Below are 144,179 nucleotides of genomic sequence, written 5' to 3' on the forward strand. Positions count from 1 at the left end.
CCTTCCACTTCTTAATAATTGTCTTGACCAAGGGATATTGAAGGCCTTTGATATTTTTTTATACCCATCCCCTGATCTGTGACTTTCAACAACTTTGTCCCGGAGTTCTTTTGAAAGCGCCTTGGTGATCATGGTTGAGTCTTTGCTTTGAAATGCACTACCCAGCAAAGGGAACCTACAGGAACTGCTGAATTTATCCTGAAATAATGCGAATCACTACACTTTAACAATGGTGGAGGCCACTTAACTTGGTGTGTGATTTTGAAGGTGATTGGTTACACCTGAGCTAATTTAAGATTGCTATTACAAGGGGGTGGACATTTATCCAACCAAGTTATTTCAGTTTTTATTTTTTATAAATTTTCTACATATTTCTAGAATATTTTTTTCATCTGGAAGTCGTGGGATAGGATGTGCAGATGAATGAAAAAAAAACAATTTGAATGCATTTTATTTCCAGGCTATAAGGCAAGAAAAGGTGAACATTTTGAAAGGGGGTGTAGACTTTCTAAAGGCACTGTATGTGTGTATATAAACACATTTATGTTCAAAAGTCCATTTATTTTTATTTATGTTTTGGTTGTGTAGATGTTTTATATGACATTCCTGAATAAAACTACAACTTATATTTTATTGTTTGTCCTTTCATTATAATATTTATGTTGTTTTATAATATTGACCAGTCATGTTTGTTTTAGGTATGCCTATAAATGCGGTCGTTCTAATGTTAAAGAAGCTTTATAAAATATGGAGTCAATCAATTGTAAAATGTAATACAAATGTAAAACAGCAATCCTTCGCTTTTATTTCTATTTAATTTTAATAGATATATATATTTTTAATATTCAATTGTCCTCTCCCCTACAGAGCACCATACAACTGGGAGCAGATAAGCAAATTTAAATATGGTACAATGAAGAATTTAACGGCAGGTGCCCTTGCAATATACAATACTCCTTAATTTGAAAACTTTGACAAAATATACCTTGTGATATTTAAAACAAGAGCTGAATATATTTTCAGTTAACCGTCTTTCCCTATGCTACCAAGTTATCCAATTAATAATGCAATAAATGTATGAATTTGGGGGGTAGGGTGTGATGGAGTTTTTGTTAATTCAGGAGCGGATATTGTTGGTTATTTATTTATTTATTTATTTATTTCACAATTTTTGTGTGCTGGTCTTAAAATACGCCATTGACATGTACTTCCTATGATATGCCAGCCTATGAGAGTCATTAAACATTATCTCCTCATAAAAAGCCTGGATAAACACTTTCTTTTTTTTTTTGTTTGTTTGTTTATAAATGCTGTCATGGACCATTGTAGTGTGTTACCTAAAATACAGTAATCAAGAAAGCTGTGGTTCTGTGGTGTTTGTGTATAGAAATTGGGCATTTGAGAGCTGGCGTTATGGCAACCTTGGGCAATTTAGTAGAAAACATACAATATTTATGTTCCATCTTCCTTGAAGGCTTCTTGCCTAAACTAAACACACTGTTTACACACACACATACACACACACACACACACATGCGCAAACAAACTTATATAAAATTGCTACAAATCTGATATATTTAACAATTAATACACATTTATGAAATGTGCACAACTTTAAACGTAGATGGCCAACCAGTAACATCCCAGGGAAAGGTTAATGGTTACACTGTGGTGAGAAGGCCTGTTTGAGGTAGAGTGACCAAATGTCCCTAATTGGGCGGGACAGTCCTGAAATGTTAAGGGGTGGTAGCGGTGAAACAGTAATAAAATTAATTTGTTTTTAAAATATATGTAAATATACCCTAGCACCCAGCATAAGAAATGGCTGGTGTCAAGTTTTAGCATTTTGAAAAGGTGGTCTCCCTAATTTGAGGTCTCTGTTGCAGCAAAGAAAGTTAATAAGATGACTGAAACAGAAAATGCTAATCAAAGGGATTCTAAACGGGGAGGGAGAATTCATTAGTTAACCTTTAGGGCTTTTGATAAAAAAAAAAAAAGAAGAATTACCATATATAAGCAATGCTTTCATTCAACACTGAGCTGTTACATGATGCTTAGATTAATTTTAGTCCTTTGTGATATCAGTGATGGGAGTAAACAAGGACTGTAATGAGATGGCAGTGGCACTCAGTGGCATTTTTTTTTATTTTGCAATTACTATGCAGCTATCGAAGGTTACTCTTCCTTAACTGTTAACAAACAGCTAATAAACATATTAATGTACAGTATTTATTTTATCTTAACTGTTAGTTAATAATATATAATAGGCCAGCTAAAACTGCAAACACCAGAGCCCTATGGATGATCAATCAAACAATATAGCCCTATGGATGATCAATCAAACACCAGAGCCCAATGGATGATCAATCAAACACCGTATGCTTGAAATCGGTTCAGATTGTTACTGTAGTAATGTTTAGCTAATTAAATCAGGTTTTAACCCTAACCCTTAGCTAAAAAGGAACAATGTTTGTTAACAGCTAAACAAAAAAACACGGGCCTTAAAATATAGTGACTGTGATAACAACATCGCTATTGAGGATGATCCAGTATTAGCTTACAATTAGTTTTGTAAATGACCAGTATAATGTAAGTTTCCTTGTTGGAGTACCGTACCATTCAGGCATGCCTTTTTCCAGAGAGGCCTGTTTTACATCACACATTCCATTACCACATCCTTACATTTTATTAGATAAATCACAAATAATACAGCAAACCTCTCCATATTACTCCAAGGAATGATTAAACTGCACAAATCAATGAGTTATGTCATAGGAGACCTGGAAAGCTGTACACATTTATGTCTAAAACCAAAACCACATACAAAAAAAGAAAGAAAAAACATAGCAAGAGGAAGAATCACAATATTAAATAAAGCTAATAGAAAAAAAATAATTCTATAAAACTTTTATAATGTAAAGAATCTCCATTCTGTCTATTATTTTAGCATTGGTGTAACCCACATGATTACAATTATACAGCAACCCCTACTGGTTAATCTTTAATTCCTGGTACTGTATGTGGAACTGATGATAAGCATGCAGTTCCACAGAATAGGGCAAATATTTATAAATGTGTGTCAATATAAATAGGCCAGTCAAAATGTGGCATCATTTGCTAACTGTTCTAATTAATTATTTATTTTAGTTTGTGATATTCATTTATTTGACCAAATTTGCAAATTAGTTGTTGCGTGCATGTTTTCAAAGTGTTTGTTGTTTACAGCATGTTTGTCTTATTAGATATGTAATTTAACAGAGGCTTGTGACTGCTGATGTTGACCTTAAAATTGAATACAGGGGTGGCCTTAATATTAAAGGTGACTGCTTTTCAAAGAGTTGAAGTCTGCAAAGTCTTGCAAACATACGGTGGCACTTTGAGACAAAACATGGCAATTTTAATGGTACCTTTCCTTTCAAATCTCCAGTCCGTCAAGAAAAAATTGTTGTGGTCTGGCAAAATAAACAGCCTTCTGTCCACTCGGAATTAAAATGCCGATTTTCATTGTCATCTCTACGTTGTTTGAAAGCCATTTCTTGAAAGGTTAGTTTTATTTTGCTTAACTACTGTTCGAATTAACTGCTCTGCAACCGTATTATTTTCTCACTTCAACTAGCTGTACCAACCACGCAACACTCTACTTTCACTCTCACTGTCTTCCTCTGTTCTCATGTGATGTTAAAGATGGCACTTAGGCTACTTATGTGATCATAAGGGACCAGCAATCAAGGCATCGTAGACCTGATATGGGGACTACTGATCTATAAACTAGGAAGGTGCCACACAGAACAATCATTTTGATTCTCTGTGTTGCAAAAGCTTTCTGTCAATCCACTCTGAAAGATTTGCCATTGAGTTTCCACTTGCTTTAAATAGGGTCCAGAGTCTCCAAATCAGATAAAACATGTAATTTACAAATTAAATTATCATTGTCCAAGAGTCAAATACCAATGTGTTGCATTTGGTGATTACAAAGTTTTTTGGCCAACCTTATTTCCTCACTGGTGGAAGCAAACGTGGGTTAAGCTGTTTAACTCCTTAAACTCAACAACAATAACATTTCAGCAATTTGGACATCGTGGAAATTGCATATAGAGCGTATGTAAGAATAGGTTGTTTTTTTCTAACCTAATCTCTAGGAAGGCATTACCCCATTGGCAACCTGAATCATAAATGAATATGAGTCATGTTTTATTTTTAAGAAGGTAGGGCTGGATATTTCGTTTTTTTAAGCTCCTTGTAATTGATATCGTGTGGGTTAAAGCACACAACAGCCCTGTGTTGCCCCCACAGACCTGCAGTTATTAAAATTAAAAAGAACTATAATATGATAAACTGTAGGGCTCTGTACAATCCCGTTTACCATACCGTAAATCCTTATTGCATTTGTAATCCAGGTAAAATAGTGGATTTGAAAAAATCATGTTAAAGGGAAAACATTATTAGAGTTTTTTATTAACTATCCTTACGCCAAATAAAGTAGTCCCATGTATAACTTTGAACTGCACACTAAGGTCATCATTTACTAAAGGTTCTTATGCGATAACACTCGTGTTATCCGAGGATAAGGTGCATGCTAGATAATCCCATATTTATCAACCACGATAAAGCATGATTTAAAGCATAAGACATGAGTTAGCACACATGCCTTAAAAATAGCACGGTGGGTACATTAGCATCTGCTGAATATGCAAAATGTATGGTGATGTATTCAAATAAAGTGGCTGATGCTAATGATATTCAGACGATATTTACTAAACTGTGCTAACCATGAAGCACACCTTAAATCGCGTGCTAGACAGCACTGATGGAAAGCAGGTTTTACATCTTGCTTGTTTGGTTGTTAGTAGCTTATTGATCCCAGAATTTCATCAAGCAGCTTCTTGAAGGATCGCAAAGTGTTAGCTTCAGCAACATTACTGGGAAGTTGGTTCAACACCCTCAGAATTCTCTGTGTCAAAAAATGCCTCTGATTTTCTGTTCTGAATGCCCCTTTGTCTAATCTCCATTTGTGACCCCTGGTCCTTGTTTCCCTTTTCAGGTCCCTTGGGTCGACATTGTCAATACCTTTTAGAATTTCGAATGCTTGAATCAGATCACCGCAGTCTTCTTTGTTCAAGACTGAATAGATTCAATTATTTTAGCCTGTCTGCATATGACATGCCTTTTAAACCCAGAATAATTTCGGTTGCTCTTCTTTGCACTCTTTCTAGAGCAGCAATATCCTTTTTGTAGCGTGGTGACCAGAACGGAACACAATATTCAAGATGAGGTTTTACTAATGCATTGTACAGTTTTAATATTATTTCCCTTGATTTAAATTCAGCACTTTTCACAATATATCCGAGGATCTTTTTATAGCTTTCCCACATTGTCTAGATGAAGACATTTCTGAGTCATGTGGTATGCCTTGCAACGAAAGGAGTTAGTAAGACTGGCTCCGTCGCTGTCTCCTTCCCTTGTTTTTTTTTCTTCTTTTCTTACTGCAAGTCATAATTATTTTAACATTTAAACAATGGCATCGAAAGGATAAAACGTCGAGGCGTCTAAACAAAGTATATCATCACTCCCCATCAGTCTCTCGAGAAGTTGCCGTCTTCTCGCATTGATAATGAACTGAAAACGTTCTTATTTGACACACTTCAACACTAATCAACAAATGCAGAGCAACACGAAAAGGTTTGTGGACGAAATAAGAAATGGATTGAAAGAAGTAAAAACAGAAGTACACATCCTTTCAATGAAAGGTATAGAACACGAGCAGTGGATGAAAGAGATTGAAAGTAAACTAGTACAGTGCATTGGTACAACTGGTAAAATATGGAAAAAAAATTAAACGACTTGGAACAACGTAGCAGGAAAAATAATATAATAATATAACATTTTTGGCCTTTGAGGGTGACCGTCCCGTGGAATTTTTTACCAAATGAACAAATTTATTTGCCTTAAATTTGACTTACCTTTTGAGATCGAGAGCACACCGTACCCTTAATCCCCAGCCTGTGCTCGGAGACAGACCAAGAGCTGTAGTGATCCAGATCCCATGGTTTCAGCAAAGGGATGCCGTGATGCGAGCTGCTGCTGCCCAAGGAAAAGAATAAAGTGAGAAAGGCTTTGAATTACCGGGGCATAAAACATTTTTATTCCCAGCAAATTTGGTGTTTACCTGGAAGAGGAAAAAAAAGCTGCATGCAGATCCTCACAAGACAATGAAGGTACTCGGCCGGCAGGATATATGTAGTACTGAGGAACAAATGAACATCTGAAATGTTAACATACAGATCTGAGATTTTTGAGTTGTCATTTTATTTAATTTCTTCCCCGAATGATGGACAGTTTACAGAAGGCAAAGTGAGGCTACAAACTGAAGGAGGAGAAGGGTTACGAAGAAAAGAAGGGAGGGAGGAAGGAGGGGGGGGGGGAGTTGGAAAAGAGAAGAAACAGAGGGAAGGACAGACTTGATGGGGGTTATTGTTCTTGATATTTACAGCGTTTTGTTCACTCTGGGCTCTAGCAGACAATTTCTATGGTTCACAAAGTAAACAGTCAGGCTTGTTTGGGGAAATAGGAAGACTGTCTTTAAACTCAATCTGATTTTTAAGCAAGCTACCTTTACAGCTATTTTTGTTTTATGTTTTTATAATTGGCATGAAAGACTCTCCCAAAAAACGTAGGTTTATGATATGGTAAAAATAACTTACTGTATATTAACTGCTCAAAATCTATTAGTTATTATTATATACAATGGGTAGATCAAAAATTACATTAGTATCGTGGAATGTTAAAGGCATACATAACCAAATTAAAAGAAAGAGAATATTAAACTTTTAAAATATTAAAAATATTAATCTCAGAAAGCTGTATTGTGACACTGCAATGTTGCATTTGCAATGTCACGTTTTGAACAACATCAGTATTAAAATGAAAAACAAACTGTCGGATACAACTCAAAAGTTTTATTCAAGCACATCATATCAAACATCTGCACAGCCATATTTAAATGAACAATTAAACACAAAGGGGTTTATTTTCTAACTTACCACATATAAAGCACTACTTCAAAAAATGAAAATCTGTAATAAAATAAACATTTCAAAAGAAACTAGTGTGTAAACAGGTAATATATATGTACATACAAAACTGTAAAAACTTTTTTAAAATTTAAAACAAAAGTAACATATGTTTTCTCTTGCTTGTGTGTCACTCAGTGCAGCGCAGAATCCAAGTTGAGTTGCTGCAGCCTGCTGCTTTGTAGTTTTCTGCCAAAGCGCTGTGGCTAGCTTCAAGATTAAATCTCTTCTACTGATATTTTCCCTGGTGCATTCCTTGTACAAAAAACAAGGAATTGATGGCTGCCAGGTCCATTAGAGATAACAACAGCCTTGTATATAAAACTAAAATAGAATATTTTAGGCTTTGGAGGTTCTAGGTTGGCAGGATTATAACTTCCTTGTTTTCGTGATCCTGCCTTTCAAATGACATCAGGGTATTTAATACATGTATTTAGGAAAAGTCATAAACGGACAACGGTATAACTTTTAGACAGTAGAGTAATTTAAATTTGAAAACCTCAAACCGTTAAAATGACTGCCATATCTAGCAATTGAATAGAGAATTAGTTTTACCTGGCCAGGTATTCTGACACTCAATTAAAAAGCAGCAGGCAGCAAGCTACTAATACTGCATTGATGTAGCTGGTGCTATGAGGCATTAGTGGTGGGGTACAGGAATATTCCAGGGTCATTCCATGATATTTGTTGTGTCCACAGCAGTACACTATACCATTTAAAGTCATAAGTGTTTTCACATCTGGAGTAGTCTTGTAGAACTATACTCAAGACCTCACAGCATTTTTCATTTGGGGACCGAATCCTAATGTCAAATGTGAATTACTGTCAAGGTAATCAAACAGGGGGAAAAAAAACAGCAGGTAGTGCAATACCCATGATTCTGACAGCCAATTGCCATGCAGAGTATAAATATACAGCTTCTTTCTTTAGCATGCATTTTCATAAAGTGAACAGTAGACCATTCGTGATGATATTGATCAGAGGACTATTACTGAGGAGAATGTCTCTCAGGAGATTTGCTGTATATTAGTGATGAGCCTGTTCGTTGTTTGGTTGACAACTTTAACAGTGTCAGCTTTTCTTCATGGAAAAAGTAAGTATGCAGAAATGTCACTGTCTGATCACATGGAGATCTAAAGAGATGTTACCATAAGAACTCATTGTTAACATTTTAGCGTCACAGATTTGTTAATGTTTATTATTCATCCCTAACTTAAAATTCTTAAGATAAAACTAAGTCAAGTAAGCTTAGTGCCTTCTTCAGCATACAATAAATAACTACAGTACTGTACAAAGCTACAAGCTCATATGCAGCAGACCTGTAAATAACTGGCCCCTAAAATGACATGGCAACAGAAGCAGAAACAGTAAAGTAGCACTCCAAAATGGCTGCATTATATTGAGCGATACCCTCTATAAAAAAAAAAAGGTTCACTGATTCAATTCATGTGCTGTGCTGTTGTTCAAACTCAGGCAGTCCAATTGTCTAGCTGCAATCAGACCATGTGACAGCCTTGTATTTGCAATATCTGGATAGTGAAGAGGTTTTATTTTTAATACAGTCAGTCATTCATATTTCACACATTTTAATCAGTTAGGCAGAGGACTGGGATGACAAATCGTTCAAATTCATCCCAATACTTTTAATTGAACTGAGGTCCAGGGATTGTGTTGGCCATGGATGATGCCTGATCTCCAACATGTTCCTTAAACTATCTGTGTCCAATGCTGGCATGGTGGAGGGGTACGTTTGCATCTTGGACCATCAGAGTACAAGTGCAGCATTGTTGGGGGGCTTGATCCACAGCAGTACTTAAGTAAACATCTGCATTATTTTGCATTCAAGAATAATCAAGGGAACCAAGGGTATACTATATCATGTCCCACATCAGGACAATGCCAAATCTATGCTGGAAGACTGACAGTGAAAGTTATAGCAACAAAGTTTCCATTAAATCTTCCAGACATTTACACTAGCAAATCCATGTGCTCTTTATCTGGCCTGCAGGTTGCGCAAAAGCAAAAACACTTAAAAATCAGATGGAGTACTAACATTTTATAGCCCTTCTGCTCTTTGGCAACTGTGGATATTCACTTTCTTTTTCATATAATCCCAAATAATTTCAGGTCATGGCACGCTACAGCACATAAAAGGCCTTTAGTTGCGTTAAATGATTCCATTTCCTGCATAAGAAAGTCACAGAGGCCATTTGACCCTCTCAAAGATTTATTTCTGTCTCCTAAATAGCTTACATGTGCAGATGGGTTTGAATTTGTTTTCCAAATACCTGAGAACATTACTTCATCCATATTTTTCCTGATGAAATTGTACCGGACAACGCTCACTGGCAGCCACTCACCATCAAGCTTAGGATGGCCCAGGAAAACAGTTTAATTTTGACATTCCCTGTGTTTAGAGAGAAGATTTCTGACTGGCCTTCTATATTTCTGAATTTGTTTTGGTTTTCTGATTTTTGGATTTTAGGATATCTTTCAAAATATAGGTACATGATCAACACTATACTTACATTTGTGTTTAATTTAAAGCATTATTGTAGCTCCAATGTCGATTTATTGTTTTATGGAGTTTGCAATCTTTCTCACTGGTTTTGGGTTCTGTTGCTCCATTACTGAGTTATTACCGCACATATTTACAAGAAAATGCCCATGCCCCTGAAGGAGTGAAAGCAGACTATTTTACAACTCATAAATTAACATGAGAAAAATACTGTGATGATTCACTACAGCTGCCTGCAAGACCGGCTTTTATAGGCTGTTGGTTTGCCACCATTGAGAGCTGTTTATACCAAAGTGAAGGTATGCTTTTGTTTTTGCAATTTGTTCAAATCTTCAAAACGTTCCAGAAAAACGACTATTGTGATTCCATTATATTCCTAGGGCAGTATTACCCCTAGCATAACTTTTAGCTGACCGCAGCATTGTCTGCAATGGTAACACAATGGGCTAGATTGACTAAGATATTTCTAGTGCATCGTTTTCTCCACTTTTTTAAATGGAAACAAATGTATTAATGTCTCAAAACTAGGAATGAGCAGCTCAGGATGTTTTTAATTGCTTCCACTTTTTCAGTTGTTTCTTACAGTTTGGAATGATGTATTGTGGCAGGTTAGCTGGTGGTAGATGATGTCAGCCCAGGAAGCAGTACACATGCACAGGAATGTGGGGTGCAGTATATTTATTTAATAAATGCAAAGTAATAAAAGACTTTTAAATAACAAAATGGCTCGATGGGAGGCAGCTAACCCTCTCCCTGCTGAATCAACACAATATTAAATTATATAAACACTACTAACAATATTTATAACCCACCACAACATACGCAACCAAACCCTGAATTATAATTACAATTACACTAACAGACACAATGAAAACAGTAATATTTAAAAATAAAAATCATAATGGCCTGCACACATATGCATATTTACATGTATATATTTTTTTTTATTGCACAAACAAAAAGTGAAGCAAAACTTTAGCAATATGTTCTATATGAAGTTGCACTGTGGTACCACAATTAATCATTAATACCACTGTGACCGATACCATTGGGTTGACAAAATCTAAAAATATTATCAGTATCACATATTGTTCTATTATTGTTTAGTTTCCCAGAACTACTGTACTGCAAATCATTAGTAAAAGAAGATTCCACTATCATCCCACCATAAACCAGTCTATGTATTAATAGAGCATTTGAGTAAATTAGTACTTTATTGATAAGTGTTAATTGAATCAATTTAAATATTTTTCCACATGTGATCAAATATTGCATGAAACTACTTATGCATGGTTTTTACCAGACAGTATGTTTTTATAGTTAGATAGCCTGTTCCTTCTTATATTTGACTGGGAAAACAGTCAAAATTGTCTAAATCATTTAGCGTGCCCATATTTGTTTACCCTCATTTTTTTCCCAATTTAGAATTTCCAATTATAGACCAACACTGCAGTAAAAGCCACAACAGCTCAAGACTGTAGGTCAATTGAAAGCTCTACTGAGATTGTTGGCGTGCTACCAGGAGGACTTGGGCCAACCTTGCAGGTGTCAGCTTTGAGCTCACAAGAAACCTGGCCAATAGGGTCTGCTGTAGTGTGGTGAGGTGACTCAGTCTGATGAGTTTGCCTTCCTAACCTGTAGCAGCACCATAACCATAGTGAAGATCGGCAACTTTACACAGCCAAGACCCAAACCTCCCCTCCCCAGACTGTATAAGATACCCTGCATGCCACATGGTTGTGCCTTTACAGGAGAGCCACTCGGGGACCCAGGTAAAATAAACTATGAGCTGTTTCTGTGTAAAAAAAAAAATCCAAACACATGTGTACTATATAACAACCCCTATCAAGACACCAGGTTGACCTGGATGAAAATAGCACAATTAAATTAAGTAGTGTAACATTAGATAGAAGAAAATAATTACATAAATAAATAAATAAATAAATCCATAGTTAGTAATTTCAAAGGAAGGAATGAAAAGGGTTTCAAAGCATGAAATCCTAGAAATGTGTATCAAAGAAGAGATGGGAAAAGAGGGTTTTTTGAACTAATGATTGCATTACAGCAGATGCATTTACCTCATTCTTGCACTTAAACAGAAAAAAACAGAAGTGCTATACTTATATATAGATAATATGGTGTGTAATTCACTGGGATTGTTGCAGTCTCCTAAAACTTTGCTGTTGAAACAATACGGAGAAGACTGTGATGACCGTAAAGAATGGCATCACTGCATAGTTGATTTAATCTTTTTGGAGATGCATAGAAAAAGGAATGATAGACATGCCAGAAAATGAGTAATGTACAATTCCTTTTCGATTTTAGAGGATACAGACAGTTTGTCCTGATCAAAGCTACCTTTATTTTTTCAGCTATGGAAATCAATAGTGTTTGATCTGGAGAAAGAAAAAAAAAATTATAGGGAAGTAAATTGTTAAGAAGGCGGCACACACAATCGATACTGAACTGTGGACCTGGTTTCAAATCGTGTTATTGTCCTTAACCTTCACAAAAAATAAACATAATATTCATGTAATCAAGTTTGCATGTTAGAATATAGTCATCAGATGCACTGTAGCTCTCCATGGTGTTATCATCTTACTTTAAATCTCACTGTGTTTTTTTGTAAAACTGTTTTTATTGTTTTACTTTTTGCTGAACAGAAAATAAACAAATAAATACATAAATTAATAAATAAATACAAATAAAATAAAATAAATGAATACATAATAGACACACTTCCATTTGGGAAGGGGGATTCACATTACAAGGCACTTGGGAGTGCTATATATTAATTGAAAAAAATTAATCTCTTTTCATTAACTCACAGTCTTCTCATTAACTCCAAAGGTATCGTTATTATTAGTATTTGTTTATTTAGAAGAGGCCTTTATCCAAGACGACTTACACAGACTAGGGTATGTGAACTATGCATCAGCTGCAGAGCCACTTACAACAATGTCTCCCCTGAAAGAAGGCACACAAGGAGGTTAATTTGACTTGCAAAATTAGTCAGTGGGTGACCTAGGATTTGAACTGAGGACCTCCTGCTTACACGTCCTTTTCTTTAACCACTAAACCACACCACCTCATAAATTTAGTCCTTTCTCTATAACAAACCCTTTGATATAACAAACAAAAGGCTTGGACCCCCAACAAGTTCATTATAGCGAGGGTGTACTGTATGTTTGTGTGTGTGTGTGTGTGTGTGTGTGTGTGTGTGTGTGTTAATCTGGCCCTGCTTGTAATGGTGTAGGGAGTCCTCATTAATGATATCAATAAAAAGACAAAAACATTGTGTGATTAATGAAGCATTAATAGAGCATGCTGCTGATTGTATTGAAGATAGACAGATGAGATCAGACAGAGAGCACTTCTGTATATGGTTCACTTTGTAGTTTAAGGTCATACTTCTGTCTGCAAGCCCAGGAGCTTCTCATGCGTTATATCTCACTAGGAAAGCGATGGAATTCAACCCTACACAAGTTGTTCCACAGCTGAAGCTACAGCGGGATTACTTTGATCCCAGCTTCAGGGCAGGTTGGTTCACAGGTAAAATTAGGCTTAACCCTTATTCGCAAGAGACCCCTACATTAAACAGGTGGGTTCTGAATCTTTACTGACATCAGTGAAATTTAGCCTCATGCCAATAGTCTGTTTCTTTTTATCACATATCATTTTCTCGGAGGTCCTCAAATTGTTTTACAGAACTCACAACCTTCTGCAAAATGCCAATCCTGTGAGAATTGACAATGTCAGTGTTGTATTAGAATAGATATAACATTTCGGGGGTATTCGCCTCAAAGCAATACCAGCCTACAACAAACCATAATAGAATATTAAAATTGGTCAGTCCTGAGGTTCTACAGTTCAGAAAAACGCTACGATTGGGCATAACCAAATGGGGACGGGTGAAAATAGAAAACATAAAACTGGAGATTCTTAAAAAAATGTATTCTTTGAAAAAAGCATTTGAAGATATGCATACATAAATACATATCACTCAAGGAACGAAACGGTTATTCGACGTGGTCAAGGTGACGGTAGCCTTTGGAAAAAAAGGTACAACAACAGGCAAAAGTGTTTTCGTTATCAATGGTGGTTATTTAGTATGTTCAAATGCATATTTGGAGGGTATTTCTTGATATGGTACTGCTCTACAAAAATGTATGAATATTCAATAGTATTTTTCGTTACCTCCTAGCGTTTATCAATTAAATTCCAGAAGGCGTCCCTAAGAAGCTCAAGGGCTAATGACAGTTCTCTCTGCTTCTACTCCAATTACCATAAGGTCATTCAAGTGATCTTGTATCATGGTTGCTCTTAGATGATTTTCACAAACTTCAGAGGTTTTCATTACTGTAAGATGTCACTGAAAGTACAAGCACTAGCTGTTATAACTTTGGAATTTGGTTGCATGCACTTAGCATGTTACTCACGCTCAGATACAGATACAGATGTCTTTTAGTGAAGTGGGCAGACGTGACTTGCAGTATCACAGTTTCCTTGTGTTAGCAGCGTAAGGAATTTATATTGGATTCTGAGATAACGAAAGTCCAAGCAACTCAAGAGTCGTTCATGCTTGTATTGAAAAAATATATATTTTCTGACAAACTGGGTTCAATGTATGCAGCCATGTAACATGGTTATGTTAAAGAGCATCTGTATGTTAAATAGTTCTATTTAAATTAACATCACCACTGTGGATAGTTTTAACAAACTTGACTTCAATTAAACTATTTAGGTTTCCACTTTCACAAACCATTTCTGAACACCATTCTCAATGAATATCTGATCCGACAATTGCCCTTCTCTCCCTCTGTTAGCAGGTCCATTCATATGAGAATATAGCATTAGGACTGTGGAGTGATAGAGAGACAGCTTAACTATTTACTATTTTAACTGTGTGCTATGCAGGTTACTGATTCTTTATATATTTAAGTAAACTGTATATTTATAAGAGTTTGCTGGCTATCTCTAATCAAATTCAGGGTGTAATTCTCGCACATTCTGCTGTGTCAGGCCTGCAATGGCATTTACAATCTGAGTGTAGGACGAACACTCTCAACGAAATGATATGTACTTACTGCTGATAGCCTATTATTATTATTATATAGCCTAAGTGATAGATTCCAGTGGGCTTGTGACTTATAATAATAATTATATTTATATTAATAAGAAACAAATTTCTAAACTTTTGACTCCTCAGGGCTAAATGTAACTTACTGTTGCTGGGTACTATGAAAATGAGTGGAGCACCATGCTGAACAAGAGTACTTCTCTGTAATGGTATACAGTAGATCTTGTTCACTACTACAGATAGATCTAGATCTATCTAGTACTAGATAGATAGATAGATCATCTATCTATCTATAATATATATATATATATATTCATATATTATTATATATATATATAATATATATATATATATATATATATATACTTCCTCTGCACTAACCTTGATTAGGATAGGCATAATGACAAAATGCTGTCGCCCCAAAAGGTCTTATCATCCTCATGTTTTCTCAGACTGGGTGAATTTTGAGTGCTATAAACACTATAGCCAGAGTAGGAATGTTTGTTTCATTGTCTTGGTTATAGAGATTCACCTTCTGTAAAAAATAAATAAAAAGAAACTAGTATAATCTCTGAGCCAGTGTGCTAGCATTGAGACTAGTACCAAGTATGTAGGTTTTGATAATGAGGCTGATCTCTATGAATTAGCTATAGCTGGGAGGTATGGCTACTCAAACCCACTTGCTGATGAGTCCTCATCCTGGTCTTGGTCATTATAAAAATAGACATATCTGCATTGTCAGCTGTAACCTTCTCAAAACTTCAGTGCCGCTGTTTGTATAAGTGAGTTTTTTGTTCTGCAGCTAAATTGCACCAAGCACGGCCAAGCACAATTAAATAATTCAGTGTCAAAAACGTATACCCTTCAGTGAATTCTGGGAAAACAATCACCACAGGAGGGACTAGTCAGACCTCAAGTACACAGCAATCACAGCCCTTTCTGTCACACACAACTCCTCTGGTCATTTTTCTATTAATGACACCAGGAAGGGGGTCTTTTGTTTGTATTAACGCACACTAAAAAGAAATTCAACAATTGTGGCTATTTTTGTTAGGCATTTCATAGGAAACATTCCTTTCTAATTACAGTTTGTTTATTTATTTTTCCTATTTTGGCCCTATACCCGAGAATTACTATTGTCCTAAGAATTGGCTATGGTTAAACAGGGAATAACCACGACTGAGCAGGTACAATCAAGTTGCCTACCCAGATGGCTCAAACAGGCAATTCATTTTATGGGACCTCTGAAATTAATGCAAGTAATGCAAGCAGTAATCGTATTACTCTTGCTGCTTTAAACCAATTACTACAATAAGATAATTTAGGATGTGTTTATTGCATAAGGCTATTGGTAGAATGATACCACAGTAGTAACATTCAGATGCTGACATACCAACCATAGTATAAACCAAACCACACCATTTCAGGACCAGATGTTTGTTTCAAATCCATTGTGTTGTCATTGCTGGTACAGCTGTGGTCTGTTAATGGTTTTTCTTTGGTTTCCTCAATGTGATATTTCAGTGGAAGACCAAAGGTAGTCTTACAGATGAAGAAAATCATTACTACAGATTTTCAGGAAAGGTACACACACCAAAAAAAATTCTGACCATGGTCACTGTTCTTGATCCAAGTGTTACCATTCTTGGATGTCAACCAGAAACAGAGTACCAGAAATCACAGAAAATCTGTGAAAACACTTGTGTCTGCCTCCTGGAGTTGCTGCGGTAAACCAGGGTAAAAATAATAATAAAAACAGGGTATAAAAAACTATTGGCGACAACTAAATTAAAAAAAAAAGAGAAAGGGTCCCTCGGCAACAAGAGATATCGTCACTGCTCAGGGGGGCTACTCTAAAACCTAAACATGTTGATACACGCATCTTTTTGAAAAAGAACACGTTGTAGGCCTAAAAGAATGGCAGGTGTAGTATTGAGTTTGACTCGAAACTTGCTGTTGGAGGCGGGGCATCATTCAAGCAGGCAGGGAGTGGATTGGCTGGTGCGGAAAGAACTGAAACAGGGTTGGCAGTTTGACTGGCTGGTTTTGAGGGAGGGTGTTGTTTGGATCTAGCCGATGACAGAATTGTGGACTAATCGTGTCTTCCCTGTCGATTTGCTGTCCAGTAGCTGCGAATTGAGCCTTCTTTACGGTGTCCTGTCACAGACATGATTTCCCTTGTCTCTAGACCAGCATCAGAAAGTATGTTTTAAGTAGCTTTTTATGTTATCAGATTAGTTGTAAATTAGAATGTTAAGGGAGAAAGCCAGTATTTGTGCGCAGATTAATTTTAAAATATAATTCACAGTTAAGCACTTCATCATTCCAGCGGGCATCTATGCAAAATTGAAGCAAGCTAGATCTGGAAGCTGATTGGCTGTTCGCACTCAAACATTTTCTAATGTGTCATATGACATTCTAATACTTGAAATTCCATACAAATGACAAAAAGCACAGTTTATATATGTATATTTAATTTGGTACCAAAAAAACATCAGCATCATTCAGCATTGAATTCCAATATGTATCGCAATACATATCGCAATATTGTCTTCAATATTGCAATATATTGCAATACAGATTCTTAGTCCCAATACCCACTGTGGCAGAGCAAAGCTCTGCCCTTTTTAAATTGGCAGGGATGGGGTTAATTTCCCCTACCTGCCTGGGTTTATTAAGTTCAGGTGGCTGGGGTTGATTAGTTGATTAGGTTAATTAACGATCAATCAGCGCCCAGCCACCTGACATAAAAGGAGACCTCTGCTTCTCATTTAGAGAGGGAGCTAAGGAAGCAGGTTGGTGTTTTGTTTGTATATTTGAAAGTTTGAATCCAGTGAAGGCATTGCCCAGCCTGGAAATTGTTATTTTTGCTTTTTGTCTTGCTTTATTTGTGTTTAAATCCCTTTATTTTGGCCCTTGTGTCCTTTCATTTTTGTGTTTTTTTATAATAAAAGTAATTTTTTTGAACTATAGACTGTCTCTGGGCCTCTATCCACTCGCCAGCCTGCCACACCCACCCCTACAATTTAGTGTGGATGCATTCCAGCAATCTGCTTGCTTTCAGATCAAGCCGATGGTGTGCAACAAGGAACACAAATACATTAATCAAAGTTACTACAACAAATTGAACATGCTTGTACATCTAATAAAAAGGCTTTATTGAACCTGGCTAATGCAGCTTTATGTTGTTATTATTGAAACTGCTACATTACAACAATATTTTATGCCTTCTGTCTTTTCCTAATATGTAATGTTTAATATTCTGTTATTTATGTTCTATTTATGAAGTTATCAGTCTCTCAATATTTGTTTCTGCTTAGTTCATTGCTTACTGTACTATTCCAGCAATAAAAAAAAACAATGGAATCCCTGCACAACCATTGCCAATGGTGAAGTTTTAGAAAAGTTATTGTTTTAAACTTATTCTTGACCCCTGGTGTCTTGGTTTGAACTATCACTTCCACTGGCATTGCTGATCTGTTAACCAGGCCTTACCGGGTTTGTAACGGTGGGCACAGCAAACATGCTACCAAGGTTATTCCAGGTGACAACCACCCCTTGGCATCTGATAAGGTTCGTTGCAGAATAAACGGACCAGCCGTACAAGAACGCCATATCTACAAATCGGCTAAATTATAAAATAAAACACTAGAGTTCAAAGAAAAATTCAGGAAGATCATTTTCTATATGCCTGCCTGTCATTCACTTTTTATTACATTTTTAGAAGTTGCCTTGCCATAACTTCGAAAAAAGATCTATGCATTATAAAATCGATACAGATAGGAAATTTAGCATGGGAGAATTATACACACAGTGGCTGAAAGGGATGTGTTTGGTTTCTTCAACAAGGAGAATGGGAAGAACAATAACTAGACTATTATTTCCGCTGTTTGACTGCTCATTTCTCCTAATCTGTCATTAGTTAATAAAGTGTTAGACTGTCTAGATGTGTACAAAACAATACGTCAGATGCAATTGAAATAAGTGGGATAGTTGTGTCAATATCCTGTTTAACTTGTGTAGAGAGGCACAGTAGCTGCTCTGACCATTGTTCTACAGCGTGACTGTTGATTATCTTCAGGGTTACAGGACACTAACACCTTTTTATATTAGGGTCAGTGCATTTAATGCTTATGAAAGCTGAGGGACTAATAATGTTGGCTACAGACAAGAATGGTGCTGTGGAAAGCATTTGTTGTGAAGTGAGCTGGATTTGAGTCTATGCAAAAATAAAACATTACCCCCATTGTACCACAAGTGACCTATGTTTTAAAATGTAGACTATAAACTCCCCTTTTGCACAACACAACATACCTCAGTGGGACACTCTCAATGACTATTATAATACATTGCATGCACCCTGAACAGCAGCAGCAATTTAAAAGCCATTGCTTCAATGGCGCTTTCTGCAGAAGCTCAGCTTTGTTGGCGGCTGTAACCTGACACTGAATTTCACCTGACTGTAAGCCTTGTAGACTTATAATCAGAATCCTTCCCCCTCTGAATGTTAGTGGCAGCTGTGTGTGCCAGTAGGGATTGGGACACCACGGTGACCTTGGGGATAGCAGAATGCTCTGGTTTCCACAGACACTGTACACAAGAATGAAAGGAGCAGTCACTCACAAGCTGTCATAGAGTGATATATGGGCACTGCAGTGAATGGACAATTGGTTTGCAGTATAGTAAAACTCCACACTGCAATAACAGTCACTTTTGTGGGCTGACAGATGACTGCACTGTACCTGAATGGGAAGTATGATGGTTTCTGATGCAACAAAGGAGAATTAACAATGAAAATAAAATTGGAAAGTATGCAATTTATTGTAAAAACAAACATTGGCCTCAGGATAAGACGCCTTACAATTATACTCATTTTTATATTAAGTATGACTTCTGGTTGACAGTAGCATTGTTCTGTAGTGTAGCCTCTATTGTGTTATTCCGCCTGTCTAGTTTCAGCTGCTTTCATCCTTGAAGACTTACTTTACACTTTTCCTCCCCGTTAAACAGGCGAGCATCTTATAAGGTTATAAGCGTCATTATTGTTTATTTTTTTCTTTATTAAACATACTACCCGATTCCATCCATATGCATCCAGTATAGCTTGCTATTTTACTGTTGGATCCATGTAGTTCAGTAAAAAAAATTTCAATTCTAGAGTCTAGAATTTAACATAAAGAACAAAAAATGAAATCAGGTCATATCCATAACAACAACTGTCAGGTTTTGTCTGGCTTGTATGTAAAGAGGCAGAAAAGAGGGCAGATACAGGATAGATGGAATCTTAGCTGATGGTGTGTTTCTGTAAGTACAGAGGCATTGCTTTCCAAAAAGGAGTAAATCAGTACCGCTATAGTTTAGGAATAGAAAATAAAAACATTAGCAAACAAAAAAACATAGCCTTTTTTTTCTTCCATATGCTGTTTTATTTTGTGATAATAACATTTACAGGCTATGCTTATAGTACCAATTTTAAACCTTTTAGTTAATTCTATTCTGGTACTGGATTCTAGTATGGTTAATAATGTATGCTTTTAAATTTAAAAGGTGCAGTAGTCTAATAGTCATTATTACTGTACAAAATATCAAAGTGTAATTCCTTTTGCAGAAAGAAAATCCTTGTATAACTACAATGTATAGATTATAAAACTTTTTATAGAGGTTACACATTTGAATATTACCCTATATACAAGTAAAAACATTCTATCCAATTAAAAGACTGTACAAAAATATAAGAATTAAAAAAATAGTCCTTTCTAAAAGTCTAATAGTAAAAGCCTGCCAAAGTTAAGCTAGTAAAAGGGTTGTAAAAGTAAAGTAAAAGTATTTCAAAAGTTCTCTCAGGCCCTTACTATTCGTTTTTGTTTTATTTATTTATTTTGTTTCTTTTTAGCCAAGACCATAATATATGTATTTCTTTCCCTTGCCCATAACAGAATGACTGGCAGGCACAAGATAAGAGTCAGCCGGATGCATTCCACGTGCTTGATTTCTTTTCCTGATCCTTTTTAATGATTCATTCAGTACAGACCCACTGTCTATTGCATTCAGCAAATAGGCTGCATCTTCTTTCATATATTAAGAGCCCTTCCGTTTCAGGAAAGCCTTTGACAGATACAATGTCTATAGAGCTCAGGTGTCCCCAAGGTATTCATACATTAGATGGATACCAAAGGCCAAGATTGATACAACAGCTTGTTTGTGAAGGGCATCATGTTTGCAAAGATGGATAGCGACAGATAGTTTTGATAGCATATTGCAGGGATACAATAAGCATTTTATCATCCACAATAAATGCCTGATGTGTAGAATTGAGTGATTTGATAATGGAATGTATCCCAAGACCCCCCCCCCTTATCTCCTTTAAGGAAACAATGACTTTTTTCTTTGTTAGCTTGCTTTGAATTAATGTGTTGGCTTGTAACATATACAGCATTATATTAAGTTAAGAACTCTTTCTTACCAGGGGTATTTTTGTAACACCAGTTTATTCAGTTCATGGGCATTTCACCAGTATTCACATTAATTTGGTTGAGTAATGATATAAGGAATAAACTTTTTGGTGCTATTTTCTGTTCTAGGTTCTGGTCCCAACAATTACCTTTGTTGGAATTTCGTTAATGCTATTTCTGTACAGACCTACGCACTCTTATACATTTTCTTTATCCTGAGGGGTCGGATGTTTTCAAAACACATTTTTTTTAATTATTTTATGAAGAGTTTATGAATTGTATTCTGTCTGACCAAATCAGATATAATTCTGATAGATAGCACCAGATCTCTAAATCTATAACCTTATCAATAGATTTGCTGCTTGATGGCTAAGCAAATTACTGGGTGTCGGGAGTGCTGTAGCTCCTTTTCTGAAGAGCTTATGAATACTTTCATGTTAAAGTAATGTGACTGGCAGTCATTAGTGAAAGCCTCAGATCACTGAACATTTCAAATAAAAAAAAAAAAAAATTGTATTTTTATTTGGTGAATCTCATTAGTGTTATGAGGAATACTTAAATGCCTTTCGCCTCAGGAGGTTTATGCTCTGTATGAATATTCAGTGTGAGATTAAAATTATTTTACTCTGTTTTTTCCTTGGAAATTTTTTCTTAAACTGTCCATTTGCGTTCATTCAACGCAGTTTCTCCCTACCACAGCTCAGCAGAACAGAAAGTCAGTGGGCTTCTTCTGATCTCACAAACAAACCAACAGCTTCTTGAAAAATAGAAGCTTAAAAAGCTGCTGTTGGCGAGCTACTGACCACAAAGTCAAAGTCAGCCCTGTCGGACAGAGTACCAGGCCAGAAGGGGCTGCTATATTACAGTCAGGTGACTAACTCTGTCTCGCCATTCTAAAAAGGACCAGAGCCAATGCAACACTGCTAGCAGAATCATTGATAAATATTGGCGAGTTTGCATAGCCAGGACTTAAACCTGAGCTCCCCTGACTGTATGATCACCACACGGTTGTGCCTTGTTGAGTCTTCTATAATTTGGTTAAAGTCACAGGTTAGTCTGAAGGTTTTCTTTGCCATGCCACTCAGATGTGCAGGATTTATTTACAATGTTTATAAATAATTCTTATTGCAGTTGTCGATAGCTGCCACTAGTGTACAAGCAATGGTAAGACCCAGTGCAGAAAGGCATACAAAGAAGTGTAAGCAAAATAATAAATGCAAAACAAAACAATAAAAAACACAACTAACAAAAGGAGGTCCTGCTCCGGGAACCTTCGCCCTGACCCAGACTCAAATATACTGGGTTGGGATTAAAAAATCCCCTAAATTAGTCCTAGTCTTATGTTGCTGTTATCCCGGTCTACACTCAGTGATAACGAGTTGCTCACTCTGGTTCAGACATTCAGCAGTGCAAAGAGCAAAGGACTGGCTCATTTTCAAAGCAGGTGGCCAAGGGTTAATTGATAATCAATACATCAATTAACACCTGGCCACATTCCATACTTGTTAGGGATTCTAACTCCCAGCCCAGCCATAGTTAACACAAACTTATTACCCCAGCACTACCACAGTCATAAATTGATACATGACCTTTTCCTAAAAAAAAAAAAAAAAATAATAATAATTAGACATAAATGTCTTGTTTTGTACAAATTAAAGGAGACAGTTATCCTTGGAGCAATACAGATAAAAATAGTTGAATGCTAACATGTTTTCATCTCAGGCTTGTCAATTGGATTTCCTGTACAGTCTTAAGATTACTGAAAGCTTCACTTATGTTTATCTTTGGAGAAATTAAGTGACAAAACTTAGAAATTACAGTATAAATCACATATTAAAAATCAACCAATCGCTGTTACAGATTTGTTAAAATTCCATTAGATCTTATCCTGTGTACACATGTCATACTAGAATAAAACAGCACCGTTTTAAAGTTACAACTCCAACCTGGGTTGCTCCAGACTGTTGCTTACAATATTCTCTAGGGGTGAGCATTTGATATTTCCTTTTAACAAAACATTCTCGAACAATTAACAGACAATATATGACTGCCAGGGAAAGAAAAGTGGAATCAAAGAAATGTAATAACCTCTTAAGGAAATTGTAATTTTAGCATACAATATTAATAGATAAATATTATATAGACCAGCGGTTCTCAATCCTGGTCCTGGGGGACCACTACCCTACTGTTTTTTGTTCCAACCAAGCTCTCAATTACTTAATTGAACCCTTAATTGAACTAATAATTGGCTTAATTTTACTTTTTAAATAGTGTAGCTTGTAAAAAGTTGGAGAATTGAAGTTCCTTATACAATTTGATACCTAAATTGAAATCCCCATCTGTTTAAAACAATTAAAAAGCTCAGATTAGGCAAATTATTAATGTAATTAATGGTGCAATTGTGTAATTGAGCACTTGGTTGGAACAAAAACCAACTTTCTTGCAAGTTCATTAATATGTTTCTATATTGATTAGTTTTCCTGACTATTTTTACTTGGACTGTCTTTGTTGCTCATAGGACTTTATCTGTGTGTCGGTAGGATCCTAATACCTGCTGCACAGGAAGTGAATCTAGTGTTGAGGCAAGATCAATTAGCTTTGCTTCATTCAAAGAGAAATGCATTCTAGATGTTTGATGTGTCTGGGTTTTTTTGGGTGAGACAAATAAAGCAAAATAGTACAGTAATATACTGCATGCAATCTTCTATAACAATAAGAGACACTTTTCACACATTTTAATTTATACTAGTGTATACGTCTGTTCTGGGGAATGCAATATAAAGATTGCATTTTACAAGCAGTCTTGATCCCCTGAAGATCAAATGTTCAGGAAAAAAATAGTTATTGGAATGAATCTCTGAAGTGCAGTTTTCATTTTTTTCTTGCATACTCAAAATTAAATTAATTAGGAATCCAAGGCAAGGATTATGGGATGATTTTTATTTAGGGTTTTAATGGAATGCAATCAATACAGACGCCATTTTCTCTGGCTAAAAAGCTCTCAAACAATTCAATACTGCCTGACTTAGTGAGGGATAACAAAAGAAAATTGAGTTGGTTTTACCTTGCAAATACAGTTTTATCATAGAATTCCTGAATGCAGGTATGTTTATTGTTTAATTTTTGTAAGTAGCGCTATAAATAAAAGCTTTGATTTATACAAGCATCCAACCCCAGGGAAACGTCAAGGGAATACTAAACACATTGATGCTAACAGAGCCTGGTGCTTGAATATAGTTCCAAAGCCACAATGTGATCTTTCAGCAAATGCGTACCAAAAAATGTTAGAGATAAAAATGTTTGTGCTACCTGGGCAAACTTAATGATGCTATTTTAAACGGCAATGCAGAACATGTTAATAGATCTCTGTGTTTTGCTCTCAAGTTTGCCATTAGTCAAATTATATTGTTTGTATTGTGGCTTTTAAAACCAATAAATGTTTGTATGTACCCCGAAGCAAGTTGTGATTAAGTGTTTTGAACAATTTTGACCTTACCCCCAAAACGTGGCGGTATCTTGCAGTCATATATTGCATAGAGTAAGTCAGAAGTGTATGGAAGTCTTCACAGCCATGTTCAGTTTTGTACTATTTTGTGACTATAAGAGATGTCATCTTTGTGCAGTTTTATTTCGGAAGCAGATGAGTCCAGGGGTATTGTTGATATATTGGTTGGTGACAGGAGTATCCACACATTAGTAGACTGAGGATGCGGGCAAACTTTGATTGAGGATGCTTTTTTGGTGGGAGTGTCTTGGGAGATATAGGCAACTGTGACTTTCTCCTGTATCCATGGGAAAACCAGGACATATCCAATCATTAAAAAATATTTGACTGTTGGAAGTCAGACAAGCTGTGTAATTGTGGTTGTCACCAAAAAGTTACCATATCCAGTAATTTTAGGTTGAGACTGGCCACATTTAAATGTAATGAGTAAAAATGAGGGCCCAATCACTGCTAGGACCATTGGGGCATCGAGAGCGTCTGTTGGTTGAATTTTCCTGCTGCAAGCTGATTTGTTCCACTCTCAGTTCCGCCCAAAGAAAACAAAGAGAGCAAAAGGTGGAAAGGTTGGAGGGAATATCAAAGAGACAAGTTTGGGGTTTGGTGGGAGAATCCTTAAGGTCCAGGGGAAGGGGAATGGGATTGTCATCCAATGGGTGGGGGTACCGAAACCCACAGTGCACAAGCTATTATAGCCCTGCTCGATAAACCAAACTTATGGGACCGGGATGTTGACCTAGAGTAGGAACAAAACAAAAATTACCCCACTCTGGTGAACATTTCGGGGCAGGGTCGGTCTATCGAGGCAACCAACAGCTCACATATCCTTATCACATTATAATCAGGCATCTGTTATATAGGGTATCCCAAGCCTCGGGCACAGGACAACCTGCAAAACAATTAATCGTCCAAAATAGAGCCCTGACACCCAGGTCAGGTGTAGTTTGTATATTATAGTTCAGGCTCGGGTTGGGTCAGGTCAGTGTGTTATCAGTGCGTGGATTGTGACATTTTTATTAATCATCTTGGCTGATACTTACATTTTGTGCAGCCTGTCAAATGATGTGTGTGTGGTCTTAATGGGACACAGTTCAGTTACAAAGCACCAACATCACTAAATTTTATAATTTTATAAAATAATAATAAAAAAACATGACAAATATGTTGATTTTCTATTAATATCTTTATTTTGTGCCTGGAATTCTGTGATTTACATACTGGAGGTTGTGTATGTTTGTGAAGTCTGAGACAAAAACATTGATTGGCTGTGCTAAAAGTTTGGGTTCACATTTTACAGTGTAGCTGTATTCGTAAACATTTGACTGATAAGTTATTTTATTTTCCTAAATATGACTATCCTCTAAGAACGGTTTGTTATGAACATTTAAAGTTTTAAATAACTTAACACATTGCAAATCTGTAACTATTGACAGGACTATCAACATCAATGATTTCTAGGTGGCTGTCACCATGGGAACACACAGCCGTCCTTGGACCGGATGATAGGCACTGTTTAGACACACCGCATGCCAGGGCTGCTTTCAGTACCGAGCGGAGAGCTGAAGACATAACTTCGCAAAAGAAGCTGGATAGCATAAGTGCGTTTTACACAGTATTCTGATTCAGACAGAAACGGGAACATAAGAATACAAGGAAGCCAGTGGGTTACATGGACAATTTAGATGCAATATTGAACAACATTTGTAATAACATTTACAATAACAGCAAAAAGACCCCCTAGGTCAACGGACGTCTAAACTTTCTTGAGATAAACATTACATTTCCGTCACTTCTATCGCAGAGTAAAGGTGTGTGCAGCATTACCTGCCAATTTCCTGCAATAATTCACAAAATAACAAACAGGCGACTGCTTCATCTGATGTATGGCACACAGCAAGACGGTGAAGTTGCACACGGAGTGGAATTAATGACCACCAGCTGCGGCGACAAACGCCCTGCCATTGGAGTCTAACTGGAATGCGGTGAGGATTCTGTGTGAACCCATCTGAAGCGCACGACATAGCAGCAGCGCTCAGCATACAATCTGTAGCTAGCACGACAGAACGGACTGGGTATCATTCATACAGCCTAACTTGACCAAAAGACTGTTTTGTTATATAGTGGTGGTGACAACAACAACAACAAGCTGGATACACGGTGAACTGAACACTCAATAATACCTTTAAATACTTTTTTGTTGTGTTTATTTTTGTTGTATTGTTATATAAACAGTTTTTCACGGTTTTTATTTCAGAAATAATACAGAGAGGACATTGGCAAATATTTAACTTGGCTCTACCAGGGAGTATCAAACCGTGTAATAACTGACAACAGAATGCACAAGAATTTGAAAAATAATAAACACGCTGTTTTTTTTTTTTTTTTTTTTTTTTTTTTTTTTTTACATAGTCAAAACTGAGAAGAACTAAGTATTTGTTTGTACATATATTTACACAGTGACAATAGTAGTACCACATGGAGGTTATTGCATATCCCCAGCCCGGAGAACTGCAGGAAAAATAATACGATTCACACACACTGTGTGAAGCTGACGATTTCATTCCAAAACTGGGAACATTAGATAAACCTTCTGAAGAGCACATAGAGGGCAACCGAAGCTAAGCATCTTGCAAATATTAGACTGCTGATAAACGAGTTTACGCTGAATTTGTTTTTAAAAGCTCCAGTTCAAAGTTCAACAAATCAAACGACAAACCGGGGCTTATCCGCTGCAGTGTCGTGATCTGGAAGTATCCACTGCATTAATTACAGTACAAGAGCGATAATATTGCCAAGAGAACAGGTTTACGAAAGTGAAGGGAACTCAATACAGTTGTTAGTTGATAATAAGACATTATATGACTGCATACGATTAGGATCCCAAATACCCAGAAAGATCGCTGCATAACACATCTAATATTTACTGTAAGGTACGGAGCCAAGGCTGAACCTGCATGGGTGAAGTCGATTGCAAGAAAGTATCGACTGAAAATTAGAAAGAAAAAAAAAATCCTGTCGGAAGATATCTGTCTTTTGGACTGCCGCAAGGTAGTGCAGTCGCCTCTGCCATAAATCTGTTTAGTTGAAGGAACAGACTACATATTCAAGAGATTTAAACTCCACAAGATGACCGTCCGGAGAAAGTATTCCACCAGGCTGCTGCAGGTAAGGCACCCAACATTGCGTTTATTATAGCCATGTGTGCTGCATTTGTTTACTGAAGTTAATGTGCAAAATAAGCTTTCGTGATTAATTTAATCGAGTATTACACTGTGTTCTAAAATAAAATAGTGCAATGGATGGTTTTTATTTTGTTCTTCAAAACAATATCGACCAATATCTATGGTTATATTATATATATATATATATATATATATATATATATATATATATATATATATATATATATATATATATATATAATTTAACTGTAACGACTCAAACATATCTGTATGTACATTTCGCAACCTCATTTTGGTGTTTATAAAACCACATATATCAAAAGACAATAGTCATTTACATAGTATTCATGCGCCGCTATAACAAAAATTCATGTCGCGAGTCATATCAATGTGGAGACTTCATCTTGAACTTACATTGGGTTTTATTAATAACAACAACAACAACAACAACAACAACAACAATAATAATAATAATAATAATAATAATAATAATAATAATAATACTGCATTGAGCTTGTCCTTTTCAAATAACTATATGAACGCCAAATGTATCAGTTTATATAAGCAAGCCTGTGTTGGCTTTGATTTAAAGAAGTTTGACATTTTGGAAAGGCTACCTTGTTTACACATCTTAAAACATAATACCTTGAGGTTATTTTGTTGCTTGTTTTTATTTCAACATGACGTTACTTCTGCTGTGCCATTATGTGCAAGGGTTAATGGTATTCAGAAGTCGATGCTTGTGAATGCTTCATGTGGCTAGCTTTAGAAAAGTAATTACAGCCTGTACAGCTGTAATGATTTCAGGATACGAAATCTAAAAGCAGCACTATTAAGATGATAACTTGAATAAAGTGAAATCTGGATGAAGTGAATATAATCGTGTAGTGCCTCTTTTCTGCTACTTAATTATTCATTGGAGAAACACTTTTTTCTTAATTGGATATTTAACACACGTTGTGCGTTTTCCATAAATAAACTGTACATTTACATTAATTTAGAGTGCAGTAAAAAATCATTAAGCATGAAAAGGAAAACGTTCAGAACATTGACACCGAGTGTGGCACAGTAACTGCTTGTCAATATTTTGCTCTTGGATAGTCCGTTAAGATCTACCCTTTATTAACACCATTGAATTTTAATGCATTTCTCCCGTCTGGGTTACACACGCCTTGACGTTTTATTTTTCAATTAAGAGTCGGTACAGTGTACATACGTAAGTGGAAACACATTAGGCAAGCAAGGCAATACAAAACAGTATGCAAATCAAAACACCGTCTTGTGCCGCGTAATAAAAATAAACCAAATATGAATGAATGGAGCGTGAACGCAAAGAGACACATAGGGTATTACATTATATTAAACATTATTTTCTTTGATACGCCCAATGGTCACGGCTCGCTTGGGGGGAGGGAAACAACTATATGAACATTTAGACCTTTTATTTATCGTGTAATCAAAGAAACTACAAAATGATCTAGCACAAGTCTACCTCAAGATTTTCAAATGTCCCATTTTTCCCCATTTGTGTCACTTTTTTGTTAAGTATATGGAAGACTACAGAGCAATGTGTAATTCATTATTCAGCATGTTTCATTCAACTTTATAAAGCAACATTAATCTATAGGGTTTTGTAAATATTTTGGCCTCAGCTGTACAATATGGCTCTCTTGATTAAAGATTTTGATTAAAGATTTAGGTAGGAGCGAGTCAGATGTTGTACGAGTGTTTAAATGCATAACCTGTTTAATAAATACCACAATGTGGAGGCCATAAGAAGACCAGCTGATTTTTGATTTGTTTGTTATGGCTCTTTATAAACACTCTTTCAACCAGAAATATTGGACAGCTCTGGTCCATTGAATCTATTGACTGTTCTTTTGGAAACATCATTATATGTGCAGCATATGGAAAAGCACCATCCAAGCACTCTGCTTATTCGAGGCATTTTGATTTTGAACTACAGCAAACGGTGTTCAGTAACACTATATGTAGTTCTGGAGCATAACTACTGTGGTAGCCATAACCAGCTATTTTCCTGTTGTGCCTTAATCAGCTGCACTTCATTAGTCCTGCCACCAGGTGGCAAAACAGAGCAGACGATGCATTAAACAAAACAGCAGGGAGAACTGACTTAAAGACTAAGCTTTAAAGACAATCATGCATTTTGTCAGAGCACAGCTAGACTGCACATGGTACATCAATCGATTGTTCATGCTGGAGGAGTTATAGTTATTGAACTAAAATCCATATAGCAGGCTGATAAAAAGTGCTTACAAGTATCAATACCCCACAAAACTAACCCTTTAAGTGTACAGAAGATCAGTCCAGCAATCATCTGAAATGATCTGCCTCATCTTTATTATAATATTATTGTAAATATGCATTTATACTTTCGGTACAGTACTTGTACACTTCCAGCTATAATGATGCACTACTCTGTATCACACTATTACAGTCCTGTTTATTTTGTATTTGTTAACTGTATATGACTGAAAGGTGGAAAACACAGAGCGTTGAACTTAACAATGCACTGAAGTCCAACAATAATCTAAAGCACAACAGTTTATTTAATTTAAAGATAGCAGTGGCACATATCTGGCTGTGTAATCAGGGTGTGGAAAGTAAAGGTCATACTGTATGTTATCCACGTTCGTCATAACTTGTGTCCTATGAAGATACAGGAGGTCAGTATTTTTTACATTTTTATTCTGGCTTTAGCTGGAATGCGTTTATTGTATTCATTGCCTCTTGGGCAGACCACTTTGTGCTGCACGACACTTATGAAACTCACTTGCTTTGCCTATTTTGACGTATAAAACTGCCACTTTACGTGTGTTTTAATGTTAAAATACAATATATATATATATATATATATATATATATATATATATATATATATATATATATGCCCGAAGTACTATACAAGTTACTCATTTTTCTAAGAAATTAATTGTTACCCCAATACATGTTGAAAATGGATTGCAGAAGACGCAGGACAGCAAAGCAGATGAATCTGGCTCTGAAGCAGACTGGGCTTGAGAAGGTAAATCTTCCAGCAGCAGTGACAGTGAGAAGGATGCCAGCAAAGTGTCAGGACCAAGTGCATGAAGAGGGTGCAGGAGATCCTGTGGGAGAAGAAGCAATCCTGTGGCAGCCCCTGCAAGGATGCAAGCCACTGCTTAACCTGAGGCAAACTCTTCTCCAGCAGCAGCACCAGTACCACCTAGCACTCAAGAGGCTGGTAATGATGGCACTGTTTGGAACACTATAAATCCTGATGAACATAATATTTTGAGGGAAGTTCCCAGGCCCACGGCACATGCAAAACGCATCATTGATGAGAGCGCATCGAGTGCTTTTTGCTTATTGATTGACATGCATACGCTTCACCACATACAACGTTGCACTGAAGCAGCCCACCAACAACTACAAGATGATTCCTGGTCAATGCCCTTGAAGGAATTAGAAGCTTTCATTGCACTAGTATATGCCTGTGGAGCATTTGGTGCAGAAGCCTGGGTTACTGTTCATAGCTGTGCCAAATGCGGTAAGTGCATTGCATATTCTGAAAATGCAGGATCTGTGTGATTTGTGCCACAGACTTTGTAAATGATTGGAAATTAAGCCCATTCTGTTTAAATATGGATTTATTCATGCAATTTTGATTATAGTATGTCTGTGTAAATGCATAGCTTCAGTTGCAGTGTAGTCCAGTGGTTAGAGTCCCGGGCTTGTAACCAGAAGGTCATCAGTTCAGATCCCACCTGACTGACTCACTGTGTGACACTGAGCAAGTCACTTAACCTCTTTGTGCTCCAACCTGCCAGTGAGATGTTAAATCAACGTCCTATTGTAAGTAACTCTCTGCATATAAATGCACAGTTCACAGCCTATGCATCAGTAAAGTGCTTGTGATGGTGGTCCACTATGAAAAGGCACTATATAAAAAAATATGATATCATATGCACTATTTATGTAACCAATATAAACCCATTTATTTAAAAACGTATTTCGATAGTTTCAGTTGTACAGTTTTGTATGTACACGATATACTTTTATATATACAAATTTATTTTCAAATATTTGTTTAATTTAACGCTCATGGTTGTTCTAGTGTTAAAGTAATCCTGAAAACAGTTATTGGACAATTATAAAAACCTAACTACAACTTTTGGTTTGCCATTATGCATAGGAGAGTGGGACAAACAAAAGATGTAAAGCAACCAAATTGATACAAAATAGTGTATTGCTGAGAACATGCACTAAGTGGTTCTCAAGTGATCTGTTGGGAGCCACGATGGTCCATGAATCACATACTGTCCTTGCCTCAATCAGTAACACAGTAACAAAATCAATTAAACATTAATCTGTTCATGAACATTATAGCAAGGCACACATCTGTTTTAATGCATATCGAAATCCAGACATGCAAACAGTTGAGTCGATTGGCCCACTTACATCTATAGGGATTCGAAGCTGCTACATCGCATGTCATGTAGGCTTTACTTTTTAAACCTGAGCACAGCAGCTCAGATGCCTTTCAAAGGGCCTCTCTGTCATATCGATGAAACTGACACAGACCTGCTCTATCAATAACAGCTGGTACTTGATATTCATATACACTTGTTCAAAAACATTATCTTAAATATGTCAAACCACCAGGAATGACTATGTTGTATTAAAATACTTTGTTTTAATTTTAACTTCCATTCTTTAAAAGTCAAAACCCACAGAGGTTTACTTCCAGCTCAGTGAGAGGTTCTGCTGTGGACATGCTCCCACGCAAATCACATCTAGTGCCAACAAAATTGACTTTGTAAAAGTATTGAGAGTGTGTGAGTCTCTCAAGTGTATTTGTCTTTTTTTCAAAAAACAGCTTTGCCTATTTTAATACATCAATGGTGTAGGTATTAAGATTAGCCACTATTTAGATCAAGTGTATAGACATCAGTATGTGAATGCAGTCAAAACCAAAACCTTAACAAGAAACAGTTCAAACTGAAATCTTTTGAGGTGGAGTGTAATTATTCAGCATGCACAGACCCAGTTTGGTTCCTAATAGGTAATTACAAAATGCTTAAACCCCATAGGCAATGAGGGAGGTCTGTAATATGACATGGTTTTCCCAATGAGGAGCTTAGTACAAAATTGAATCTTGTTCCAGGTTTTCAATCTGGGAATATTTCTAGTGGGTTACCCGGCAAATTAGATACATATGTTTAAATGTTAAATTGAATGCATGCAACCAAGGTACATCTTTGTTTTAAACCATTAGAAATTGTTTTATCACAGCAAATTTCTGCAGTAATTCAAAATGCTTTCTGTATGGTTGCACTATGCATTTTCTATAATTTACCATGGTTTGCCACATTTATTAATACGCTTCACCACACCTTTCAAGACTTCACAATGCTTACCTCCACTTTACAAGGCTTTCACTTTGCTTTATTACACTGAGCTGTTCTTTTTATTTTGGTAAACTTTATAAGGGAAACCTTGGTTGAATGTTAACTGAATTCTAATTAATTAGTTTTGCAAGGATTGTTGAGGAGTGTCATGATAGAATTAATTTTAATAACTATTTGTTCATAATGCATAGTAAGTAATTGAAGTTTCAAAACATCCCTTCCAATATATATATATATATATATATATATATATATATATATATTATATATATATATATATATATATATATATAGATAGATAGATAGATAGATAGATAGATAGATAGATAGATAGATAGATAGATATATGAGAAACATTGCATTTTTATCCAAGTGTTTCATTGGTCTAAAACATCAAGATTGTTTGAAAAAGCTTTCTATATTACACATATCGGAAAATGTTCGAACGTGATTACATCATCACACTGTCACCTAAACGAATCTCCAGAACATTCTCGGCAGGCTCCCTCACACAGAGAAAACACCTGCTGTGCTCTCCTGCTTCATCTGTGCAGAGGTAGTTACTTCTACTGGTTAATTAAAAAATACACAACATATCTTATTCAATCAAAAGGAAAAAAAAAAGACACCTTCCATGTAAGTGTACATTTTAAAACATATATATATATTTAAAATGTTTCCGTTCCTACCAGCATTATCAATGTTTCTTTCCCTCCCAGTCACGCCCTGGGTGTCTTGGCAGCCGGAGCACCTCCCACTGAAGTAAATAACAACAAAAAATATAATAAATTGAAAGCTTTCTGATACTTTTTTTTTTTTTAACAACCATTTTGCTTCCTACCACCATTTTCAATACAGCTATTCAGTGCTTTCGTCCCTGACACTTACTTCCATAGAGATGGTTGCTACCTGGTTCCAAACAACAAGGAGCTTTCAATGTTTTCAGGCTCACTTGTTTTTAAAGGGAAGAATTAAATGTAATCGTGCATAAGCTTAATTCTGTCTGAATGATTAAGGTCACCATAAAATCTGGAATAGCTCAAATTGCTATGAGAAGGGCGTCTTATTTCCTTACTTTAATTGTTAATGTTTTTACAGATATGGCTGATTGATGACAAGGGTCTTCGGACTACATTTTTCTTTTTCTTTTTTCAGAGCAGAAACTCTGTATTTACATTGAAAATTAAACTTTGTTCTTATTTTTTCAAAAAGACAACATATACATAAACATGATAAACTGTAATAAAATAGACTTTAAGCAATAAACGTATGTGTAAACAAGTATAGAAAGCTATATGCACGTATAAAATTATAAAACATAAATAACTAGTCATAAAAATAGCATAAAACAAAAATATGACAGAACTTATGCAACGTGAAAGCGCTTTGAGTGAAACAGAGTTTAAAGGCTCTGTCTGTCTGTTCAGAGTTCTATTACAGCTTTCTCAGTACAATCTACGCAGAAAACACACCTTTCAACTGTAGCATTGCATTTGCCATAGAACGCCTTTACACAATGGGCGCAGACATCAAAAGTTCTGTTTTTATTGCATTTAGCATCTTTTATTCCATCTGCCAGTGGGCGCAGCGCTGGCTGAAGGTTGAGGGGCATTTGTCAGCCGGCTTTCGTGTCTTTTATCAAAATGTTTCTGCCGTAGCTTCAAGGCTAGCTGCAAAATGAAGTCCCTCCGAGTGATTGTGTTGCCGGTGCACTCCTTGTACAAAACCAAAGCGTTGATGGCTGCCAGGTCCAAAACATTATAAAAAAAACAGCCACAAACCACTAGCGAGTACCACCTTTGACAGAATACAGCCATGCCATTTGATTCAATATAACCACACCGATGGTCACTGATTTGTGCAGAGAGCTTAGAATAAGCACTTTTTTTGTTTTACACCTGTACACACTGCAGTGTGGCACAGTCGTTCTGCCTGTGTAGTGGAGTGGAGTGCAGTGGGGCTTGCACAGCTTGAGCTGTTGGTGGTAACTCTATTCAGAGGACAGGCAGATGAGAAAAAAGTAGTGTAGCTAGATCACACTGTATTGAGATTCAATGTATATTTTGTGACAACTGCTAATAAAATAAAATAATAAATAATAATAATAATAATAATAATAATAATAATAATAATAATAATAATAATAATAATAATAATAACATATTGTGTGTAGAATGACTTTCATTAGTGTTTCAGAATTCAACAGGAGTATATAATAAGTTCATTCACAGTGACTTTGATTTTATTACAAAGCCCAGACTAAATTGTCAGCTACATTGTATTGATTTAAGAACATACAAAACATAAGAAAGTTTACAAACGAGGGGAGGCCATTCGGCCCATCTTGCTCATTTGGTTATTAGTAGCTTATTGATCCCAGAATCTCATCAAGCAGCTTCTTGAAGGATCCCAGGGTGTCAGCTTCAACAACATGATTGGGAAGTTGGTTCCAGACCCTCACAATACTCTGTGTAAAAAGGTGCCTCCTATTTTCTGTTCTGAATGCCCCTTTGTCTAATGTCCATTTGTGACCCCTGGTCCTTGTTTCTTTTTTCAGGTCGAAAAAGTCCCCTGGGTCGAAATTGTCAATACCTTTTAGAATTCTGAATGCTTGAATCAGGTAGCTGTGTAGTCTTCTTTGTTCAAGACTGAATAGATACAATTCTTTTAGCCTGTCTGCATATGACGTGCCTTTTAAACCCAGAATAATTCTGGTCGCTCTTCTCTGTACTTTTCGTAGAGCAGCAATATCATTTTTGTAGCGAGGTGACCAGAACTGAACACAATATTCTAGATGAGGTCTTACTAATGCATTGTACAGTTTTGACATTACTTCCCTTGATTTAAATTCAACACTTTTCACAATATATCCAAACATCTTGTTGGCCTTTTTTATAGCTTCTCCACATTGTCTAGATGAAAACATTTCTGAGTCAACACAAACTCCTAGGTCTTTTTGATAAATTCCTTCTTCAATTTCATTATCTCCCATATGATATTTATAACGCACATATGTATGGCCTGTGTGCGGTACCTTATAGTTTTCCCAATTAAATGTCATTTGCCATGTGTCTGCCCAGTTCTGAATCTTGTCTAGATCATTTTGAATGACCTTTGGTGCTGCAACGGTGTTTGCCACTCCTTCTATTTTTGTGTCATCTGCAAATTTAACAGGTTTGTTTACTATACCAGAATCTATGTCATTAATGTAGATTAGGAATAGCAGAGGACCTAACACTGATTACCTCGCTCCATATTGAGGTTTCTCAGTAATCAGTACTTTTCTGTTTTCTACATGTTAAACTGCGGGTCTGGCGTTTGCAGAAGCACATGCTTATAACGTATTCATTTTTACGATTCTGAAGCTGAAACACCATATGGGTATTTAATTCAAATATTTAGTAACACTTAAGAACGGACATGCACAAGATATTAACATACACGAATATATTTAAATTTCAATCGCAAAAGCCGTTCAAAAAGTGGCTATGACAGTGCTAGTATTAAAATGTACTAATTACTTTTACTATAGTCTCACCTGTTTGTTTGGAACCACCTAGCAACAATTACCGCGGATGTGACGTCACACTAAAGAAGCATATATTTATTTCCCTCTCCTGCCTTACTTAACTTTTGTGAAAGGTTAAATATCGACTGCCTCTTTTGCCATATATCACAAAATGGTTATCACTCAGGAAGGCAATACTGACCTCCAAACACTATATATATATATGTGTGTGTGTGTGTGTATCAGCAATTGTGTGCAACATACCATTTTACAATCTTTCCAGCTAGAGTACCCGGTTAGCTCTGACATTCCATTATGACTTTCCAAGAACTGTGGAAAGTTACAGACCAGATGCTATGTAATCCCTGGGTGTTGACGACACGCACTGCACCCACATCATCCATCGGTTACAACACTGAGCCTGGCGTTCGACTCCCAACGACAGCCCCTTAATTTGTCAGTCCAATTTAAACTGGTCATGTGTAAAAAGAAAATAAATAATATTACCAACTTCCTTGTTGTTTGAGTAGTGGAGCATATGAACAATGAATGGTTTGCTTATCAGATATGGCATGATTGATACATGGATATAAACAATAGCACAAAATAAATACAACTGCACAAGTGTATACTCACTGCATTGCAAAAGCAAAGCAGCCTCATACTATTGGTGAGACAGACATATTGTGATAGAAATACAATGATTATTGGTTGTAAATCTCCCTCCCGACCTGTGAGACAGTTTTCTGTCAAAAGTCATACACCTTGGCAAGACTGAGCACAGCAGCAAGACACAAGGTAGTTATACTGTATCAGCAAGGTCTCTCCCAGGCAGAAATTTCAAGGCAGACAGGGGTTTCGAGATGTGCTGTCCAAGCTCTTTTGTAGAAGCACAAAGAAACAGCAACGTTGAGGACCGTAAACGCAGTGGTCGGCCAAGGAAACTTACTGCAGCAGATGAAAGACACATCATGCTTACTTCCCTTCGCAATCGGAAGATGTCCAGCAGTCAGCTCAGAATTGGCAGAAAACAGTGGGACCCTGGTACACCCATCTACTGTCCAGAGAAGTCTGGTCAGAAGTGGTCTTCATGGAAGACTTGCGGCTAAAAAGCCATACCTCCGACGTGAAAACAAGGCCAAGAGACTCAACTATGCACGAAAGCACAGGAACTGGGGTGCAGAAAAATGGCAGCAGGTGCTCTGGACTGATGAGTCAAAATTTGAAATATTTAGCCGTAGCAGAAGGCAGTTTGTTCGCCGAAGGGCTGGAGAGCGGTACACGAATGAGTGTCTGCAGGCAACAGTGAAGCATAATGGAGGTTCCTTGCAAGTTTGGGGCTGCATTTCTGCAAATGGAGTTGGGGATTTGGTCAGAATTAATGATCTCCTCAATGCTGAGAAGTATAGGCAGATACTTATCCATCATGCAATACCATCAGGGAGGCATCTGATTGGCCCCAAATGTATTCTGCAGCATGACAACGACCCCAACCATACAGCAAAAGTCATTAAGAACTATCTTCAGCGTAAAGAAGAGCAAGGAGTCCTGGAAGTGATGATTTGGTCCCCACAGAGCCCTGATCTCAACATCATCGAGTCTGTTTGGGATTACATGAAGAGATAGAAGAAACTGAGTCTGTCTATATCCACAGAAGAACTGTGGTTAGTTCTCCAAGATGTTTGGGCCAACCTACCTGCCGAATTCCTTCAAAAACTGTGTGCAAGTGTACCTAGAAGAATTGATGCTGTTTTGAAGGCAAAGGGTGGTCACACCAAATATTGATTTGCTGTAGATTTTCTTCTGTTCACTCACTTTGCATTTTGTTAATTGATAGATATAAACTATTAACATGTCTATTTTTGAAAGCATTCTTACTTTACAACATGTTTTCACACCTGCCTAAAACTTTTGCACAGTACTGTATATTTAAATTACATTACAACTAAAACAAGTTGACCTCAAACACAGATTACACTGAACAGCAGTTTTTAAACCCGGAGATGCTTGATAATGACACAGTGGAATCCAGAAGGGTATTCCAGAACTCCAAGGCTGTGCCAAAGAAAGAATAATGACACAACTGAAGGCGATAAGGACTGATGGTCAGAGCAGCTCTGTGGAGACTCTCAGCCCAAGTCTTTCACGGGGACAGACTTGACATAGAGGTAGAACACAGTGAATGAAGAACCTTATAGAAATGAACAAGAATAAAATTGGGCCTCTTTCCACTTAACGGTTTGAGAGATGAGCGACTAAGAAGGTTGTCATAAGTAGTGTCCCAATTCCTGTCATTCAGTACAATCCTACAAGCACATTTTTGTACAAGAACATTTTAATGCTTAATATTGTATTCTACAAGAAATATTTTGCACCGATTCATACTTCTTAATCTTGTATTTTAGAAATGGATCCCAGACAAAACAGTTATACTCTAAAATAGCTCTTACCAAACTCTTGTATGAAACAACATTTGGAGGGGCCTCTCTAAAGAAACAAAATAAACCCCAAAATTATTTTCGCTTTGCTGTAAACATAACAAAAATAAACTTTAAAGTGTTCGTAAAATTATTATATTTTACTTACGGTATTAAAGAATACATGTATTTACTAGTACCTACTAATATTAAGTGTAATGTTTACGGGTTAGAACTTAATTTGTACCTGATTAGTCAAATATTTTGGCCATATTTATTTATGGAGTTACTGTACGTAGTGACCCACTTCTCTGGTTTAAATATAGCAGGCTACTCACCTCTCATAAAAAGGGTCTGTCCTTGACTTTCGTCATGTTCCTCCAAAGAAGCTAGTAGAATTTTTGGTGACTGAAATCATTGATGTTCCTTGGAAGACTTTTTTTTTTATGTCTCGCACATCAACACTTTTGCCAGTTGTGAGCCATACTACCAGCAGATGTAGACCTATGTCTTTTTGCGATTCAAGACCTCTCTATAAACTTACATGTGTAAGAAATGTTGAAACTAAGTGTTAATAAAATAAACCCCCACGTTTAACAGATATAAAAAGTGTATTCAATGTGATTGTCTTAACAGTTAGTGTTACAATACAGCCAAAATGAACAATCCTATATGACGCTGGTTAAATTACTCGACAAGTTATTTTACACTGTAGTGTATTATACGGTTTTAAATGGTTTGTATAGTCCTGTATAAAACTAAATTGACAGCAATTTCTAAGTGTGCAAGTCTGTTATTCTTGCTTTTGATAGTTTTTCTCGAGGCAGCTTGTGAGATGAACAGTGATGCTTCTTTTTTTCTGTTCTCCAACCAAGTGCTAAATATACGTATAATAACTGATGAGCAATTTTTTTCAATGGGCTCATCAAGTTGATATTTCCTGTACTGGCTGATATGGGACACATGTGCTTATTAACGCCAGCAACCTAGCGCGGGCTGTCAAACCGAAACTCAAAGGAATTACAACCATACCTCACATGGTTGCTCTCTCTCTCTCTCTCTCTCTCTCTCTCTCTCTCTCTCTCTCTCTCTCTCTCTCTCTCTCTCTCTCTCTCTCTTGTTTCTCAGCCAGTGAAAAAAATGCACACCATAGATTATAAAATACTGCATTTGGTAGTGGGTGACAAATGTGAATGTAATGCTTGAACATGGTAGAAATGAGTCATTAAAAATAATAGCTTAAAATAAATAAATAAATAAATAAAATATTAACATTTGATATACACACAACAAAATATTCTCAAATATGACCAGCAGGCTATATCACTCAAAAACTTGACCATTTCCAGACCAGCTGCACCAGCGCCACCAACTTGTTTCACCAGCATGGCCATCTAAAATGCAGATTCACCAGCATGACCAGCAACAGCTAGTTTGATTTCCAAGCTGGTCAGTGCTGGAATTTCCACCATAATTTATATACCTAATTTTTCAAAAATAAATGTGTAATAATAGTTTCTTTTGATGCTCTGTTTATATATATATGTGTGTGTGTGTGTGTGTGTGTGTGTGTGCGCGTGTGTACACTGAACAAAAATATAAACGCAACATGCAACAATTACAAAGATTTTTACTGAGCTACATTTCATCAGTTCACATAAGGAAATCAGTCAATTGAAATAAATTCATTAGGCCCTAATCTATGGATTTCACATGACTAGGAATACAGATATGCATCTGTTGGTCACAGATACCTTAAAAAAAAGGTAGGGGTGTGGATCAGAAAAAATTGTGTTAGTTGTCAATAGCTTAAGCCTCCCCATACCATAACCCCACCGCCACCATGGGGCACTCTGTTCACAACATTGACATCAGCAAACCGCTCGCCCACACAACGCCATACATTGTCTGCCATCTGCCCTGTACAGTTGAAACCGGGATTCATCCATGAAGAGCACACTTCTCCAACGTGCCAGTGGCCATCGAAGGTGACCACTGAAGTCAGGTCAAGACCCTGGTGAGGACGACGAGCACGCAGATGAGCTTCCCTGAGACATTTTCTGACAGTTTGTGCAGAAATTCTTCGGTTGTGCAAACCCACAGTTCCGTCAGCCTTCCTTCTCAGATGATCCCACAGGTGAAGAAGCCGGATGTGGAGGTCCTGGGTTGCCGTGGTTACACGTGGTGTGCGGTTGTGAGGCTGGTTGGACGTACTGCCAAATTCTCTAAAACAACATTGGAGGTGGCTTATGGTAGAGGAGTGAACATTCAATTCTCTTGCAACAGCTCTGATGGACATTACTGCAGTCAGTGTGCCAATTGCACGCATCCTCAAAACTTGAGACATCTGTGGCATTGTGTTGTGTGACAAAACTGCACATTTTAGAGTGGCCTTTTATTGTCCCCAGCACAAGGTGCACCTGTGTAATGATCATGCTGTTTTATCAGCTTCTTGATATGCCACACCTGTCAGGTGGATGGATTATCTTGGCAAAGGAGAAATGCTCACTAACAGGGATGTAAACAAATTTGTGCACAAAATTTGAGAGAAATAAGCTTTTTGTGCTTATGGAAAATTTCTGGGATCTTTTATTTCAGTTCATTACATGTTGCCTTTATATTTGTGTTCACAGTGTGTGTGTGTGTATATATATATATATATATATATATATATATATATATATATATATAGATATATATATATATATTATATATATTATAATATTATTAATACCATAAATGTACTTGTGTGTATGTGTTTACGTATTTACGCGTAACTCATTTATAATTTGTAATATAATATTGTTGAATATATTTTAACACATTTTTTTTGTCATACAGACACAACAATAGTGCTGGTTGTTTTGATGCATATTAATAACGTTTGTTAATATAATTTTATAAGGGGGGGGGGGGGGGGGGGAGGGGGTATTTTGCATGACAGTTATGCCCCTGTGCCTGACTGCTCTTAATTAAATCTCTTTCCTGATTCTAATTTTTTTTTTTTTTTTTTTTTTTAAAAACAACACTATCCTAATAAAATGTACCTTATATATAGAAACTAAGTAAGAGTATTTACAGACTTTTGGAAGAAAAATGTGTAATACTAAAATAAATGTTTTATATAACCTTTGACAGACATTTCCTCTAGAAATTATTGAGAACAAATTTTGATTTTGGATAAAACTGTTGCAATATTAGCTTTTCTTCTGTCTTGTACGTTTGTATTATAATCACATACATTTCCCTCAAATTCACTATCATGCTTTTTTCTTCCACTGCCTTAAAAAATAAATAATAATAATATATCAAGACTCTATTAAACGTCACACAGAGACACACACACACACACACTTTTTAAAGTAAAATTGACTATTTCACGCTTAGATAACTTCCAAGATCAATATTTTCTGGGCTGGATATGCCCAGGGTTCCTCTTTTTCCCCTGAATCCTCTAATCATATTTGTATGCTGCAAAGTACAATCCTTTCACAATTGATGCACTGGCTATCTTCTCTGGCACACCTCCCATTTAAGGCACTGTCATTTTGTATTCAGTTACTCCACCTTGCCCAGCCTGCTGTATGGAACATCACACACCCCAGCTCTTCTTCTCAATCTGTGTTGCCCTATACTGTATAATAATACTGCATTTATAGTCCCTTAGATTTAATGTACCTGTAAATGCTTCAAGGCTTAACCACTAAGTCATTTCTTGAACTACTTGAAGTCTCAAAGAGATACATTTATGGCCGGGTTTAGATGCCAGCTGTACAAAGTGTGCCCACGTGTTCTTCAAGAGAAAACCTCGGAATACATAAATATCCTTAAATATAAGGCATATTATTTTAAAAATCACCAAAGCCAGGTATGTACTTTATTTACACTTCATTGATTATGAATATATTATGTGAAGAATAGTGAGGAATTAAACTGCAGTAATTTACAAGTAATATGTTTTTCATTTTGGATTTGCCTTATTTTCTTTTCGTCTATCCAGTCTGTAATAAAACTCTAGAAGGCATGAGCTGACATACCTTCCTAAAAAAGAAATAAAGAAAAAAAAAATCAAAATCCTCAGCACACCAGTTAACATAATTAGTGGACTGAGTTGATCTACCTTCTATTTTAATGCATCTTCATTAGAATTTCCATTCTTTGTCTCATTTTAATTAATGATTGTACTGTCGGATAGCTTGCTTCTCAGCATGTCCCTGGTATGTTTACAGCTACTTCTTACACTGTTCTATATTTACACTGTTGAATGGTTACTGCCAGCCTCCCATAGATTTATACCTGACTTACTTATTATACACAACAGGGGCACACTTGCCACAGACTAACTCATTGGACACAATCTCTGAGCAAACCACACCACTTCAAACACGATTATATTTACAGCCCCCTTTTTCTGAATTGCAGAGTCTGATTTGCATTTACAAGCAGAACTGTTTACTGAATTAAACAAAGCCAGATTTAGTAAGATTTTTGTCCAGCAATAAATAATAATAATAATAGTATAGGAATAAAGAATGATGCTGCATCATGAGATAATTGACCAAAGCCAGTGTTATAAAGAATGTAGCAGCAACACATGCTGCCTGAGGTCATTAACTAGATGAAACTGCCAACTTTATTCTAATCTTATATCAATACCGACTAAATTGGTCAATCAAGACATTGGTAACTAATGTTTTGTTTTAAAATCACTGAGTGTTAATAAGTTGTGTTTTCAGAACTATTTTGACAGAATCCTAAGGTATGAATAACGATCAAAAGAGACTTGAGGTGAAATATTTAGCATGTCAGTGACAGTCAGTGTTACCAGAATGGGAGATTCACCCCACCAATTTTATTTTATTTTTAAGTGCCCAGAGAGATTTTGTTTTTTTTTTTTTTTGGGGGGGGGGGGGGGGGGGGGGGGGGGGGGGGGGAAGAGTCGGGGTGCTGACGACACCTCTCAGGGTATTTGTTTTTAGTTAGGGGGTTTAAAGGGATTTGCAATGAGGAAGTCATTACATATTAAAGTGCAACTTAAACAATGGATTGATTGGTTGAGGGAAATGTGGTGCAGAAGGGTTAGGGCCAGGCTTGTGTTGTGTTGTAGCCCTAGCCCCTGGAGTATCTAAAAGCAGGAGGGAATGTTGCTGGGATGGAGGAGCATATGGCAGACGCTCACATGCTTCAAGCCAAACAGTTAACTGCAACACAGATGGGCCCTGGAGTGCGTCACTAAATAGCATAAGAGTTTTGGGATTTTTTTTGTTTGGGGGGGGGGGGGGGGGGGGGGGGGGGGGGGGGGGGGGGGGGGGGGGGGGGGGGGGGGGGTGGTTTGGGGGGATTTTTGGGATTGGTTTGGGGTGAAATTCAGTAGATGACCTGGCATCACTGACAATGGACTTCACGTTATGTAGAAAAGTGTAGCACTAACAGAAAGTAACTGCATTTCACTACTGTACATAACTTCAGTGCCATCCATGAACCTGGCTATTTGATCAATGTGGTACGAAAGTCGAGTGGAACATAATAATAACTTAGATGTTCGTTTGTGAGAGAGGAAGAACATTTTGATGTGGTTCTCCTTTTAAAATATGCAGTTGAACTATTCTGAAATCATATTAGTGGAGATTATCATCTTAATGTGGACTGTGTCATGAAAGCCAATAACCCAAGGCATTTGTTTAATTTATAACCTTGGACGTGGCAGTGTTATGCTTTTTGTTTTGGGATGCAATATATCTGGCTTTAAAGTCTATCCAGTCTGACCCCAATTAAATGAATGGCTTCAAGGTTTCTTGTGTGTGGTACAGGGTTAGGAAACAGGAAAGTGCCTGGTTTCAATCAGTACTATTTACATATATTAATATTAATAGAGTGTTGACACCTCATAGCAGGGATTGCGTTACTTTGAAATAAACCTGTAGTGCTATGCTTAATGCCACACAATTACATTTGAAATAAGATATGGTCCCCAGAGGGCTGCTGATGCAAAACAGGTTGATTAAATCCAAATCAAGACCAGGTCAAATCCTCTGTCTTCCAACAATTGATTTAGGAATTGGAATAAACAATCAAATTCCCCTTAAAAAGGTAAAATAAATAAATAAACATAAACACGGTTTTGTTATGTGGTGTTGTTTTTGTTTTTTTGTTTTTTTAGCACCCTAATCCAAGGTTTGATATAAATAGACTAACTGTCATGCTTGCTTGTCATGCCATCCTGCCAGCATTGTGTGAGGCAAACCTGGGTGCTACTTAAGGACAAGGCCATGGGCCAAAATAACTTGGCAACATAATAATAACATAATGGATTGTGAACGATCTACTTTATGCTGATACTCCCTCTGTGCTTGTCCTCCTTGACCTAACAGCTGCTTTTGACACCATTGATCATGGCATTTTTCTTGATTGCCTTAAGAAGTATGCTGGGATCTCTGGAACCTGTTCTCGTACCTATGCTGGGTTGCTTGTTTGGCAACCTTAAATAATAACAACTGGCTCTACACAATGGTGTGTATAGCGCAGGTAAACCACAGGGTTCAGTCTCGAAATAATAATACTCATAATGACACACACTTTATACACACACGATCACAAGTCCAATAGTGAGTTCTCCTAGTGCAAGTGGTCATTTAATACAATAATCAGTGACAACAGTAGTGCAGTGTAGTCTCTTGCTGTTTCTGCTTAGATCAGAAGCAGTCCTTTAAAAAAATGCTTCAGAACTGTCGGGAGTCTTTTCTGAAGCAGTGCATTTATTAGTTCTTAAGCTGCATAACTAAAGGTTTCACCGGAACAATATTAGATAATACAAAACACAGATTGCAGAAGAGTAAATAATGAAATATTCAGAAAATGTAGATGGTAGGTTACTCATTAGGACCAAAGCCTTGGGACAAGGTAAGGTGCAGGCAAATTACATTTTATTTCCTTGTTTTTCAGCATAGCTTCATATAATTCTGCTGGAAGATAACATTTGCAGTTTATCACTTAAAGTAGATTAAGTCATTAGGTATTAGACTTGAATGAAGAAGCCCAAATGGCTTAGGGTCTTCATATCTTCAAATGATCAAGATGAAAGAGCTTTGTTAATCCTTTCCTTCTGTTGCACCATTTCACAGGGCACAGTTCCAGCACTACTGTCAATTGTCATGCAATATGAGCCACAAGAAAGATTTTTTATTTGTCTCTGCCATTTGCTTTTACTCATTTATTTATTTATTTTTATAGTATGTTTACTAATAAAGTGTACTCTGGTGTTACAATAAAAAAAATGCAAATTTTAAAGCCTAGTGAAAGCATGGCAAAGCATTGACAAAGAAGAAAAATTAACAGAAGTATAGTTTACAGAGTTAGAAATTCACACTTGCCCAAGGCAAATTAACTTTGATTAGGACTAGTTTATGTCTGTGTCTCAACAGTCCTCTGGGCAAGGACTTAAAACAAATACACATATACTCTAACGTTCAGTCATGCGTTAAAAAAATGCAGGAAAGTCCATTTTCTAATGGGGTGTAGCAGTGGTGAATAAGCATTCACAAATAATGCTTAGAAAACAGTCACTCGGAACTGAAACTTCCCTTCATCTCCCTTGCAATGTCAACCCCACTTAATGATGTTTTACGTTTGTGCTCTCCCTCTGCTTGGAATCTGAAGTTTATCGTTTTAATTTACTGAAACACATTGCATCTTTTGAAGTAAGTTTAAAGTAATTTTACAAAAATATGGTAATTTATACGGGTTACGACCATGACTGAAGATGTCATTAGCAAAGGGGGCTGGTTGTACTAACAAGGTCAAACAACAGGCCACGTTTTACTAAACATTTTAAAACTAATAAACAAACAAAGAAGCAGACAAAGATAATTGTAATCGTGTTTTCAGAAATGATTTCATTGTATTTTCAGGCCTAGCAACCAAAAAATAGTTCCCCGGCAGTACACACTAATGTGTACAACACAGAGTATATAACAAGAACAGACAGTCCCAAATAATAAACAAATATCCATCCCACAATATACCAACACGGTCACCAGCCCTGGGTGCTTGCAGTAGTGCTCGCGGTGGGTGATACAGTTTTATATTTGTGACAAAGGTGCAGTGTTGCCCGGTTTCATGCTGGCCCCTGGCTAGTAACTTTTCAAGTTAGTTAGTTTCTAGGCTAGTAAGGTTTTCAATGGGGTTCAGGTCTGGAGATTGGGCTGGCCATGACAGGGTCTTGATCTGGTGGTCCTCCATCCAAACCTTGCTTGACTTGGCTGTGTGGCATGGAGCATTGTCCTGCTAGAAAAACCAATCCTCAGAGTTGGGGAACATTGTCAGAGCAGAAGGAAGCAAGTTTTCTTCCAGGACAACCTTGTACTTGGCTTGATTCATGCGTCCTTCACAAAGACAAATCTGCCCGATTCCAGCCTTGCTGAAGTACCCCCAGATGAGTCCAATTTTTAGCTTTGCCCAACACCTGGTCGTCTAATGTTTATACGGAGACCTGGAGAGGCCTACAAGCCACAGTGTCTTGCACCCACTGTGAAATGTGATGGAGGATCGATGATGATCTGGGGGTGCTTCAGCAAGGCTGGAATCGGGCAGCTTTGGCATGAATCAAGCCAAGTACAAGGTTGTCCTGGAAGAAGACTTGCTTCCTTCTGCTCTGACAATGTTCCCCATCTCTGAGAATTGGTTTTTCCACCAGGACAATGCTCCATGCCCCACAGCCAGGTCAATCAAGGTGTGGATGGAGGACCACCAGATCAAGACCCTGTCATGGCCAGCCCAATCTCCAGACCTGAACCCCATTGAAAACCTCTGGAATGTGATCAAGAGGAAGATGGATGGTCACAAGCCATCAAACAAAGCCAAGCTGCTTGAATTTTTGTGCCAGGAGTGGCATAAAGTCACCCAACATCAATGTGAAAGACTGGTGGAGAGCATGCCAAGACGAATAAAAGCTGTGCTTGAAAATCAGGGTTATTCCACCAAATATTGATTTCTGAACTCTTCCTAAGTTAAAACATTAGTATTGTGTTGTTTAAAAATGACTCTGAACTTAATTTCTTTGCATTATTCGAGGTCTGACAACACTGTCTGAGGTCTTAACTAGTTATTTATTACTGTTAACATGCATTTTTAAATGTAGAATTTGAATTTATTTATTAAGTTGTTTTTAGATGAAATCCTTGTTTTGAATTGCTGTAAACCCAGCAATTCCAAGTTTTATTTTTTCTCCTTTAATGGGACATACTGAGTCAACACTTGTCTTCAGTGTTTGTTTTTTTTTTACTTAATATGATTTGTACCTGGGTTTCTAAAGTTTTGTTTCTGATTTGTTGGGACACGATAATAATTTGCTTGAAAATCAAAATGTACCTAGAAATTCTTTATAGCAAGGAAAGCATTCCATATTGCAAATCTTTTGTGATAGTACAAAAATTTTACACACTGTTCTAACAGCTATTACTGACTGCTGGCATTTCAAGGGGAGCATCTGGTATTAGGTCAGTCTAGGACTGTTTTAATTTATTTTGTGCACATTACATGCCCTCATTGTAATGAGCCGAGGAAGATTAGTGTTTGCCAGTTTTGTCTGGAATGGCTTCACAATATTATTCATGCATGGTCCAAGCTAAATAGTAGGAATTAAGGTACAGGTTATTTTGACAAGTGAAATTCAGACAGAACCGAGAAAATATGAGTGTCAGCTTGACAAGCAGTTAAGAGCCTTCACTGTCAAAACCTCACCAGCGTGGTTCACTAATTTTTCTTGGGTGTATGACTTATACAAGCAGAAATGGAATGATTTGTAGCATGTCTAACACACACATGCATGCAAATCTGAAAGAGCTATCAGCAACAGTTTTCATCACTGTCAAACCTTGTGGAATTTTTGAAAGTTTTAACAAGGAAGCAGTTATTTACAGTCCATTTAGTCAATGCACTTGTTTGTCGTCATGAAGAAACTTTAATTGGGAGTGCCTGTGGTTTGAGTAGTAGTCTGGGCAAACACAAAGAAAGCATGCAAATGCATTGTTTGGGTTTCATACCTACGTTTATATAGCAATATATATATATATTATATATATATATATATATATATATATATATATATATATATATATATATATATATATATATATATATATATATATATATATATATATATAATATATATATAAGTAAATAAATAATAGATGGGCTTCAGTGAGTTACAGGAAAATAATTCCCATCTGAGGTTTCCCCGAAATGGAATTGTTTTTTCCTGTAACTCACTGAAGAGGCCCATCTATTATTTGGGTAATGGTTAATATGCTAATATTAAAAGAAGACGAGGTTCAGCAGTATAGCTGGGTTTTCTTAAACGTAGTGTATCAGTATTGTACAGACGTTCTGTCATTATCCGTTAGTGAATTGCAGTATAATTAAGAGGAAGATAAAAAATACAATGACTTGAGTCCTAATAAGAGAAAATACAAACCTTATCAAGAGCAGATAACAGTGTTGATAGTTACAACAGTGTTAGATACGAGTGCAAGTGAAATACAAGATACTACAGATTGGGTTCAGTGCAGGATTAAATAGAGTAAAATAGGGAGCAGATATGGAACTTAAGTGCATTAAAGGCATAGTGCTATATTGTCCAGAAGGGAAGAGTTGAGTTTTACAGGTGTTGTCTGAAGAGATGTCTTGAGGAGGTGCCAGAAGGTGTTCAGGGACTGGGCAATCCGTAGGAAGGTCATTCCACCACTGCTGGGCGAGGGTGGAGAAGGAGCGGGCTCTGGAGACAAGGGAGCATAGAGGCGGTACTGCCAGTCTTCTAGTGCAAGTGGAGCAGAGAGGTCAGGTGGGAGTGTAGGAAGAGATGATCGGGGGTGATGCTAGAGGTGATCGGGAGCCAGTGGAGTGAGCGTGGGAGAAGCTAGGCAGAGAGAACACCAGGCAAGCAGCGGAGTTCTAGATGAGCTGAAGAGAATGGATGGCAGACGCAGGGAGGCTGGCTAGGAGGGAGTTGCAGTAGTCTAGGCAGGAGACAACTAGGACCTATTATATAGATTTTACCATTTCTCAATGCTTGCAGTAGGGTAGTTCTGTGACTATTTGGAAGAATGTAACCTTAAACGGACCTAAAACTATACCTAATACTATACACAGTATATATATATATATATATATATATATATATATATATATATATATATATATATATATATATATATATATATATATATATATATATATACGTGACGAAGGCTCCCTGTGTGTGACACACCTGCTTCCCCATATATAAAATAAAATAAAACATTTTGACAAAACTTTTTGAGAAACCTCCGCTTTCATTTATACTGTAGGCGAAAGTAGAGAGACATCTGTCTGAATCACACTAGCTAACTTACCACACACCACTGTGTGTGTGTGTGTATATATATATATATATATATATATATATATATACACACACACACACACACACACACACACACACACTGATAAACAATGTTAAAACACTAATGAAATGATTAAACTTACAAATCAGATAACAAGTTAATTATGTGAACAATGCTAACATAAGAAATCTGCATTACTATAAAAGGAGATATTATGTCTTGTTTACCTCCTAGTACTGCTATACACCATTGGCCAAAGGAAGAAAGAATAAATAAACCACATTAATTTGATTGATCATACAGTTAAACACTGGATATTGTACTACTGGACAAGTAAGATCAGAGTTTAACGCCAATGTTAATCAGTTGCACACCTCAAAGTATCTTAGGAAAAACTTGATAGAACTATTACATTGATTTATTTGGTGTTCAGCAGTGGTCTGAGCTGGAAAGAACATGATATGTCATGGCAGTAAATAACAAAATGACTATTCTCTGCAGTAAATTGTCAGAGATACTTTGTAAAGTGTACCTCTATTTGAAATCTGACAAGGTCTCAGCCTGATTGTGTCAACTTGTAAGTTGTAAAAATGCCCATTCTCTCTAGACTGCCAGAATGTGTGAAAATACAACTGGAAATGACTTGTGTCTGTACAATGTCATGATTTAAATCCCAATCTTTAAAGATAAAAAACGCCTGGTAACTATTGACAACCTAATAATCAACCTTACATACCCTAAATTCATCTGAGAGACAGACTTTATGTTTGCCAGTGGCATTGATTTTAACCTCCAATCTTATGTGGTTGCCATATTTGCGGTCTTCTTCCACATTGACATCGTGTACTAAATTAACATCCATGAAAAGGAGGAGTGTTTATTACCTAAAACACAGCTGTGCTAAATAGCTGTAGGCATTTGTGTGGTTAGAAAATATTTTAGATTATAGGTTCTAAGTGTTAAACAATGTTTAAACACCCCCGAAAAAATTCCTGCCTGTGCTTTTACTGTAATTTCATATTAATGGAAGCCACTTGATCAAAATTCAAGTTCCTGAACACATCTTGTTAAGATTCACTTTCCCCCAGTTTTGTCTAGAACTGTTAAGGATTTTTTTTAAAACTTATAATAATGAATGCCAAACAGGCGTTCATTGTTGAATCCAGACTTATTAGACTTAAATTAAGATATTAGTTTGCAAATATTTTTTTGGTTTCAAAAATCATTTTTTTGTTATACAACTAAAAATGTATCTAATGAAGACACACAAACCACTTTACAGAGAAGCGTAAGGCAACAGACTTGTTTGTTAATCTTGGAGTCTGCTGCATGTAATAATCTATTGTTCCAACCTAACCTTTTTTCAAATTTACAAAAAAAAATAAAAAAAATAAATAAAATGTGTTTGGAAGGCACTGCAAAATAACTAGTTTATTTTTTTTTTTTTCAAACAAACTTCAGTTATTGGTTTCTTTTAGGATTTCTACATATTCTATTTCTAATAACCTGGCTAATATTTTACACTGACAGAGGTGCATGTGAACTCTACATATAATTGCTATTATACTTGGATAGGACATAAAAATATTTCAGCTGGCACATAAAACTACTTTCAGCTGAACACAATCAGTATAATGAAGCTAAAACTGGTTACCCCGAACAGAGGGAAGGAAATAATGAGCACTAAATAATGTGAGAGCTGAACACTGAGGATGCATAGATGAAGAGGTTGCAATTGCAGATACAAAGCATCTCACAGGCTAGGGGTTTGCAATAAGACTTCTTGGAGCATTTAAGTTTTTCCAAGGATTTATATATATATATATATATAACTTAGCTTTCATGTGTGACAAAATGAAAATACTGCAGGAGTGTGACAGATAACAGTGCCTCCTTTTCTGCAAAGAGCAATTAATGACATTTCTTTATAAACAACCGATCACATTACTTTTTACATTAAAAACCTACTCATACATACTGTAGGTGAAATAAGCTTTCAGTTTTGTGAAGTTATATGATAAATGAGAAATGAACAGATGTGGTATAGCAATAGCACAAAAATAATTGTAAAAGAAAAGTTGGCAGAAATAGACCAGACACTGGAATTCTTCTTAATGTTATTCACAGCACGACTAGATATTTAAAACAGCTATATCTAAATAACCCAGACATTTTGTTTATTGAAAAATGTCTGTAGTAAAATTTGTTTATAGTAAAATGTTTTTTTTATTGAGTCACATTTTTTAAATAAGCATCTAAATGAAAAGGTGAGTGGTTAGTGTACATGTGTTTCCTTTCATTTCTATCTTTTGTGGATAGGAAAAGGCCAATTCATGAATTTTGGACTGTATACATGTCTCGACAGTAACGACAGCTTCAGTAGTAGATGATTTTCAGAAGGAATTTGTTAATAAAGTCAATACGTCGATTAAGTCATTAATGAACACATTTCTCATTAAAAAGCTTAATTGTCACATGCCACGTACATCACTTTCTGCCTAAATGACTAGATAAGGGGAATTCATTAATCAAAATGCATGCTAATGAGATCAAGAGAAATTAATAAAAGCACAATTCACTGTTATGAAAACTACTAGCCTACAGGGAGACAGCTCTCCCACCAGCAAGCAGCAGCCAAATCGCAATAAAAAATAATGGCAAGATCGATTGTGTGTGTAATTTGTAAACTTCATTTAAAATTGTGCATTTTGTCAAAATTAGCTATCATGTAGATACAAATCAGACAGTACAGATAAAAAAACAAAAAAAAAGCCTTAAACCCATTTGGTCATTTACCCTCTTTCTGTGGATATTTTGCCACAGATTACTATATACAACTCTTTTAATGTGCACTTTGCAATCTTTTTTTGTTGAAAAAGAAAAAGTACAGTTAAAAAACATGTATTTAATATTACAATACAAAGGTACAGAGCTGTGTTCCTAATTTGTGCAGGTGCTCAAACCCCAAATGATTCAAGTTCCAAAATGATGGCACCTTTGCCATCTCCTAGCACACCACATAGAATAAAGGCAGGAATAATATGCGATTAAGACAGGAGCCCATTCCCTAATTTGACCTGCAAGCTGGACTACTTCGCCTGCCAGACGAACAAACACTGCGCCCGAAGTCAGAGATGTTTTGTTTCAGTTGCTAAATGCAGAGGGAGGTAAATAGTGAGCAAGGTTACATCAAGATATTGGATGCTATGAAGGACCAACACGGGCATCAGTTGGTAATTATGCAAAACCTGACCAACCACCAAAGTCAGGGTTGCAAATAACCAGGCTGTGGTGAATCAGGTATCAGAGATAGGCACTTGTCTTACAGAATTTCTAGCTAGCTTAGTTCTTATTCTGCAAATTCTTAGTTCTCAGCTGCAATCACATGCTGGGACAACAGACACCTCCTGTTCCCAGCTGTGTCTGTCCCTCTGCGCTGCACTGTCCGACATGCAGATAGAGGGGGAATTTTAATCTGCCATTTTTTTGGATGGGGCTGGGGGTAAGCCATATAAGTAGGTTTGGTTGGAATTTATTTTCTTATGGTGACATCTACTTTGGTATGTATTTTAGTATATACAATTGTAGGATAAAAGTTCAATTTGTGTTTCTTAGTTATTACACATGTATACCATGTATTTAACTAGAGATGTACCAAATCCAGTATTCGGATTTGGCCTGAATATCTGCTTTTTGAGCAGGGTTCAGATTCAGCCAAATACTTAGGATTCAGTGAACCGAATCCCAATCCTATATCTTCCCATTGTAATAAATTCCTCCAACGTGTGCAGTGCTTTTTTAAATAAGACACAAATCCGGTATCGAACGTGACTTTTGTATACAAGAATACATTTGATGAACTCTGTCGCAGATCTCAACTCCCTAAATTACTGGTGGCACACGCACTAAACACAGCTTCTGAATGCAAACATACCCCAGTATGCAACCTCACATTCACGTTACACTTTTCATGAAGTTATGCAGTAAACCTGTAATATATAGTAACGGCAAACTGTTGTAGACTTTTGTGCTTTGTTCCTTTGTCTGCCAACGTGTTAAAAAATTTTAAAAAAAAAACGATGCACAGAAATATGTATTTTTTGTAACTTTACAACTGTCAGATATGCAAGACGTTGAATAATGGCAACACGGCGAATTCCTCTAATCACGTTAAATGCAGTTTCTCTGGTACTCTTTGTGTGCCTCCGCGATAAATAAACTCAACATGATTAGAAGTAGCTACCGAACACAACGTATTATAAGAACATTTTCCCGTGGATGCAGACGGGTAATGGAGAAAGTATACATCGTACATAAAGTGTGGGGCGAGTACGACATTACAAATACGTTTAGGCAAAATATAGGGTCAGTGATCTGCTGCCCGACAGCCCTGGCGGCTTCTCTGGGAGGGTTATTCTGAGGAGACTGCAGTGGTTCAAGATGAGGTGCTTCTTCCTCACCTTCCTCACGTGCGCCATGTATTTCTTGGTCACCTAGCAATCTTCGACGTATAGCTCTTTCGTGCAGGATGCAACCCACTATGAAGATCCTAGCCACAGTTTTGGGGTCATATCAAGGCACTGAAACCTCATTTTTAGTAAACCAAAGTGCCATTCAAATCACATTCCTTGTGGATCTGTGTGTCCTATTGTACTTCTGTTCTTCATTCATGTGTGGATGAGATACAGGTGTTGAAAGCCCAGGACGCATTGCAAATCCATAATCACCTATAAGGAAACTTTATTGTAATATCTCGTATGCCGTTTTCTATACCAAGATTTCATTATGTACTCCTAGGTTTCTATTTGTAGAATTCAAATAAATCTACAGTAGAGGTCAGCTGTCATATAATGTATGTATCCAGAGTTCTGATAGGCTACTGTGACATTGATCATTTCTGCAATACTACACTGGGTGCAAATAATGGTATATCATTTTAGCAATACAACACATGTTCCTTAAGGTTACAAATGGTTAAAGTGAATAAATCTAATTCTTAAGCATAGAAAAGGTTTAAAATGTTTTCATCACTACAAATATGGAATTATTTGCTGTTGCTGCCACTCCTAGCAAAGCCATACTGTAGTTTGTTTATTCCATTTTAACACAAAATAACTTATACGGTGAGTTATACTTTAAAACCCTCCTTTTCCAACTGCAAATTCTGATAAATTATGACAATTAACAAGGATTTCCTTTTAAAATTCCCACGCAACCACAAAGCACTGTTCATTAAGAATAACATTATTTTGTAACTCTGCATAATTTCAGAAATCACATTAGCACAATTTAATAATGAAATAGGCATAACGACATTTGAGAATGCCAAAATCAATGGTACTTACCGATTTGTTCATGAACACTGGAGTTATCATTTACAAACTTGAAAATCCCTCTATAATGTTGCTTTACAAAAAAAGTAAGAACTGGGATACATTCAAATAGTGGATTATCCTGAAGTTATTATTAACAGTAATCTGAACTATGAACAAAACTTATTTATAACACATGTTCCTCGATGGCATACTGATATTACCAGTGCTACAATGGATAACCTGCATTGGTTAGTATCATGATACCAATGGCTCATAACATGGTAGCTGTCAATGTTCTACCATTCCCCCTCAGTGCAGAGCTGGTGCTGTTGCAGGGCCACTGGAAAAGGGTGATTTTAGTTCACAAAATAAGTTTTTTTTTTTTTCCTGTATTGTAAATACCAGCTGGAATATAATTATTATAACGGATAAGGAAAGTATTTGTATGGATATCTGTAATATTGTTATCCCTTAATTCCCAATCTGTGACCAAGTAATCTTTAAATTATTATCCAAATACAGAATTAAACAAAATCCCTTCTCTATTCTCTTTTGGTATTCAGGTGCTTGCTTTGTGGATTACATTCCTCTCTGGAGCTGTGCCGGATCAGTCTTGTGATGCACTCAGCGTATCAAGCAACATCACAGGTAAACCTTTGATCAATACCCAATTACCACAGGTGGATCAGAGCAGATTTGTATGAGAGAGCGAAGCATAAATTACTGTTCACGAAATTAATTTTGTATGGAGGTTTGGAAATGCTGAAATCATGCAGCATCATTGGCAAAGATCTCAGAGCCGACATTGGCTGTTGTCAAACCCAATCTGGCTCAGTCAGTTGTCATAGCCCTTGACATGGGATGGAGAATATTGAAGGCTCAATTATAAAAAAAAAAAAAAAAAAAGACAAACTGGAATATAATATCAAAACTGGTAAGCAATAAGAATGTTCCAATCCCAGAGGATGTCATAGTTTGGTTCTCCAATTCACTCTCTCAATTTGAAAATATGGTACACAGTCCTAAAATGCAGTACACACAAGTTGTATTCACCGTGTAATACATGAAGCAGAATTTATTTCACTGTTATTACAATATACCTGCAGTAGTGTTCTTGAATGTCAGTACCATCGAACTACATTTGTAAAACCAAACTTAAATGTTTTGGTCAAAAGCCTACTTAAATATATTAACAGAAAATACATTATCCCAACCATATTTTTATCTATAGCCCTTATGCCAAGATGCTAGACTGGCAATGACTTTCCATTATTTTGAAGGGATACTATTTGACCATTCCTCAATGACACTTTTGCTCATGAAAGATAAGTAACTTCTGTAGTCTTAAGTCATACATTTGCAAGACCAAACAGACCTGGACATTCAGGGAAAACGTTCCACCTTCCTTCCCTGGAACCGCAGTTTATTTGGTCAAGCTAAATGAGCAGAACCTGCCTGAATGTATGTGTTTTATTGCACCTTTAAATATGGAAGCCCCTGCCAACCGACTGTCAGGAATACTGACAGGCCCATTGTGACAAACTAAAAGGAACACACATTTCTATATGTTAACAGAATGTGACAGGAGTTTTATTTGCATTACACATTTGTTAGACACCGACATTTTGACCTACACCTTTTTAGTATTACATTTAAAATACATACTATTTTGCTTGAAGCAGAATGACTACTCTAAAAAATTCAAAAAAATAAGCAATGTGTTATATTTATGTTTCATGTACTAAATAAGCTAAATTCAATTAAACATGTTGTCAATTGAATATTACCTTCATAATTTTACAGCAAAGGTAACATTATCTTAATTTTATTCAGATGTCTTCCACATTTTTCCTCTGTCTCATGCTGTAAATTGAATATATCGTCACTATCCAAGTATCCTTTGTATATTCCCTCCGATTAAAATTGACAATACAGCTAGTACAATACATAGTATTTCTTACCTTAAGAAAATGATTATAAAATGTCTGACCGCGAGCCAAAAAATAGTTCAGTGAACAAACGTCACCAGACTTCTAACCAAGCGTGGTCAGAAGGCAGAAAGGAGACTCGGGACTGAAGAACTGCAAGTTTATTTTTCTTAAATTATAAACAAAAACACACGAGCCAAAACAAAAATGTTAAATAAAAACAAGTCATTAACACAAAATTTAATAGTAAATCTCTCTCCCAAGTGTACTATCCCAGTGGGTTTTTAAATAAAAATACAGGAATGTTTGTTTCTCTTCCTGTAGCAGCAACCCTCTATATTCCCAACTTCCTGGTAGTCTCTTCTAATGGTGCTCTGGGCTTTACTTTTATAGGATGTGGCTGTTCCCAATTATCAGCAATTGTTCAATTACGGAGTAGCTACATTCTCGCGTGTTTTTGGCAGTGACAGGAATTAACCCCATCCCTACCAACCACCACCAAAACACACCAAAACACCCACACTATTTACAGACAGAGCTCTTGCTCTGCCACACCAAGAAATGACTTAGTGGATGAAAGGAGCAGGTTGTTGCTGATTTTAGCCAGGACACATGGGTTATGCACTAGAGACAAGACATCCGACTAAAATTAAGTTGTAAAATAAGTTGGGAAATATATGCGTCCTGATTGGCTGATAGGCATTCCAAGCCAATAGTTTATTACAGTACAACGTACACTGGAGAACAAAAAGAATAATCACACTTCCCTGGGGCGTGCTATTCTAGCACAGCCAACACCCTGGAGTGTGTTACTGCCTACATAATGTTAGCATTGATGTAAAATTATGAATTAATTATATTCACTTCCCAAATCTTTAATTGCACATGAAAGCATCAGATCTCCATCCTGTCAGTCAGTGAACTGTTGAGTGAGACAGACAGAATGGTGCATAAGGGTCAGCATTTTGAATGATGTAAAGAACAAGTGTCAATAAGTTGGCAACTTTGCATACAAGTAACGGACACAAATTAAATATTTTCTATGGAAGTTGATTAACCTTTAATGGAACTACCATAGGCTGTGGAGTAACTTTAATTTAAAAAGTGGAGCTGACAGATTGTGTAGCTGGGGTATATAGTAATCTAAAAAAAAAAAACACTGTCAATGTAAAAAAACAAGTTATAAAAACGCAACAGCTGTTAAAGTGGTGATATCAAACACAAAAGCCCAAGTTAGGAGAAGCATTTGGGGCAACCTTGTCAAGCATCAGGCAAATAGACACAAGTGCTACCTTGGGCTTTTGTGTTTGATATCACCATTTTAAACGGCTGTTTCATTTTTCTGGCTTGTTTCTTTTACATTTACTATGTTTTTGATATAGATATCACTTCTTTTTTTTACTTGATCAAATAATGAATAAAGCGAGGGAAAGCTATTTGAGAATGTGTATGGTAAATAGACAAGAGAGTAATAAGTAGAATAACATAAGAGAAATAAGAAAAGATTTTAATGTAAAATAATGGTAGAAGGGACTTTTGGACAGTATTGAAAGTGTAAACATTGTATTCTTTTAGTTGCTAATGTATATCCATGAGTGGTGAAAACAATATCTCTATTTTGGAAAGTATTGATATATTGGTATTTACGTAGGTACAAAACTACAATGTTATGAATGGTTAAAAAGGTACATCTGCATGTCAGTGCTAAAGGGTAGTATACTAACACATTTTAGTGCTCCTTGTTATAGCGGTGTTATGAACTTAGGTCAATGTAAGGTATTTGTAAAGCATTCTATCTCTTGATAAAAGGCCATGTCCTTTGCATTTCTTGGCCATGGTTTGACTTCAGTGAGTGCATCATTTGCATGGACCCATTTTCCAGTAGCACCCACAGAAAGAAGAAGCACATAGTGTCCTGAAGTAACACCCTGTCCTTGGTGTATGATAATGGAAGATAACTGGTCATTCCTGTTGTCCACAGTAATTTTGCTCTTCTGCACAGCAGTAAACTTGGCATTGTGTTGCTTTGTAATGATACTGTCTGGTTTGGACTGCAGTCATTCTTCCTGCTGACTGAATAAGTTAACGTTTCATTATTGGAGAAGTTTTTCATTGCCTACATTTGCTACCAAGAATCGTTGCCCATTTGTCATTTGTCATTTTATTTGTCATATAACTGAGTTCTTCCAAACACATGGAATCTGTACCAGGAGGTACATGTAGAGGTTAAACAGGCTGTGATAATAATAATAATAATAATAATAATAATAATAATAATAATAATAATAATAATAATAATAATAATAATAATTTGTGTTCTACAAACTCTGAAAAAGGGATTCAAATGATTGCTAGTACAGTCTATAATGTGATCATGTTAAGTAAACTCTTATTTGGTATTTAAAATTAATTTGTGTGAATTTACTATTTACTGGAATCAATTGTATCTTGAACTGACTTATTTTAAGCTTGAAAAAACATAGTAAGTTCATGCTTAGCATATCATCAGTCAGAAAGTGTGACAATTTAAATAGTTTTTGACTATTGTTTTATTTAAATAGTTTTTTACTTTTGACAATGGTTACCTAGCTAAATCTAGGAATGACAAACAAGCAAGAGTATTTATGCACTACATTGCTGAGGTAGAAAGAAGGCAGCTGCAAGAGAAAATAAAAGGTGCAAAGTTCCTGTCAGTGATGTCAGATGGTTCAACCGACAGCACTGTCATAGAAGAGGAGCTAGTATATGTGTGATTCTGCCAGAAAGGGCTGGTGACTGTGCAGTTTGTGCACGTGCAGTCTGTGAAGAGGGCAGATGCCCAACTCATCTCAGAAGCTCATGAAGCAGTTTGTTTCAGACACTGTTGAGACTGCTCATAAATATTGCTTGTTTTTCTTTTTCTTTTTCTTTTGACGTTGTCACCCACCGGCACAATGTTGGCTGGTAAAATGTCTGTGTGGCCAGTGGATTTTTCCACAGCATCCAGGCAAAGACATTTCCACTGGACCACCTATGCTTCAGTTCTTTATTACACTGTGGAATATAAATACTAACCAAGGTCACTCCATCCACATGGTAGACCTCTTTAAAAATAATGTATTCATTTGTGTGCACAATTCTAACCTCCCAATGCATTAAATGTAAATAAAACAGCTCAGCTTGCAGATCAGCATCATACATCATAAATCCCTCTATAAAAACACAGGAATGGCAGAGGTATGACCCCATAAACATTTATTACAGCTAGTATGTATTTACTGCCTTTTGCTATTAAAAATACATAAATACAAAATACATATATCCACCACTCCCTTTAATAAAGCCCTCAAAAGGAGAAAATTGTTCCTGCGAGAACAGTAGTATTGGTGGTCAACTTCTGTTAGTAGCTAAGCTGGAAATGGAAAAGGACACAAGTCATTTCTGATTCCGTAGGTGGTAAACACTTCTTCCACTCTCGTTGTTATAGTTTGTTTTCTACCCAGTGGGACGTCTAATTGCCCTTGTTACTGGGAGTTGTGTCTGCCATTTATACCACTAGCAGGCTCCTCTTTCTTTCACATTGGCTTCTTTATTCTTGCAAACTTGGCAGCACATTCACTGCATTCAGTCCTTTGATTGTGCTCTGGTCAAAGAAAGGTTAGTTGGCTTACATGTTAGGTCTCTTTCCTCCAACCAAATCAAATCCTCATTTAAAAACATTGTGTTTTCTTCTTTAAATAACTGTTTTCTGAAAGGAGAAAAATACCGCAATGTAAATCTCTTAGGCACAAACTGTTCCTTATATAACAACATTCACGTGAATTTTCTCCATTAAAAATGTTAATTAGTGGTTGGATTAAACCCCTTGAAAATAAGCCTGTTATCTCATATGGAAAGAGATACTGGTAAAATGGAGTCAGCGGCTACAATGTACAATATAATTATATTCCTATTTTGACAGCTTTATAGACTGTAATTGGGATATCTGTGTGTATGTTTTTCTTGCAAACCAGATTTCATGGCTGGTGTTACCCCACTGGCTTATCTTTGCCCTATAATAACTGTTAATAATTGAATAACAACACAAAGCCTCAGCATTCCTGTGACCTCTTGAAGAGGAATGCAAAGCAGCAATGGCACCAGAGCCTTACTAAAAGTGGGGGGGCCAAGGTCGGGGGGGGTTAAACTTAAATATAAATTATAAAGAAATAATTAAAATGTTGTATATATAAAATACCTATTTTTAGACCGTCAAAAGTTGTGAAATAAGGCATTTTTTTACAATGAAAAAAATACCACCCTAATAATAATACAGACACACGCACACAAGTGTATTTCAGAAATACAAGCATTAGGTACAGTCGTGCAAAACGTAAAGTCTGGGTTGTTTGTTAACGGGCTCTCTGCTGTGCTTCTGAACCATACAACAGCAATGCTTATCCAGAAATGTTTATCCACATTTGTACATTTGTGTGGGGCGGGGCCAGAGGGATAATTCCTTAAATCTACAGTAGCCTGATGTACATACAAAACTTTGACTGTGTTGCGGTGCAAGCAAGCATCCAAATTCAAGACTAAGGGAAGCAATATGCAGGGCCCTTTGAGACATGGGGCCCTACCGGTCGTATATCTGCATAGGCCTAATGTGCCCTTTTTTGACACCTGACATGTTTTGCTTCCTTCGCGAACTGCGCATGCTCTTTTCTACCTTTGCACACTGCGCATGCTCAACACATTTACTGTGCCAGAAATAGCTACCCAGACCAACCAAGATACGAAAAATTTGTAGGTAATATACATTAATTTCTGCGACTATGTGATGGAGAATATGCCCAGAATGAAACCCACTCCAGTTTGAGTGAAACCTGTTAAAAAAACCTTGTGGTAATTTGTGGCTGTTGGCTAGTGCATTGTTAAACTAGTCGGCAGCCACACATAATTAATAAACTCATGCAGATTGTGGCCGAGGGGTAATGGAATAATTAGTAGCTAATTAAACCCCTCGACCATGGTATATAAACCTGCAGCACTCTCAGTTTCGAGTGGGTGTGCAGAGGAGGAACGGGAGAGTGAGAGGAGAGACGAAAGTGAAACAAAAAATATATAGGATCAGTGAAAGTAATTAGTCCAGCCTGACCTGTGTTACTGTGTTCGCGATTTTGTTTTGTGTAAACCTTTTATTTTGCACCGTGAGCAGTGTTTTTGTTAAACTCTTTTATTTATTTTTGTGTTAAGAAATAAACAGTGCAAGCACCTTTGCATCAAATCTCTGCAGTGCTTCTTTTTTTTCCTGCTTCTGGCCTGACATCACCACACACGCCATCCTGTCACAATGAGTTTTTAAGTTTTGCGGTGACTATTTGTTTGGATTGCCGAGAATAGGTTCACATGTGGTTGGCAATGATACAATCTGTTGCAAGCAAATTTAGAAATGGTATCTGTGATCTGTAAGTTTGGGTAGCCCTGGGCACTGATATCTTGTAGGGTGTACGCGATGATGTAAAGCTTTAATATAGCCAGGACTACACCCAATACAAGTACATGAGGAAACATTGGGCATATGTTATCTGTAATGTTATCTGTAACATACTGAATTACATACCGTTTGGTAGTTCTCCATATACGTAACGAAAAACTGACAAATTTAAATCATTTTGTGGTTTCTTTGATTATGTAATGTTAAATGAAAGATATACATTGTGCTCATATCATTATTACATCTCAAACCTAAAGTTCTAGTTGATGTAAAGCGTTTGGCCATGGCTGTACATCAATGAAAAAGAAAAGTTTAAAGGAACTGATTTGGTATTCAGCCCAAACACAAAGCAGCTTCCCATAATGCCTTACACATGGGCTTGAACTAGCTTTCAAGTGATTAAAGAAGTTGAAGTTTTGCATGACAATGATACTGAGATCACCTTTTCAGTCCTATTCCTTATTTCATGTGGCTGTACCCTATTGAGAGGAACAGTAGCTCCTTGCACCAAGTTAACAGCGAGAACTGCCAGAGACTCTCTATGCAGCAAGGATAGTTTACATGTTTTCAGGGTATTGGGGCAGCAAAAGTAAATCAGCCAAAAGCACCATTTCACTTTTAATTTGTAGTTCCCAACACCCTTAGGTAAAATCTAGAAAATAAGTCAATATCTGTCATACAGTAAGAGAAATAAGCCGCCAAAGTAAGGTAAAAATGTCCTTTTTCTCGTTTCTGTGCAGATTTTTGCAGACCCCAGGCACTTGTATCCACGCATATGTGTATTACAGGACATCCAAGTTTAATGACAATTAACTTGTTTTGTCAACATGGAAATATACTATGGAACTCACTTATTGTGATGCCTATATAATTTATATTAAATTATTTCTGTTTGAAAATGGAACATTTGCCTGCAAATAATATCATTTTTTTATATAATATAAATCTAAAAAAGTCTAGCATGTGTGGGTTTTGATACTATAACCTTTAGTTTGCAATCGTGTTGTGTTATGCTGTCAATGGTACACGATTATTAATTGAAAAAAGCAGTATTTTGAAAGAGGAAGTCAGCCAGCTGAGATTCTCTGGACTTTTTTTACATTTTGGAGATTTTTTTTAGATTTTTTAAAATCATCATCACATCCTCATCATTCAGAGATTCTGATCTTGGTCTCTGAAGAATTTTGGTTTAACGCTCATTGTGGTCCCTACTGGCGCAAGGAAGTATGGTTCCTTCTCTTGATACTGGTTGATGAGATATATTTGGTAATAAATAAATGATATATATTTGGTAATAATAAAAGTAAAACATAAATAAATAAATACAATAATAAATATTAAAATAAATGAAAAGATAAATCAATACATTTGTTTATTTCTTTATCCATCTTGATATGATTTCCATTACATGAGAGTAGGTGCTAAAACTTCCTGCTGATATTGGACTCAGCTATCGCCAAGATAAGCATCAACTAAGACATCTTTTACTGTAAACTAATGTAATCCATTTGCGTTTCCTTCCATCTGATGACTGGTGTTGATGGCTGAAGTGTAATGCTGGCTCCAGGGATCAGCCTAGTTTGGCCCTCCCTGGCGCATTAGCTACAATGCTGGTTCCAGGGATCAATCACTGTGCAGCCTCCCTAGCGCATCAGCATGACAACCGCCTGGACTGAGCTGAGTAGGGTACTTTTCTGGGGTCTTCAAGTGGGCACCTTCCGTCCTTGGTGTTTCGTCAACTAGCCCACAACACCTTCAAAGGGCTCGACAGTGATTCTGGCTTCCCGGCATCACCCCACCTGAAAACAGATATACGCGTTTATCATGTTTCCCACACAGCACTACTTGTGGTCTGCTCTATTTATATTGTGATTTAGACAGACACAGTCTGGTTTCAATAAGCAGTAAACTTAACATGCACTGAGAGACTTAGGAAAGTTAGTAACTTTAAGTAAATATGGTTTTAATATAATTTTAATACATTTCCATTGATTTCCATTATTAATTGTATGTAAATGACTCACAAGCAGTATCTTTTTCCACACAATTCAAAACTGTTTACCACTGTTTAGTGCATGAGGCACATTGTATTTTTGATATCTCCACTTTAAATGGCTGGGCACTTTTCACATTTCCAATGTGTTTTTGTTTCATATTCTATTTAACAACTAAAAATATTTTATTTGTATCTGTATTACAATATTGCACAGTACCCTTGCTCATGATGTTATATATATATATATATATATATATATATATATATATATATATATATAAACGCTTTGCCGAAGAAGGGCTTTTGTCCCGAAAACAGGTTTGCAGGATTTTTTATTTACTAAAAACTATTAGAAAATTTTTTAAAAAATTTTTGGAAAAGAATCCCTAGGGAAGTTAAAACATGTGACGTCAATATATATATATATAATATATATATATATATATATATAGATATATATATATATATATATATATATATATAACCTAGATCATATCTAGTAAATTGGAACTTCTTTTTTCAAATTGTAGCTCAAGCAAGCCTAAAAAAGTATGATATCAAAACAGATTGAATGCATCTGGGTGCAAATAAGAGAAAATAACATGACTCGTATTTGTTTAAGCTTTTTATTTTGTGTTCCCTTCTTACTTTGGTTCTCGTAAGTCTATGTAGTATTTGTGTTTATAAATTCATCCCTGCTACTCCATAGCAACTCATTTCAGTTATGTTATGATGGATCTCCAATAAAGTCTAATTTATGATGCTGAATTTTGCCTGTAATCACTGCACTCCTCCATTAAAGGTGACCATTAAGTCTTTGATGAAGAAAGGAGGTTATCTTGCTAATGATTAGCTTTACAAGTGAATCATTCTTTCTCTGATCGCTTAGGTGCATCTATTCATTCTGGGATTGGGGAGTAAGGTATTCATAGGTATTTCCATGTCTGCTGGTGTTTGTCTTTATGCCTCAATGTATTCTTAACATGTAGTTTACAATTGTATGCTTCAGTAGGAGAGTCTTCTTGTTTCCTCTGAGGACTTGTTGGGGGGTTTTTGATGCTGTTTGTACGCTTGATGCCCGGGGAGTTTAGCTTCATTAAAAGCCACTGGTCAGTGCGATAAAGTGGACTGCTTCTCTGCAAACAGTCCTGGAGGAGCTCTGGGGTTTGAACAGTGGGTCTGAGCAGTGAGTCTTTGTGGTGTTGTCCATTCCTTGTTCTGCTGGAACCCTTGAGCATGTTCCCATTGGACTGGATATTGAATCCAGCAATTGGAAACATAGATATTTATGCACTTTTGATGGCAATGTACCTTATCTACATTACACCAGAGTGATTATAATGTTTTAACAAATTTGGTTTCCATATCTATTTCTTGGAACCTCAAAGAGGTTTCTTTAAATATGTATTTTTGTTTCAATGTAGACAACCTTCAGTCCTGAATTTATTTGATTCCAAATGCTGTATATCCTTACCATGGTTGGTCTGAGCTCTGTTGGGTTTATCCACATTTCAAAATCCACTGAACAACTTTTCATGGTTGCTAATTGTTACTGCATTAAAACCCACTGGACAGATAGACAGTAGAGAGAGACTGCAAACACAGAAATAAGAAAAAATACACAGTTATGTTATTGTACTGTCAATCCCTTTGTGTAGGCTTAATGAGCAATTAAGTCATCTTCCAATTTGTTTTGTTGCAGTGACAGATTTTAAAATGTACAGCTCAGCGAATTCGAAAATTGTCTCCTTCAAAACCAAATTCGGTAGCTCAGGATACAATGACACAAAACAATGTTAATTTTGAAAGTGTTGTTTTAATTGTATATAGTGCATGTTCCTGTTTTCAGCCTACTTTCTAATTAATTGGTTTAATATGAGTCACTTAGTTGAAAAGACATTTATAAGACACCCACGTAAGTAAACGCTATTAAAATGTAAATCAAATTACTTGTAACCTATACAGCATAGTGATCTGCATAAAATAATTGGATATAACACTTCTCTGGCGCTTACAGTTAGTTATCAAATTAAATATCAACATACAAAATAATGCATGAATAACAACAAAGTTGGCAAGAAAGTTTTGCCAAAAGAGTTGCATGAACAAAACTCTTCTGCACTGTATTGTAGGTCATAAGTCGATTAGTATGAAACCCAACTGATACCTGTCTATAATTCTGTAGCCAGTTTAATAGTCATATCTAAGGGTATTATTTAAATTACAGCCATGCTGAGCATATGTAAATGGTGAAAACGAAACCACTAGCAGCAGTGTGGAGGGTATTTGAGTATTTAAGTATGCCTGTCACAATGACATGATTTTTAGTTGAAGATTTCTCTGGTTTCATTCTAGTTTCTGGAGATGTATGCAGGGCTATCTATTTGGCTGCAACCACAGAGGAGAGATGGCCCAGTAAACTCAAGTAATAATTCTAAAAGCAATCTCTAGAAAATCAAAAATAACGAGTTTGTTTTACACTACATGTGCTTACAGTAGCACATTAACTACATGTAGTTCACCACTTTGAGAGTCCTTTGCATTATAGTAACTATGTTACCTTGAGTGAAATTGTCTCTCCTTCCTGACTATAAAGAGACACAAGGAATGGAATTAGCAAAAACATATGTCAAGAGTGATTCAAGTCACGATGGAGGTAGTCTTGAGTAAATTACAAGGTTTTGTCTTGGGCAAAATATATTATACTTTTTCTGTTTTTCCCACATTCGTTTTGTTTGTTTTGCGTTCATTGTTGTGTAATGCCCCTCCCATTTCTATGAATGTAAATGTGTATTCTCACTTGAGTTGACACTTAGTGGCGGGGCCCTGGGTTCACAGTTCTTTATCAAGCTGAACATGTTCTTCAAGCTCTTACCCATCTGACTGATTCTAAATTTATATTAACTCTTTGCAGTCAATTTATTCAGCGTTTGTCAGGCATGTTAGGTCCAATTTTTTTTCACATGCGCTGTTTATTTTATTTTTTTTCAGAGTAAAACAGGTTTAAAAGGCATTGAATTGCAAAAGGACACTCAGTACTGTATCTACAGCCAAGCCCCACCCCTTGTTCGCTGTATTTTTCACATACCTCTTTATAGACGTGCATACTAATAAATCCTCTCCTCTATTCTATTAAATCTCACTAGTTTTATCACCAAACTCCTCAATAATGTGATCCAAGTGATTATTTTATTGCTATAACATCTCAAATGTCCTTGATATTCTTTGAGAGCTGGATGCAGAAGCAGTTACCTCCTTTATTTTGTCCATGTTATCTCTGTAGTGCACTGGGCTATGAGATATGCCCTATTTTTTCGGGTTTATTCAGCACCTATCGGTCTCACTCGGCCATTAAAAGGTTTTCTTGGCGTTTTCCGGAGAAACATCGACTAGAGAAATGTGCTTTACATCTTTATGATGATGTTGAACAGGGTCCGAAATTAGACTGGAAAGGGAAAATTGGTGCAAAGGGTTAATTGGTGTAAACCGATGCCTCCACCTAGTGTATGGGCAACTGTGGTGGAGTGCCCCGCCCTATGCGTATTTTGTGTTTTATGTTGTCTTTTATATGTATTATTATATTGGTGCATGGGGTATAAATGGGGATATGCAGCACAGGTGATGTAAAATGTACAGTATATTTGTATTTAGGCATGGGGATTGCACAATCACTTCACGTGCTTATTAAAGTGGGTAGCTGTATGTGGACATGAGGAGTGCATAAGTAGCAATCGAGTCTCAGTACAGCTGCATAATTAGAGATCCAGTGTTTCACGTACACAAAGTTGGGTGTTCGCAGAGGATGACAGGAGAAAGAGAGGGAGAAATTAAATACCAAATAATAAGAAATGCTACTTGTGCAGGAGGACTTGCACAATCCTTGTTTTGGGTTCGTCCGCTGTCTGTTTTGTCTGTCGGTTTATTTTGGCCAATGTGCTGTTTTGTTTTGTGTTCAAATGTTTTGTGTTTAAATTTATAATAAACCGGCACAACAGCGCAATTCACTACACATTTTGTGTCCATTCTCTTCCTGGTCTGATGTCACCACCAGACAGACTGTTCACAGCAAAGTAACCCCCAACTAGGAATTTATTCTACTTTGTGTAACCTCAGTATAGTATTCACACACACACACACACACACACACAGCATTAGAATACACTAAATGAATTTATAGTGTTACTAAAGTGGGCCCACAAACAAATGTCAGCTACAACACATGTAGAGTAAAAAAATGTGGCAGGCCTGAATCATGGCTGCAGTTCCTTTCAATTGCCATATGGTCCAGTGCAACTCATAGAGTGAAAAAACTAACACACAGGCAGTTTTTCAGTAAATTGTTTTTATCCCACAGTACTCAGGGTTTTCTCCTGGTAACCATGAGTGCTATCTGGGTGTCAGGTGAATCTTCAGAAGCCGATAGTAGCATAAATTAATTTTATCTAGGGGGCTCCAGAGTGGCGCAACGGTAAAGGCACTAACCATGGAGTGCAGGATGCACCCTATAGCCTGGAGGTTGCTGGTTTGAGTACAGGCTATTCCACTGCCAACCGTGGACGGGGCGGTTAGGGACTAAGTTGGTTAAGGTCACAATGCATCGGCTCACACGACACTGTAGCTCTGAGGTGACTGCATGGTGGACCTGCAGGCGCCCAGCCAGTCTCTAGGCAGGACATTCACATGTAGGATCCACACCCTCTGCCTATGTAGGGACATCTCCCCTTTAGGCCCTGTGTCCGCCACAGGGTTTTGAATCGAGTGTCGGGCATGTCTGCCTCCCTTTTCTCCAAGGTAGTTTCTCCGTCAGACCCCTCAATGTAATGGGAAGAACTGGTCTCACTCTCTTCTAGGGCTTGTTTTAGTTCATCCAGAACAGTTCCATGCTCTGGGTGCCAGTAGGCTCATTATTACTTTCTTCAGGAACTAAATGGTCCTGGCAGCATACTTCCCATCATACCTTTCATTAACATGTGTCACATTGTTAGGCACGCCCTTCTTCTGGTGCCGTTTAGGCTGTGCTCTGGTAACATGTGTATGTGACGATTTGTGTATCTCTAAACAGACAGGCATTCACTAGATAGCCAGTGGGTAAAAGGTGATCACGGTGAACAGTCTTCACAATACCCATTCCTTTCTCAGGCTTGACCCTGTTTACAGGCATGTTAAGTAACATATCCACTATTACTTTATTGTTTTCCATCTGTCCTACAATTTGTGCTTCCTGTGTGTTTAACCTACTTAATGTTAATGTTGAAGTAGGTTACAATATTTTTTTTCATTAAAAAGTTGTTGTTGTTCTTTGTTGAAATTAATGTTCAGCTTTCATATTTTGTTGTGTACTACTCATTTAATCAAACCAAGTAGTGTAAGACGTTGCTTGTATCGTTCATGACGTTTGTCAAATCAAGTAAGATTGTTTGTGTATAAAAAAAATGACAATAGAGTTGTTGTCAGTGTCATCTTATTTAAATGCACTCAAGCTGAAATCGTAAAGCAATTTAAAGTAGGCTACAAACATGGCAGCGGACTCTCTCTTTAGCGTGCACGCAATAACTTGCAGACTTAATGCAACTGTATTGAGATTTTAAAAAGAAAGCATTTTATGAGATTTTTTAACTAGAGGTACCGGCGCTATGATTTTGCACGCCCAGAGGTTCCATGGCTGTGCCTCAGCACTGCATGCACGCCCCTTACCTACCTACGCTTTAGTGACGTGGCATGTTGAATTTGAAACCACATTCATTATAGAGATTCACTGGCTGTATAACCTTTCACACAGGCAGTTATGACGGTTCAGTACCATCTCTGAACCACCTCACGAGGTGGCTCAGAGACGGCATAAAATATGAAAAAATATCAAATTTGGCAGTATAGGCAATTCACACAGACCTATCAGCTGCTTCAGTGGCGGTTCTGAACCGTAATAGCTGTGTGAAAGCACCTTGACATTACTCTGAAGGATTAGCATTTTGCCAAGTCATTCTGCAATGGTGGCTGCCAAGGCAGGTAGCACATTTAAATGTTCTTGGCATGTACATTTTCTCCAGTATTACAATGATCAGAAAGTTCATTCAGTCCCCTGGCCAGGGAGTACCAATTGTACACTTGTTAGGAGAAAAAAGCCATTCTTAGGCAATAACCTCTATGGAACCAGTTCTGAGCCTCATTGTCTTGCACTGCTATGACAGCTGTGTAATGATTAAAAGTGGCAAGGGTCTATAGTGCATTCAACCTATAGCTATCAATACTGACAGGTACTTTTAAAAGGGCAATACCCAGTGCGTTGGGTTTGCAATCAACAATGTGGTTCGCATTAAGAGCGTGCAAAACAACTGAATATTGTACTCCTCTTTAGAGATATCTAAACATGAATTGCCATTCACAATGGGGAGAAATACTGGCTCAGAGGATAAACTGTGAACAAAGTTCATTAGCTGTGATATTTTACACATACTTTTTTCAAATGGTTCAACAGCAATAATGAACACTTATGTTTGTACGTTGTATACTATATGAGAACAGCAAAAACGACTGGAGTGCTTGACCTACAGTCCCTTCCCATATCATTCTTGCTATCCTCAAATATGCAATGAAGTAAATGTTTTGTTTATTAGGCATTAGCATGCATGTTTGTCAATCTGACTGTATTAGGTGACATTATCAAAATCTGCATTTTAGATAAACCATGCCTTTTTTTCTTTTTTTTCAGGTCCAGCATGCAATTCATCAATAGATTTGATAGGGACCTGTTGGCCAAGAAGCAGTTCTGGCAAAATTGTCTCCCGACCATGTCCTGAATATTTCTATGGAGTCAGATACAACACTACAAGTAAGAGAATCTTTGTCTTGATCTTATAGAATCTGATCTACACATAACCAAAATACAACACCCGCAGCATGTCTTCCATTGCAATGAAAATTCCAGAAACGCCCCTTTTAGCTGGGCTACAAGGGAATGTGACCTCCAGACTGTAAAAAGCTCAATATGCTGTAGAATTAGCCTACAGAATGTGTTGACTCAGACAAAAATCTGTGTGCTGAACCTGTTTGATATGCTTATTGCTTTTTAATGCCTTGCTTTAATCTTGTCTATAACAGATTCCTCATCAATTCAATTTGTATTCTATTGTTATGTAATGCCAGTTCAAGTAGAATATTGTTTTATGACTAGTTATCCACCAAGAAAGTAAAGCACTTTGGAATCAATGGTAAACAATAGCATTTAGAGTCTCTTTTTGGAAATAGCAGTGGTCATGGTCAGATTTTAAAAGATACGATGAAAGTGCCGTGCCTGCCGATAATATTTATATATAATATATATATATATATATATATATATATATATATATATATATATATATATATATATATATATATATATATATATATATATATTCCCATTTTATTCCATTGACTGGCATTTAGTTACCAAATGCTATATGCATGCTGCATTAAGCACCATTGGCCATCCATTTTGCATTATTTTGAGATATGTGCATGCATCAGTGGTTTATTGCTTATGCTATTATTAATGTAGTTTTATAATTTGAACTTGAAATTAAAAATGAGGAATACTTTTAAAACATCATAACACATCGCAAACTATTGCAAATTTCGGTATGACACCATAATTAATACTTTTAGAGGTGTCTTGAGTCAGCATTTACATGGAGAGCAACTGAATATTCAGTTATTTCCGGATTGGCTAGGAAGTCTGTATGCGTGAAGTATGGAAATGTTTTGGCTTTGAGGTGGCTGGTGATAGAATAGTAAAACAGTATAACGAGACCTTGTTATTCTCCATGGGTAAGGTGAACCAGATACCACCAAATTAAAGTTAATTATTGCTTTTCATATGTAAATATCTGTTAACATCTGTATATGTTTAACATTGCACAGTGTTTTGTAAGACTTCGATATATCAATATTTCGAAGTACGTGCACGAAATCGATTTTCATATCGTGACCCACCCCTACTTTTCAGTGTAATTGTAATTATAATTGCAATTACTGCAGCATAATTGAAATTGTAATTGAACCAAATATCATTGTAATTCCAATTTCAGCAAACAATTATGCTGTAATTGTTATTTTAATTATAATTGAACCCAGGACTGGTGCACATCCTAACTAAAAGCCAAGTTCCACATCAGCATTTTAATTTAGCTATTCTTCACTCATGGTGATAGCTGTGTGCCTACTGATCATTGAGATCTGAGCCTAATTTTTCCCTGCTCTTGCAGGTTTCAAACAACAGACTTGATAAGGCTCCCTGATAATCTATTACAGCAGACCAAAGTTACAACAGCTATACATGCCCTTCTGATCAACAGATAAAAAAGATATGCTGAGCAGTGTGTATGCTATCCACTCCCACCAAACAAGTAAGCAAATGCTGCCACAGCTGTCTTGTAGAACGATCGCTAATGCTGTTGTGAAAAAATCCAGCAAGGGGTCATCGAATTCATAAGGGCAATGCTCCTTTTTCATTGAATTTATAATGCATTTTTTGCTAACGAAGCAGAACTGTCTGTAACTAGATTGGTATGTGCAGCAGCATGTGGTGCAGCTTGACCTTCCCTTGGGAATAGTTGTCAAGATACTAATGAATTCCATGTTGCTAAATGAAATTGGAGTTTTGTATAAATGAAGAGGGGGAGGGTTATTACAAATCATTCTACTTAAACCTTGCTTAATATAGGTCAAGGTATTTTGCCATAAAAGCACTTTGAAGAATGACGCTCGCCTGTGAACTTGTGCCGATATATTATTATTATTATTATTATTATTATTATTATTATTATTATTATTATTATTATTATTATTTACTTATTTATTTATTTATGTATTTATTTTTAGCAGATCCCCTTTCCCAGGGCGACTTACAGTTGTATACAAAAAAAAAATGATCAAGAATTACATTCCAAGTAAGAGCAAGATACAAAATACAGTGGCTTCAGTCCTAATAAGAGCAAATACAAAACATAGTTTGATTTGATATCAGGGCAGTTCGAGAGCAGATAACAGTGTTGATAGATACATCAGGGTTAGATACGAGTGCAGGTGAAATACAAGATACTACAGATTGGGTTGAGTGCAGGATTGAATACAGTACAATAGGGAGCAGATAAGAGCAAGTTAAAGGGCATTAAAGACAGAGTGTTTTATTGTCCAGAAGGGAAGAGTTGAGTTTTACAGGTGTTGTCTGAAGAGTTGTGTCTTGAGGAGGCGCTGGAAGGTGGTCAGAGACTGGGCAGTCCTGACATCCATAGGAAGGTCGTTCCACCACTGCGGGTGAGGGTGAAGAAGGAGCGGGCTCTGGAGGCAGGGGAGTGTAGCGGAGGTACAGCCAGTCTTCTAGTGCAGGCGGAGCGGAGATGTCAGGTGGAGGTATAGGGAGAGATGAGGGACTGGAGGTAGCTGGGTGCAGTCTGGTCAAGGCATCGGTAGGCGAGTACAAGAATCTTGAACTGGGTGCGAGCGGAGATCAGGAGCCAGTGGAGTGAGCGGAGCAGTGGAGTAGCGTGGGAGAAGTGAGGCAGAGAGAGCACCAGGCGAGCAGCAGAGTTCTGGATGAGCTGGAGCGGATGGGTGGCGGATGCAGGGAGGCCGGCCAGGAGGGAGTTGCAGTAGTCTAGGCGGGAGAGTACCAGGGCCTGGATGAGGAGTTGTGTGGAGTAGTTGGTGAGGAAGGGTCAGATTCTTCGTATGTTGCTCAGGAAGAATCAGCAGTTGCGTGCTAGAATGGAGATGTGCTGCAAGTAGGAGAGGCAGACACCCCAGCAAGACCAAAGGACCAAGACTACAGCATGCAGATATTTCACAGTGCTAATGATATGATGCCATCGTGTTTACCTGTGTGATTTGGTTCTTAACCAATATACAGTTAAGATATAACTGTATATTACTAACTGTAAATATACAGTGGCACCATTCCACTTATGGCTCATACCTACAGAAGTTTGTTGAATCTAAAACATATGAAATGCTGAATTATCTTGGTCTATAATTTCTGGCAATTTACTTGATTTCCCTTCCCAAAAACTATATCAAAGACATGTGTGATTCACATGTGGAATTAGGACACATTGAAGCACACATATGGTTCATCTTATCAGTGTGTTATCCATGTGTAAAACACTTGCTCAATAAAGAGAATATGTACAAAAATAGCTTCGTTTTTTTTAATTAGTACAGCCTATATGCGACACTACACCATTAAATCTACAGTGTGCTAATATACTTCCGCTCCATCCTGCATTCATAAATTCTGAGTTGATTACCATGACAGGAGCTGTGCATAAAATAAATAAATTACAATATAAATGTGCTCCTTTGTTCATGGTAATCAATTGATTTGAGAATGTGGTCTATTGGAGTGCTGTTGGACTGAGAGGGTGTCTGGCTACTGATGAGTTCAAGTTCATCATCATCTATTACTCTCAACACAAACTCTGCGTTATTGATATAACAGTGCTCCCCTGCTTCTTTACCTTTGCTTCTGGCTACAATCAATTTTATTAAAAACCCCATTGACTGAACAAGGAGTTCATTAGAATGCTTCAACTTCTTGGTAAAGATGAAGGGTATTAATGATATATTTATATGGAAGTTGTTTCACCTTTAACCCTTTCATGCATGAAATATTGAAAATAGCTGAAAAAAGTTTTGGACACATAATAAATATATTTTTCATTGAACATTAAAAAAAAAAAATCCTGTTGCTTTATATTGCAAATAAATGGCATAATTAGGTGAGGGTATCATGCTTTTGCGTCTTCCGTATGTCCACATATAAAGACTAGAAGAGAGTTGTTTTTGTATCTGTCCCCATCTGAGGTCTCCATGCACGATAGAGTTAATGAAACTACAGTATCAAAGGGTACTGTATATTTTGCAGGAATGAACTTCTCTATTGCATCATTTTGTCCATATGTATGCAATCCTACATAGTCCCACTTGTACAATTCTGCTTATTTTAAAGACAAAATTCCCATCTTATATACTGTACCCTGCCATAGAATCAGACATAGACTTTATTCAATTCCAGCTCAGGCAGCAAGTGAAATGAGTTTAGTGGTCTCAGCATAGCCCATAGCAGAGATTAATTCATGCAAGCACAGTACCCTTGGCATTGCAGTATAAGCTTGCCAAGGACTGAATGGCAGGCAAGGTATGCTCAGATCAGGAATGGGGTGCTCTCGTAGAGCTACAGTATAAGTAGGTTCACCACAGATGTTGAATGTCAGTGTAGAAATGCCCATTTACTGTACATGCTTCTATAAGCTACCAAGTTTGGGTTTATGAAAGCTGGTGGAGGGGGTTGTCCCAGTTGTGTCTGGTTTAACGTAAAATATTTATTGGGCTGAAACTTTCTTTTTATAACTTGTTGGTAGATATCACATTTTGAGAAGGGCTCTGGTTAACTCTCTCACACTCTCTTTATAGACGTTCCACAGCAGGGACATTAATAAAAAAACAAGTTACTCACTGGAGATCTTCCAAGGGCATTATGTTAGAGGCAACGGGGCACCAGCTGAGCAGTTTATTTTTATCAGGGGACATGCACTTAGCATTCAGTACATTGCATCCTTTGCATTGTGTGCAGGGTTAACGAAAATACCACCCAAAACTTTATTTAGGCTTTTCAGGGTCAGTATATTGTGGCACCAACTGTACTCCCCTGTTAATCCATTCATAATCGCTGACAAATATCTGCTATTGTATTACTTAAATTATTTAGAGCCATGGGATTTTGGATTGTACAATATACATGGCAAATATGGTTCTCAAACAATATTAAGGACTTCAAAAAAGGAATGACTGCAGTCCAGTCTCATTATCAGTTCAGTCTCATCAAATTAAAATACTAATAACCTTACTACAGTTTAAAAACAGTCAATTCACGGAAATGTTATTAGAGTTTAAAACAACTGCTGCTTTTTAACAAATAGGCAAGAGATAATGCTACCCAGTATTCTAATAATTGGCTTCTGAATTATAATCTTTTACACCTGAGGACAAAAGACTGGGAGATATAACACAACACATTCGTTTTTAATTATTTACTAATGTCAATGTAATAAGTGGCCCATTTAATACATCCTATCAGTTAAGAGACGTGGGAATTGATTATAGTAGCTAGCTAAGGACACTGGGTCAACCTTCATCGCATGGAGAAATGTGGAACTAGAGAAAGATTCGATATATCCACTCAGTCTTTGTCAAATTCAATCACTAGACAAGCATGATTTAAAATTCAAACATTTATTTCAGATAGCAGCTTCTTGGGTGGCAGCCTATAGTCTTTTTTTATATATTGTTGTGATTAAAGAGTGTAGACCACCAACCTTCAGGGGCTTTGAGACTCATAAATATCCTAGGATTCCACAGCAGGAATGTGTACCTGGACTGCAGGGATATTACATTATAAAAAACTAAGGTATGTAGATAAATGTTTCTGTGCTAAGATGGTGGTGGTGGTTTTATATACAGAACATTAGAAAAAGGTTGGTCCTTCTTTACAGACTTACAGCTGTGATCAAGAGTTTTCTGTCACCTAGAGTTTTGTATTTTAGGATTGAGACATAATTACAAAAAAAAAAATCCCTATATAATGTAATCAAAGAAACTACAAAATGATATGACAAAAGTCTACCGGAAGCCATAACAGTAGTACAATATTTCATGTTATATAAAATGTCACATCTACAGTTTTTCATTAAGAATAATGAAAACTAGAAAGTGGCATGTTAGTGATGATGTTAACATAATATTATTCAACAGGATTCATTTGACTTTCTGAAGCAAAATTAGTTAATTGTAGGGTGATGCAAAATGTTTGCCCATCGCTATAGATGTGAATACCACTCATTGATTAGGAATTGGACCTCAGGTCACCCATGCCAAGGTATAAAAGGATGGCAAGGGGTACTAATATTAATAGTAATTTGCATGGTTCTGTGGGGCAATTAAATTATCAAGAGATCGCAAGAGATGTTGCACGTAATGCAGTTATTTGGCAGCAGGTTTACAATGGTGCTGTGGTTGGTTATGGTGATTGAAATTTAGATTTTTCTCAGATCACATTGATGACAGAATTTACTGTAACTCCTAAATGTATTTTAGAAATTCTATTTATTACTATGTAATTTGTTATATGCTTATTTGTAAGTGATCACAATTTGACAGCATTGTTTCTAAAAATGAATAAGCAAAGCAGATTATTGTTTTGAAGATACTATCTATGGTTGTTCACGGCTATAAAGTTTTACTTCCGTATGGAAAGCTGTGTTGAGTTATAGTGGAAAAAGCATCTTGTGGACAATGGAAAAGGCATGGAAAAGAGCCAAATTATTGTTTCAAGCACAAACACGCTTCATTTAGTACCTCAAAGCAGACTCTTATTAAACAGCTGTGTTCACTGTTACGGGTGTTTAAACATATGGTAAAATAGCATTGCTGAAACCTGTAAGCAACGAAGGAAAAGATGGTATCAGCCAGTGTTGTTTTAACCTTTTCAAATTGTATACTTTTGAAATTACATAACATCAGATAATGGAGAAACAATTATAGCTCGGCAAATTGGAGATATAAATGAAAAACCTATGAGAACTTTCTTGTGTATGATTTGAAATACTTTTATATACTGGCTGAACACATCAATTGTAAGCCACATACAAATATTGTAAATTATGCAGAATAATGAGTCTCCATTATAATGTACTTGGTGACAATCTATTTTGATTAAAACATTGCAAACTATTCTGGTGGATTCCGCTTGCTCATTACCTACAGTACATTCTGTGTTCTACTCAAAGTATTGATTGCCACATGGACTGATGAATATTTGTCCATTCCTTATAGACGCACGTGACACTGTGGTCCTTGGTTTTCCGACTAGTCTGGCACTCACTATGATTCCTTTTTTAAACTGATAAATCTATTTTCCACCCACTGCATGGAGGATCACTTGGCATGTCACATGATTCAGCTAATTTACCTAACACTGCAAGATGTAGCTGTTTTATTTGCTTACAGCTCACAATATGTCCACCAGCCACCCTGCAGACCCAAAAGGTACTGTTCCAATACGTGCTGATAGATAGTGTACAGTGTATGTATGTATGCATTTTAATTTGAGTTAAAAATATGGATACCCCTGCAGTGTATCAGTCAAACCAAATCCTAGTCGGTCTTAATGCAGTAAGGTGTGACCTAATCAAATGAAGTGCTGCTGCCATTAGTGTGAAGTATGATTTACCTCATGCTATCATGACGTTATCACATAATTGCATGCAGGCATCATGCAAGACCACATAAATCACATTTCCCAGGACCATTAACGTGGCCTTGAGATAACCCCCGGGTTTTATATGCAATCAGTATTGCCGTAAATCAAGATCACAAAAGGGACACAGCATGTCTTGGATCCACTCCAATTCTGTTTCTTGCCAGGCGGACTAGGACCTGCCAAGAATAGCAGTGCCAAATACCATGCTTCCGCTGGTCTGATTTAGCATCGGTCACAATGTTGTTCCTGCATTTACACCAGTTCTAAAATAACACTAACTGTGTTAGCGGTAGAGACCTGGAGCATTGGAGAACAGGATTAGGGGCATATTTTAGTTTTTCAAATGACAACATACTTGAAAAGCTGACATCCCAGAGCAAATGCTTATAGAATGCGTATTTCTATGCAGGGTGTATTTCAGTGCTCATGAATTATGAAGAGTTGCAAGGCTAAATATGATAGAACTGTTGGAAAGAAGATAAGACCACATTACTTGATACCAGGCCAGACACAGTGAGGCAGCAACCAAGGGAGGACCCAACAAGATGTTGACACAACCAGTGGAATTCATCTTTGGCAAAGTTTATTTAACGTGATATTTTACAGTATTATGTAAAGTGTAGTTTTAGTGTTTAGTTCCCTACCACTTTATTGTAATTGAGAATTATCGCAAAATGTATGGCTGCAAGTTTCACAGAAACTTCTATAATTTTGGCTGTACTGGGTTTGAAGCTGTTGCTCACTTACAATACTCGTCTTATAGACTTGGATTACAAATCAGTGTTATCCAAGAGCGAAAATATTTGTATATGATGTTGTAAAGATGGTAATTATATTGGACAGTATATCCCCAATGTCACACATTTTCAAGTGTACTGTATACTTTTGCAGTCTTTGTCATGTTTTTCTACAGCCTGTATTTGAATAACTTGCAGGTGCATTCATTAAACAACTTCACCGTTCATTGTTAAGTCCTTCTCAGTCATCTGATTCATGATTCACATGCACCGAAAACAAAAGTTCTACTAACCATTTTTGAAAAGATAAGTGAAATTCATGTCATCACTAATAACATTTTTAACTCAGGATCACTGGTATATTCATGTTCATTTGCTCTATTTTTTTCATCCACACTGTCTTTTCCTAAAGCATCCAGTGCTGTATCCGAGTTATGATTGCTCAATTAACTGCAAGCTCCTGACAATCAGTGCAAACAAATAAAGACAGTGTTGCTTGACTCGCTGTTGATCTGACCTTTTGGCAACAAGCTCCCTGAACTGCAGAAAATAAATACAATTTAGAATTTCTGTGCAGATCATAATAAACAATACAACACCACAGTCTAATCATAGGTACATTTTGATTTGTATTGATCTGTGTGTTTTGGGGATTTTGAAACATTCATGTGAGAATCTCTATTAATAATGCAACACAAAACTGCTGAGTAAATATCTAATGGGATCAATAGCAGAGCGGCATACCCTGTCTCATGTTAATGTAGTTCTTATTGACAATAAATTGAATGTGCTATGGGTTTTGATTGATGGTAATCCACAGTAAATGTCACCAACTCGCTGACAGCAATGGGGGATTAATAAAGATATAGACATGCAAACAGGACAGGAAGAGTTTAGAGAGCACGAGCTGTATGTTTAATTGTATTAGTGTAATTCGCTTTACCAGTGCTGACAACAGCCATTTTCTCACCTGTAGATTCAACAGCATCATCAAATTACATGCAATACACTTAAGAAGGTAGGTGTACTCCAATAATTGTGACTAATGAGATTATTTTGCATACTGATGGGCAATAATTTGTTTTGTCTTTCTTTTATTTTTAGTTTGTCCAATAATTTGGCATAGTATAGATTTGAAACTTAACAGTGCCTTTACACTTCCAGTGACCAAATAAAGGCACAATGTTTCAGCAGGAAGCCTTTCAGAAATGTACTTGCTTATGTTATTAAAAAATAAAGATAATTTAAAAATAGCTTTAAACTTGAAATGGTACTTTTACTAAACCACCTCAGAGGGCATTCACATCTTGGTGAATTATGAAAAACTATTTAAGAATGAGCATAAGATATTTTAAAAGTTCACCAAGAAAATTCAGTTCATACATTTCCTCTTGAATTAATGATTGAATGAATGGCCATCATGAACTGTTATGATTAACGTGACTAGACCATGGTCACCACTGCTAGTATTTAAATTGCCTCAGAAAGTCTTCTGAGAGATAATTTTTCCCCATGGTTATGTGTTGATGAACCTTGGCCACAGGTCAAAAACATGAACTATAAATCATGTGCCCAGAAACAATAAAGCTATATTTTTTTTTTTTTTTTACAAAATGTAAGCTGTTTTTCATAGAAGGTCTGAAGGTCCCACAACTAATAGAAACTGTCAGATTATGTCACCTCAGGCAACATACAGTATATGCAGGAATTAGGGCAGTTAATTTGTCCTGGGGCAAGCATGTATAGGGTGGGGATCATTTATTAAAAGTGTTTAAAAGGTTTTTTTTTTCGTCAATTTACTTTGAACCATGAATAGAAAAATCATGTGACAGAAATCTAGACAGACAGGCAGAGCTGTGCACATTTCGTGCTCCTGAGCGGGTGTCTGTAAAAAGAAAGTTTGAAATACACAGATAATGATAAAAACAAAATTCAAATGGTATATGAAACTACTTACTCTTTAACATTTCTCCATGGGTCTGGCAAAATGCAGATAATAACAAGTAATGTTGTCCCTCTTCATCCACGTGTTGAATATTGTGTTTTTAACCACACAGTACAATTACAGATTCACATGAATGGCAAGATATATGTAGAATGTCAACAGCAATCAATTAAGTGAAGAATAAAGGGAATGTTGTGTTGCTTGTTTTTGTATGAACCATAATTTCCATCTCTTGAACCAGCATGACCATCAGTATCCTGTGTTGGATATTAAATGAGAATTGTTCTCTTTTCATGGATCATCTTTTCTCTTCATAGATAATGTGTACAGAGAGTGCCTGACCAATGGAACCTGGGCTGTAAAAGTCAACTATTCCCAGTGCCAGGAAATACTAAACGAAGAGGTACCGTACTTTACTATAAACATCTAAATACTTAGCCCAACTTTCTTTGGGTCAATCGGGTTTAACTGCCATTGGGCCATATTTGAGTACCAGTTTATATCACACATTCATAGGGGAGTGAGGCCTGGCATATATTCAAAAATACTATACAATACTGTATAGCTTGCTTTATTCTTATTTAAACAGGACATAATTTGGAGAGAATACTGAAACTTGTATTGCCTTCATGAAGGAATCTGCGATGTATATTAAGCAATCTGTGGGATGCTATGTTCAATTTCAGCCCTCACAATACACAAAGGACATTGCAGCTTTGGAGAGATTGCAGCTTTGGAGTCCAGCAAAGAGAAACTAATTCCAAGGCTATGAATTATGAAGGCAGTTTAAGGGAACCCTGGATTAAGGTTTAGGGGAGACTTAATCAATGGCTTGAAAAGGAGAAAACAAAGTTAGTGACTATTTCAAATTCACAATAGAGACCAGGTTCAGAGGACACAGTTAGAAATTAAGTGGTGACAGATTCAGGTCAATGGTAGGAGATCATCTCATAACAGTATTTTCTTAAAATGCACATTGTCACAATGTGCATCATAAGAAAAAGCATCGAAGTGTATTCTAGTACAAATTTAATATAGCGTAAAGTATGGTAAATATTGCAACCGTTCAACCATCTTTGCATAAGAGGAACTGATAGGTGATTCAATATTAACAGCCACCACTGTAGCTGCTGTTAAGTCAAAGGCATACGGCCCTGATTACTTTAGCTATCTACCCAGCAAACACACAATCCTTATAGCACCCAGCTGCCGATTGCTTCAGTACTCTGGGGTAGATGAACTAAGAGGGGCCAGTCGCAGTGCAAGCATACCACAATTTTCATTTTCATTGTGACAATTTGCAAAGTATACATTTTGTCATATGTACTTACAGAAAATATGTTAATGAAGAGAGCTGCAATATACGCAATATACAGGGTGAGGGTGGAGTCATCATTCTGACGGACGAGGACCTTCCCTCAAGAAGAGGTCCGCCGTCCGAGTCACTACTCTGGGAAGATGAACAGACCGGCGGGATAACAGGTTCTGCTGTGCCCAAGTCAGTAATCTGAAGGCTGTGTGATGTAACCCCGGGGGACAGAAGTCCTCCCTGGTGGTTGACATACGCCACTACAGATATGTTGTCCGTCTGGATAAGGACATATCTTCCTTGGAGCACCAGGAAAAAATGCTGGAGAGCAAAGTGAACAGCTCACAAATCCAGCACATGTATATGCAGGAATGTCCAACAGCCAGACCAGGACCCACGGACTCCTCTGCCAGCCCAGGCTACACCCCAGGTTAGATGTGTCTGTCATCACCACCTGCCAGCTGTGGATCACCCCCATCCTTACACCTTCGCGCATGTCAGAGGTTTGCCTCCACCAGCACAGGGCTTCCCGCATACGCAAGACACGGTCAGCCAATGGTGTCTGTCACGTTTGGGATGTAGCCGGAAGGCATTTAGCCACGCCTGAAGCAGGCGCATATGGAGTAATCCCAGCTGCAGGGCTGATGAAGCTGCAGCTATCAGACTCAGCAACTTCTGACACAACACCAGAGATACTATCAATCCCTGTCGAAACAGGGATAGACAATTCTGAATTGTGGCCACTGTGTCATGTGACAGGTAGGCTCGCTTTGTAAGGGAGTCCAGCCGGAGTCCCAAGTAAACCGTATTTTGCACTGGAATTAATTGACTTTTGGCATTGCAATGGGCCACTGCTCCTTCCGGCAACTGGGAACAGATCAACCAGTCATCTGGGTAGTTCACCACCCTGATCCCTTGCAGCCACAAGGGTGGCAGGATGGCATCCATGCACTTTGAGAACGTGCAGGGGGCTAAGGAGAGGCCGAATGGCAGCATGGAAAACTCGAAGACACTTCCCTGAAAAGCGAAGCAGAGATATTTCCTGTGTGCAGGACAGATAGGGATGGATAGGGACGTGAAAATACATGTCCTCTTAGTCCACACAAGTAAACCAATTGCCCGGCCAGACAGACTAGAGAATATGACGGTGTGACCATTTGGAAACTCCTCTCCTCAAGAACCCGTTGAGGTGTCTCAGGTCTAGGATGGAGCAAAGGCCGCCGTCCTTCTTTAGCACTAAAAAATACCTTGAGTAGAACCCCTCCTCTTTGCAGGGGGAACTCTACGAGGCTAATGGCTTGCTTGAGAAGTAGTGCTGCTACATTTTGCTTGAGGGTAGAGACCTGGAGATGGTCACTCACTGATGTAACCGTGATCCCTCGAAGGGGAGGAGGATCTGAATGGAACTATTGCGCGTAACCAGTGTGTCTCAAGTCTTCAGGGGCCCTGCTGGGGAAGGGCCCACTGCGGAGGCTGCCTAGGGCGGCATTGGAACTTCCTCCAGCAGCTCTGTTACTTTGGGATCCCACATCCGGCACACTCCTGTCATTGTGGGTGGGCCCGGCTATTAGCTGCTGCAGTGGGGATCGGTACCGTCCGAGTTACCATGTGTTTCACAGGTGGACACCAGCATCTCATTGTCTCCCGTATCAGAATATGGGAAGGGAGCTTGGCTACCTGAGGAGCGTTGCAATATTTCCTCTACAGCTGGCTTGAAGGTATGGCCAGGGGATACTGGTGCATCAAGCAACACAGCCTTGTCCTCATCAGGGGCTCGCTTGGGACAGACAAAGCTGCCGGCAGGCCACTATAAGGCTTGCCAGGCTCCAGCCCAGAGCTTGCCCTTAGAAGCCAGGGATCTGGAGCAGCGTGCTTGAAACCAAACGCAGCTCTGAAGCCACTGGTGTCTGAACCCAGAAACAATGCAAGGATTCAATATAAAATAATCCTAGCTTTTAAATGAACACACACACAATCTCTAAAATTGTATATGTGCAGGGTCTCAGCCCTGCCACAGAGAGCTATTGATTTGATGGGTTATAGTCTAGAGGAAAGGTCAGGACAAGATTGTGCACCTATGAACAACATAGAGCCGAACAGTAAACTTAAATCAATACTAATGCTGTGTGCTAGCACATACAGATATGGCCAAAAATTTTGGATTGAGACATAATTTAAAATACACTATATGAACATAATTTAGATATTTTATTAAACATCATGTAATTAAAGAAACTACAAAATAATATTGCAGATGTCTACCAGAAGCCATACTAGTAGAGCAGTATTTCATGTTAGATTTACATTTTTACATTTTTTTCAGTTTTTTGTTAAGTATACAGTATGGAAAACTACAAAGCGGTGTGTAAATCAATATGTTAATGTAATTCAGCAGGTTTTCATCTGACTTTATGAAGCAAAATGTGTTAATTGTATGCTTTTGGCCATAGCTGCACATGGAATATCAACAATTCCAGAAAACACAAGTTTGTAGACATGTTTCATGTTTTTTTTTTTGTGTGTGTGTGTGTGTGTGTTTTGTTAGGAAAATCTGTAAGTCAAGTAGTTGTACAGCAAGCAGAAGATCATAAGCTGAAAGCAACTACTGTACTGTAAGTGTGCTCATATTCAAATTACCCTGCGCTGCCTCATAAAATATTGTCCCTGCTCTTATTTTGTTTGAGTTATTTTTAGCAGTCCCTGGTGGAAGATCTGAAATCCTGCTTTTATTGCCTGTTTATTCTCTTTTATCTCACATGTAAATGCAATAAAGGCGCTGTAGCAGCTCTTATTTCAGCTTGGGTTTCTTTGGGGTCATGATGTCACAGTCTCCTTGTAAGCTTGTAAATTAGCATAGCCATCAGTGTAAACAATGTTAAGTAAACTGAAAGCCCCGGATGCAGTGCCAGAACCCAGAAATGAACTACTATGCATGGAAGCCAAGAAGTTTTGTAACACGTGAAGTATAAAGTATGTGTTTTTTTTTCTACTGTAAATAAATTCTGACTTTTCCCTAAAGTCATTCTGGAATGCTTCTAATCCGTTAATTATTTACATACTTTTAAAGCTATACACAAAAAAAAAAATCACACTTTGTGATTAATTTAAATATTCAGTATTCCACAACCCTGTTCAATTTTACTAACACATGATGTTAACTACAGTATTCCAATTAGGCCAATGTGTACCTTCCACAATGGCACTTTTAGCTGTAGGGACTTCAACACATGCAGTGGCTTAACTGAAAAGGACTGTCGTTTGTACAGAGTGAGTCATGCAATTGTGGCTCAAATCCTGTGGCAAGTTTCTGATCTTGGCTGAGAATACACAGTGACCACTGCTATGGCCTTTGCACTCATGCAGGGCTAGCGTGGATTATTAGATGGGGCTAGTCTGCTTCATTGCACTCCAGAAACTACTACTGTTCAGCCCTTAGATGGACACTTCCCTGTCTGGGCCATTCTCTCCACTGTTGCTAACCTAATCATAATCAGAACCAGAAAATACTTACATTTCCTGCACAACCTAATCTGAAACATCTAACACATAACCACTGCAGATTAAACAGTAATCTGTACTCTAACCTAAACCCTATTCTCTGTTGAAGCACTCCAAGACCAACTGTAGGCAGTCGCTTATAGTTTTAGACATATGTGCTGTACAAAATAAAAAAAAAGATTCTTTGAGTAACACAAATATGGCAGCACCTGTGTGGATTTACTTTTTTTGTAAATCCATAGTGAGTTACAGCAACTTCTCCTTATCTAGTGAATCCTAAATTTAGGGTCTTTAGGGTTGCATTTATGTTTTATATAATCATTTGCTCAACATAGCTGGAGTGCAGCTCTTATTGTAGTTTACATTACAAGCAAAACATGACACTCTTATCTTACCTGTCCTCTTCAATACAAATGGTAATTTCAATAAAAATCATATTTTGTATGATTTATAATAAAACATATCAATTTAAATAGGTGCATGTACATGTACTGAAGAGTATGAATGTATATTTGGAAACTGATATACAAATTTTAGAATTACAAAATGTGTTATAAAATTGTTACAGATTCTGTACAAATTGGTATCTTTCTATGTTGCATAGTTATTTTAGAAAAGACAGCAGTGAATGATTCTCTCTACAAATAGCACATAACACCTACCCTCCAGTTCTTTGTTAATAAAATAATTAATTCAGACGGCATCTGAGGCAAAAACAAATCAACCCAGGTGTTTTTTGAAACAAAGTAATCTGAATTAGTGACAGTATTATTGCTATGCTACAAATGCGCAAAAGAGACTTGAACTGTTCTGGTTTCTAATTGCATTTGAACCAAAGCCTTGAGATTGAATGCGATAGTTGTAGTGTTTTAGACAACTGTAGAACTTCTCTGACAAACAGTATCCTACCTACATTGCTGTTATTCAAATTTACCTACAAGTATGCAGTAATTATGAAATCAGAAAACTGTTTAATATTCTATTGTTTGTACTTTGAATATTAGTTACCAAGCTTACTAACAATTACAGCAAAGCGTCCTTCTAAATCACTTCTAAAAGCTCATTTCTGAAGCAAGGAGGCTTGACCGACTCGCAGTTGCATGGTTAAGAATGATCTAAACAAGAAAATAAAGAGAACCATAGAGCACACGGATAATAGACTATTAGACAGGTAAGAAATTAAGTATTACAAAAACATTGATGGTATAAAGTGTTGTATATCCATTTAAACCTGTTTTCAGCAAATTTGATGATACAATTTACCTTTTCCATCTTAATTATGTACAGACAACTAACCTTTAAAGGGCTTAAACTTGTGTGCCCTAGATTTGCATAAGGATTAGACTGTATACTCTTCCAGTCATTTTACATCTATTCAACAATGTGGATTTTGTTTGTCACAGCCCAGCCCCTAAGGGATAGATGTACACATTACACAGACTTTCACCAAACCCTAGAGTCATGGTCACCTTATTTAGCAGTCAGAGCTCCAAGGACAGAGGAATAGAGAGGGAGATGTTAATGGAAAGCAGAGAAGGAAAGTGGTTTAGGCTATGCTGGCAGGAGAGTGGAAGCAATCTTGTGCTTGGCTAGTGCTACATAGTAGCTAGGGAATTATTTCTGTCACTATGCCTTCCATCCTAAAAGCTGGACTTTCGTCTTCTCTGTGGACATTACGGGTCCCACAGCGACTGTCAAAGCAACGAAGTTACTAAAGCCGATATCCTGACCTAGTTTTTTCCATAAGCCTTAATTCAATGTTGAAGTGAGACAAGGGAATGAAAAAAAATAAGCATGTCCCCTCAAAGGAACATGCTGAACTTTAGGATTTCTGATAATGGCGGTCCGTGGATGGCTATGTAATGATCTCTTTAAAAACTGTCCAGAGCACTTGAAACTGGACTATGTGTGGTTCGTAAGAAGTGAAATAAATGTAACAGGAATGGTGATCCTGTGTGTGAAGACTGAGTGTTGACACTAGGAATAGCTGTACAGCCCAAGCTTACCCTTGCACCTCCACCCACAGACACCTAGAGCTGTGTTAAAAAGAGATCACTTTATCGCCAATGTGTCTTCAGATAAGTTCACAGGCTTATAAATGAAGCAACAGCATTCAAAAACTGGAAACCTTAAGGCAAGCCTCAGGCATATAAACTGAGCTGTGCTACAGCACTTTCCAATTAACACTAAATATGGAAAAGAAAGAGACCTAGGGCACATTACTGCAGTCTGCCAGCCTGGTGCTAATGATAAAAAGTTGTACCAAACAACAAAAGTGCTATATTTTTTAAGAAAGGACCTCCACATTATAACAGGAACTCAAACCATCTATCACGTTTCCTATTTTTCAAAGTCCTTGAGGAAAACTGCAAGGTGTAAACATGCTTCAGACATCAGCAACTACAGTAGTGAATGAATTCATAATGCGACAACTGCCATTAAAATGACAAGACTCCCCTTTTTCGCACGCAAAGTGAAGGAGCTCAAGGTAACACAAGACACTTCAGTACATCAAATGTCACCAGGGCTGCTAGCACTGAGCTGCAGGCTCATATTAATATTTATTCCTGCAATCCGTGGCAGCTGCTGCTCATTCATTTCTATTTGGCTTTTGGCTATGAATCCATGGGTGCTTAAGGTGACAATAGGTGCACCGTCCTCCTTAGAGAATTATGAATAAAAAAGGATGAGGCTCGTGTGGTTTTGTGGAAATTATATTTCCTTGTTTTCTAACTTCTGGAACAATTCTAGCGGAAAAGTTACAAGAGTTATGTTTTTTTTTTTTTTTTTTTTTTTTTATCACAGGTAAGCTTGAATTAGTATTAGCTCTGGCTGTCATGCAATGTTTCTTTGTTGTCGTGCAGTGATTCCAGTGAAGGAATACCTATGATCTTTGGCAATGCTAAAGTCAATATTGTGATACCTGTAGTCTAATCTGTTATGAAATGTTTCCATTGGGAGCTTTGTAAGTGTGTTTAAAGCACAGTTAGGGGGGTAAATTTTAATTAATATACTGTATTTGTTTCCCTTAAGTTTAGGTGATATTCTAGAAATTGTTGACAGATATAATAGAAAAATCTAGGTAGAGAGTGTTTAGTCTTGATCCAAATTGTGTTAAACCTGAGTGGATTACTTATTTTCCCATCCCCCCCTTCAGTTACTGCATGTATAATTATAGCATGTTAAATAGCCTTTTCATGTATCTACTTTATAATGCATGTTAATCTTGGCAGGGCAACTTCTCATACCCATAGAGTTCACATAAAGAATTAAAAAAATTCAAAAAATAAAATCGAAAAATCACGATAATTGTTTTTGTTGGGTTGCAATGGAGTCCAAAAGGTCACACCCTCAAAATACCTGTTTATACATATAAGTTATTGCATGGCAGTGTGTCATACCATTGCCTAGGGTCTGTATTTCATAGAAAATATACTAGTTTGAATTAAATGATATCGTATATAATGTGTGCAAGATAGATGTGCTTGTGTATGCTAAGCGAAGATACAATAGATGATGTTATTTTTTCATCACAACTTTATGTGTTTAGTTTTCCTCTGTCTTTTTTTTTTCCCAGAAAAAAAGCAAACTGCATTACCATATAGCTGTCATCATAAATTACATGGGCCACTGCATCTCCCTGGGAGCCCTTCTGGTTGCCTTCGTTCTTTTCATGCGTCTAAGGTAAGTCTGGATCTCTTGCTGATGACCTGATCTCCCATGGGGCCTACGTTGGATCAAACCCTTGAACTCTGGGTCACTGGTTCTTAGGTCAGGGAAAGGTCTTTTGGGGTGCTTGTCCAGCTGCCTTAATAAACATTTACTCATAAATATAGTGCAGTCTCAAATGAAACGGTTTATTTGTAACACACAAAGGTACAAAACATCCCAACATTTTCAGGGTCAATTATGGATCTCCCTTAAACCCTTGAGATCCTGTGTCATATAAAGGGGCAACAGAAATGTACAATAGGCATATAGTTAAGTAAATTTTACAGGGGTGACAGGAATCTATATGTAATAGGGTTTTTTTACAGTCAGCACAACTACTTTACTCATGACATGAAACATTATCTTTAAGTATCTTTAAAGCTAATTGAATGTAGGTTAAAATTAGCGATCCATGACTTAGCAGGTTTTTTTTGTCTTATATAGAGTATACACTGGTACTTTCCCTAATGACATCTGACAAGTAATGTCATATTGATATGCTATTAGGACAACTGTTGCTGGTATGGAATACTCATTGCATACACATGCTCAACACCTTCCAACAATTGTGGCATGTGCATTCCATACACAGCAGCACTGTTAAAAGAAACTTCAACAAGCGTTTAGAAGAGATGACTTACGTTTACAAAAACCTATGTATCCGTTCCATCACTTACTGTGCCACACTGTTCAGTTTCCACCTTTGTAAATAAAAAAGGATGCTAAAGCATTTAAAACATTTAAGATCTCAAGTAGACAATATGTTTGTGCACTGTTTAATTATCACCTAGGCGGTTTAGAATGTTTGTTTTCTTTTCTCAAAGTTAAGGGTGATTTTCTGTTGTCTTTATGTCTCTCTTTTCACCATTTTTGCTGTTGCTTGTCTTGTTCCTTTTTTTTCCTTCTGTTGTCACCACAGGGGCTGTGTTGCCAGATGCAGTCATTATCTTGGCCTTACAACAGCTTCAGATGTAATAATTCTGAAAGTTAGATGTAATACAGTACACAGAAGGAAAGCCAATAACTCATTAAGTGAATTTAATCAGTGAAAATGCAGAGATCCTAAAATAAATGTTAAAATTGTTGACCCTCTGCCACATATTGCACAACATCTGGTCATAGATAGCCACATTTCAATATTTCCCTATATCTTCAAGCTTGTATCCTTATATTGGTTTACATTGTCACTGAATTCACTCCCCCACTAACATGTACCTTTATTTCAAATGCATAGTAACCAGTGTTACCTTTTGGGCAAATGTTGTAATTCCAGCATGGATAAAAAAATAAAATAATTTACACCCTTTCATTTACATGTTCAACTTTTGCACCATGGAACCGTCAATCAACTGGAACTAAGACCTCTTATGTAGAATTGCTTAATATAAATCTTCCCTTAGTGTCTTCAACTGTATACGCTATGGGTCATTAACTGTGCTTTCCATGCCCCCACCTTTGTGTAAATAGCTACTCATATGTCCTGCTGTATCCATGCAGACTTGATACAGACGTCAGCATTAAAGTCAAGGACAGAGTTTAAGAGATATAGAGATGATCTCTTGCAACATGGATGTTGCACTATAGCTGTGAAAACAGGCAGGGGTAATGGATCGTGCTTAATTAATTTTATTAATTGAAAGGACATAACAGTAATTAATGGTAAATCTAAACTTAAAAGGTTTATCATATAGCTTTATAGTAATATTCTTTGTTTTTTAAACTGTCTTCACTTAAAATAGCCACCACTATATAGGCAACTAAATTGTGCTACTAAAAAGCACTAAAAAGTGAATTAATAGTAACGTCTAGTAATTTGATAAACCAATTTATAATGCATGTAGCCCTCCTGTGCTGTGATATTATACAAAGAGCCAAAACATGCCCAGTTGGTTTTTTGTTTTTTATTTAGTTAAAAGCAAATAACTCAATGATGTGCAAGCAGCAGTCAAAGATAATGCAAGCCTGTCACTACCACAGATTATCTGATGATAATCTGAGACTTGGATCCTATCTTTGGAATTCGGAGCTCCCAGGAGGCACTCAGTTGGCTGAGGGGTAGGTCGGGGTAGGTCGGCCAGGGTGTCCTCGGCTCACCATGCACCAGCGACCCCTGTAGTCTGGCCGGGCGCCTGTGGGCTTGCCTGTAAGCTGCCCAAGGCTGCGTTGTCCTCCAACGCTGTAGCTCTGGGTGGCTGCTTGGTGAGTCAGCAGTGTGTAAAGAAGCGGGCAGCTGATGGCACACACTTTGGTGGACAGCATGTGTTTCTTGTTCATCTTTGCCCCTCCCGAGTCAGCACAGGGGTGGTAGCGGTGGGAGAAAACAATTAAAAAAATAATTGGTGACCACTAAATAAAAAAATTAAAAAAAACAGGGCAAACTATGATGGTAAATGCATTAAAAATTATAACCATTGGAAAATGACTGTGCACATTTACTATGGTAAACATTATAAGGGGAGATTAGGCTGACAAACACACACCACATTTTCACTCCCTAGCCCCCTGATAATTTCTTAGCAGGTTGAAGTCAGGATTATCTATAATAGTACCCTTAAAAAATAAAAATATTTATATGTAAGTATACTACATGGAACACTATAGTGATTTTCCACTACTCCAGAATGTAGATGCTGATTTATACCTAACATTTATTTGTGTTTTATTTGATTTATTCATTCTTTAACCAGAAATAAACTCAATGATACCAAGGTCTCATTTAAAGTATGTCCTTGTAAGATGACCAACAACAAAAAATAGTTATTGAGCAACATAGGACCATAGCACTTAGTAGGTAAGTGTAAGACTTGTAATGTAATGTAACTTGAATATAAACTGTAACATCGATTCAAGGTAAACTGTCACAAGACTTATTACAGTTTTGCACATATAAAATTAACGAGTGCAGTTGCCTTCTGGGAAAAGAAAATATTCATATAGCTGCACACACAAAAATATAGAGCCAACAAAAGAACAAGAATCATCTGTTCGGTCCATTGATGCCTGTCCCTTGGTAGCATGCTGCTTGCTCCGTCACACATTCTAATGATATTGAATACCCCAGGCAACATCTAATGTTTTTTTTTTTTTTATATTACTTTTGCTGCTAGAAACTTTTCTGTGCCGTTGTTAATTACTTTCTGTTATAAAGAGTATCTGTGTGCCGTCCAGTCTGAATTAGGGACTTGGATAACTATCTATAGATTACGAGAATTCCTGTTCATTTATTTCAGCCCTATGGATTTACTGTGCTAATGCGCCATTATTAAAGTCAGCTAATACTCTCTGGCCTGTATACTAATACTAACTAATAGTTAAAGTCAACTAATACTAATCTGTAATAATTTTTCAATGATGTATTAAAAATGGCCCGCCTGTAAGAATATATTTTTCCCATTTGTTCTGTAATACTCCACGCAGCCAGGTTCTCTTTCTTAATACAAAACACGTAATACAATGCCCTCTAGTGTTCATAAATGTGTATTTATTCTAAATACCAAAATGTATACCTCGTTCGCATTGACGTACTTTGTGTGCATCATAGTGAGAGTCTTAGAATCGGTAGCTGAATGAGATGTTCAGTGGTGGCGATTTTAGTTATATTATAGAAAATAATGATAATAATAATAATAATAATAATAATATAATAATAATAATAATAATAATAACTATTTAAGTAGTAGAAAGTAAAACAAAAGGAAATCAATAGCGAGATTTCAGGGATTGGAAGGTAGTTCTTCCAGACAAATACAAAAAGGAAAACACAAGAAAAATGTTAGCTGGACGAGAACAAAAAATTGAGCTTATCTGAAAGAAGAATTTTTTTATATGTGGAGTAAAGAGAACATTTGAACCACTGGTTCGCACATTTTTAATGCATTTAAGATAGCAGTAGAAGAATTACATTTGCTCTGAGATAAGCTGGTGGGGGTGACCACTGAGTACAGGGTTCATTGGAAGTTTCGACCACCCACACTGGTGACTCATGTCTTCATGTAAGTTCAAAGCACTTCGTGTATACTGTATATTCACAGGTAATGACACCCTGGTACACATAGTGTTTTGTTTCCCTGCCCCCTATAATTGGCCCTTCTATTATATCCATGGGGGACCCCGGCACACTGTGCGGAAGGGTTTTCAGGCTCCGTGGCAAGGAGGAAAGTCCGAAAGGTGTTATCATATGAATGTGGCCCCAAACATAGGCAAAATGGTGTTATGGTATGGGGGGGGGTCCAATCCCAACAAGTCCGAAAAGTATCGATCATAGTCCTGGCCAAGGAACAGAGGCAAAATGGGGTTATGGTATGAAGCCCTCTTCCAATGACAACACTGGCAGCAGCCACGCTGACAGTGAACAGGCTGGCTCCTAGCCAGGAGCAATCCTGGCAGGGGGAATGCTGCCAGTGGCAATGCTGACAGCGACCATGCTGGCTCCTCCAGCAAAGGCAATGCTGTCAGCAGAAATGCAGACAATGGCAAGGCTGGTGCCTCCAGCCAAGGCAATCCTGGTACAGGAAATGCTGCCAGTGGCAATGCCTGCTCCTCCAGTAAAGGCAAATGATGTCAGTAGAAATGCTGACAGCTGCAAGGCTGGCTCCTCCAGCCAAGTCAATCCTGGCAGTGGAAATGCTGCCCGTGGCAATACTGGCAGTGGCAAGGCTGGATCCTCCAGCAAAGGCAGATCTTGCACCGGTGCGGTGCACTCTGGAAGTGGTGCTGGTAGCCCTAGGCGGTGCAGGCTTTGCAGCACTATGCGGTGAAGGCTTGGCAGACCTATGTAGGGCAGGTGTTGCAGTCCTAGGTGTTTCAGGACAGGGCAGGAGCGGTCCCTCAGAAGGTGAAGGAAGGTGCAGATCCTTATGAGGCAACAGCAGCACTGGGCTCTTGAGAGGTAGCTTCAGCTCCAGTGGTGGTGGAGGCAGAGCAGCGGGTAATCTTCCTCCGGCGGTAGAGGCGGGATCAACAGGTAATCTTTCTCTAGTGGTAGAGGTGGGAGCAATAGGTAGTCTCCCTCTGGTGGTGGAGGTAGGACCAGAAGATAGGCTCCCTCGGTCACTGGAGACTGGTGTGGCTCTCCCTCAGTCACTGGAGACTGGTGCGGCTCTCCTTTGGTCACTGGACTTGGGATTCCTTTTCTTGGGCTTTGGACACGCTGACTTTCCCTTCTTGGGCTGTGAATGCTCATCCTACCCCCTCTTGGGCTGTGGACCCTTGGCCTCCCCCTTCTGGGTGCTGGACACTCGGCCTCCTCCCTTCTGAGCACTGGACGCTCGGCCTCCCCCCTTCTGGGTGCTGGATGCTCTACCTCCCCCCTTCTGGGTACTGGACTCTCGTTCTCCCCCCTCATGGAATGTGGACCCTCGGCCTCCCTTCTGGGCGCTGGACGCTTGGGCTCCCCCCTTCTGGATGCTGGATGCAGGGAGGCTCCCCCCTTCTGGGTGATGGATGCTTGGGCTTCCCACTCTTGGGTGATGGAGACAGCAAAGCTGGGCACTCCAGGTGTGGCAATGGCGCTGGCAGCGGCAGTGCTGCCCTCAGCGCTGGACACTCCAGCAGTGGCAGTGGCCTCGGGCACTCCTCTTTTGGGAGGGGGCAGTTGAGTGGGAAATGCCCCAGCTCCCCGCAGATGGATCCTTTCTGTTGCTGCAGCTGGTACTGACTGCTTCTGTGGATGGCCACTCCTCTCCTTCTTTCTCCTCAGGCCCGACAGTCATTCCTCTTCCTGGTGTGGGGGATAGTAAGTCAGGCTACAAGTGCCCAAAATTGCAAACAGCAAAATACCCTTTTAGACAGGTTATGCAGATGTCCAGCCCTTGTTCCATTCTCTTTTCTCACTGCCTTTCTTTCCCATTAAAAAAAAAAATCCTTTAAAAAAAAAAAAATCTGTTCTGGCCGGGGTTCATGGAAGCGCTACAGTCCCACGCTGGATACCATATGTCACAGGAAGGAAGCTAACACAGCTATAAGAGCTGGTGTACACGTATTTACTTAAACAAAAATAAACAAACAAAAACAATGCTCACAGAATAAAATAAAATGTTTAAACAAAACAAAGTCTCGAACACATAAAATAAACAATACTTCAATCAGGCTGTGCAGTTGCCTTCACTGATCCTAAAACACTATCATGCTGGTCCTTCGAATATGCGTAGCACTTGTTTGTTTCCCTCTCTTTTTACTTTTGTTTTGTTCTCTTTCGCTTGCTCACTTGCTCACATTCCTCCTCCATGAACACCTACAATACATTTACGTTCAAGCAGGGCTTTGCCCTGCTCCCTCTAAATACATGCAGGACTCTCCTCTGCCCTGCTGCAAACTGATATTACAGATCTTCTTAATAATTTAAGTGTGATGTTACAAGGCAGTAAGCATCTTATTTCTGATTTGTTTGAGGCTGTTTGTGCTTTTGAAATTAAGTTAAAGCTGTTAACAAACCAGTTTGAGAAAGGGCAGCTGACACACTTTGAAATATGTTAAGAAGCCTTTCCACAGGACACAACATGCAAATGGAAATCGACATGCAAGTGTACTGAAGGAAGTACAGGTAGTGTTTGGCAGCAGATTTGAGCAGTTCAAGAGTGAGCGAGCCTCTGAACTCTTTTCAGACCCTTTCTCTGTTGATGCTGAAAGTTTCCCTGACGAACTCAAACTGTGCTGAAGAACAAGCATATGGAAGTGCCACTGTTGGAATTCTACCGATCTTTGGATCATGATCAGTTTCCCAATCTCTGCAGAGAAGCTTTAAAGTCGGTCTCCTTGTTTGGCAGTATTTACATCTGTGAGCAGGTGTTTTCCCTTATGATGCTGAACAAGTCACACCTGAGAACAAGATTGACAGATTATATCCTGCATGCTGCCACTTCACTGGAGCTGAACATTCAATAACTGGTGTCCCAGAAATGCTGCAACATCTCCCACTGAAAATGTTTACCTAACACTGTACCACCTATCAGAGGGTGATTACTAAAAAGCTTATTATTATTATTATTATTATTATTATTATTATTATTATTGTGTTTAGCTACCAGGATTTAAAATGCATATGGTTTACAGTATGTGGGAATCATTTTCAATTAATACTCTTTCCCTCGTGAGTTTTGGTCCGTGGCCATTTGGCTTTCTCTATATGTACCCGTCTTATAGGCGACAGTCTGTCCTGAATCCTACTGAACCCTTTGTCTTGATTTTTTTGCAAGCAGAATTGCATGCATAATATGGTAATTCAATGTCAGAATCTGACATCCCTCAGCTGTATAGAAAATAAAGTAAAAAATGATATATTTATAGTTAAGGCAGATTTGCATGAAAATATTGATAGCGAATATTAACTTGCATGAGATTGTGCTGCAGTGTAGGTTTCAATCTCCATAACCTGAATAGCAGTATAGGGGAAGTAAATCTTAGTGTGGGGGTTAAATCTGTTCACTGCATAGTATGGTAATTCAGTGTGGCAATGACTGACACATAGAAACACAGAAGCACATCAGTAGGCAATTAAAGGCAAGCACTGTCCCAGCCCCTCAGCAGGTACAATACTGATACAATACAATACAATACATACATTATTAAGATCTAGAACTGTCTGTTCCCTGAGCTATCTCCTCATTGTATGTGTTCACCACCCTGAAATGAGGCAGGGGCAGTAGCCTTCCTATGACTCATGTTTGAGAGAGATTACTTTCGGTGTTTTACTTTGTCGATATAAATGGGCATGTCTACCATGCTCTTGTTTTATTGTTCTATTCTTGAACGTGTTGATGTTGACAGACTATGGGGAAATATCAATGTGCTTGTCACTATTCATTCTTTAGAACTGCAACCATGCCCCATCCATAGAAATGAACAGCAATGTCAATAGCATGCATCCAATCACACATGATTTATTGCGTCTGATGCTTTTATTGTGATGTTTTTGTACTGTATGATGCTGCCTGGTCAGGGCACCATTATCATTTTCAATGGGTTTTGTCCTAGTAAAATAAATGTATGTAAACTAAACTAATCCTTGCTGGGAATGTTCTGCTACTTCCAGTTCCTTGATAGATGGACACTTAAAGTCAGAGAGGAGTAAAAACCTCATAATGACCAAAAACTGTTAAGATATAATAAAAACATTTTATTAAAGTAGGCTCTTGTTGAGGTTAATTTATAAACAAAAATGTACCAGATATTAAAATGAGGAAGAGAGATAGCATTTTTTTTTTATAGCCAGGGGCCTACACACACAGAAAGAGAGGCTCACAGAAACTTGCTTTCGGTTAATTTTTTTATTTTATGACGGCTAGGCATTCCTTCTTGATTGCAGCATACCTGGTCTGAGTCTCTCACGGAGGCAGCTTCCTGCTAATGTACAGTACCAAAAGCTCCACATCCACTACCTCCTGGGAAAGATCTGTCCCTAGTCCTACATCAGAGCCGTCAGTCTGCAGGATAAAATGTATGAATTTATGTATTCATTTATTTCAGTTTTAGACCCAATTTAAAAAACCTGTCCTGTCTCAAATGTGCACAGTATGCCTCTTTACATTTTATAAACTTTCCTTTTTAATTAGGGATTTGGTAAATATGTGTAATGTGGGAAGCTGCACTTCGGCAGCCAGCAAGAAGGGTTTAAATACATAGCGTTGGTTTCTCTCTTTTTTATATACTGCGTGGAAATCGTGAAATTAGCCCAATACCACAATTTCTTCATTAGTAACAACAATCGTGGGACAATTGCAAAAAAGAATGCAGACTTGCAGACCTGTAAGCATGCAATGGGGTTGTTGAAACCATCACAAAGTGTAAAGTGTAGGTCAGGGTCTGTATTAACAATGTCAAGCTGAACAGTACCTGGTACATCCCGCTTTTAGAAAAAGACTAAAAGGCAGCTTTCTATTTTAAAATGTATCCAGACCACCGTGTTCGAGGGATTTACAGCTCAGATAATGAGGTAATTCATGAACAGTATCAGTATTTAAGAGATCATCAGGAGTCAATCTGGCCATGTCAGTCTCTTAGAAAAGTAACAGCTGCCCACATTTTCTGTGCCAATGGCCCCCAGCCAGGATACTAGATTGAACACCGTAACACATTGACAGTCCACATGGAACAGTGAATCAGGTTTTTGGTACTCTAGTTACAGGTAAGTATTATTACTGAGCTGAATTTTAGAGTGCTTGATAAATGTATCATCATTAGGACAGCATTTCTCAATGGAGAGATCATCATTATTTAAATGCACAGTATAGGTATAATGCAGCATCTCCAGAATGCTATTGCTGACAGCCTGCTTACGTTATTATCATAACCCTGGTTCCCTGAAATAGAAATGTAACCATTACTGTGGGTATTTACCTCTTAAAGATTCAGAAACCTGTATAGGATATACACTCATCAAAAAGGTCCTGCAAAAATTGCAATATACAGTGTCGAGAAAAAAGTCTGTGAACCCCTTAGGATTTTCACATATTTCACATATGTCAAACCTATTAATCTAAGTTCTAATAATGGATAAAGACAATCTGATTAAACAAATAACACAAAAACATGACACATTTTCAACATTTATTTATTCACAAATGATTCAACATTCAATATCCATGTGTGAAAGACTATGTGAACCTTTAGATTTCAACTAAGCATTTCTTTTAACTGTTGTTCAGTCTGTCACATTGGTTTTGAGGAATTTGGGCCCATTCCTCCTTACAGAACTGCTTCAACTCAGTGACATTTGAGGGCTTCCTTGCACGAACAGCTCGCTTCAGGTCATGCCACAACATTTCGATGGGGTTTAGGTCCGGAATTTGACTAGGCCATTCTAAAAGACTGCTTCAGGGGTTCTAGGTATGACTATATCTCCGGTCCTTCTAGTGTTAACATCGCTATTTATTTTCTGTATGCAGTTACTTTCCCCATCAAATCAGTAACGTTGGTCAGCTGTTCAATATATCTGATAGGAGAACAGCTCATCAGTTTTACTTGTTTGCTGCTCATAAAACTATATATGAGCTAATTTACACATTCACATCATTCATGAGACGGGCAATTTTAAAATCTTGCCTCAGTGCCGTATTTACAGTATAATCGTAAATCTCGAAAAACTACTCACTTCTAAATCTTTTGTAGTCATTTTTGTATTACTTTAGTATAAATACATGTTAATTTGGATTCATATGTTGTTTTTTTCTGACTTTATGTGAACGAAAAGACACACATTTGCCCCTTTTCCCATTGGAAATAGTCATATTTTGAAATATCACTGTCCTGGTCACAAAAGCAAAGTTTGTGGGGAATAATAGCCATTTTCTATACTTTTGAGGCATAAGCAATTAGGAAATAACACTTACTACCCAGGAACAAAAAAAATATATATATTTGTTACACAGTGTTATTGTTAAGTGCACATTTCTGTAAACCTGTATGTTTGTGTTCGGGGTGGGTATTCAGAGGAGAGAACAAGAGTGAGCAGAGAAAATAAAAAATGAAGCTGAAAGTAAAAAGTAAACAATTGCTACTCGTGCTGGGCAGACCAGCACGGTATTTGTTTGCGTGTCAGTTTTGTGTTTGTGAGTGTTTTTGTTTAAATCTTTTATTTTGCTTTGTGAGTGCTGTTTTTGTTTAAATATTTATTTTATTTTTGTTTAATAAATACCTGTGTGTATGTGTGTGTGTGTCTCTGTCAGCTGTCTGGTCTTGGAACGTCATTACTTGGCTACCCTGTCAAAGATGCTTTAAGAGTATTTGTATTGCTGGTTGTATAGGAATATGAAATCAGATGACTTGAGTAACTTTTCAAGTATTACTTTTGTCAATACGCACAATACAGTACATTTCTGAATACTTTTGTTATTGAATTTGGCATATTAGCTAAGATATCTTGGTCTTACCCTAAATGATGGTGCCTTGGGGTTAACAATTCTCCCACTTGCTATGCAGTCAAGTTGGTTCATTGACAATTAGTACTGTAATGATGTAATATAGTGATCTTCGGAATATTTAATACATTGAGTTTATAACAGTGTTTAACCATTTTCTCAAAATAATTAAACAGTAGTGTGGTTTGTGATAAGTGCCCATTAATAAATAATCAGTAAATACCTTGCATAATCCATTTGGATTTATCAGATGTGCCTGTTAGCTCTACACTCTATGTACTGTTACAGCTGGTTTCTCACGATATATTATTTCCATCTTGTTTAACGTCTCTCTATATACATTCAGTATTTCAATAGCTTTAAGCCACTCAAGTCTCTTTTTCTACATCTGAAATGTACATGCAGTACTAATAAAAGAAGCATAGCATGTTCAAAAGAGCTTTCCAAACTGCTAGAAGTTCTAATGACTGCAAGCACCGTTCCGTTATCTGGGCCATGGAAAGAAAAAGATCGCCTGCCAATTGTCCTGTGTACCTGAGGAGTTATAAACTTTGAGATGATTAAGTCTGACACAAACATGAAAATGGTGTTTCAGTAACATTTACAAATATGCATTTGAGTACAAAACCCGTTGTAGATATTAGTGAAAAATAACAAGTGATCATACATTTTGGTTTTCTGTATATATTGGGCAGTTCTTTAGTTACTTGCACTGTATCTAAAACTAATCTCTTCATATAATTTTTCAGGGCACAAAGTAAATAAACTGATTGTGAAGTTATAGACTAATTTTAAGTTTAAATGCAGAAGTAATGAGTGCTTATTAAAGCCACAGCTCCCTTGCTTCTTTACTTCAAGTCATCTCTAAGTCCTAGCTATCAATACTGGCTATACATTGTTCATTTAGTTGGCTAAGGATAGGAAACATTTATAAACATGATCAGTGATAAATAAGCCAATTCAGAGAAAGGCTAATCTGTTCTTAGAGTATATTGTGTTTCAGTTTCATTCATTGGTTCCTGAAGGTTTAACCATTATTTGTGTAATCTATATGCCTGAAATGCCATTGCCGATGTGTGATTTGGCACAAGGTTATTCACTGTGGACATTTCAATTGAAGAGGCGGCGTGCTGCAAAGGTCAAGCCTCCTCCAACGGAGGCTGCATTAAACATTAAACTCATTGTTGTCTCTTACTAACAGGAGTATCAGATGTCTGAGGAATATCATTCACTGGAACCTGATCACAGCTTTCATTCTACGCAATGCCACCTGGTTTGTTGTGCAGCTCACCATGAATCCAGAGGTTCATGAGAGCAATGTGGTGAGTATGGCACAAGGGTAATTAGCAAGTCATTTTTAGCATAATGGGTTGCATAGGCAAAATCATATATTAAGATCATTAGGATGTTTTGTGAAATCAAGAGGCCACATACCGTTGGTGATCTGCACCACACAACAAAACCATTTGAATTCATCTTCACAAAGACATTTCACAGCTGAAAGGAATGGAAAGACTACCACAATTGACATTTATGTATATGATGCCTGACTTATGAGACAGTGAAATATTTTCACATGGTTCCTAATTTAGCTAAAAGGTAGTATCAGCTGTTCTCTCCCTCTCTGAAGCCTTTTGTCGTTCTGTTGTTTAAGTAGTCTTTGTCATGCCATATGTAATCTCTGTTGTAGTTTAGGGAAACTCAAAAGTCACCTGCATTATTTTAGCATTGCAGACAGTTACAATGAACTGAAGACTTGAAAAGTTTACTACTCGGCTTTCTAACCAATAGCTGTTTGATATGGATCCCGGGGCGGACTTAGTTTGAATGTTGACAAATCAATGGCTCGAGAGGGTGGGAATAAGGAAATTCATGCAGCTATTTTGTTAAATGAAACAGTATAGCTGTAACGTTTGAGAGGATGTCAGTCAAGAGTCTGAAAGCTTGCGTTTAACATTCAAAGACTGAGACTTCAGAGACAGAGAGAACAACCTAACTCTGATTGCCAGCAAATGTGAATACAGCCACAAGACACTTGAATTCTTTGGCTATTTATTCTCAGAAAAAGGAGTGTCGGCTGAAAAGTAGCAGACATAAAACATGCTACTGATCCAAAAAACACAACAGAAGTAAGAAGAACTACTGTGGACACTTTATACCTGGCCTAACCACAATTGCACACCCACTCAGGGAACTGACAAAGCATGCTTGCTCTCATATGCCTACATAACGTCTGAACTAACTGTTCCTAATCAGACGAACACCCTTCTACGCGACAACAGACTAGTGATTCCACAGAAGCTTTGGAACCACACCATTGCCCTGGCACATGAAGGTCACCAGAGCATATATAAAATGAAACAGCTTCTTCGGGGAAAAAGCCTGGTTCCCAGGAATTGACAAACACTTAGAAGCCTACCTCAAAAACTGCCTACCAAGCCAAGTGACAACAACAACAAATTAGGTTGCCCCACTTAAATGACTGAACTTCCTTCAAGCCCATGGAAACATGTCAGTATTGACTTCTGTGACCTTCCTAGTGGTGGTCACCTGTCAATAGACATGGATGATTACTCCAGATTCCCAGAGGTTGAATCAGCTAAAGCAGTCACATCAAAGCTTGACAACATCTTCTCAGCATTTGGCATTCCTATAGTTGTTAAAAGTGATAATGGCCCGCCTTTTCAACTGCGCTGAATTTGTGTTTTTGTGGATATTGTTACTGCTTGGTTGGCTGCAATGCACCAGGCAGTAACAGCATCCATGATCACCCATGCCCTGTCGTGCCTTAGAGCTTTATTAGACATGCTGGCGCATACGTCGCAGTGGTGTATGAGTCGCTCCCCCCTTTTAAGAGCCCCGCAAAAATGCCTAGAAAATTTGAAAATGCCAACAGGATAGTAAAATTTTGATTTGAACAAACACCCTTTTAAGCGAGCTGAAGTAAGAAAGGGTACCTTTTCAGTGTGATGTTTTCTGCATTATTTTTCAGATCTGGTGTCGGCTAGTTACAGCCTCATACAATTATTTCCATGTGACAAATTTCTTCTGGATGTTTGGAGAAGGCTGTTATCTTCATACTGCCATCGTCCTGACCTACTCTACTGACAAGCTTAGGAAATGGATGTTTATCTGTATCGGCTGGTGTAAGTAACCCCTTGTCATGTGTGCAAAGTTTATTCACAAAAGTCTCTCAATTACAGTCAAATCCCATTCTACTGTACCACCACCACCAAGCTTAAATAGTTATAATAAAAAGAGATGTTCAAAAGATTGATTTTTTTTCTACATAGTACATTTTCCTTACTCTACAAGCAATAGCTTTCCCTGATTAATGGAAAGATATATTAATTAGGCCCATTAGATTTTAGACATGTGTCTATGATTGTTATATAACTAATGTTTTCTTGGCAGGTATCCCTTTCCCAATCATTGTTGCGTGGGCCATTGGGAAGCTTTATTATGACAATGAAAAGTAAGTACGTTTTTGCCAATAAGTTGTCCATTGTACTGAACTCCACTCCTTTATGTTTTTTTTTTTACTCTGTCTCAGTTCTTACCCTGCTTGCATCTGGATGACTGTTATTAATGTTCTCCTGTGCGAAATCAATACATAATCAATTCCAAATTAGGCAGTGCATTTCAAGTCAGCCTAGCTTCTTAATAGTACCTTGCAGATTGCAGAGTAATCTTGTAGTAATCAGAACAATCAATGAGGTGTTCATCTGGCCTTACATTGTCCTCCTTTTCTCTTTATTATAAACTTACTACTGCAACTTTCTGGATTCCTGTGATGTGTTTTTTCATTGTAGCTTCAGTTTATAGATGGAGTGCCCAACAATCTGATTTTCTTTTTGTTTCACTCTTAATGGAACTGCCAAAATGTGCAGAAATTAACTTCTAAAGTCTGCTACCACTTATTGTTGTATTGAACCCTATCTGGGCCGACTTGTGCTATTGTGCTTATTTTAATTTTTGACCCATTTTCTTTAATCACCATATTTTAAAAACGTTAGCATGTGGTTTACATTAAGAGGTGACGATATTGTTTAAAAAATGGCGCTCGCATTAAACAAATGACGAAAAATAGGGAAAAAGACTTTAGAATTAGCAAAATTGCACAATTGCACAGTAGATTACAGTATGCAAGGTGAAGTTATTTTTTCTTATTTAAAGATATAGGGAATGTATGTTTTTGTTTACCTTGCAGCAATAACTAAACCTTCAAGGATTATTTGCTGAATGTCCATTTGTAGGCCCCCTGGGTTATTGAAACATCATGTAATTTACAGTAGTGTGTAAATGTATTAGAACACCTCCAGATTTGTCATTCATATCCTTTATCGGTCAGTAGTCAGTAATATAGAAACTATAGGCACTCGTGTGAAACTATAGGCACTTTGGCCCAGATTTATAAAAGGATTGTGCATGTTTTACATCCATAAAACAGGTGCTGAAGTGTCCCCACAGTGGCAAAGCAAGGTTCTAGCGAGAGCGTTTACTTCTAGAGTGTAGGCATTTTTATTAGAACGGTGGAGGAGATTAAGAAAAAATGGAACAATATTCCGAGGTGCACTAAAGAAAAAGTCTCATATACATGTAATACAATGAGGGCTCATCCTCCACCATTATTTTAGTAATGCCTACAGAACCTATGTTTTGTAATATGGCATTCTGGTATTTAATAATACTGGTTCAGGCAGTATCATTAAATTCGAGTTTGAAAGAAAACGGTAAAAAAAGGGCAGAGGGACAGATGATGCAGTTAGTTTGTAGCTAGAGCAAATAAAGTACAGATGGTTGTAGGCACATCTGAATAATGTAGCTATATTATAGAACATATACATATGCTTTAAACATAGTCAGAAATACAGACATACATAAAAAATGAGAGTTGTAACTGCATAAGAATTTAAGAAGATATAGCCTAAGTTGTAGTTAAACTGAAGACTGTTCGTATGTATGGAGTTATTGTTATTAAACATATTGCTCTACAATGGAAGGATTTTCCACCCGTTTGACTGTGTAATACACCTGTGTGGCAAAGAGGTTGATCGTGCACAGGTACAGGAGTGATGCAGTGCGCAATAATCAAACAAGGAGAGTTATAATCCAGTTGGAAAGGTATTTTATTGTATCCAGGTCTGGCGACCAAATAATAAGACCCTGGCAATACACAACAATGTGTATTGGGTGGCCTTAATAATAACGGGTTGCAGTCCCAAATAATAAACACAAATATCCGCCCCACAATAGTACTAACACGGTCACCAGTCCTGGGTGCGGGCAATAGTGCTCGTGGTGGGTGATACAGTTTATTGACAATCGTGCAGTGCTGTTCCGGGTTAGTGCTGGCCCTTGGCGACAGCTCCGGAATTGTGTTTAGCTGTCTAGTAATACACAACAAGACAATTACAGACAAACAAAACAAAACACTTTCAAACGTCTCTATTATTTCTCACGGGGTCTCTCACACAGTGTTAATGGTTCAATAGTTTTTAAACCAAGTGAAGGAACAGATACAGTGCTTCGACCCCTATTTGTACCGTCGCTCATGACCCCTTGGTAATCGATTGCAGCTGCTCCTGTAATCTGCGGCTGCCACATCATCTACTTTCCGGGTGAATGAGTTAGTATACCAAAGCTCTGTCGGTTTTTGACAATTTTCCAAGATTTTCAGTTACAGTGGTGAAAACTACAAATGAAAACTACAGAAGCAATGGAGTGTTTTGATACATTTGAATACCGCTGTATATTTTAAAAATGCAGTGGCTCGATTTTAGCATTTTTAATGCACATGGACTTTAGTTAATTGCACCTAATTTTATATGATAAAACTGCAAATTAGTGACCCATACAATTGTGCATTTGGTAGACTAACCTTTATTGTCCAAAATGCCAGGTGCTGGTTTGGGAAGCGGGCTGGCGTTCACACAGACTATATCTACCAGGGGCCAATGATTCTGGTACTGCTGGTAAGGAGAAGCATCTGCTTTGATTGGGTTATAGGCTACACTTCTCGTTCATTTTGAAACTGATCACAATTCATGTGAATGCTACCTTTTTTGCAGTTTTATTTAGTTATGTTGATGTCCTAGAATGTTTGCAGTGTGAGGAGGGATGCTCTTTTTTTTATTTGATAACTTTATTATAAAGCGATCTTTATGTAAAAGATTATGGTAGACTGTCATTATTAATGGCATTAATTACAGAAAATGCCTTCAGAATTAGTGGTTTTGTGATGTTTTTTATAGTGACATTTGTTTGAGACAGCCTGTAAGATTTATGTTAAGCTATACAAAGTTATAAGGACTAAACAATGATGTAATGAGTCATTTGGGATATTTTCGAATAGTTACAACCAATTTTTGTAAGCTACAAGGAAAATCAGACTGTAAGCTTAATGAATTACATACTTTAAATGGATAGTCATGCAAATGTTATCTAAATTGAAAAATACCACCGTCAGTAAATCTGTCCACTTCTGTACCAAAACTTTACACCCATTTTTAAAATATCATTTATTGTACAGTGTTTTATTGCTAATATTGTATTTATTTTTTGATAGTGATACGTTATGGATATTGAAAATACGAAGTCACTTCTTTTACCCTTTTCTCCAGATCAATTTCATTTTTCTCTTCAACATTGTGAGAATTCTCATGACAAAACTTCGCGCCTCAACTACATCTGAAACAATACAATACAGGTAAGAGTATAAAAAGGCTAAACACCATTAAGCATTATTATTATTATTATTATTATTATTATTATTAACTGGTGAGGGTGAGCACATTTTTCAATAGTCTCATCCAGTTGATACACACGCTCATTAACACCAGCAGCAGAGCACAACCTACCCCCCCCCCCCCCCCCCCCCCCCCCCCCCGTCAAGCAAGACAAAACTATATAACTCTGGCAGGAGATATTGCTCATTACGTGTTGAGAAATCAGGAAATATACCTATGACCATTAGGGGTTTGTCAAAAAAACATTACATCCCATTCGATTCTAAAATTAAAAAAAACTTTTTTGTTTAATAGTAGTTCTTGTGTACACTCTAGTGATGTTCAATACTTGTAAATGTTGTATTACCTGTAACTATACAAGGGTTTATAGGTGTATATAGAGGGTTCAATTTTATATCATGTAGAGGCTGTCTCATATTGTTATAATAGATTCTATTTCTCACAGAACCTCTTAGCTTTTCTATGCAGTCCTCCTCCCAAACAGCCCAGCATGGCATTCATTATTATTAACAGTAAGAGACACTACACACAGCATAATAACATATATTAGAAATGAATATATAGTAGAGAACAAAGCTGTCAATTTAGGCTTGCTCCAACTGTACTTACTACACAATATGTTGATTTCTGTTTCTGAGGGAAAGTGGAAAAAGCACTGTAATCCGATCAGGCATGTGAATATGAAAAGGCAGCACAGATATAGAAATGGCCCAATTACTAGAGATGAACAGATGTGATCAGATTATTGTCCAGCAATGTAATGCAATTTCCCCCATTTGATATTTTAGAACTGAATTATGTGTATCCTAAAATCAAATTAAATCACTACTATTGAGTAAATCAGAGTTTAATTTACAATAATTATGTTAGTAATACAGGGTTGACGATAGGAAACCAATTTGGCGACAATCAGAAATTAAAACATCTATTTCATAATTGAAAGTCGGTGGGAGATAATGCTATTAATTCTTGGCTTTTGTCGAACAAACAATTGCAATCATTTAAAATCACATTTTTAACAAACATGCAAATGTACGCTGTTTTGTGTGTCTGTTGTTGCATGTAACACATTGTGCCCTGCAATTGACTGTTAGACAGGAAAGTGCTGATTAGGTAGTTAGCTGCAGAAACTGTCAGGCATACATTTCAGAAAGTGACAAACACTATACAATTCAACACGACTGTCTGCTAGAATCAGGTTGTGGATGGTTAAAAGATTTTCACACGTATAGAACAAGTAGATTCAAATTTCATATCTCTCTCTCTCTCTCTAGAGATTATATATACACCACCCACTCGATATATATATCACGTGTGTCGGGTGCCAGTATAAATCCGTTATATATCGAGGGCCACGATATAGCGAGAGACCCATAGAAAAACAAATAAGCTAATAACAAATACTGTACAACCACACTTTTATTGGGGGGGCTCCTCTACGCAACCTGCTTTTTCTCATTTTTTGTATAAAAAGCAGCACACCTTTTTAATTCGTACTGCGGAGGGTAATTGCTAGGGAGCTGACGTCACTGAATTGTGGCTTTTGCTAGAACACTTCATTAGCTAAAATAAAAACCGCTTCAGCAAGTGGATATTTAACTCCAGGACCGCGATATATTCGAATCCACAGTATAGCGAGGGGCGATATAAGCGAGGGGTGGGTATATATATATATATATATATATATATATATATATATATATATATATATATATATATATATACACACACACACACACACACACACACACACACACACACACACAAGTACTCAAATATAACAAGTCTGTGTTTCTTTAGTTGCCAGCCTTTATGAAAGTAAGAGCCAGCACCATCACGTGGTATGCCGTTTAACTCTATTGTAAATATTTCTGAATAAGTTTTATGGGGCTATAGATGCATGTTTTATGTGGCTATAGATTTTTTTTTATTCTGATCATTTATTCACTGGGGAGGCACAATGGCGTGGTGGTTAGCACTGCTGCCTCATAGCGTCAGGGTCCTGGGATTAAGCGGTTAATGATAACGGATGGATTTATTCACTGTTACTGAACGTTGTGGTTAAATGTGTTATGTAAAATTACAGTGCTTTTTAAATTTTAATTTTGGCTCTTGATGTATGATACATATAATATATATATATATATATATATATATATATATATATATATATATATATATATATATATATTATATGCAGAATGCTCAAATCAGGTTTTACAGCCAGTACGGGGTTAGGCTTACGATCACAGTTATGTTAGGTGTTTCAGATTATAAGTTTAATAAAATCAAGCCACTGTTATTCCTCATTTATTTAACAGTATGTAACGGTTCATCATTGTTTTATTCTGTTCTTGAGAATGTTACCGATTTTCTCTCTCTCTGTCTCTCTCGCTGCAGGAAAGCTGTGAAGGCAACGCTCGTGTTGCTACCCCTCCTCGGGATCACGTACATGTTGTTCTTTGTCAACCCAGGAGAAGATGAGATTTCACAGATCGTATTTATATATTTCAACTCGTTTCTGGAGTCATTTCAGGTATTTTAATCTTTTAAGCATTTTCCCTGTTGAATTTGAATAAATGTGGAAGAAACAAAAAAGGTGTGCTGCACTTTCCAGGATTCAAACCATGTCAAGATTGCTTTCTGAAGATGTCTATTTGTAGATTGAACACACACATGTGGTTCTGGAAACCTGTGTTTGTCAGGGTTTACAATTCAATTTGGGGTGTTTGAGGTATTTTGTCCAGCTTTCTCATGCCTTCAGTGCTTTAATAGCCATAATCTATACAATTGTATTAGCACAGATTTACAATGTCCAGAAAAAAGTCCTGTCCCATCAATCCCACCTGCTACCCATATTTCTGCCACTGCAGATTATACCTACAGAACTCAGTTTGTATGCATCACAGTGCCTCATTCTGCAAAGAAAACGAACATAGATCAGATGTAAAATCAGCAAATGAGCACGGGCACGCAAGTTTTGGTTTTCAAAGCACAATACAGTTCACTGTCCTGGAATTGTTAGCTCTTTTAATGTAATTAAAAAATTGATGACATGCGTTTAAATGCAACATTAAGTACAGAGCAAGAGAGGTATTGGCAAAGGTCAATGATGGATTTTGTTTTGCACTGTGTTATGGAAATGCATTGTTGTTTTTCTAATTCTTTTTTTTTTTTTCACCTTTCCATCAGGGCTTTTTTGTCTCTGTGTTTTACTGCTTCTTGAACAGCGAGGTAAGCTGGTTCATGACAACTACTTATCTTGTCGTAAACAGGCTTTCTTTGAAAACTTACTGTCAAAGAAAACTTCAATGAAATATGTCATTTCCTGAATGTGTAAATACAAAGAGGGAATCCACGGCCCAATTTTAAAAAATCATCTACAGAATGTTATTAGACTATCACTCTTTATGCGCAGTGTTATTTCAGCACAGATTGCTATTCATTTATTATGCTGCAGAAATACAGCCAGACCATGTACATACACTCTCAGCCATGCAGTTACGGTAAACTGCTAAACATGTATTTATAGCCTTGTGGCCATACTATTGGAAAATGCATCACAATTCAATTAGAAAACACATGTGAGCTCACATCTGTCCTTTCTAAAAGCTTACTGCTGGACGTTTGATTCGAATGTATTTAATGTATGAATTATTGAAACAGTGCCAGATTAGCCAGTGTTGAAATCAGTTGAATATCCTCTTATATAGCAGTGGACCCTAAACTGAGTTTCAATCAACTAGTACTGGATATCCAAGGGTAACAACACAAGTGTTGCTTCATAAATAATACAATATATTGTTCTGTGAAGTGCTAATACATGATAGGTATGTTTTCTGTTGGGGATTCGCCAGGCCCTATGTCTGCTTCATGGCATTTCATTTAAAACCACTCAAACTTACCTTTATTGAGAAGAAACAACTCTCCATGGCCTTCAGCAGACAAACCATATCAAATAAATCGTATCTCACTTTAAACAAGGTTATGGGCTAGGCACCATTCTGTAGGAGAATGTTGACATTCAAGGCCTTGGGCTGTGGAAACTGCAGTACAGGGGACCAGCACTTACTATGAGAACGCAGATAGTTTTACAAACCTGATTATGTTGATTCAGTGAGATGTTTTCTTCAGATACTTTAACTACAACAAAGGTATTAATCAGAAACAGACATTGAGATGACTGCAACTGTGACTAACAGATTCTGTCAGACTGTAGCATTGAGAAAGCACGAAAACTATGCTAATGTTCTATAGAGCGCTGATCAGGCATATACTGGATTATGGATGTATGGCGTATGAGGAAGCAGCTAGTAAGGAGCTGGGAAAATTGGACGTGGTACAGGCTAGGGCTCTGAGAATATGTACTGGAGCGTTGTGTTTATCGCCAGCTGCAGCATTGCAAGTAGTTGCTGGGGAGATGCCTCTCTTTTTAAGAAGGAAGATGTTAAGAATTAGGTATTGGGCTAAGACAATGAATGGAGGAGATGACTTTATAAAAGATTGTGGTTGAATAAATTTTAAATTTAATTAATTAATTTAAAATGATTTCATTACCAACTGACATATCAATTAAATGCCAATCTGATTTTCTGGCTCTTTTTAAACACATATTTTTGTGCATTGATGAATCTATTCTTCATTTATTTGTATTCATTTATTTGTTATTTGCTTCAGAATCAGGGAAATACGGCATGTCATCTATGTTTTTTCTGTAAAATAACAATTTTCTTTCTGTTTACCTAATTATTTGCCTTTTTATATTTAAGCCATAATCTTTGACAAGGTTTAATTTCAAAGCTAGTTCTTTGATGATGATTTTTTTTTCAGTCTGTTGACAATCACATAACAAAAAACTCAGTGTTCCAATGACAAATCTAACACTCATTCTATAATAGCTTTGCCTAATTGTCATTATGGACATAGGCGTGTCAGAAATGTCACATCTGTTTTCAGCCACGATAATCAAAATTGACATTTTCAAAAGCAGTTCTGCCTTTTATATTACCAGGGATCAAATATAATTAATCCGATTGCAGAGGGATTGTTTTTCAGGCACATTAAACAGGTGCTTGAAAAATAAAATCCACTTCTAGGTTTAGTGAAGCAGGTTGCATACATTCAAAACTAAATAAACAGTTCATTTTCTTGGGCAATCATAAATCAGCAATAAACTAAAAAATATATATAGCATTTTCAACATCAATCAAACTAAAATAGATGTTTTTGTTTTAAACAACTTAAAAATAGCTACAATGTTCTGCAATGTTTGACATCAATTCAGTATATAGCTACAAATATTCAGATCTTTTCTAGTTGATCGCATGGTTAGTTGCAGCTACTATAGAACATTGAAGCAAAAAATACATTTAAAAAAGGTCTTTAAGATCTTGGAGAATCTTCCCCGTCTACAAAAAATGATATAATGTCGGATTTATTCACAGAACTTAATTCCTGGTTTATTTGCATTATTTTAAAATATTGCTAAGGATTCAAGCTTTGGATTATTTTTATGATCAGAGTTTATTGTTTAAGCTCCAGGAATGGTTGCCATGAAAGTCAACCTTAGTTTGATAGCAAGCTGCTCAGATCCAAAGGAAATTTAGCATCCAGCTGGTAGCCGGATTAAAATAGTTCCCTTTCAAGTACGGAAATTATCCGTTACATAATGGGTTAACTTTGTTTACCTGAAAATTCTGAGACTTACCAAAGCTGTCATGCAGTGACTGGCAACATCATCACGCCAGTCTCCGCCCCTACTGAGAGACACCAGGCTCTGTGATGTGTTTGAACAGCTCCATTTTCTTTTCAGCCTGATTCGAGCAAGCTTGCAGAGAGATTCATCGTTTCAAACGGTTTCATCGAAAACTATGGTTTTTTTTTTTGGTTTTTTTTAAAAACATATAACTTGATTCTGTATTTACAAGTGGAATTTATCATTGATTTAATATATATTTTAAGCTTTTTTTCTGAGGTTTTGAGTGTGTTTTGTGAGTCCATACGCAGCCTTGTGTTACACCAGGAGCTTGCGGCTTGCCTGCATTTCTCCCCCATGGATCATTTCACCCTCCTCTCTGTGTCACGGTTCACTCCTGCCAGAGTTGTCTCTCTGAGGAGATTTTTCAAGCTATCTGGGCTCAGATAGTCTTGTATTAGTGCTACCTAGTCTGGGCTCAGGCTAGCGTGTGCACTTATGTATTGTGTATAGTATATATTATTTTGTACAGTGGTAGGAATTGCCTGTGTCGCTTTCTTCGCTGTTTTTCTTTTCCTTTCTTCGCTGTTTTTTTTTTTTTGCACTATGTGAGTAGCAGCATTTTCTGGAACCAGATCGTGTTTACTAACTCATGCTCCTGTATGAACATTCTGGTGCTCAGCTGGCCAGCTACACCGACCAGTCCATTGGCAGGAGCCTTCCAATTGGAGAGCTGGTCTCTGTGCTCATGCCGCAGCGGTGGGCAGCTTTTTAGCATCATACTGTGAAGGCGTTTTAGCTCAGGCTGTCAAGTAGGCACACACAGGCTCTGCTGTGGTCTGTGTGGTTGTTTTTAACTCCGCCTGTTACCACACGGTTGCAGGCCCGAGCTCTGCTCCCCGGCTTGTACAGCACCGACCTCGTGCACCACACTGGGTCGCGGTAGCCTCGGTACCACACCGAGCCGCGTCTGCACCAGCACTGACCGGTACAGCAATGGCCTGTGCATTGGTCATCGGTACCACCTGTGCACAGCCCGTACGTTACACTGGTACCGAGACGGGCACCGCCACTCCCTGCAAGCAGTACACCTGTTCGGGGAGATAAACTGTGCAGTGGACCTCCTCTCAAGGGGAGTTCCAATGCCTCAGAATGGAGGCTTCACCCGGAGGTGGCGAGCCTCCTTTGGTATTGTCTCCGCTAATTCTTCATACCAGGAGCTGATGACCCACTAGCGATACATGCCTATTCACACCTGTGGCTGGCAGCTATTGCATGCCTTCCTACCGCTCACCATGCTCCCGCTGTGTCTGGAGAAAATCAGACAGGACTGGGCCTACTAGTAGCTCCTTACTTGCCCAGGAGACTGTGGTTTTCAGCTCTGTTGCAGCTCCTGAACGGCCAGTCGTGGAGCCTGCCTGAACGTTGAGACCTGCTCAGCCGGGCGTGGGGGAAAGGCATCCCAACCCATTGAGCCTGTGGAATAGCAACATTGAGCTGTCTGGTGCTTTCCAACAGGGTTATTTACACAATGCCAGAGCAGCATCCACGTGTTCTCAGTATGGGTACAAGTGGGGTATTTTTCAGACTTGGTGCTTGCCTAAGGGCTTGAACCCAGGAGCTCACTTCCTGGTGGGGCAATTTGTGAAAGGGGTACGGAGGCTGCGCCCTCCCCTTAAGGACAATATGCCTCAGTGGTGGCTGAACGGTGCTTAAGGCACTCATGAAACTGCCATTTGAGCTCCTGCATTCAGCTAAGCTGAAGCAAGTGTCTTTTAGACAGTAATTTTGCTTGCCATCACCTCACCAAGCACATAAACAAGATGCAAGCCTTTTTCTGTGGCAGAAGCTTGTCTGTTTTTGACGGAGACTAGGACCAAGGTCACACTCCGCATGGACCTGGCTTTCTTGCCCAAATATATTTCAACCTTCCACGCCAACCAATCGGTGGAACTGACGCTTCCATCTCCCTCCTTTCCAGCCGGATAGGGAGCGTAAGCTCCATCCACTTTGCCCTGTTTGGACATTAGCTTATTATACTGACAGAACAAAAAGTTGGATTGCAGAGACAGTCAATATTGCTTATAAACAAGCCAACTGGCCCCCTCCTAAGAAGTTATGTCTACCTCTTGGCTGTTGTTCCGGGGTGCATCTGTCACTGACATTTGTAATACTGCAGTATGGGCTCCAGCCCTTACTTCACAAGGTTTTACAGACTAAATGTGCTGGATCCTCTAAACCCTGGCTTTGAGACCAGAGTGCTAACGGCAGCTTCTATGTCGTGACCGGAAGCACCTGCAGAGAAGTGATCCCGGTATATACTAAAAATAATAAATAAATAAATCTATTTTGTGGCAGCCTTACCGTCTGACCCTCTCAGATTTAAGTCGTGTCATACTTGAAAGGGAACATTAGGTGACTATCATAACCCTGGTTCCCTAAAATAGAAACGTATCCATTACAATTTTCAGTCGCTACGTACATTACACGCAGCAGGCTGAAGAAGAAAAAAGTTGACTGCCGCAGTTCAAACATCATCACAAAACCTAGTGTCTCTCAGGAGGGGCGGAGACTGGCGTGATGACATTGCGGTTCACTGCGTGACAGCTTTGTTAAGTCTCAAAATTTTCAGGTAAACAAAGTAAACAAATGGATAACTTTCTATTTCAGGGAACCAGGGTTATGATAATAACCTAACATTCTTGTTACTCTCCCCGCTTATATTTTATTTTCCTGATTGAATTGTCTCCTTGAATTTGTTTTCAAATTTTAATTAACTTGAAAACATCCCCCTAGTCCCCACTCCAGAAAAGTCCTGCAAGTCTTTAAACTCTATTGAATCCACCTGCTGTATAATGTAGGTTTTACCTTATATTCACCAACAGGTGCGATCTGCGGTGAGGAAAAGATGGCACCGCTGGCAGGACAAACACTCGATCAGGGCCCGAGTGGCTCGAGCCATGTCCATCCCAACCTCTCCAACTCGGGTGAGCTTTCACAGCATCAAGCAGTCCACAGCTGTGTGATGGGAGGGCAGCGTCAAGACAGCCGGAAACTCTAAGCTAACCAGGGAACACACAATGGTGCAAACAGGGTACAAGAAAACAACATCACAAAGTGGAGACACAAACACAGGAATGGAATGTGCCTTCCTGATCTGTAGAAAACAACAGCAAGCATTTCTCAGAGAGTGAGAGAGGGTGGTGGATTCATGCCACCAAAGACACACTAATGTAAAAAGAGAAAGAAAGAAAAAGTCCCAAATTATCAGATTTTTACTATAAATAGCTTTTAAAAAAGGGGGCTTTTTCTTTCTGTATGTGACTTTATTATAGCTTTTATCAAGATTTTCTACAGAACATACAGAGCTTTTTGGTTGTGTTTGTGGCTTTTTATTTTAAATGCAGCTATAGCTTAAAGGTAATCAATAATCCTCTTAGTTCTGAATCTATATTTCTATAAAAAAGAGAAAATGGAGGGCACTTGAAAGCTATAAATAAAACTGAGCATGCAGAAAATGAGCTGAAGAAACATTTTGGCAGGTCTGTCTTGATTTGAAAAGATATCCAGGTACAGGTTGATGCCTCACCACTTTGAGTCCCCCTCCACCCCTGTTTTATACAGTTATTTTTCAAACCAGTTCTTTATTCTTCAAGTACCTAAATCAGTAATACTCAGCACTTCTATTTTATTTTAGAGAATAGCAGCTCAAAGAGGGAAGTCCACACATTGCTGTTGCTGTGGTCCTAATAACATGAGCAATATTACAGGTTTGATTGATCAGTATTTAAAAAAAAAAAAAAAAATACTATTTGAAAAATAGTTTGAGTAAGTTAATTCAGTCAGCTCTGATGGTGCATGAAAATGTATTGCTTAGCGGTGAACACTAAAATCATTTGTATAATATATATTATCTGGCTTTCCAGAAACTAGACATTTCCTGCTGGTTTGTGGTAATAATTTTGCCTTAGCACTGCAGACTCGTATACAGGAAAGATAATATCACTCAAAACAGCAGTTAAATAATATAGTTTGAATAAACAAACATGACAAAGGGTACATTGAAAGCAGTCGCAAAATTAGTGATTTAGTTGAAGTCAGTCTTAGAGTGGAGGCGGCACTTGGCTGACCTTTTTTTTATCAAAATCCAGACCCTCAAAACAAGGAAAGCACTTGTCAAATATCAACTATAACTAGCGGACGGGTTTAGTATCTCAGATTGCAACTACTTGTACACTTGATGAGCCCTGTAGTTATTGCTTAGTTATGGTACTATTTGATTACAGTAGTCCTCTTAGTTACATAGTGCTGAAAGAGTTAGTCAGTATTGCAGGTGAACTCCTTGAATCTGAATTACTGAATTACAAACAGATTTTGTTTTGTAACAAGTTCTGGTTTGGAGACACCCCCAAGCTGGGATAAGAGAAAGTTTGTACAAATGGTGATAAACCTTTTGTACAATTTCATTTTTTAACATATCAATTGTTCTATTGAAGAAAGGGTGATTTAATATCCATTTTCTTACCTCAATCACGCCATAACCACTTTCCTTTATTGTTTTCTGGGTCACAAGGTCCAATTTCAGTACAGAATAGGAGTGAATCTGAAACACAACAGAGGAAGTAATTAAGCACCAGCGAGCATTAGACGCATTTAGTCTGTTCAGCAGTTTCTCTGCTTAAGTGTTTAAAAAAAGAATTAACTATCTTTAGCACAAGAAAATGGGGGCAATAAAAAGTTGTTAATACAAATAGGTTGTGATTTGTATTAAATGTGTATTTGTGCACTTTTTTCATTGTAGCAGCATTTTCTTGAATATGAATACTTTTTTTTTTTCTTCTCATGAACCAAAATACAGTAGTCTCCAGCTAAGAACACCCCTCGGGAAGCAAGCGAAGTGTTTTCTTATCCGTAACAGGCAAAGTGACGGACTAACTGTCAGACTAAATTAACACAGCACCCCTACACACATTAAAAAATGCAGCAGCAGCTGTAGATTAATTATGAATACATGCACTGGAACAATATTCAAGACATGCACACAGTTATTTCAAATGGTGAAGCAACTCACCAGAACGGAAAACATCAAATTGCTCAGCGACTTGTGTCTGATTTAAGATTTTTTCAGGAGCTCGAACAATTTCCAACTTTTTGTAGCAAGAGAAACAGCGACGCCTTTCACGGTTCGTTTACATGCCATTTTGTAATGATGAGGTGCACTCGTGGAAATTAGAACACAAAACGAGCCAATAATATGACGGCAGTTCTGGAAAGATTGACTAAACCAATCATTGTGCCTCAAGACACTCTTGAGATGACAAGTCATATTTAAAAAGACTGAATAAACCATTTGATTATAAATTCAATGATGGTGAGTTATCAGGTTATGAAACAGTACTGCATCAGTTGTGAACGAATTGCCAAAAAAGGTGTTCTTTTAAGCAAGTTTCCCCATAAGGGTGTTCTCTTAGGCGAAGTTTTTGTTTAGGAGGTGTTCCTATACACGGAGACTACTGTTATTTGAAATCTGGTCACCATTTCGATTCTCTGAAATGGGTGAATCCGAGTTCAATTTGGCACAGACGTTTGTTACAGGTGGCACAGGCATTCTTATCTTCTTACAGGGGTCACGTACCAACTGTCAATAAAAAGGCTGTGATCTCCCATAGTTTATGCAGAACCTATACTAAAAAAAGAAGACATTGGGAAACACAGAACAAAGGTTTGGTAGTACAACCACAGATAATGCCTAGATCCTGACGCAGAAAAAAAAGTCACATTAAATATTGGAGCTACAGAACTCAGATCCACTAAGAATGATTATAAACTTCAAACAGCTGCTTTTTGGAACGTCTGGCGACAGACAGTCATGTAGGAGTAGCCGGTCTGAAACGATTCACAAATTCGGCTTTACCGAAATCAATTCTGATTGACGGAACAGTTACTGCAGACCTCCTTTTTGGCATTAAATTATAAAGATGTAGTTACAATACAAACATCTACATATTCCTGCTGTAATATATAAACACACTAACACCATGGCAAATGCATTGAATGCATTCAAAAGCAGACTAATTACTCACATTTATGACCTTTGAGGAATTCCTGGGGTACAGAAAAAAGAATATCTGTCACCCATTAATGAACTGCAACAGAGTTCCCTCGTTTTCACATAGTGCTTAATTAGACCTTCAGCACTTCATTTCAAATCTTACATTGTCGCAAAGGTATCGGCATGGACATAAGTGAGTGCATATGTGTTTGAAGTTCCTTGGAAACCCAGTTTCAAACACTGTCTCTAATTCTAAGATAATTGCTTGTACGACAACACTCAAGCCAAGGTTGCTTACATACATTGAATGAATGGATTCCCCTAAAAGATACTGTTATTGATTTTGCTCCTCAAAGCAGACTAAAAGTAATGTGTGGTTGCCTCAAGGTTTATATATTTTAGATTTAAATGTGACTGCCAAGATTTATAGCAGGGTACCCAGATCGATATTTCTTAACCCTGATTGTGTCTTTATAGTTATGTTTTAATAAAAAATGAAAATATATCTTTGAAATCCCATTGAATTTAATTGACCTGAGCAATGACTCAATTAGCAATTACACTCTTACTCTATACAAACACTATTTCGCCAAGGTAGTTAAAGACTTCTAGTCAAAACATTAGTCACAGAGAAATATACCCTTAGCACCTAAAATAATAAATAACACATAGCTGATTGAAATGGGTAAGCAAAACAGTTTTAAAATGACATTTGTATCTATCTGTTTAAGTTTATTTACTGACAGTTCAGTGTCAATTTAAAACCTGACACTAACCCTTCCAGTGTAAAATACGAAAACATCCGTTTACAAAGGAGGCCTGCTGGGATTAATTTACAGCAGTTTTAAAAAGATCTACAGTCTCAAGTGGAAAGTGCTCTTTCAAGGACTTCTCAGAAGTTATTGAATTTTCATTACTGGATGTCTTCAGGCCACTTGTAACATTTTCAAAGTAAATTGTTTGAAGTTACCCTGTAGTTCAAAAGAAGGGCTCAGAGTGAATTACTGGGGGATAAAAATGAAACATATCTACTTTAATCAACCAGTAAGTGTTCCATTGAATCCAATATTAATATCTGAACTCCTAAGCTATGAAATTAATCCAATATTAATGTCTGAACTCTTCAGCAAACCATGTGCAAATACATATACTGATTCTTTAGGCTTTTTTAGGCATCAATACAGCCTGTAATATATCTCCTCCTAGCAGCTGATGAGTTAATAATAGTGACATCGGCATGTCCCATACTTGCCTCACGACTACAGAGCTTGCTGTTTAGTTGAATGGTAGTTTGTTAATCTTTGAACCATATGGTTTGTGGTCATCGTCCAACCCTTGCCTTTCCATTCAATTCAATTCAATGGGCTGAGCCATGGTACATTTTTGTCCAGTGTGGAATGCAGCAGTCTCCATGTATTTTATCTGGGTAACTTTGTATAGACTTCAAGTGGCTTTGGTACACCCAACCAACCTTAAAACCTATATTCTGACAGACTACTGCAAAAATATGCAGCTATAAAGGAAAAGAGGCTGTCAATTTTACATCACAGGTATCCATGGTGGTGATAAATGTGTTTCAATTGACTGTCTGCCCCAATTTACAATAAAGAATGAGGACTCTGTTTGCAAAGATTTTATACATGGGTTATTTAAACAATATTATTTAAACCAAACTATTTTCAAATAACTTCATTTGATACTCATGATTGTTGTTGGTTTCAAAAATTCACAGATAAAACTACAGCAAACTAAATCAAATAGACAAGCTAGTATCTGAATCTCTCATTGGGTCATGGACCAGAACATAAATTAGGGATGGGCATAATGTAATTTATTGATATGCTTTTTGGATAAATGTCCCAAATTCTGTTGAATAGGGCGATGGCTAATCCTCCATTTTGTCAAATGTTGTATCCAACATTGCTTTGATTATTCAAGTATTGTGGTATTTTAGAAACTACAGGAATCTATTAGAGTGCTTGAGAATAATTCAAATGTTTTTCTTTTTTAACCAGAACCCTTGAGATATAAATATAATTTGCATGGTATCCCGTTGCTGATTGTTTGTTTTTTTGTTTATTTTTTGGACTAAGCAAGAGCAGGTGTTTGAATTTGTGCCGACTGTCGTACGTGGAGGAGATCTAGGGAAAGCTGTCTCATTATTATTAAACATGAACATGTATTCTGTGATTCTCTGTTTCAGCTACAGATACATTAAAATATTCACTAAATGAAAATACCTAATTAATTGAATAGTGTGGACAACAGTTGAAATAATAATGTATTTTCTTGACACCTTATTAGGGCAAGAGTTGAGACCAGCCTGTTAATTTAACTTGTGGTTGCAGATAGAGATTTGACAAAATAACTACAGTATACTCACGGTTGGTTTCACAGACTAATCTTGGACTATGTTAGTAAGATTGAATAGTCCAAAATTAATGTTTGCCAAAAAAAAAAAAAAAAAAAAAAATGTATGCAAAATTTAGGAATGAGGAAACTAATTTATCCCAAATGTTGTCAAATCAAGTCCTGAAGGATGATTCATAATGAGCAATGTGGGTTGTTAAATAGTTCTTTCATAAGAGGATGCTATTTTAAACCCACCCCAGCTTCCTTTCTCACACTGACACAAATAATGATCACGACCCTAAAAGCCAATGTTGCCTGTTGGGAATACTATCAAAGAGCTTGGCTTAGCACTTATAAAATACCACTTGGTTACTTGGAAATGTATGAGCTGAAAGGCAGAATGAAGAGAGTTTCAGTATATATAAATCTTTTTAAGGACACACGCAAGAGCCCATACGTAAAGTTTTTACTCCAAAATGCAAGACATAACTGCTACTTGTGGTTTCACAGACCCTGATTAGCACTAATCCTGGACTAACTGATATTACCTTAGATAAGGCAATCCAAGACAGGATTAGTGCTGTTAAGGGTCTGTGAAAGCAACATAATGTTACAAAACTAATCATGCCACTCAAGAGTTAAAGAGGGGTTAAAAATATTTTCATAATGATGTTCCTGTCACAGTGCGAATTACTAAAAAATCGAGAGAGTCAAAGTCACCCTTTTGATCACGCAAATCCAAACTTGTCCGTGCACACTGTATATAAGAACATAATGCAGGATCAAATGCTTAGGAACTCCCTGTAAATTCTGCTGCCTTTTATATGAATTTAAAATAGTCATATGCCTCAGCTGAACTGTAGTTAACATTGGCAGAGACCTCTAAATTCTAATCTAGTTAGGATTAACAAATGCCCAGGTTTGCTAGACAACATTTCTATATGATAGTGTTACTGTGGTAATTTGCACCAATGCACAGAAAATGTTATCAATTACTAAATCCATTGCCATTCATGACATTGTTGTCATACTGCAATTAGTACAATAGTAAGTTCCTGTTTTATGGGGTTCAACATTTGCAAAAGATCAATACTCCATTTTTTCAATTAAAGTTGTTTTAATATACAAGATTAGTAGAAACGTGCTAATTATTGTTTGTTTGCAGATATTTCTATAACATGTATTTATTTAAATATAATAGTCACATACAAATAGTTTTATATTTATCATTTATTTAATAGAATTACATGTTTTCCAGAAACTAAAACAGGGTCATATGATAAACATGCCATTATTAAATGGATATTCAATCTGAATGTTTCTTTATGAAAAATGACTGTGCAGTAATTAAGAGAGACCGTTCTTTGTTACTAAATATAGTGTTTTTTATTGTTACGTGGGACAAAATTGCAATTTTTTTTCAATACTTGGAAAGTATCATTTTATTTATTTGATTTTTGTAAATGTTATGTATGACTATTGAAAATGTTGATTAAATGTATATACTTTATAATAATAATAATAGTAATAGTAATAATAATAATAATTGTAAACACATCTGGACTAAGTAGTGTGTAACTGAATTATTGCAATAAAATGTGTTTTTGTAAACATTCCTAGGCTTGTGCATTTATTTCCTTTACTTCCACTGTGCGATAGAGGTTTCAAAGTCAGAAGACTAACAGTGTAACATCTTATAGCAGGTAAAAATAGTGATGTGTGTCCACAACTAATTGTATGTCAAACAAAGGCCTACAAACATCTACTGTTTAATGCAATTCTCCATCATGTTCTCACAGAAACACATGCATGTACATATCAAAGGGAAAGCACATTTTTAGATACCCATACTTCTAGCAATATGATCATTTCTGCACAACGTATCAATAAATCAGTACTGTATAATAAAATAAAGACAAAAACATGTCTATTTTATGATAAGGTAAGTAAAGCTCAAATTTAAATGAAACTCCAAATTATTGTCATTACTAATAATCAGTTAAATTATTTCAAACAAAATGTTTACTTCTCTCATATCTAAGCTTACTGTGTACTATTGCAATGACCAGTTGCAATAGTAGAGGCGTGTTGTCCCAATAACGGTTTTGCCAAACTCTGAAAGCAGAGCTCCCCATAACAGCAACTTTGCTTAATCCAATTTTAAAAAGTTATCCTACGTAAATGATTTCTTAGGTGTGGGTTCTATTTTTGTGTTACCCACTTAGAATCATTGTATAATCTTAGAAAAACAAAGCTAGGACCTGAACCAGGATTTTTTTTTAAATGTTTTGGTCTGTTTGTTTTTTTATTCATGCCAATCAAATCAGGTCTCCCTGATCTCAGTAAATCCCACCCATCAAGCAAACCATTCATCTATTTGGTAAGTGCAGTAGCTGAACATAACTGGATCCCCACTCTGCAGGTTAAGGAGAAATTAATCTACTGAAAGCAGTGACCAGCATGGAGCCTAGACATAAAGTCCATAGAGAGGGTGTGGAATCCCCAACAGTGCTGTTAAAATTTTTCCAAAAGAGATCATGTCCAGGTCTATGATACAGTAATTGAGAGATGTTCTTCTGGTCATCTGAGTAACTGAATATTAATTAACTACAGTAGGTGTTCATGCCACATAATATAAAGCTTTACCAAATTAACAGGGCAATGATACGTTATAATTGTACAGTACACCATAAGAATAATGTGTAAAGTGTACCATACATCATTCTTTCTAGCTGTGTTACAATGACACTGTAATATAAAGGTTGTCAAAATATATACTGTAATTCGATCAGAAAATAACAATGCACTGGCATGGTAATTATTTTATTTGGTACAAGTAAGACAATTATTACAAAGTATTACTGTCTAGTAGAGGATTTATTGCTTGCCAGAATTTTTGACTCACAAACAATATTTGTTTACATGGTGTGTATTACTTCTTATTCGTCGTTTGCTTTCCTTGGTATCCTTTGTTGCTCTCATTGCCCTCCCTAAATATGTCTCGGGTTGATGGATATACGTGACTTTCAAGCACTGTGAACCACATGGCATTGTCTAACTGTTGTTCACAGTCATTCATCCATGACAGAATATCCACTAATTCCCCAGTACCATAATTGGCTAACAGCATGGGTTTATTCAGTATCTGTTATGATAAAGCACTATAATACAATCTATGGAGCATTTCCCAGCACTGGTTTCAGCAAAGGATAATGCAGTCATGTACTGGATGTAGTTTCCTCAATTTATGAAATAAGCTGTAGAAAACATTCACCGACAGAAAGGTAAAACAGGCAAACATGCATTTTATAACAAGTAACCCTTTGTAAAAATAAAGGGAGCAGTTTTACAGAAAATTCAATCACTGCATGGTCAAAAAAAGGAGCCAGAAGGATCAATGTCTGCTATTTCACAAATAAATGTCTCAATTTCATGTAACTGCTACTTACAAAATCAAATTTTTAAAAGCACTCACTTCAAGTCATTCCCTACAGGTTTCTCAGCTCCCTCTGGAGCCACCTTTTATTTAAACAGGGTACAGAAAATAAATCTAGCAATATCTGCCTTCAACAGAGTTATCTCTCCATTCCACTATCTGGCGAAATACTCTGCAGATAAATGGGGAACACAATTTAATGGAGAATTAAAAAAAAGAAAGTGCAGATAATACAGTAAGCCTATGCATGGTGAAGTAATCCAATGTGGTGTTGCTTTGGAAATCAGTGAGATTAAATCTTTGGTGAGGTAAGTTGTAAAGAGACCTTTTTAAGCAAACCACTGTTGTAATCTTTGAAATGGAGAATGGAATATTCAGAAATGCTGGTAATTCTGCAATATATCAAAATTGTGCTTTTTAGTGGAATAGCATTTTCCTTTACAGAAAAGGTACAAACACATTGCTGTTGTATTACCCTATTTTACCAAGTGGATTTGCAACAAATAATGGGTCAAGTGGACCAGTTTCTGGGAAGTTGGTTTCCTCTATTCACCAGGACAGGTGTAATGTACATGCAAAACAAGAGCTGTCAGGTGAGAAAGTGTCTGGTGGTTGTAAAATCCAGTTTTAATGGCCTAACTTTGGTTTGTTTGTTTTACGTTTATATGCCATGTTGAACAAACATGTGGAATGAACTTACAGTAACTTTTTCATTAACAAATACGCATCCTTCATACAACGACTGCAACCCTAAAGTAACTGAAACACTGCCTTGGAAAGAAATTGAAGCAGTGACGCTGCTTTGATGTTTTGTGTGTTCAGTATTGCACATTTCACAAGTTGTCCTTGTACGCTTAGAAACCATTAACAGCCTTAAATAGAATACTTCACCTCAAATCAAAAGCGCTCAATTCCTCAGGTCTCAAGAGTCTTTATATGGACAGTCCCAGTTAAGAGGGAAATGAGAAAATAGAAGCAATTTGATAGAAATCATTTTGCAGGCTATCATAAGTCATTAACATTGTGAAATCTTAAAACAAATTGTCTTCACTAGGTAAAGCATATTTTCACTATGTGTGTGCATGTTGAAATATTGTTGCTTGGTTCTGTCATTAAATCTTGAAAAGACGTTTTAACTGGGTTGGCATTAAAAATATGTAGCCAATTCCAAATAATACCAGTTTTTGGAGGTTTTAATTTTTTAGAACACTGATTTGATCAGGTTTACCTTGTGCAATACTACATGCACATTATAAGTTATTGGGTTTCACTTGCTGATAAAATATTTTTAAATACTGCAAAACACAAATCTTCAACAATAGAAACATGAACAGGCAAAGGGAGACTGAACTGGTTCCTTCCACAGCATCAAGTTCTGCTAATGAAGACACAGTACTAACATTCAATGCCTTATGCCGCCAATGTGTTTTTTGCGCTTAAAACTACACCACTGTTAGAAACTCAGTTCGGTGCTTTTACTGATTTTTTTCTGGCTCATCAGAAGAAATAATTTTGCTATTTTTTAAGGCTTATGTTCTCTGCTTCAGTTTTCTCATTACTACCACTAAATAAACAGTACAATCCAATAAGCTTGAAATGTCTGTTTCGCTTCAGCCGATCGCAAGAGATTATATGCAAGTCCACGCTTACGGAGCCAAAATTTTGTGCGTACCATGTGTACAGCTGTAGTTGCCAATGCCAGGTGATTGGGTTCATGTCCTTCTAGATACTACAGCTGCCATTGACATTATTGATCATAACATTATACTAGACCAGAGGTTTATTTTTGGCAATCTCTTGGGTTCAGTCTAGATTGTCTTTTCTCCCATTTTCATCACTGTTGCCAATTTGTTGCTTTTAGTCCCTATTCTTTATCGATTGATAGGATGAACTTTGGTCTCCCAAAGGGCTCCGTCCCTGGTATCTAATCTTGACAGTCCACAGGTTATTGTTGGGATATTTGATACCAGCTTCTTGCCCTCCAGACTTTCAGAGGTCATGTTTGCTGAAAAAATCAACTAGGCTGTCTGTTACTGTTAAAGAAACATTAGTAAAAGAAAAAAAGAAAAAAACAGCTAATATAAAGATAATTTAAATTGGAGGTCTAAAGATTCATCAGGCATTGCAGCACCATTCCTCGTTTGCTGAGCATCAGCTTTCTGGAGATCAATCTGTCATTCGATCTGCATGTCATGATGGATGTGCTGACCCATCCCCTGACCCCTAAAAAGACCTATAAAAAGACCCTTTAAAGACATCAATTATTCCCATTTCCATTATCCTTTGAGCAATGCCGGAGCCTTGCAGATTAAAGCAGTTGTTCCAATACAGATGAGTAGTGATGGAGAAATGGAGGTCACACAGAACTCCACACAACCTCTTCCTAGTATTGCAGTGCCACTACAGCTGTTCTTAATTCAACTATGATAGATCGTCAGCACAAATAAATATTTAGTGGTACCGGTAGGACCCATAACTGTCTCCTGTGCCATTATATATGTATTCTTCTTTGCAAAAAACTTTATCAATGCATAAGTTAAGGTTGATAATAAAACAACAAAAGCATGGAAATGCGATCTAGGATTTTTAACCTTAATATATGTATATATCTGTTTTAGTTTTTATTGTTGTATCTGTTTGTATTTTATCTGCATTAAAAAAAAATATATATATATATATCTCAAACTGACATGACGCAGCACATTCCTCTCGCCCATGTAAACACAGTTTCATAACAGTGTACCTCATACACTTCCATTTTTGCAGGTGACAATATCATTGAGCTTTTCATCTATCAGCTGTGCGAGGAGAGGGGCCATCGCATTTGCAACTGCCCCTGGCCTGGAAAGGAGGTGAGACGACCGGAGGGCAGCTGGGAAGCCTGCCTCGCCGTTCTTGAGGCCGAGAAGCTGTGTCATGCCTGTGGTAAACAGGGCCACTGGGTGGCCAGCTGCCCTGCTCTCCAGGAGGAGGGAGAAGCCCCACTGTCTCCAGTGCAAAAGGGAGAAGCCCTGCTGTCTCCAGCACAAGAAAGAGTGGAACCACCGCACCAGTCCCCTGCAATAGAGGGAGAGCTGCACCAGTCACCTGCAAGTGAGGGAAAGCCAAACCACACCACTCAGTTCCTGACATTGATATACACAGCTTGGATGTTTTTAGTCTGTCAGGTTTCATTCTGTATGACATACGAAACAATTTCCTTTTTACTGGAGCAGTTGAAGTTTCTATCCTATTTGTATATGCAACAAAGTGGAGGTTGGGCGACCCTGAACTCTGCAAGCTAGCATCTCAACCATTATGCAAAAGAGCCAGGCTTTGAACCTCATTTCAGGGGACATCCCAGCAGGGACAGACTCTGTAATGGCACTGTATCACACAACACTGCCTGTTACATAAGAAGTTCAGATATTAAAGCCATTTTAAAAAAACACTCAAGAAAGAAATGAAACATGTAAACCTTGCCATCAGACCTGGGGTCCATTAATTATACAGTCAGCTCCACTTCAACTTTGAATGCCCTGGGAGATTATTACGAGTAAACGGCTGTCCAAATTAAATGACAGGCATTTGAGAGGACCTTAATCACATGTATATTCATAATCATTTTTACAGTTTTTTGTATTTCTATCACATAATCACTGCACTATGCTCCACGAACATCTCTTGCTCTGAAAATCGATCTCTGTTTGAAAACACTGTATCCCAATTAAATAAAGTGGCATCACAGGGCTAATAATAGACTGCACAAATTACTTATGATTACAAATATATGGGCCATTCTGGAGAACATAATCCCCTCTAGATTTCCATTTCCATCATTGAGATCATGATCATTATAGACCAGTATTTCTCAATTTATAAGAAACCATGTCAAGTAGACAGCCATCCATCCCTATTCAGCCAGTACAGTCTTTGGTGTGCTGATTAAAGCTGTATTACCCCTGTTGCGTTCAAATACGTTTTTCCCCTACTCTCCACCTCCCAATCAACTACCATTAACTGCTAATCATAATGTTGGGTGCTGTTCACACATGACTCTCACAGGGAGGATCTACCCCTTCTTAACTGATATAATAATGCCACCAGATACCATTTTAAACATTTGTCTATGTCACTTACCTTCTTTTATGTTTCGCCTTAATTATGATTAATTGTTTTCTCCAATTAATAACATTCAAGCTGTACGGCTTCAAAGCAGTGACACCCAGCCTACATTTCTTTTTAGTAATACTACTGTATTACACAGTAAGTAAAAATGATAATTTTTACAGTACAAAATGCAGTTAGTTTGGATTTGAAAGTGTTTCCTTCAGTGCACAGGCATTTCAAGTCAATGCATGTAATGGTGGGACAAAGCATACAGAAATTCCTTTATCTGCAGTAAATAGCCTCTAGCATATTTGTGAACTATTTTTCTTTATAAACCCCAGACTCTGATTTCTTGTTATTGTGGTGTCATCCAGAAGCACATTCAAATGCACAACGAATAATAGAATTGCTTGGCTAATCCTAACAACATTTCCCTAGTATTTGAATCCTAAAAGATCTGTGCTCTGAAAATTTATTTTTTTTGTTAATCTATAGGCAATATGTAAAACCATTGAGTATTCAGTATGGGGGCAAGTTGTTACCTTAGACTTAGCAACTAAGGCAGTGTGATAACTGCAACATATATCTTCAGGACTGACAAAATAATGGTAAGATAAAACACAGAAATATGCATACCTACTGGCATCGTTTTGTTTGCTTGAAGCTATTACCAACACCCCAAGTTGCTGATCATCACTTGGAATGGATAGCAATCTCTACAGCACTCCTGCAAGGTTATGGTGGAAAAGTCTAGTTTTGTCCAGGCCAAATTGTCCCAGGCTGCACCACCAGGGCAACTTGGTAACTTCCTCAACAGCACGACACAGCAACAATTCTTTTGATTAATAAATGAAAGCCCTGCAACTTTAAAAGGGCTCTCAAACAGAGTGTAACCATGAACCTGTCCCATGCAACATGCTGCCCCCAGAGGATGTAAGAAATACCATGTTTGTTCTAGGTGGTATGTCTTACATCCTCTGGGGATGCCCAGATCCACTGCTGGTTGATCATTAAGGGGAGGGGGAGGGGTCTGTAATTAGACAAAACATGATGGTGTAATATCTGACCTTGTCTATTCGGGGCTCCACAGTTAAGCTTTACACTATACCTCATCAGAATGCTGGGGGAAGACTTCTGTAAAGCGAGTAAAAAAAAGCATCTCTCCCGCTCCCAAGCTCTGTAAATACCCTTCTCTTAAAATCCAATTTGAAATAGCTCTAATGTCAGTCTGAATGATTTATAGCCTTACAGCCTATAAAACAAGAAAATGTTTAACTGAAAAAAAATCTTTAGAGGAAACCTGGCTGCTTATTCCAAGATTCATTTGCTCTCTCTCTCTCCACGCTATCGAATTGCAAACAAAAGGGTTTCTAAGTTAGAAAAGCTGCTTTTATTTTCAGTGCAATCTGAAATAAATTTACATTTAGCATGTGGGCGGGGGCAGTCAAAACTAAACACACCATCTAAGTAGGATTAGAAGGAGATTATAAAAGACGTCTCTCATTCAAAAAACAAACTTATTTCGACTGGAAGATGAATATGGGGGACAGCAACCCCATCATGGGAGCTGCTTCTCTCCTGTCACTTTCACTTTCAGTCGCTGTCACTGATAATCACGAAGGTGGGGGCTGCCGTTATTACTTCCAATTTACAGGAGGAATATGCCGGGGATTGTAATTTAGGGGGCCTTTGGTTAACAGACCATAACCCTATATATATAAGCTATGAAATGAAGATCTTGTCATGTGTAAGTAAAATAAAGTTTAGATTGCTGTTTGGATAGGCAGTTAGCAATAGGGATTGCATTAAAGCAATAAACACTGTAGGAGAAAGTGATGCATATAAGCAAATACCAAGTTTCCTTCCAAAGTATTCCTAAAAGCAGATTTTCTTATGTTGTAGGGTGTAGGATTTTACAAAGACTCTTCATTAACCAACCCCCTTATTATGTTTGGTAATGCTTTGTGTAAGGGGATATTGTTTTGTAAACAATTCCTCCAGTCTAACTAAATTATGTTTGGTTACAGGCATGTCTATTTTCTGTCAAATGGTAAGCACTATTTGTTGACTACTTTACCATCTGAGCCTTGCGCTAGCAGAGGAAGCTACTGTTTTTGTGTTGGGGAACTATTACCTATTACACAAGAAGGGAATGCGAAGAGGTAATCAAGTGATACCATAAAACCAATAGCCTTGTGGCAGGAAAATGGGATTCAAAGTGAAAATAAAGTCTGGAAAGTAAAAAAATATTGACAACAAAACCAAAAAGACTGAAAATGTTACACTAAAGTTTTATTTTGAAGCCTTGATTAATACCCCTTAGCGTAGAAATCAAAATCATGTCTGCCATGTTGTCACCAGTTTAAAAATGTGTACAGTTAATATGACAGCTGTCTGTTGCATGGTTGAAATACAGTGAGTTGGATTTTCAGTTTGGCCTCTGTATATAAACTGCCTGAACCATGCGCAATGACTCCCTTGCGACTCACCTAGGTAAATGATTTTAAACTAGAAAACTAACTGTAACAGGGGTGTTCTGTTACTGTGTGGGTATCCGCTGAGGAACGAGAGAGACAGAGGGTTTGACGTTAAGAATGCCACTGAGGCATCCAGGTTTTATTTATTTACAGGCAGTTTCAGTGATTGGTGGCCGCCACTAGGGTACAATGCAGAAGGATATATACAACAGTGTACATGAAAACAAAAACAGCTAGAAAACACAAGGTGGCCAAGTTTGGCCCATGGGCTACCCCTGCTACACAGGGAGGTCCCACACCAGGAACCTTCTTCCTAACATAAAATAAACCAGCCCTGTCATATCTAATCACATTGAATTGTCTAACTGGCACTGATCCTAAGCTGCTGGAGTAACAGTTTTAGCAATGGTTTTAAGTTCACATATTGTATTTAAATGTGTTTCTGGTGTTTTGAATAAATATAATTGCTGTTAGGCCATTTCATACTGTTTTAGGTTCACATTTGGTGTAACAGCCGGTTTTATTTAGGGAGCAAATTGGGAAACAGAGCAGGCAGATGTGAAAGAGGCCAAAAGTCAATCACCAAGAAAACTGGTGATCTGCATGTAAACTTCTGTACTACTAAACAGAGTAATTCATAAATGGGCAGTAATGTTTTCAGGAATGATATTTAAGCCCTACATAAGTAGTTGCTGGAATTCCTATTTGGTTGTCATCGGATTGTAATACAATGAAAAGTTTCAGGCAGCTACAGTAACTCTTAGACCTGCAAAAATGTATTCACTTGACAAGAAACATCTACAAAAGCTGTGAATGGACAGGGAATTAACACCTACATAACCTGTGAAAGTGCCAAAGTATAGTTCACACTTCTCTATACTTTGCTCCATTCCTTTTCCCTTCTATCCTGATAAGTTCCCCCATAACATGATGCTGCCACCACCATGCTTCACAGTAGGGATGGTGTTCTTTGGGTGATGCGCTGTGTTGGGTTTGCGACAAACATAACGCTTTGCATTTAGGCCAAGAAGTTCCATTTTAGTTTTGTCAGACCACAAAACTTTTTGCCATATGACTACAAAATCTTTACAGTCTACAGTTTTTTTGTATACTTCAAATAGGATTCAATGTGGGTTTTCTTGAGTTATGGCTTCCTTCTTGCCACCCTACCAAATGCCAGATTTGTGGAGTGCTTGGAATATTGTTGTCACATGCAGACTTTGACCAGTCTTGGTCAGAAAAGCCTGTAGCACTTGTAAAGTTGCCATTGGCCTCTTGGTAGCCTCTCTAATCAGTCTCCTTGAAGTCTCTTGAACACCTACCTGGATGGCATGCTACATTCTGTAACTATTCCCGAACCGCTAGCTTCATAGCTACACTTGGTTTCGGGTATGCTGCTGCAAATATCTGGCTTCCTGGTTCAAGCCCTGGACAGAAGCCGGGAAGGCCTCATGGCGGCACGCAGACAGCTATGGCCCAATGTGGATAAGCCCGTCCTGTTGGATGCACCTATCTCCGCAGGCCATCCCTTCAGGCAAGCGGTGGAGGAAATATTACAATGTTCTCACAAAGAACGTCTCAGCAGGTGGCTGCAATGTTTCCTTCCCATGCCCCGGCAGTTACTATGGTAACCAAGAGAGTTCCAGTCCCCACCGCGGTGTGTGGTGACCTGAGACACTGTCTGCAGGCCTCTGCGGCAGCAAACACCCAGAGTCATCAGCAAAGGATGGGGAATTGCCAGGGGTGGGGCCCCAGCTCATCAGCCCTAGGGAGACAGTTCCAGCGGAGCCGCTTATAGCAGCCTCTGAGCCAAGCTCCACCTCAGCCTCAGCAACTGAGGAAAGGGCCCTGAAGGCTTGCGGCCTCAGACCCACCCTTTCTTGCAACACCAGTTGCAATATTTCTGTAATTGCACCTCAGTCTCTTGGGTACACATCACCGTACACACCAGTTATGCACCACAATTTTGATCGGGACCTCCTCCTTTTCGACAGATCATGACTACATCTGTGAACGACCCTCTCCCTCTCTACTGATATAGGTTTTTTAACCTCTTCCAGCTGCTGCAGGGCCAGCCTTGGGAGATCCCAATACGCATGGATCTCCTCATAGACACAGGGCACCCTCTGGAACCCAGAAATGGGTTTGGGTCTGTCCACCTTAAGGCTCTCAGAAGCAGTCGTTCTTACATTGCAGAATGCTAGGGCCTTCTCCACAAGGGCGTTGTATGCCTATAAGTGCAAGTATTTCCAAAATTGGTGCATGACCAGAGGTCATGACTCCATTTATTGCCCTATAGCAACCATTTTACAGTTTTCTGTAGGATCTGATAGGCGGGTAGATCCCTCCTTTACACTAAAGGTGTACCTAGCAGTCATATCAGCATGCCATGTTCCTACTCCTCATACATTCACCAGGTTCTACCGGCTTAATATGGTAGATACCTCTAATATCCCTCTACTCCTTCATTAAGCAGAAGGGTCTTTGAGGTTGTACGCTCACACCATCAACACTAGTTGGTGGTAGCGAGGCATCCTTCATATGCTGTCCACTCACACTCCCTCACGACGGCTTTGATATACTTTCCCAAACGTATTGGTTGTTAGTTGTCTTTGAATTGAAAGCGAATGATAGGTTACGGATGTAACCCTGGTTCTCTGAAAGAGAAGCCGACCAGCAAACCTTGCAAGGTCACATCACTCGCATTCGTGGGTTCGATACAAAAAAAGAATGAGATCTCCGCGCAGTGACTATTTAATCCCTCGCCGGGCAGGACCAAGGACATCATTCCATGGAGGGGTCTCTCGGCAGCTTTGATATAAAATGCTCAGTGAATACCTGACCTGTGGCAGGCATATACCAAAAGTATTGGTTGTTGGTCGTCTTCTCTTTCAGGGAATCTGGGTTACATCTGTAAATTATTGTTATTCAGTAGTTACCTCACCTCTCTGCAATCAAGTCCTGGTCGATCCCGCTATGATGTCAGTTCTGATTGCCGCCTCCCAGGACCTTCCTGCCTTACAGCTTTCACTGGTCTCAGCCACCGCAGGCACAGACATCTTGGGATATGTAACCCTGCTGCTCTAACTCACTCTGACTCCAATTCAATCAATCAAGACGCATTTCAGCAACCCACTTTAGCTCACCATCCTGCTTGAGCCACAGAAGTCTACCAGGTCCCTGTGGTTGTATCAGCCTCTGTGAATCCTGGTAGGAACCAGTTTTTTTGTCCCAGTTCAACCACGTGTCCTACCCTCTCTATGGGGTTTATCATTCATTCAAAACTTTCACTTTTTGTTGGCAGGTGTTCAGATGGCCCCCACAGCTTCATCATCAGCTTATCAATATTTCACATCCACTGCAGCCATCCGACAGGCCCCAGCAGCCGTTCATCCTTCCTTTCTGTCTTCTGTGGGCATCAAACTGGCCCCTACCATGCTCCTTCCATCTTGTCTGTCCTCTGTGGGTGTCCTACTGTCCCCCACAGCCCCTATCCCTCCTTTTCTGTCTTCAGTGTGTGTTCAACAGGCCCCCATTTCGTTCCCTCTATCTTTTTAGTCCACTGCAGGTTTCCAACTGGCCTCCATAGCCCGCCCTCCCGCTACTCTACTTCAAACTAAATTAATTCCTAAGCCCTTACAAATCTCTCCTTTTCTTTCTTAAAATTTGCATCTTGCAGGAAGCTTCAAGTTTGGATCTTCTAATCTCGAACGAAAAGGGAAATATCGTCACCAGTAGCGGCCGGTGAATCTTAAAATAGGTCGGGCGATAATCTAAAAACTAAAAATATATATTCTAAGAAGGACCGGTTTTGGCAGAGTGTGTTTTCAAGGTTACGCACATACAATGACTACTGATTGAGGAAAAAAGTCACAAAAAACACTTTCACACTAACATGCACATTATATATCACAATTAACATTATACAATCAGGGGCTTTAATAGAGCACAATTTGTAACTGTGTAACTGCAGAGAAGGTGGATGTTCAAGTATTGCATTGGCAGTTGAGTCTGCACCCGAATCGTGTAGCTAACTAAAACTAAAATATTTCCACAACTTTACCGCTTCCATTAATATACCGGTACACCAGCACTGACTGGCATTTTGTTGACAGCTTGTATAGCAACAAATTCAGTGCTTCTTAACTGCTGCACAATGAACTCCCTTGTCATGTCAAGCATACAGTCCAACAGTTAATTTTGCACTGTTTTAGATGTGTCCTTAAACACAGTTGCCGTTTTTAAATGCTCCTCCATTGCATTATCTATATTTGACACAACATCCATCAGACCACGAAACACTCCCGGGTTCAAAGATGATTCGGTTTCATCGTGTCCACATAATGCCAGTCCAAAAGCACCACAAAACTGCACATCATGAATCAGCTTCGACAGGATGTATCTGTTTTTATCAGCTTCTGCATTGTGTTGTGTTCCTAGGCGGTAGCTGACATGACAAGTTTAATCGTACTGTCCAAGTGAGATTTACATGATTTGTGTTTTTTAATCCTTTCAGAAAGGTGCTTCAAGTTACTCGCTTGTCAATCCAAGCATGCACTTTAAATTCACCTTTCAAGGCATTGAGCCCACTTGTATTTTCTTTTGGGGTCTGCCTCATCCAATGGCAGTCACCATCACCATTTTCTACTCACAGCATTGAGACCTGCTTGGATCATTTTTGGGGGGTCTCTTGTCTCATCTAACAGCCAGGTAGGGGATCTTCAATCCAAGTAGGTTTTATGCCAAATTGTTTGTTCTATGTTCATTTCCTTCGCATACCTCTCAGTAAAGTTTATTTATCTAATCATGTCTGTCCTGAACTGATAAACTACTTTAAAATCAATTTTACTTTCTTAGCCACTCGATAAAAACTTACTGTTCTGCTTATTCAAAGCAAAGTGATAGAGAATGACTATGGATATTCATGTGTATATATCAAATACCCATGTTGGAACAAGTTGAAAAACAAGGTTAGACACAATGCCTAATGTGAAAACAGAGAGAACTTTGTTTCCTATTGAATGGTTGAATAAAATGCTTAAAAGAATGAAAATAAATGAATAATTAAAGATGCTAAATATGTTCCAGTCCTACACCAATATCTTAAATCACTGCACACAAGAAACCACAGCAATTTTACAAAACAATGTAGGGGGGAAACAAACATAAACACATCTTTTTTTAAACCTCTAACATCTTTTCTAGATTAATTTAATTCCCAAAGCGGTTTAAAGTATTTCCTCTGCATCCTGCAGAATTCTGAAATCTAGACACACCCCTGCAGGCTACTGCCCATGTGTACACACAAGAGGCATTGCAGTGACAACGATTCTGAACTAAGGTAGGGATGGAAAAAAGACAAACTTGATTAGCCACACTGTCTAGGTAACAACCTCAGGTTTGTCTTAATAAACTCATAGTAAATCCAGGGATGGATCGAACTGCTGTGCAGTGGAAGTTTTATTTCCATCCTTCTAAGTGGTTGAGTATAAGCTATTGGTATAATGGTATCACTATTCTTATTTTAACATTCAAATATCACAATTATCAGTACCATTGTAGTATTAATATTAACATATATGTGATATTTGTTCCAAAACCATTGTTTTGCTGGCAATGTTGTGATCTTCTAATTGTTCTCTAGGGTTTCTTCATGCCAGGTATGGGCTTTTTCAATGGGCTGAAGAAAAAAAAAAACAATCTAGTCTCAATCATCTCCTCAGCCCTACAGCATGCTGTGGACAGGGACACATGGAAATGAGCATGTAGATTAAATAAGTTTTATGAATATAATTTCCATTGGGCAAAATAAGTATAGACAGTTTTATTATCCCTGGGTTGAGTGGGTGAATGAACCCAAACACAGACTCAGGGTTGGGAAAGTTCAGCAAGTTACTGCTGCAGGGGTCTACAATACATTAGTTAAGAGGAACAGTTCATCCATGGTTTAAATATACTTTTGCATTAGGTTTTAGTGCAGTTTTTGTTGTTTTTTTTTTGTTTTTTTTTTACATAATGAGGGCTTGAAGTTTGCATTTCATCAGAAGTTTCTGTTTCATTTGTAATCTCAGTTTGGGTGCTGACAGTATCTTTCTCTTTATTATCTTATGAACCTTTGGACAAGATCGTAAAACTGGATCATGAGTGGTTTAGAATATTATTTCAGAGGTGTGTGCAACACATCTAAGGGTTTAAATCCAAGTCACTCTTGCGCTACAGGATTACTTTGATGTCAATGGCGTTTGTATAAAAAAAAAATTCTGTAAGAAATCCCTTGAAAAGTGTTTTAATCATGTGGTAATGTATCATAATCCATAAATGTCAAAAGCAATATAGTATGCAGCACAAACTGGTACAAGATGGGCACTGGAGATTTAGTACTGGTAATATAGAGGCTAACTACGTTTACCAAACTTTCATAAACAGTATTGTAAAGGGAGGCATTCAAGTACATGATTTTACGAAAAAAAAAAAAGGAGAAAGAAGCCATTACTTAAACAGCATAAAATACTATAGAGATACCGTATATTTGTTTAACCTTGTTAAACTTTTATATGGGTGGCAACATGTTTCATACTTTGAGCTGAATCCTAAGCAAATAATTATTCCAAATTGAAATATGGTAAAGCAAAATAATAGCCTGCATGATCTTTGATCTTTTTGGGGTTTCTGGCAGCTCCTGTCTGCTGTGTATCATGGATGAAGATGGGCTAATTATATTCTGGTCACACATCAATGATTCCCAGCTGCCCTGTTCTCTGTGAACCACTTATTCAGTTATACCTAATTTGTGATGAGGTATAACTATAGCACGATTCTTTGTAGTGCCTATACCGTATACAATGCAAATATGCGCATGGTCTTACACATAGGTATACATTGTTTTCAGTGAAAATGAAGTCAATGCTTGGGTGTATTGGCGATATAAGAGCTAAGCTAAGGTGTTTAAATGTTGCATCTTTATATACAATGCAATTACCTTTTTGTGACAGTGAAAGTTAGTACCACATTCAATATTGCATTCTATTGCTGAAAAAATATACTGTAAAATGCTCTAAAAAAAAAAAAAAAAGCAGTGGCTTATCTCGGGTATAGGCTGATCAAATCAACCTTTAAGTGGGTAAAACACATTTCTAGAAAATTAATTAATGGAAAATTGATAACTTTTTAGGAACACTGCCACAAATGGCTGACCCATAGTCATCATGCATTCACTTGTATAAATACGTTTTGGAGGGCAATCAACAGTGAAGGGACAGGAAGAGAAATAAATTAAGTGGTAAAGTAGATTGAGAGTTGTCTCACATTGGAACCATAGCCAATGTAATGGATTTATCTTCAACCTTCAAGACGTATGGCATCATTTTGCTAAAACTTCTGTCATGAAGGGTTGTAATTTTAAAATGAAAGAACAATCATCTATTATGAGATGGCAGGATCACTGGAGTTAGGAGGCTGTTCACAGACATCACAAGTGCACATGCAATTAAAACATGTGAACAGTTTGTAAAAGTCTCCCTTCAGGCAGAATTTGTTAAAGTGAATATAAAGGTCAGAGTGGGATGTATTTTATCAGAAGGTTCTCTTGAAGCCCATATAAGTGTGTCAGTCAGTGCAAGGTATTGACTGATATTCAAAATGATAAGCTGTGTTTTTTTGCTGTTTTTTTACTGTTTGATTAGTACTGTTTGATATCTCAAAGAACCATTATTATTCAAGAGCTTTTTATTGATCTATTAGTAGACACAAAACCGATATTGATTGTACTTTTGTCTTTATGGTTTTATTTGGCAAATGAGAAAACTTCAAAAGGGGAGGAAAGATTGCTTTTACTGTCAGCACTTTTGCAGAAAAACATTTTGCATGTACAAAAAAAGCCAAGTTAGTAAAAAAGGGAACAGACATATAAGCTGTAATATCTACAAAAGTTTCCATATTAAAAAAAAAGAAAAAAAATATATATTTTTATGTTATCGCTCTTCTTGCAGTGATTTAGAGGACAGATCTCAAACCCCAGTGTACTAGAGTGGGAATTTTGAAAAGAGCGTTGAAACAGACTTCATTGTTATACGTTTCAAACATTTTCAGGATGTGACCAATGAAAAGAATAATTACAGGTACATTATTTAATCAGTTGTAGCAGCACGTGTGGACGTATAACATTATGTTTTTAAGAACCCTGCTACTTACTCTTTAAGCTATCACATCTTTATATGGACACTACATTTATTTTAACTTGGCTGTTTTTATGTGAAATGTTTTTCGTCAGACTGTTTTAAATAGGATTTTGAGCAGGGGTCACATGGCGAAGCAGCCGCAGAGTTGTTCATCGATATCCATGGCCAGTCCTGTTTTTCATCTGAACTCTTTCTTTGATTGGTTCTGGTTGATGAATATGACAGACTGACAGAATCACACATCATGAATTGGCTAAATCTTGTTCTTTCCATTATACCATTTACTTTAAGTGGTTGTCATTATACGATCCAAGTTTTCTGTAGCGTTTGGTTGCAGAAATAACTGACAAATTGAGCTGCAAGTATATTAATTTAGACATCCATTTTCTTACACAATTTGCTGAAATCACTGTAAAGATCTCCTAGACTGCAACAAAAATGTATGAATTTATGTGGTCAAGTGATGTGTTCTGTGATCCACAAGATTCAACTATTCAGCAACTTCTCCCTCATGGGAAAGGATCTCAATGACTTCATTAGGGGCATGATAATGGGGGCAACATGCTTGTCCCTCAACACAATAGCTGAGTTGACCAAAGTGACCATCCCAGGAGTTCCTGGAATGGCAATGTGTGCAAAAAAACACCAGCAGAAATCTCAACTCCACTCACATAAGGGACTGAGCCTCCAGATGTGTGCAATGTATTGTGACAAACAACAGACATGTGAAAGAGGCCTCTACCACTTAAACCAACACTGGTTGAGAGACATGTGTCTCCATTCAAACAATGTACTGGGAGATACAGCACATACTCCTAAGTACTATTAAGGCAAATTTGAATAGGTTTTATCCAGATGGTAGGAACTTATAAGTACAAGATATAAGTAAAATACAGAAACAAATATATTAGGATACACTACAAAATGCCATTTTAAACTTTCTATACAGTGCATCATACTTTTCAAGTACTCCCATAACCTTGTGGATTGACCCAGAGTTCTGTACATTCCTTGGTTTAGTGTAATCTGCAAAAACTATACTGCAGACTGAAGCTAGCTGGGCTTAGCTTTATAGAAAATGTGATATGTGATCTATGGATGATTTCTTCTGTTTACCAGTTAAGAAGCATATCATAAATCTGAAGACAAGGACATGCTTATCCCAGTTTGGTTGCACTGAAAGGTTATGTATATCAGATGACAGTATCTGCTTCACTGCTTCTGTTTGAATCCATGTCGACAATTATTAAGCCATAAACAGTATGTTGGGGTATCAAGGGCTGAATTGTATATCTGAATGATTGTGCAAAGGGTGTTTGAGTTCTGAAGTGCAAAATGGTTGCATAAAGTGTGCTAATTTCAGAAAATTGTGAGGGTATGGAACCAACTCCCCAGTAATGTTGTTGAAGCTGACATCCTGGGTTCCTTCAATAAGCTGCTTGATGAGATTCTGGGATCATCAAATGAGCAAGATGGGCCAAATAGCCTCCTCTCGTTTGTAAACTTTATGTTCTTAATAACTAGAGGTGAAGGTGCCAGTAATCGCATATGCAATTAATTTCAACCTCAACCTCAGTTCAAAGATGAAAGTCTTACCATTCAACTAAGGAGTAAGCCATGTAGTCAAGTACACAGCCGAGGCACAAGTATGTGTTTGTTGCTGATGTCAGTATTATTAATTGATCAACTGCTAGGAGGAGATCCATTACATAATGAGAGGTAAGGAAATTATTTTTAAAACCTTGGTAATATTAAACCGTGTTCAGCAAAATCTAATCCTCTTACTCTTTGTATTCCCCAGCACTAGGGAAAAATGGAACTGCAATGATAAACCTAGAGAGTTTGAAACTTTCCATATCAAGAAGATACATATCTTGCAGCACTTCTACAGTCTGGCTTGGTTGCACTCAGATTGATTTTGTTGACTTTCAGAGAAAGGGGAGCCATCAGTCAGTGACAAAATAATTAGTGCTTATTTCTGTATAGTGCTGCAGTCACAGCAAAAGTAAACAAGCCCCCTGGAAAAGCAAACTTTTCAACATGAAAATAAAGTGGCGTGCCTATGATTTATAAGCTGCTTCTCCACCAGGACTCAATTACTAATGATTTATCAATACCTGACATGTTCATTTGGACTCTCCATGTACCTGCTCCATGGGTTGCCTAGATAAATGCTGAAATGAAAGCATGAGCTTTCATCGCTTGTCAACAGTTATACTATATTGCAGTGGTGGGTTCTGGGGTCCAAAGACCTTATAGTGAAATGTTGAACCTCATAATACATTTTACAGCGCATATGACAACATTGTAACTTGCTCTATAATGCATAGTTAATACACTCATAATAGCAGATATATAATTGTATTCTGTGCAGTCTACAAAGGCTAATATAAGTCCACATTATTTTATGATCACAGCAAACTCATTGTATACTGTAGTAAAGTCTCTTTCAGCTATTTTATGTAGTAACAGTGTTTTGCTACTATATTTAAAGTGCATTTATTTTTTAAATTACATTTTGGAAGTTTGATTTATTGCATGATGGTACTTGTACTACATGGATTTATTATAATTTGAATGTGGTTGTTAGTGTCTTTTGTTCAAAGCATATTCTTAACACAATGTTTTTTGAAAATGGTTGCCAGGTTACTCTATCTCTGAACCTACATTCATTGCTGCTAGAATTTTCTCCAAAAGGTATAATTTCCATATTGAACTACTGTGAGAAACTGTGCTGTAGCAGTAATGCCTGTACGGATTTTAAATACAATGACATTTAATGCACTTTTTGAATATGCTCTGCTAAGTGACACAGAGAAAATTACATGCTGTTTTTTTTTTTTTTTTTTTTTTTTTTTTAACTTTTGAATTGATTTAGTGCCAATTTTTTTTTTTTTTTAGGCACACAAGCTTTCATGAAAGGTGAATGACAATGGCAAAGTCCCAATAGTTAGCACTATGAGAGCCTCCCCTCTTACCTCTGCCAGCAATCTCAATCCTACGTTTTTTTTTTAACATTGCTACTGTCTCCTGTTGAAACTTAACCATATGTTTTATGTTTATAAGTGCTCGGAGCCTATGTATAAATATCAGAGGGGCTTTGTTGGGTCAGGCTGATATGTATAGTTTAATTTAATTAGCTTTACAAGTTGTAAATTATTAAATATTGACGTATTGTGACAGACAGCAAATGAATCAACAATCTCCCTCCCGTCCTGTGAGGGCGCTCTATAACAGGAACAGTGTGCACCGGGCTGGATGGTTTGGCCGTTCATTCCAGTGTCAGTCATAAGTCAGCCATCCAAATAGGGAGCAAAGCCACAATACTAGAAGTCAGCGCCTTACTGTAGTAGGCAATGTGTCAGTCATGGATTGGAGGAGAAGTGATTGCACTTCTGAGTGTGATTGAAGTGTGGACGAGCGATCTGTTCCTTTCTTATGGTTATGGAAAGACCTGTAAAGGACGAAACAAAGTAACCGTGAGTTTTGTATTTGTGTTTGTTATTAACTGTTTATTTGTAATTATTAGACGGCTAAGCAAACCGGGAGCTGTCACTGTTAAGACAGCATCCAACCCAGATTACAAACACTGCT

The 144,179-nt window shown here is 37.5% G+C and overlaps 1 protein-coding gene across 1 annotated transcript; it reads left to right on the forward strand.

Moving 5' to 3' along the window:
* Nucleotides 1-26,188: 26,188 nt before the first annotated feature.
* crhr1 (corticotropin releasing hormone receptor 1) lies at nt 26,189-119,014 on the forward strand. Its single transcript, XM_041231381.1, has 13 exons — nt 26,189-27,787; nt 56,397-56,481; nt 71,922-72,041; nt 82,505-82,590; nt 90,572-90,678; nt 102,760-102,880; nt 104,551-104,704; nt 104,973-105,033; nt 107,461-107,533; nt 108,182-108,267; nt 110,708-110,843; nt 111,500-111,541; nt 116,888-119,014. Exons 1-13 carry the CDS (start codon nt 27,749-27,751, stop codon nt 117,026-117,028), a joined length of 1,251 nt encoding a protein of 416 aa, XP_041087315.1. The 5' UTR covers nt 26,189-27,748; the 3' UTR covers nt 117,029-119,014.
* Nucleotides 119,015-144,179: the final 25,165 nt, after the last annotated feature.

Source organism: Polyodon spathula, chromosome 28, assembly GCF_017654505.1.
Source record: "Polyodon spathula isolate WHYD16114869_AA chromosome 28, ASM1765450v1, whole genome shotgun sequence".
In the NCBI taxonomy this organism is placed as follows: Eukaryota; Metazoa; Chordata; class Actinopteri; order Acipenseriformes; family Polyodontidae; genus Polyodon; species Polyodon spathula.

Coding starts and splice junctions, on each gene's coding strand:
- crhr1 (XM_041231381.1), top strand. CDS start 27,749: ATGACCGTCCGGAGAAAGTATTCCACCAGGCTGCTGCAG. Junction 82,591..90,571: donor AGGAAATACTAAACGAAGAG/GTACCGTACTTT, acceptor TTTTTTTCCCAG/AAAAAAAGCAAACTGCATTA. Junction 107,534..108,181: donor CAATGATTCTGGTACTGCTG/GTAAGGAGAAGC, acceptor CCTTTTCTCCAG/ATCAATTTCATTTTTCTCTT.